The 144,179-nt window shown below is 41.7% G+C and overlaps 2 protein-coding genes across 5 annotated transcripts; both read left to right on the plus strand.

Moving 5' to 3' along the window:
* Positions 1–8,187: 8,187 nt before the first annotated feature.
* Positions 8,188–73,297, plus strand: CREBRF (CREB3 regulatory factor). 3 transcript variants are annotated; one of them, XM_049874325.1, is made up of 9 exons: positions 8,188–8,313; positions 28,103–28,294; positions 30,498–30,623; positions 35,606–36,689; positions 42,096–42,290; positions 43,950–44,139; positions 45,789–45,862; positions 52,864–52,986; positions 67,427–73,297. In XM_049874325.1, the coding sequence occupies exons 2-9, from the start codon at positions 28,286–28,288 to the stop codon at positions 67,540–67,542; spliced, it is 1,917 nt and encodes a 638-aa protein (XP_049730282.1). In that variant the 5' UTR covers positions 8,188–8,313; positions 28,103–28,285; the 3' UTR covers positions 67,543–73,297. The 3 variants fall into 3 exon arrangements, with proteins under 3 accessions (XP_049730282.1, XP_049730284.1, XP_049730283.1); XM_049874326.1 differs by lacking the exon at positions 8,188–8,313 and adding an exon at positions 9,162–9,813; XM_049874327.1 differs by lacking the exons at positions 42,096–42,290; positions 43,950–44,139; positions 45,789–45,862; positions 52,864–52,986; positions 67,427–73,297 and having other exon boundaries at positions 35,606–36,697.
* A 5,085-nt stretch (positions 73,298–78,382) lies between these two features.
* BNIP1 (BCL2 interacting protein 1) lies at positions 78,383–93,305 on the plus strand. 2 transcript variants are annotated; one of them, XM_049874335.1, is made up of 7 exons: positions 78,383–78,501; positions 81,214–81,306; positions 86,782–86,873; positions 88,290–88,391; positions 89,262–89,380; positions 92,660–92,852; positions 92,968–93,305. In XM_049874335.1, exons 1-7 carry the CDS (start codon positions 78,418–78,420, stop codon positions 92,972–92,974), a joined length of 690 nt encoding a protein of 229 aa, XP_049730292.1. In that variant the 5' UTR covers positions 78,383–78,417; the 3' UTR covers positions 92,975–93,305. The 2 variants fall into 2 exon arrangements, with proteins under 2 accessions (XP_049730292.1, XP_049730293.1); XM_049874336.1 differs by having other exon boundaries at positions 92,660–93,305.
* Positions 93,306–144,179: the final 50,874 nt, after the last annotated feature.

Genomic DNA, 144,179 nt, shown 5'->3' on the forward strand with positions numbered 1-144,179 from the left:
TTACTGAACAGCTCTACTGAGCAGTAGAATTCTCGCCTTCCATCCAGGAGACCTCATGTGCAACCACCGCCTGTCTGTCAGTGGAGGCTTGCGTGTTGCTATGATGCTGAACAGTTTTCAGCGGGGCTTACAGACTAAGAAGCCAGGAAGAAAGGCCTGATGATTGACTTTTGAAAATCAGCCAGTAAAAACCCTATGGATCACAACAGTCTGACTCTCGATCAACCACGGGCATAGCACAGGACCAGGCAGCTTTTCATTCTGTTGTGCCATGAGTTGGGGTCAGCTAACAACAAACAGGTCTGACTTCTCAGCGCCCAAAAAAGGTCATCTGGTTATTTAATTTTATAATCCCTTCCATTAAGAAGCCAATAGATTCCCTAAGGATGAGGCCAGAGGTCTTTGGGGGAACCCTAAATCAGCTGGGAATGGGCAGGTCCCGAGGTTCCAGCTGGACTCAGAATGAGTTTCCAGCCATCCTAAGGGTTCCCAAGCACCTTCTCCCCAGCCACCTCCTCCCACACCTCCTTTGTGATTGCTAATCCCTTACCTTTCCGGCTGACCACGAATCCCAAAACTACTGATTTGTTCTTCTGGGGCTCTTGTTTTCAGCAACTCCCTCTGCCTAGAAAAGGAACCCTGGCGGCGAAATGGCTAAGTGCTTGGCTGCTAACTGACAGGTCTGCAGTTCAAGCCCACCTAGCAATCTGCTTCCGTAAAGATTAAAGCCTAGGAAATCCTGTGGGACAGTTGTACTCTGCCCAGTAGGGTCTCTATGAGTTGGATCTACTCGAGGGTAACGGGTTTGGGTTTGGTTTTCTGCCTGGAACACCTCACAACCTTCTCAAGCCTATAGCCAGATCTCAGGAACTAGGCCCTGGATGTGCTTTCCCACCTCCTTCCCTTCCCAAGGTGTGGCCCCTCTGGATTCCCACAGCAACCCAGAGAGTTCATTGAGAGTCGGCTTTGAAACAGTCCTGGGGGAGTTTGTCTGAAAAGGACTGGCTTTCAAACACATTTTATGAATTCCAATCCCCAGAAAGTTTATTTAAAGCAAAGGTATACTTTCATGACCTAGAGCTTTGCAGGCCAGCCTCAGAGTGTGGGGGCTTAGAAGGCTCCCCTCCTCCCACTCAATTTAATGCTCTGCTTAATTTTGAACAGGGTCTCTGATTTTCTTTTTTTAATTGGCTCTGCAAATTTTACAGCTGATCCTACATACTTGAGGTGTCCTTTGAACCTCAGGGGTGCCTAACCTGGCATCCACAAATATTAGCAACCCCCCTGGAATCACTTGCAAAATTAGGTACACATACACTTCTGCGTCTTGGGGTGGAGCAAGTCTGTGGCTTTCATCAGACCTCCAGGAGAGTTTAGAGCCACTGTGTTAATAACAATACTAGCAATAGCTAACCTTTACTTAGTGCTGTTTGTACACCAGACTCTAAGGGCTTCGCTGGATTTTAATTGGGTTGTTGTGTGCCCTCGAGTCGATTCTGACTCATAGAGACCCTATATGACAGCAGAATTGCCCCATAGGGTTTTCTAGGTTGTAATCTTTGTGAGAGCAGATCTCCAGGTCTTTTCTCCTACTGAGCCGCTTGTTTCAGTTAGCAGCCAGCCAAGCACTTAAGTATTGAGCCACCAGCCACTCTTAACTGGGTTGGGGTGGTGCCAAGAGCAGTATTGCATATTTCCAGCCTTTCCAATACTCCCAACTCCTCTGTTCCCAACCCAGAGAGAAGAAAACCACCAACCTGGCCCTCCCTTCTCCACTGATGTTTGCAGGAGCCTAAACCGTTTGGGTGGTACAAATGTTTAAGGCTGTCAGCTGCTAATCAAAATATTACAGGTTAGAGTCCACCCAGAGGCACCTTGGAAGAAAGGCCTGGTGATCTACTTCTGAAAAATCAGCCACTGAAAACCCTGTGGAGTACAATTTTACTCTGACACACATCGGTTGCCATGAGTCAGAAACCGCTTGGCAGCAACTTTTTTTTTTTTTAGCCTGCCATTACCTCCATTATTAGGAAAAGGGGAGAACCACCCATATTCTGTCCCAATCCTTACTTCAGTTCCCACCACAATTTCCGTTTTTCCCAAAATCAGCTTCCTTTTCCAAGTTGGGAAGAGTGGTTGGTCCCTTGTGTGGGGCTGACTGGTTGTGCAGGCTCAGGGACAGAGCTGTGGCCAGCTGACCACAACTCCTGCAGCCAGAATCCCTCTGGCTTTAGCAGCCTAGGTTGGTAGGGAGCAGGTGCCCTCAGAGTCTATGTGAAAAGGCAGGTGGCCCTACAGGGGTCTAGGTGAGTACTGAGCAATGGGGGTTGAATACCCAGGAACGTACTTGGCCCTTCCTCCTGGTACCACCCCTCCTAACACAGAATGGAATCTACAGTTGATATTCCGGTACGTTAGTGCATTTTATGCTCCACTGTGATGGTGGAGGGTGAACACACTTGTTGAGTGTTACACCCATTTAGTTCACATATCTCACTCTTGGAAAAAAAGATGAAAACTCAAACTTACAACTGGTGGCATGGTCCCAGTTTTGCTGCAGCACTGAGGGAAATGTATGACCTTGTGAATTTGTGTGTGTGGGAGGGAGGTGTGGAAACACAGGACCCTCTAACTTTACCCCCAGTTCTCTAAACTTTTTCTTATTTCTTTAGCAATGTGTCTGTCTGAACCATCTACTTCCTGTGTTTGGAAATCCAGCTTCACAGTTTTACACCACATTGAGTCCTTCGGAGTGTGCCTCCATTTGTAGTTCAACAAACTATTATCATGGCTACAGATCTTGGTTCCTGTTTCTTATCAATCTGTTCTTCCACTTTCTGTTTTTATCGCCCTACTTCTGGCCTCACCAACAGAACGTCTTATTGTACCTGTCCCCTGGGAGTCTTTCCTACAACAAATGCTAGATTGTTCTCCCTCCCTGGCTTCCTCATTTGCTATCAGTTATAGTTGCTGATACTAACAGTCTATGTTCAGCTCAGTGCTGACACAAGAAGGAAAAAAAAACAAAACCACAAGAACTATTAGTTGTCCTAGAAGTTTTCAGTCTTAGTGAAAGAGACAAAACATTTTTTACAGGAATGCTGCTTTGGAAGATAATGGAAACATAAAACAGCCTGAGTTGCTTGCCACCTTTTTTTTGCCATGTTACTTTCTCTTCTTTGCTACCGCTTCTCTTCTAAGAGGCTTCCAGTCATCTTCCTCCCTGGAAGGTGGCTAGTGGGGTCGGGGGAGGAAACCAACAGTGGTGAGCACCTATTATGCAACAGGCCCTGCATTTAATCCTTACACCCAACCTATGAGGCTGACTGTAACAGAAATGGAGGAACAGACTGGTTAGTGACTTACCAAGCATGCTAGCAAGTGGCACTGGGATGAATGCATGTGTGTCTGACTCAGACCCTCATTCTTAACAACCAGGCTAGGGCCTCCCCTCTTATAAATCCTATCATATTGTCGGTTTTCTGTGTTTTTCTCCTTCACTAAGCTCTGAGCTCCTCCCAGGTGAGACCATGTCTTCAGTGTATACATTAGGCACTCAACAAATGTCAGTTTCTTTACTCCTCTCCCTTTCCCTCCCCTCCCTCCACTAGACACAGGGTTGAATATGAGGTCTGATGAAAAGTCTGAATTCTCTGTAACTTCAGGTTTATGGCAATTGATTTAATTGAGGAAATAGTATTTGCATTAGCGATATGAATAACACAAAGTAGTAAGTACATTAAGTGTTCAGTTGGGTGTTAGAAAAGAGATTAATGAGGGCAGAAATAGACATGGTATATACACTCCAAGGAGCTCTGGTGGCACAGTGGTTAAGCACTTGGAGGCTAAACGAAAGGTCAACGGTTGGAACCCACCAGCCATTCCGCTGTCTTAGAGTCAATTCCGACTCTTAGCAACCCTATAGGACAGAGTAGAACTGCCCCCGTAGGGTTTCCAAGGCTGTCATCTTCACAGAAGCAGATTGCCACATCTTTCTCCTGCTGGTGACTTCAAACCACTAACCAACCTTTTGGTTAGCAGCCAGGCACTTAACCACTGCATCACCAGGGCTCCTCTGTAAAGATGACAGCCTTGGAAACTATGGGGGCAGTTCTACTCTGTTGTATACGGTGGCTATGAGTCAGAATAGACTCAGCGGCAATGAGTATGTACAGTCCATAAAAGATCTTGAGCAGTGTAGGATGAATAGAATCTGAATGTGAGTTTGTTCATTCAGACCACAAGCAGTTACTCACCCTATTCCAGGGCAAGCCTGGTGCTGGTATGGGGATGAGGAAACAGGGTAAATAAGTAAGGGAAAAGCCATTGGGGAATGAAGCTGATGCTTTCTGGGAGAAGTACGAAACTGAGGTTCAGAGCTGTCACATAAAGAACAAAGGTCAAGGTAGTGGGAAGAACTGGTCTTTCTTCTTCCCCCAAAGAATATTTTTTAGTAGGGATGAATGAGGGGTGGGTGCCAATTGCCAAGCATCAATTAATATCTCTCTCAGATTCACCTTCAGAAATACTCCAGTCTTATCAGGAAGAAAATTGGTTTTTGAAAGTGTCAAAAGGACTCAGCTTTTCCTGGAGATCTTCCAGCTTTCAGTTAATTAACCTCACTTCCGAAGCTGTGAAATCTTAACAGATCACAGGTCCAGAGGGGCCCGGGAAGAAAATATTTACACTCAAAAGGATAACTCACTTAAAAGATGTGTGCAAAATCATGAGGCAGGGCTCAATCTGTGTTCTAATATAGACTTACAGTGTAAGCTCTACATCATAGGGGAAGTTAGGATCTTTGGCAGCTGCCTTCAGGATGCAGACTCAGTGATAAAGCTGGAAGGATCATAGAGAACATCTAGGTCTATCCAGATTCCTCATGGTGAAGAAACTGGAACTGAGAGAGGTCAAACCCCTCACCCTGGATCTTAGAGTGATTGGTGGTAGAGCTCAGATTAGAGCTTAGCTCCCAGAACAGTGCTCCAAATGCAGCAAGGGTTAAAATGAATAAAATGTCTACATATATAAAGAATATCTCTGGAAGGACACACAGAGCAGGGGTTGCCTCTGAGAAGGAATTGGGTAGGAAAGGTACAGAACTGGGAGACTTAATATTCACTGAATACCCTTTTATATGTTTTCAATTTGTACCATGTATATATGTCACCAAATAAAAAATAATTTATTTTTAAAAATTCAATTGAGTCCTAAGTATCTATTGCTTTGTTGGGGAAACAAACAATTTGGGGGGGGGGGCGGCGAGAACCATTGTCTCATGTTTGTGTAAAACGTGTCTTCTGAGTCAGATTTGCCCCCTCCCTTCTGCTCGCAGCCCACCAAGCTGGGGTTTCTAACCGCAGTTTGGTCCCATCACACCACGGTTTGAATTTGGCACCAGAATCCTGCGCATGCCCAAATCAGGATCTTGGCACAAGTGCAGGACCTAAAGAACTGTGTCCTCCACCTGACCCACTCGACTTGAGCATGGCCTGAGTGGAAGATATTCTCCGGCACTGTGCAGCACCCCAGCCCCTTGGCAAAGCCAAATGTCTCATCATGCGGACTTCCTTTGCAATGTGACTCAGCACCCGGATCTCCAAATTGGTGCATGGGAGGGTCCAGGTTTTTGGATTTCATATGCCAATCCCTGCCCCCCAGGACTCGGGACTCGAGGACATAAAAGCTCCCTGCTCCCTTTGGATGGGGAGCTCGTGGTCTTTCAATTGCTAGGTCCCACATTGCTCCTTGTTTGCCCAGATAATAAATTCCCACTTTCTGTTCCTTTGCAATTGGTGGTGTATGTCCGTCTTATTTCCATCGGCTAATAGTACAGGACAAGAACCGCATTTGGTTACAATTCCATAGGAGAGAGTTCAAGTATTTTGGAAGTGGTGATGCCCGTTGGTTACAACTTTGTGACTAAAACAAGAAGCACCTCCTGGACCTCAATCCAATACTATTCCAGAGTACCAACTTCCTGCCAAATTTGACTGTGGCAGAAGCTGGCAGGATAAAACCCAGAGAAAGAAAAATCAATTAGTCAGTGATTTCATTCACTTCAGAGCAGGATGTAATTGTTAACAAACCTTGATGGAAAGGTCTCCTTTAGCCAAAATTCTGTTCTTTCCAAGACAACAGAAGATGCAAAGCCAGGAATCCAATGTAATTCATCAGTAAGTGCCTTCAATGGGCAAAGCCTCATGCTAGGAGATGAGCCTGGCTGCTCTGGGACCCCAAAGAACTGTTACCCAGTAGAGGAGATGAAAATCCCTGTGTCTGGTGGGGGGCAATGTTGCAGTAAAAGAGCAAACCATTGGAGTTTTTCCAAATACAGTATTAAGAGAGGACAGTCTGTAATGTCTTTCATGGAGGTTTAATGTACAAATCTTGTATGAGTGAGTGGGAACAAACTGGCTCAACTTCCCAAGCTATTCTATTGGAGCTTCAATTTTAAACTGCCATTGGCATGGGAAATTAGATATGGTTTGTGTTAGACTTAAAAAAAGAAAATAATTATAATCCTGTCAATTCCTGTGTGGCAGATTTCTTCAGTGGATATTGAGACCCTACTGTGTGCACCAGGGATTCTGGGGGATACAGATATGAAATTTACTCTTTTACTTTCTACATATCTACATATACCTACCTATCAATGTGACATATTTATAAAAGTATTAGCGGCTGTTAGATGGCTAAAATCTAGAGTTGTTCCTACTTCCTATTTAATCTACAGTTGATCTCTCAAATGATGTCCTTGAAAAATCTAATAATACTTACCATTCATTAAGTGCTTACTGTATGCACTGCGGTAAGTGCTTTGCCTGAATTATTTCACTTAATTCTCATATCAAGCTGGGGTATTTTTATTCTACAGAAGAGGAAATTGAGCCTCAGGTTAAACAACTTGTGCTGGCTCACACATGGTGGAGAAAAGATTCCAATCTAGGTTGTTGTGCATTCAACAAGTATTTAATGACTGCCTATGTGCCTTTTTTTTTTTTTATGTGCCAGCCACTGTGTCACGCATAGAGAGCGGACGATGAACAACGCTGTCAGTCCCTGCCCTCTTGAAGCTTATGGTCTTTCTGATTCCAAAGTCTATGTTTTTAACATTGGTATTATACTACTTCCCCTGATGTGTGCAAATAGGAGCGAAGTTTTCAAGGGCAATTACTCCTAGAGAAAACCGGCATTCTGAAGGGCTCTAGCCAAGTACCTATGCCCCCAATCTTAACTTTTCTGTGCTGGGAAGATAAATTCTTTGCTCTTAAAGAGTCTAAGAGCAGTCTGGAAAGAAGCTCTGATAACAAACCTGGGTTCCAGTACCCCCCCGCCCCGGAGCATTTACTAGCTATGTGACCTTGGGCAAGTAACTTAACCCCTCTGAGCCTTAATTTCCCTGTATGAAAAACGAGAGAAATAATATTGCATGTGTTTGCAGGAGAGCTAAATGAGATGAAGAGCCTACTTCATAGCACACGTTCAATAAGGGTCGCTGTTATTACCAGGATCAGGGAGATACAAGAAAACTTCAGGTCCTTGTGTTATTTAGCAAGGCCAGTTTGTCCAGGCGCTTCTATTGCATGGTTTGTACAGTTGTGTACAGCTGTTCTCTCAAAGGTGCACGCAGTCTGATTGACCCCTCTGTCTAGGGCATACGCGCTCAATAAATATGTTGAGTCAACGAATGAATGAATGAACAACTGAAGGCAAGATCAGTCTCTCAGGCAATCAAGAGGTTCAGGTAGGGAGGACATAGGTAAAACAGAACGTCGATACAATCGCCTTAAGTTAACGCCCTCTATTCCGTTAACTCCTTCAGGTTTCAGTGAACTTAAATTGTACAAGTGGCATAAGGATACTTCACGCCTCATCACGTAGTTTTGAAATCAGATAAAATGCTGGATGTGAAAGTCTTTCTAAATGGAACAACTACAAACGTGAAAGTGAGGCTCCTTATCAGACACCCCACGCCCACGCTTCAGAGGCCGGCGCCTGGCTCCCGCTCCGCCCCCTCTTCCTGGTTTTTCGCGTCGACCCGCCCCTCTGGCGTCACGTGATAGGGGTGGCTTGCCAGGCTGAGCCTCCGATTGGCCGGGCTGCAGAACGCCTCTTGATTGGCCTGCGGCCGGCGGGCCCCCACCTCCCTCCTCCTCCTCGCCGCGGCCCACGTGAGGGGGGCGAGTCACGCGATTTCCGGGAACCCGTCAGGAAGGACATAAACAAAACAAACCCGAGGCAGCATGGAGAGGGGCCGAGGCCCCTGCAGCGGAACAGGACCCAGCCCCTGAGCCGCCTCCACACCCACAGGTGAGCGCCGCTGCTCGCCGCCCGGAGCTGGCGGGGCTTGGGCTGGGGGACTAGCCGGGCGGGGGACAGAGGAGGGCCGGTGGCCTAGGAGCTGTGCCCGGCCCCTGGCCGGCGGGGACCGGGACCGGGCCGAGGCTGGGGGCGCGCGGGCCGTGGGCCACCGCCTGCCGGTCACGGGGGCATCCGTTCCCCTCCCCCAGCCCACCCCCGGCCCGGGACGGTTACATAAAAGCTCGGGGCGGCTGAAGGGGGGACCCGCGGGCGGGCAGCGGGCTGGGCCGGGAGTGGGCAGTGCCGAGCATCCGCCCTGTCAGGCCGCCGGGCCCTTCACGGCTGTCTTTGAGCCCGGGGCAGCGGCTGCCGGCAACCGGCCTGTCAGAGAAGCGAGCGGGTGGGAGGGGCCGGCGAAGGGAGGGAAGGCGGGCTGGCGGGGGAGGAGGAGAGGGGCGTGTGAGGAAGGGCCGGGGCCGCGGAGGTTGAAGCTGGGCCGGCAGAAGGCGAAGAGGCGCGGGCTGGGACGGGGTGGGGGGAGTCCAGGCAGGGAGTCTCGAGGGGACCCGCTCCCCCTTCCCTTTCCCGCCCCAGAGACGGCAAGAGGGGCCTCCCTCCCGGGATTTGTTTATATGTCTTCTCAAAGTAGCTTGAAGCGGCTCGGAGGCGGAACCCTCATCTGAGTGGCAGGCTTGCTGTCCAATGGGGCAGGCAGACGGAGGCTGCTACGCCAATGGGCGCGGAGAAGGCGGTGCCTCCATGACTCCGGTCGTTAGGCTGTGCCAGGGGTGGGCCGGGCGGGGCGGCCATGTTAGATGGGAGGGGACCAGTGGTGGTGGGTCACTGAGAGGGGAGGAGACAGGGCAAAGGGCGAGGGAGCCGGGCCGGGGGCGTTTCGGGTGTCCGAAGGCGAGTCCGATCGGACCAGGAAGTAGCTCAGGGGAACCTGACCCCGACCCACCGCTCTCCTCACTCGAGCAGAGGAGGCAGGGAAGTACCGAGGGCAGTCAAGCTACCCCTGGGGGTGGTTCCTGGGACTAGATGGAGCTCAGTCTGTGGATTCTCCCTCTTTCTCGGCCCTACGCTTCCTTCTCTGACAAATTCGATCGGCAAACCCAGTAATTGCCTTCCTTTAACCCAAGAAAACAAACCTTTTTTCTGTTTCTGAGCGGGCTTGGACCTTAAGGAGGTACTCGGATAACTAGCGGTCCGAATTTCTGCATCAGGCCTCAGATAGAGGCAGGCAGTGCGGGGGAAGTTCTGCTTTTCTGGATTTGAAAAGAGAAAACCGGGACCAGGAAAGCCGAGAAAGTTGAGGCCTGGGTGGGGTTTCCATTTTTTCAGAAGGATACCTTATTTAAAGATCAGAGCTCCGCTCTTAGTCTTAGTAGTAATTCGCCCCTCCTCATTGATAGTTCACATAAATCAACTTCAAGAGAAAACCGAGCCTTGAGAAAATTATTGAGATTTGAAGGTTCTTTAGGACTTTGTCTTGCGAATACTCTGCAGGTGAGAAATAGGATCAAGGTCTGACATCTTTTTAAAAAGCAGAAAAAAATGAAAACTATGTGAATCTTGTGGACTCTGGCAAAGTGATTGTCACTTGATTGTATTTTAAATATATATTTTTTCAGTTTTCTTTTAATACAAGTAGCTAGGAGAAACACCTTAGATGAAGAGGAACAATGATACGAGTAATTAGAAAATCACTTCTTTTACTTTAATGTAGCACGTGATTATTTTGGCAACATGTTGGCCCTGTTAAATGCTTACTTTAGACTTAGATCTTAACATCAGCTTACAACCTGTGACTACGTCGGTATTGCCAAGGGTATCAGGCATCTTGGGTTAAGCACTTAGAGTAGGAACATACCTCAGGTATATTTTTCAGGGGCTGTCAAGTTTGTTCAAGAGTTGACTGTATTTATTTAAGAATTGGCATTATCTCCTATTGTGTTAACTGGAGAAAAAATGATAATTGGTAAATGTTTTATTGATTTTTGTGTTTGGCCAGTTGACTCAGTCTGTTAAGAATTGTATGTAAAAATATAATCTCTGATTAAATCACTTGATAGACTTAAGTGTAACTGTTATAGCCAATAAAAATATTATCTTATTTTTTACTAGTTCTTATTTTATCAGTATTGTGTTATTTTCTAAACCCTGCCCCTCAACAATGCCCTAATTAATTATAAAAGGGAAGTGTAGCTAAATTTAAAAACGGTTTCATTGATACTTAGGATAATTACTCAACAAAGTTTTCGTTTTTGCATTGGGTGATAAATTCTGTCATCGTTGTTTAATTAATATAATGTTCTGTTATTTTAAGAATGGCAGGTAGATCCAACAGAATTTATTTGGCTTTAGTTCTTTTGTATGACTGGTCTAGCAGCTTTAAGGAGCTTTTTTTTTTTAGTGGCACAGTGGTTAAGTGCTGTACTGTTAACCGGAAGGTTGGTGGTTCAAACTCACCAGCTGCTCCTTGGGAGAAAGATGTAGCAGTCTGCTTCCATAAAGATGATAGTCTTGGAAACCATGTGGGACAGTTCTGCTCTGTCCTGTAGGGTTACTATGAGTCAGAATCGACTCAACACAGTGGTTTTCTTGGGAATCATAGAAGAGTTTAAATACATCTAGAAGAGGAGATTTTGGATGCTCCACTTACCATCCCATTGTCTGTCTAAGATGGTGGATGAAAACAAACTTGTGCAAGGACAGTGTCCTACTTAGTTTACTGGTTGGTTTTGTGTGGTTCTAGGATGCTAGTGTATGGGAAAGGAATAACTGTTATGGACCCGTATGTTTGTTGTGGTTAACTAAATACAAGTGACAATGAAATGTGATATGTTTGTATTAATCCAGCACAGTTTCTAAGGGATTAAGAGCTAAATCCATCATTTGCTTTTAAAGCTTACTTTTTAGTCAGGTTTGGTAGTTACATGATGTTTAATGAATTAACAGAGATTTATTTCCATGTGGATTTGTACTTGGGTGTTTTGGACAAGAATTCATTGCCTCTTCCGCCACATTCGGTAGCTCATTCCAGGGTAGCTAAATTTGTAGTCTAGACATAAATTTAATTGCCAGATCATTGGTTTTGAATTATTTTAAGATAGAGGTCAGCAGACTTTTTCTTAAAGGGTCAAATCAGATAATAAATACTTAGACTTGGTGGGTCATACAAGAATCCCTGTGCCCTGCAAATAGTTTGCACTGGACTATTAACCTACAGATGGGCAATTCAAACCCACCCAGCAGCACCACGGAAGAAAGGTCTGGTGATCTGCTTCTGTAAAGATTACAGCCAAGAAAACCCTATGGAGTAGTTCTACTCTGTAATGCATGCAGTTGCCATGAGTTGGAATTCACTTAACAGCAACAGATTTGGTTTTTGGTAGGTCATAAGGTCTCTGTCATAACTACTCAACTCTGTAATTATAGCATAAAAACAGGCATAGACAATGTGCTTGAGGCTGTATTCCTATAAAACTTTATTTACAAAAAAAAGCTGAGGCTCGATTTGACTTAGGGCCGTAATTTATTTGTCACCCCCTCTTCCGAAAGTCACTGGGTTGTGAGTATTTAGATGTTAAGATAGTAAAGAAAAAATACATATGCATTTTATGCCAGGTAATATTTGAGCACCTGCAGAATTTATGTGTCTCCTGCCTTGAAGAATTTTTAGTACAAGAGCACGTGGCAACATTGTGTTCTATATTTTTGCTTCATTTACATATAGATGTTTTCCTGAAAAGCTGTTTAAAGCAAACAGTAGTATAGCGGTACCAGCTGCTGTGGAATAGACTGTGACTCATGGTGACCTCGTGTGTGGGGGTCAGAGTAGAGCTGTGCTCTATGGAGTTTTCAGTGATTGATTTTTTTCGAAGTAGATTGCCAGGCTTTTCCTATGAGGAACCTCTGGGTGGACTCAAACTTCCAACCTTTCTGTTAGCACCCAAGTACACTAACTATTTGCACCACCCAGGGATTCCAGGATTGGTATATTAAATCTTATTTATTTAGAAGATGCATTCTCACTGCAAAAAACATTGGCTTCAGGATATACGTAAGAAGCTTAATATATTCAGAGTATGGTGCTGTTATGGTTTACAAGTTCATTTAGCATATCCTTCCTAACAAAACCGTGTAACAGCTGTTTCGAGAAATTAGTCAAGTGACTAATTTCAACACATTGAGCTTTTACCTTCAGATACATTATACAGTTAATGTAGTAGTCACGTTGGTTGTGCTATTGTCTGGGATGTTTGTAGAATTACCTAAGTAGGGTAGGATGCTTTTTTCAAACAGGGCAGAAAAAGATACAAGCTGCCCCGCCTCCCCTTCCTTAGAAAATGTCAAGTGGTGCTAAGTGTCCAGTGAAGCAGAGATGCCATACCTAAAAATATTACACAGGCAAATACTTAATTTTTTTATGAATAGCTTTTTTTTTTGTAATATTTCACGAGGTCAGTCGACTTGAACTAGATTTCAAGTGGAAGCATAAGAATTTAAAAATGTATTGACCTCTTTGAATTGAAAAGTATCATGTGGACTGTAATCTTGTTTCTAGTTCTGCCTAGTCTACTGTCTGGCTGGGTGACCATAGACAGTCTCAGTTTATTGATTTGTAAAAATTAGTGGGGATTAATGATGTTTTCCATCTCACAAAAGGATATTGGGAATTTGTTAGTCATTGTGTTCTCAAGCTTTTGTACCTTTGAATATGCTGGTCCTTGGAGCTGCTTGGAACCACCTCTCAAATCTAGTTTTTCTTTTTTCTTAATGTCACTGTACTCTCAGTTTATCTTTATTAGCACTTGCCCCACTGTTAAACTTCTTGAGGTCAGATTCTGCCTCGTTTTTGTAACTCCAGTGCCTAATACTATGCCTGACACCTTTTAGTGTCTCGGAAGTGTTTCAGTAAATGAGTGAATTGCTGAAGACTGCTTATCTGGAAGGTAATAAAGTCTACTATTAATAGAGATGTTGGACTTTTCTTAGTTCGAAGGTAAATTTCCTCAGGGAGGAAGTAATCACCATCTGCTCAAAACAAAAAGCCTTCTTTTTAAAATTGACCCTGTTAAGAAAGTTTGTAGAGAAGCTATTTTGATGATATCTAAAAGTCCCTTGAATTCTTTTGTTAATTTGTTTTCAGATCAACTCCATTCAGGTACAAAAGCAAAGTTGTGGTTTGTCCTTTGGATTGTCATTAGCTCTTGCAACACTTGGTCTCTGGGTGTTTGGCAAATATGAATGGGGTTGTTGCTTATGTCTTAGAGGTTTGGGATAACTGTTCATCTGTTTTGCATGGCCCTTTTGGGGAAAGCACTGTAAAATCATTCTTGCTAATAAGTCAGATTGACCCTTGTGGGGTATGTTAGACATGGAGAGAGAGCTTGATGCCAGGGACTGACTGCAGGATGCTTTGTGAGTATAATCCCATTCCACTGCCAGCCAAGCCTTGTATGTCTTTTTACCAGTTCATGGCCCTTCTTCCAAAATCTGTTTTGTAACTGTCCTTCCTATACAGCTTTCTGGCCTCCTGATCTCCCTACTGATTCAGGCAACTCAGATCATCTCATCATTCTGCCCCTTGTACACCTTTTGTTAACAAAGTCATGCTTTACTTGCTTTGGGCATTATTGACTTTGACAGTTTCCTGTGAAAGCTTCATGAACTTGCAGATTTCTTGTCCTCCACTTTTCTTCAGTTCCTTGCTGTACATTTCTTTTCCTCAGTATAATGAGGAAAATTTTTGAACATTTCAGGTACTTTTTTTTATTTTATGGGGGAAGTTCCCTCTTTGGTTGCCTTACTTCATTCTTGACGGAATTGCTGCCTTCTCTGTTACAGGTTTTTCCTTCAATGAAAAATTTAAAGCATTACAAAAGTAAAACTTTAAAAAAGGTCATTGGTGGTATGGGAGGAAATTAGGGGTAGGATGGACATCCTTGTTGTTGTTAGGTGCCATCGAGTCGGTTCCAACTCATAGTGACCCTATGCACAACAGAATGAAACACTGCCCGGTCCTGTGCCATCCTTACAATCGTTGTTATGTTTGAGCCCATTATTGCAGCTACTATGTCAGTCCACCTCGCTGAGGGTCTCCCTTTTCCTCTGACCCTGTACTTTACCAAGCATGGTGTCCTTCTCCGGGGACTGATCCCTCTTGAGAACACGTCCAAAGTATGTAAGACGCAGTCTCGCCATCCTTGCTTCTAAGGAGCATTCTGGTTGTACTTCTTCCAAGACAAATTTGTTTATTCTTTTGGCAGCTCATGGTATATTCAGTGTTCTTCACCAACACCACAATTCAAAGGTGTCAATTCTTTTTCGGTCTTCCTTATTCATTGTCCAGCTTTCACATGCATATGATGGCTTGGGTCTGGCACACTTTAGTCTTCAAGGTGACATCTTTGCTTTTCAACACATTTTTTGGACATAGCCTTGTTCAAAATAGTACCTTCTTCAGGAATCAATTCACTGTAGAGTTCCCTTTGAAGAGCAAGGCTTCTGTGATTCTAATTGTGTGGTATAAAACAAGATAGGCTTACACAGTTTTTTGAACTGTTTTATAGTAAAGGTTTTTGTTCTTAATATTAAATCTGCTGGAGTTGCCCATAGACTAGTCAAGGAGACAGACATTGTAGTTCAGTGTTATGATGGTATTTCGGAACCAGATGTCTGAAAGTATGGAAGGGGACCGCGAGCTCTGTGCGGGAACGTTGGAGAAGCTTTGCAGAAAAGGTGGCATATGAACTGGGTTTGGAAGAATAGTGAAGGAAGCATTCTAGTCCAAGTCAAGGAGGTATAAAAGGAAAACATGGCGGGTGTGATGGGATTAGGTATGAGAAGACTTGAGCTAAGGCAGCGATGGGGCATGGAAGAGGAGGACAGACTGCTGTGTGAAATTTAGGACAAATGAACTTTTTTCTCTCATCTTGTCCTCCGATCCTCTTGGGCCAGTCCATGCTGTCAGGTCTCGGGTCTCTTCTCTTTAGCTCTGCCTTTGGTCATTTGGTCTCTTTTCCCCTAGTTTTTAGTTTTCCTTTCAGTTCTTTGTCAAGATCTGACCCACCTCCTTTCTTCTTTCTCTTCTAATCTGTTGGTACCAAAGGCTGTACCTTTGATCCTGAAGAAATGTGTGCCCCTTGCCTTTATTTCACCCTCCTGGTTCCCTCCCAAAGAAGCCCTGGTGGCACAGTGGTTAAAGTGCTCAGCATTAACTGGAAGATTGGTGGTCTGAACCTACCGGACGCTGTTTGTGAGGAAGATGTGGCAGTCTGCTTCTGTAAAGATTCCTGCCTAGGAAACCCTATGAGGCAGTTCTACTCTGTCCTGTAGAGTCAGAATTGGCTCGATGGCAATGGGTTAGGTTTTTTTATTGTTGTTCCCTCCTGTCCTTTATACCCTTTGGGTTTCTGTTTGACCCTTACCTGTCCTTTTCATTTTGCTTTCTTCAACAACAAACAGCAAACAGATTCTTCTGTACTATCTGCTTTATTGCATTTGGGAGAGCAGTATATTAAATCTGTGAGTTTATTCCCTCTTTGGAAATCATGTAAGATCAACTAGTCTTTGATATCTAGCCAAGTACTAATTATCCATCTGTATGAATTTCTTTTTATGAAACATTTTACGTCGTATTCAAAGATGTTACTTCTTGTGGGCTACAGTGTAGAATATGACTACATATTTGCTGTATTTTCTGCTTATGTACCTTAAAATTGTTCTGTAATAAGATCCAATTCAAATCTTACCTTTTTCCTGAAGCTTCCGTGGTAGACTTGGTAGTATTCTCTGTAGTTTTATAGTATTTCCTGAACACCTCTTTTTAAAAAATCAGCTTTGAGGTATAATTTACATAAAGTAAAATCTGCCCGATTTTAAGTGTACAGGGTGAGTTTTAACGAATGTACCCAGTCGTCTAGCTTCCACCACAATCAAGACATAGAACATTTCATCGCTGCAAAATGTTTCCTCATGCCCCTTTGCAGCCAGTCCCCTTCCTGTACCCCATCCCCAATCACTGACTTGCTTTCTATCACTACAGCCTTACTTTTCTAGGATTTCACATAATGGAGTCATAGAATTTGTAGTCTTTTCAGTTTGACTTCTTTGACTTAACATAGTGTTACTGAGATTTATTCATGTTGTTTTGTGTATCAGTAGTTGATTCCTGTTTATTGTATGGATGTACCACAGTTTATCCATTACCAGTTGATGGACATTTGATTTGCTTCTAGATTTTAGGCTGTTATGAATAAAGCTGCTATAAACATTCACGTACAGGTCTTTTAAATACCTCTGTTTAATGGTGGTGCAGTGATTAAGTGCTCGACTGCTAACTGCAAGGTCAGCGGTTCGAACCCACCAGCTGCTCCATGAAGGAAAGATATGGCAGTGTGCTTCCATAAAGATTACAGCCTTGGAAACCCTACGGGGGAGTTGCACTATGGGTCTCTCTGAGTCGGAATTGACTTTACGGCAATGGGTTTGGCTTTTGGCTTTTCTTAACATTTTAGTACGTTTTATTTGGAAGTTGGAGTCCCTGAGTGGTGCGAGAGGTTAATGTGCTTGTCTCCTAACCGGAAGGTTGGAAGTTTGAGTCCACCCAGAGGTACCTCAGAAAACAGGCCTGGTGATCTACTTCCAAAAAATCAGCCGCTGAAAACCCTATGGAGCAGAGTTCTACATTGACACATGAGAGTTGCCATGAGTCGGAATTGACTGCATGGCAACTGTTGTGTTTTTTTTGTTTTTGTTTTTAATTTGAGAGTGAGTTGCAGAGTGGTTAAGAGTGAAGACCCTCAAGGTAGCTGAGATCGCATCCAGGGTATTTGTTTGCTCTGTGGTTTTGAGCATCTCTAAGCTTAGATTCCCCATTTCAAATGGGATTGGAGCAAGTTAGAGAATACATGCCAGTTTATTTAATTCAGTTCAGTTGGTTGTTTTACCATACGTATGTTGCCAGATCTGATTTCTTTTTCCAAGAGAGTGGCATTTGATCAGAAATCAGAAATTTTATGCAATATTTCCAGTTAAAGTGCTGGCAATTAAAATGAAAAAAACTTAAAACACTGTGTGGGCTGAACAAAACCCATCTGTGGGCATTGATTTGTGGCTGCAGGCCAGTTTTGAGACCTTGACTATAAATCTTCAGTTAATGTTGTCTTGTTTTAAAATGTACGTAACTCTGAGTTCAGAGAACTCATTAGATCTCTGTTTTCCTTTGTTTTGCTAGTTGTACAAATCCTAAGTTAAAAACCAGTTAATTCTGTATATGAGTTTTAGTCTTTCCTCTTGACGGGGGATATTAAGAATGCTGAGTGCCTGATGCGGAGTGGGTCTAGGTTCTGGTTTCTGTTTGTGCTTCTTCTCTGAGAGCTGCTGATTCTGTTCACTGCCGTTTTCTCAGCAATCGGGATAGCCTGTGTCCCTTGTTTGATTTATTCTGAGCCCTTTTGAAGCAAGGATAAACTAAATTGTGCGTGGGGGGGTGGGGGTGTTAGTACGTTTATTATGGATACAAAGATGAATTTTATCTAAGTCCAGCCCCATAAATTGCCCAGAATCTATGGTGAAGCTAGTATAACTAACTATAAAGAAGCGATAAATTGTATGTAACTGTTTCAGTGATAAGAGCAGTCATCTCTCAGAAGAGGCCCTTTCCCATTGTACTTCTACCGTCAGTTCTTTATTGTATATACAGATGACTAGTTTGCAGCTTTGTGAATTGCTTTGTGAATCCAAAGATTCTCTTCCTGATTAAGCCAGCATAATTGACATTCAGTCTCATAAAGCTGGGGGCAAGGGTGTTAAATGACCTGTCTTGCCTGAGTAGCCCTTATTCGCTATTTCCAGGTAGCTAGGTTTTTATGATAATTAAATGTGGAATTTTAGATAATCTAGGATTCTGAGTTGAGTGTGGGTTTATTCCTTCGTAACAGTAACATCTCAGGAACATCATATACCGAGGAAAAAATCTGAGAAGAAAAATAGCCCCATTTATTGAGTATCTATTTTGTGCCACTAGCAAGACACTACATATTATCATGAATCACAATATCCCTGAAAAGTAACAGGGAAAATTCTTGCATTTACACATAAAAGAAGATGAGTGAGTCTCTGAAATGAAATTCCAAATATTCAGTTACAAAGTAGAACTTTTTATCTGGAATCTAGATTTTGCTCCTCAGAAAGCAAGCCTGTTATGAGTATGAGAGCCAAAGAGGCACCCAGCCTTTTTCAGTATTGAAAGAGATGACTGTGCAAAACTGTATTCCAAATCTTTTTGTAGCCCCGTGCCCATAACTTCTATACCAGCGGGTCTGCAGCGCTGTGCCCATGGTATATAGCCCATTCACACAGTAGGAAGGAATTTGAAATTTTTCTTTAGTATATGTTCATGTCACATTTGAAAACATGTCAAATATGAAAAAGGAGAGAGGAGACAATAACTTTGGAAGAAGGGCCCAGAGCCCTGATAGTGTAGCACCAAAGCTCTTAGGGAGTGCCTTTAGTGTTTGGTGACAGAGGTTGCACTGGAATCGATCTGTGCTCAAGTGTCTTCTCGCCTTCACCACTGTCTGCTTTTATGGCGCTGCCTTTAATTGTGACAGGGTTGCTGTGCCCTTTTACATTTTGTGGATTTCTGCAGAACAGCTCAGAAAACTAAGTTATTTTTTAAAAACTCAGATCTTTAACAGTCTGCTTAAAATATTTTGTTCTAATTAAAAATTTGCTGTGCGTGGCTGTGAGAGAGACAGACAAAGAGAATGAGAAAGAGAAAACAATGTAAAATCAGTGTAAAATGTTTCAGTTGGTTTAAATAATTTTAAATCCTACTCCTTCTTCTACCCCATTCCTCCCTAAACAAGAATTATCTCAGGTCTTTAAAATCAATTGAAATTCAAACAGTACTCCTGGAAAAGAAAAGAAAAAGGTCAGGAGTACAATTTTAAATATTTTTACTATATAATATTACAGTGGTTAAAGACTCACGTTAACACACTACTACAGGATACTTCGGAGCACATAAGAGATGCTCAATAAATGTATATTGAATGACTGACTTCTTTGTAATGTTCTCTTTCTGTATGAAGAGCGTCGCACCTCTGATTCTTTATCCAGAGGGACCTGTGATCTTAGAGGATTTCCCATTCATTGTCAGCCAACTCTTGTCTGGATGCCTGCTCTGGGCAAGGCATTGCTCTTGGCACTGTAGTGAAATTGACGTGAGCTGTGATGGCTATTCTCAAAGATTTTACAATCTGGTGGAGGAGGCAAGGTGTGGGAGAGGATGAAGAGGAAGAATGTTTTGAGCAAAGGCATGATGACCAGAGTCTCACTGTTGGAGATTCTTAGTGGAGTGCAGTGGGATTGTATGTACATCAAGTATTTGGGAAGACAGTAAGATCAATATAATATTAGTGTTAAGTGGAAGATGGAGTTGGAAAGATAGTTTCATTGTGTTCGAGTATTTCAGATATTGCCCAGGAGATGTTTAGGAGTTGTTGGTGACTTATGAGCACAGTGCTCACATGTGGTGGTGGTTTAAAGAGGATAATCTTATGGTAGGGCGTAAGAGAGGGAGAGGCTGGAGACAGGAAGATCGGTGGGGCAAATATTGGAATGGTAAATATGAGAAGACGAGGGCCAAGTAAGGGTCAAGAAAGTGGGAAGGGCGAAATTAAACATGGACGTGTGCTGGGTACCAGTAAGTGGCCAGTGCGTAGTTTGTTCAAGAGAATGGCATGATTTAACAAAGCGAGTGGGGAGGGGGAAGAAGAGAGTTAAGGCTGAGATCAGCGTTTCACGCCTGGGTGACAGAGAGTGATGGCACTATTGATAGAATAGGAAAGTTTGAATGGGGAGGTGCCATGCTGTGGATCTCCTGCCCTTACCTGTCGAGGCTGCAGGTGGGGATTTGGGAGTCCCCTAGAGATGATCTTTGAGGCACTGAAGAGTAGAGATGGTCTCTGTGCTGATAGCTTTGCATGGCAGCATTCATTTACTGAATGGCCTTAGACAAATCTGTTATCCTTGCTAAACTCTTTAAAAATAATGTGAAAGGGGCTAGACGGGGTAGGGAGTGATGCTAATGCTGATACTTACCCTGACTTCTTCACCAAGTTATTTTATGAAAATCCTCATGTTGTTTTATCAGATGACAGGGTAGAGTGATGTGCTTTGTAATTTGTAAACAGCTGCACAAATGCAAAGTGTGAAGATTTTGTCTCCGGTGGTAACCAAGGGGGGCGGGGGTTAGAACTGCAGTCTTTGGTTCTGTCTGAAACTGTTCCACTGCTCTTATTCTTGTGCTCTGAACAACTTAGCTGACAGGTATAAAGGCTGCAGAAAACCCCAACATTTGTAGTTGTTAATGTTCAGAAATAAAAAGTTACGCTTCCCATTCAACTCAGAGTGATCTAGGGACCTGCTTGAATGGTTTTATTGGTTCCCAAGGGGTTTTCATAAGCTACCACTTGCTGTCTTTGCAGCCCAAATATTAGACTTGGGCAGAGCCTTTGGAAAGAAATCAAGCAAAATTCTGAGAGGTCTCGTGTCTTCCTCCAAGAGTGTATCTAAGTGGAGATCATTTTTGAGATTTAGTATCTTAGCTCCTCGGGTTCTCAGTAAAATCTGGTTTTAATTAATTTTTTTTTTTTTTGGCAAACTGAATTCAACCCCCATATTTTTAAAACTCTCTGAGTGAGAGAGGCAAAAGAGGAGACTATTAATTAGATTGATCTTGGGATAGAAAGTTTGCGGTGATATCACAGAAGGACCTCGTATGTTTATAAGGTCGTGGTAAGTACTGCTTTGGCTAGGACGGTTATCTTTTCTTACCCAGGCTGAGGGAGAAGACATCTTCACCTGTCTTCCATCCTTAAAGAGTAGTAGCAGCAGATTTGGAATGTAAATAATGAGGGTCTTTTCTTAATAAGGAAACCCCGGTGGCGTAGTGGCTAAGTGCTACGGCTGCTAACCAAAAAGTCGGCAGTTCAAATGCGCCAGGTGCTCCTTGGAAACTCTATGGGGCAGTTCTACTCTGTCCTATAGGGTCACTATGAGTCGGAATCGACTCGACAGCACTGGGTTTGGTTTTTTAAAATAATTCCTGACATAAACTATATCCATTGAGTTTGAAATTTACTTGCCTGTTTTCTAGAGATTTACTAGAAGATGAAGAATAGTGATTCACCTTGAATTGTGTTTACAAGATTTATAGTACATAATAAAGGGGAGAACTTGGCCCCCTCATTCCCCCTACACACACGCACACACACCCACAGACACCCACCCACACACCCCCTGTCCTCTGCTTCCTCAGTGGTTTGGAGGTTTAAGGATCTCAGATTTCTGCTGTACCATGGAACAGGTAGTGGCTTGACTTAGTAAGGATCCGAAAGATAGTTTTGCAGAGTAAAGTAGTTTTGAGAAAGGAAGGAATGGTTGAGAGGGACATACGGTGTATAGAAGGCTAGGTGGAACGCGTGGTAGATGGGTTATGCTCAGCTAACGAGCTTGGGCAAACCAATAAATGTCTTTCTTGACAAACAGGCAAGTCCCTGTGGTATACACATTGTATAAACTTTTGCATTATCAAGTCAGTGTTTTCTTCTTTTGTTTTAATTTTACTGGGGATTAAATTAGAATTGTGAATCTGGTACTGTTTTACAGATAGGGCATCAAGAACTCTGCCCACATGAAAGAAAGGATGAGCATGAACCAGCAAAGATTAAAAAACATCAAAATAAACCACAGTAGATAAATTATATAAGAGTGTAAATGTATTCCCTCACCAATCTGTCTGCTTGTCATTCTGTTTTGGCTTGAGTGTTGCTGTGAAACTGGCTGGGAGCTATGCCACTGTTATTTAAAATACCAGCAGGGTCACTCATGGTAGACAGATTTCATCAGAACTTTCAGACCAAGGCAGACAAGGAAGAAAGGCCTGGTGATCTACTTCTGAAAATTAGCCAATGAAAATCTTATGGGTTAAAGCAGAACATCATCTGACTTGCTTTGAACGCATCATCAAGAGGGATCATTTGCTGGAGGAGGACATCATGTTTGGTGAAGTAAAGGGCCAGCGAGGGCAAGGGAGACCCTTGGTAAGAGGAATGGGCACTGTAGCCACAACAATGAACTCGAACATGACAGTCCTGAGGATGACGCAGGACTGGGTAACATTTCATTTTACTGTGCGTAAGGTTGCCATGAATCAGAGTTGACTCAGTGACAGCCATCTATCTATCTGTAAATATATTGGCAGTTTTTAAAAAATTGTGGTGAAAATAGACACAGCAAACACCAGTTCAACAATTTACACATGTACAGTTCAGTGACGTTGATTACATTCTTCAAGTTACGCCACGAATCTTGCTATTTTCTTGGCATTTCTTAACGACAATTTTGACATCTATCCTGATGAATGTTGGGTGACCCGGAAGTGCTTCTTACCATTGTGAGGAGCCAGTTCCCTTGAGTTACTGAAAGGGGCATATAAACAAACTGTTGACCCTCTCATATTAGCTGTGTCCTATGCCAGTTCCATGGAAACCCTGGTGGCGTAGTGGTTAAGTGCTACGGCTGCTAACCAAAGGGTCAGCAGTTTGAATCTGCCAGGTGCTCCTTGGAAACTCTATGGGGCAGTTCTACTCTGTCCTGTAGGGTTGCTATGAGTCAGAATCGACTTGACGGCCCTGGGTTTGGTTTTTTTCGTTTATGCCAGTTCCATATAAAAGGGGAGCTGCAGGGATTGTGGTCATCATGTATCTGCTTGTTCATAAGATATTCTCATTATAAAGAAATTTATTTTTTTTATATGAACTTTTAAAAAATATGTGCACTTTCAGGGATCAGCTGAAACCTTCAAACTGAGAAGGAGCATGGTTTAAGAGCCCTTGGATATGTATGTGAGCTGCCTAGGGCACCCTAGTCAGCTCTTGGTTTGGCTTTTACAGTTAGGATTAGTGGTTTAAGTTTTGGTAAGAGGTCCTCTGAGTATTCCTATTATCTTGCTTTACCTGTTGCCTTGCCTAGCATACAAAAAAACCAAAAATCACCAAACCGGTTGCTGTAGAGTCTGTTCTGAATCATGGCAGACCCATGTATATCAGAGTAGAACTGTGCTCCATAGGATTTTCAGTGCCTTTGCTCTTTCAGAAGCAGATTGCCAGGCTTTTCTTCCAAGGTACTTCTGGGTGGATTTAAACCACCAGTCTTTCAGTTAGTAGCCAAGTACTTAACCATTTGCGCCACCCAGAGACTCCTTAGCATGTATATTGTCAGGTGCCATTGAGTCAGTTCCAATTCATAGCAACCCTATGTACAACAGAACGAAACACTGCCCGGTCCTGAGCCATCCTCACAACCATTGTTATGTTTAAGTCCATTGTTGCAGTTACTGTGTTGGTCCATCTCATTGAGGGTTTTCTTCTTTTTTGCTGACCCTCTACTGAGCATGATGTCCTTCTCCAGGGACTGATCCATGGATAACATGGATAACATGTCCAAGGTATGTGAGACAAAGTCTCACCATCCTTGCTTCTAAGGAGCATTCTGGTTGTACTTCTCCCAAGATAGGTTTGTTTGTTCTTTTGGTAGTCCATGGTATATTCAGTATCCTTTTCCAACATCACAATTCAAAGGCATGAGTTCTTCTCCAGTCTTCTTTATTCATTGTCCAGCTTTCACATGCGTAGGAGGCAATTGAAAATACATACCATGGCTTGGGTCAGGCACATTTTAGTCTTCAAGGTAACATCTTTGCTTTTCAACAATTTAAAGAGGTTTTTTGCAGCAGGTTTGCCCAATGCAGTGTGTCTTTTGATTTCTTGACTGCTCCTTCCATGGGTGTTGCTTTTGGATCCAAGTAAAATGAAATCCTTGACATCCTTAATCTTTTCTTTGTTTATCATGATGTTGCTTATTGGTCCAGTTGTGAGGATTTTTGTTTTCTTTATGTTGAAGTGTAATCCATACCGAAGGCTGTGGTCTTTGGTCTTCATCAGTAAGTGCTTCAAGTCCTCTTCACTTTCAGCAGGTAAGGTTGTGTCATGTGTATAACACAGGCTGTTAATGAATCTTCCTCCAATCCTTGAAGCATGTATAGTAAGCCTCAGTATGTGATTAATCAGTATATGATTAAATGGTTTTATCTAGGGTGGCACCTGGTAGAAAGGACTATGAGAGATTGAAACTGATGGTCTTCAAGTGGTACCATTGCTGCTTGTACATCAATCATTTGCTCTAACTGACTGCTTCAGAAAGCTAGTTATTTGTTACAGGAGTTCTTTTCCTGTGCTTATGAGCTATTGTTGATTTTTTTTGAATGAGCCTAGGTACAGAAAATCTAGTGGTAAATATTTCTGATAGACTACAGTCCTCTCTCCCTTGAAAAACTCACAAAAGTTTATTGGGAACTGGTGAGCCAGTGCTACAAACAAAAGGAATTAATTTAGTCTTTTCCCTACTTTTTCCAAAGAAGCATTAGTCTGAAAGATAGGGGGTGGAGGAGGATTTTATGATCAAATAGGTTTGGGAAATGGGATGTGCTGTGTCCACCTACTCGTGATTTATAATGCACATCAGCACGTTAAACTTCCCAAGAAGTCCTGAAGAAGAATTAAAGGAAGCTTAACAGTTTTGTTCAGTGTATGTTTTTCAAACTTCACAACCCTTTTGTTTGTTGAATAAACATTCCTTGGAACAAATCTTACTCAGGTCATACATTGGTTGGGAAATTAGATCATTGTTTTTTATGTACTTTAATATCAAAGCTTTGAGTAAAATGTGGATATTCTTGAGCCCAAAGAAGTGTGAAGGCGTCCTGAAAAATTATTACACACCTTTCTCCTCAGTGCTATTTAGTCATTTAAGCATTATTACTTATTAGCCGTTCGTTGATGGTTCCTTGGCATAGGGTGCAGCTTTGGAGCAAAGTATCATTATGGAAGATGCTATGTAATGGTAATTTCTATAGAAGCCTTTATTCTTTTCTTTTCTTCCACTTTTGGATGGGCATTTTTGTTCTTCATGGTTGTTTTACAATAAATGCTTGGATTGGTACTAAGCATTTCTGGAAAAGGGATATGAAACATTGGGGATGAAGATAGTTTGTTGTGAATTTGGGTTGTTAGTTTTAGAGATAGGATGAGTTAATTTATCACCAAAATGGGGTCCTACTGCTTGGGTTAGATTCCCCCAACCCCATCCTATGTACTGCTACTTGAGAGACTAGGAGAAGCAACTAAGGTGCTTCATTACCCAGGTGAATGAGCCCAACCCTTTACATGATGGATAATTCTGTTTGAAAATTGGCATCTTTAGAACATTCAGCCCTTTGTTTCCAACAGCTGTTACAGATGTTGAGTTTCTGAGCTGGACCAGCTATGGGACAAAGAAAGTATTAGCGAAATATACCTAACCCATCTATGGATGATAATCACCTTTCCAAATCTGTTTTATTACTGCATCCTAATTTAGTATCTCATTTATTTTCATAACATCCCTGTTACATACTTAAGAGTTGTTATTCCTCGGATGTGGGAGCTAAGGTAAAAATTAAGTAACTTGCTCCAATTCATAAGGCTGTTTTGTTTTAATTATGGGATTAAAACTAGAACCCACATCTCCTATCTCCCAAACAAGTGCTCTTTTTGCTTACTGTTAAGTGAACCCCAAAACCCACTGCCATCAATTTGATTCCCACTCATAGCGACCCCACAGGGTTTCCAGTCTTTGCAGAAACAGACTGCCACATCTTTTTCCCGTGGAGCCACTGGTGGTTTTGAACTGCCCATCTTTCAGTTAGCAGTCGAATGCTTTAACCACTGCGCTACCAGGGCTTGTTTTAATTCTAAGTGTTTAAACAGTTTTAAAAAGAAATAGTTACATTTGAATGGAAGTTTTATGGCTTAGAAAACTCGGTAGCCATGAGAAAATACTATTGTTTTCTTTCGAGAGATGAAGAAAATGAGGCTTCGAAAGATTGACTCACGCAGTGTTGTATAATTTGCAAGTAATAGCTGTGACTAGAACTTAGCTCCTTCTGTCCAGTGTTTCCCTGCTAAACCAAGCTGTTGGTAGGTGGTGTCTTTAGTAGATGCCAGTACATATATGTTGACTAGAACTTAACTTCAGCTCTGTTGCTAGTAAGAGAGTGTTTCTAGGCTTTAGAGGATATCAAACTCTTCTCCCGGATCCAGGTTATAGACTAGAAGTACACTGGTCCACTTTATTGAATGTATGACTTGAACCAGATGCCATTTGGGGGCCTAAGTTATAAGTCTAGAAAAAGTGGCTGGCCTGATTTTTCACAGGAGTCAGAGGAAGAGTTGGGGCCGAGACGGCCTACAAGCAGTGGGACCAGAGCTTGAGGTTACATGAGATGCTGGGCAAGAACGGGCCTTTGGCAGGGGCAGGGATCAATCTCATTCGAGGGCGGCACTGGATTGAGCCATGGAGTTGTTTCTAGGCCCAGGCTGGGTACGTGACAGTGTTCCCTAGGTTTGGCCAGCGAGCCCAAAATGACAGCCCACCAGAGGGGAGAGCCCAGCAAAGATCCAGGAAACAAAAATTGTAGTCAATTTGTTAACCTAGTTAAGCAGAACAGTCATCCAGTCCCTTGTTGACTATCTCTTATTTGTTCAACAAGAAGCCTTTGAAAGCGAAATAATGTAACACTCCAAGCTTCTATCCCAGAGAATATGTTAACCACAGAAGGCAGGTCAGTTTAAACTGGCTATGTCCATTAATTTTAAGAAATGATACTGCATCTAGATTGAATGAGAGTGAGTTCAGTTTAGGGCAGTGGTTCTCAAATGCTATGAAGGATAAAAATCATCTGGAGGGCTTCTTAAAACACAGATTGCTGGGCCGCACCCCCAGAATAGTACTGAAATACTGAAGTCTTTCTGCTTTCATAGGTCTGGGCTGGGGCCCAAGATTTTGCATTTCCAGCAGATATCCGGGTTGATGTTCCTGCTGATGGTGGTGGTGGTCCAGAGATCAGACTTTGAGAACCACTGGTCTAGGAGAGAAAATAAAGTGGGTATAGTCATTCAGTTCTTCCTGATGAAGTCTTCACAGAAGAGGGAAAGGGAACTAAGTGAAGTCCCTACTAGGCTAAGGCTAGCGATTTACAACCACTCTTTGATTTAATCCTTGCAACCACTCTGTAACATAATCCTCATCCCCACTTCTCCCCTCGACATACAGATACTAAAAACTTACTGGACTAATCCCTAGTTCAAGGCCAACTTTTACTTAAAACTCAAAGAATAATGTCCATATACATCATTAAGAATATGACTTTGTTTAATGTAGAAAATATGCTAAATTCTTCTATTATATTCATTACTCATCTAGATTTATGAGAGCTTTAAAATCTAGGTTAATTTAGTAGTAATGATTATACATACACTAAATCGAATTAAATGTCGAGACATTACTTTCTGTCCTACAGAAAAGAAAGGAATGAGAGTTTTACTTTAAGTATAACACTTCTTTCAGATCACAAGAACCGTAAGCCTGTGTTAATTCTGTCAGGATGTCTTTTTAAAACATTGCCAATTTAATTGGTAATTGACCAGCCTTATATTAGAAACAAACAAGGGAGGAATGATGAATTTGAAAATAATAGGAACTAAGACTGACCAAATTCTTGATATTGCAGCCACGAGACTTACTAAAGTGTTCATTGTTAATGTAGTTTTTGAAAGGTTTTAAAAGGTCAACTTGTTTTTAATGGAGCTCAGTGAAGTTACTGTCTGTTGTTGTTTGATAGATTCATACAGAATTACTAAAGAAGTGGAGATTGAAGCAGTTAAATTAAAGGCATTCTGAGGAAACTTAACACATATTGTGAAAATCATCTTTGATCCTGAAATTAAAAGTAAAGCTGGAAAGGAATTTACAAACAAAAAAAAAAAGAAGTTTGGAATTGGACTCACAGGATCTGGGCTTGGAAATGCCTCAGGTAAGTCATAGAGAGAAGGTGCAAACTTCCGTATTTTCCCACTGCAGAAGGTCAGTCAGTACCATTGGGCTGTAAGCTCCGCACAACCTGATGTACTACATTTTTAGGACATTTTATTACTGGTCTCAGCTAGTTTTGAGTACGTGTCCTTCCTATTTCTGTTCTCTTCTGTTTCCTCCTTTGCTATAGCTTTGATGTTTAATGAGGTTGACACAGGGAGCATAGTGAATGAAAAGTAGGTAAGAAGGTGGACATATCTGCTGGCTTTATGGGGACTAAACCAGCTCCCCTGACAATTCATCTGCCTCAGAAATCTTGTTTTTATCTCATCTGTCTTCTTCCTATTTCCCAACTCCTCCATTTATGCCAGCTGAACTTAGAAGTAGTTAAGAGGAAATGTTGAGGGACTTCAATGTATATATGTGTCTCAATATGCCAATCTCTCTCTCTCTCTCTGTGTACATACATATTCTACAAAACGTGTAAAAACGATTGTATCTATCTTGTGGTGACTATTTTGAATTGATCAGTTTGGGTTTAAGGCAATCGCTGAAACAAGAAGTGCTGTTAGTCCCCCCACTCTGTATCTCCAAACCCCTTCGCTTCCTTCTCCAGTGGTTAGCTCTTGCTTCTCTCTCTTTGTTTTCAGTCCTAAGGAGAGACCTAGAAATGAGAGGGCAGGGACTCTTAAGCAGCTTCATGCGGGGACATCCAGAGCTAGCCTTGGACAGAGGAGATCAATAAGCAGCTGGGGCTGACTATCTAGTGACTCAAGGAGGCAGGCAGCAGAGGGCAAGAAAGGAGATTTGCTAGCTGACATTAGACAGACCAGAGGCCTACCTTCAGCCCAGCCCCTGTGCGAAATGGACTACATATTCCCTTTTAGAATCCTTCCCTCACCATCCCACCAAGGTTTATTTGGCATTCATTGAGTACTTGAATTTAAGGCTATAAAACACCTACTCCTTCAAACTAAATTTCTCTTAGAAGAAAAATCATGCAGCCTGGAGGATTAGGGAAAATAAGAGAAAGAAAAGGTTGGGATGTGGAGGACAAATGAAGAAAAGCATGATGTGAAAGTGTGTAAAAAGGCAAATCTGTGGTAGGTAGAAGGTACATGAATAGAGAATATAAACAAGTAGAAAAGAAAAATATAAATAAGTAGTCTTTCGTTTCTGTAGAAACTTGCAGAAGAAGAACAGAAAGGCAAAGAGAGAAATTTTATTCTTTCATATTCTCTTCCTTCATCCAAGTTAGACTGCAAAGTGAGGCCTTCCTGTTGTTTGAGCCACTTCAGGAGTGTGACCCCTGACTTGACTCTGGAGTAAGTTGTGTAGATGTTGAAATGGAAGGAGGAGATAAAGAGAAGAAGAAGCATTAACTCTGGGTGCTGAGTCTTTTTTTCTAAATTTTACTTATTATAGAGTAGGTTGTATCTTTCTCAGAGTTAAGTCTACTGAGCTCATGCCCAAATTTTTGGTCTCACCCAGGAGATTTTGGGGTATTTTTCTGGCCCTGTCTCCATCACATTCACAGAGGCATTTATTGGACTTTTACCCGTGTGGTTGAGTTGATGCCGATTAATAGCAATGCTGTAGGACAGAGTAGATGCCCCATAGGGTTTCCAAGGAGCAGCTGGTGAATTCGAACTGCCGACCTCTTGGTTAGCAGCCGTGGCTCTTAACCACTGGGTTATTGGGACTTCTTGCTAGAGATACCCAAATTGTCTTCCGCCTTGTTTTGGGAAGTAAGACGGTAGACTCTCCTTAGTTGTGAGATGAGCCTGATTTGCTACCTCTGTGTACTCTAGGGAATGGCACAGATTCTTCACCTTAGGGAGTGAAAACAGAATATCAATAAGAGAGCAATTTGAAGAAATGTTATATAGCTAAATAAAAGTACACTTAGGTGCTGTATCTTGCCACTGTGGCTAAATAAGCTTTTGTTTCTAGAAGTTAGATGTTATAAACTAATGCTACTATGTATTTCTGCTTCTGTTTTTAATGTATTTTTGTTATTTTCCTAATATGAGTCTACAGTTTAATGCTAGTTAAAACTCTCATGTACTAAACAGTAGAAAAAATGCAGAATTGTTCTCTGAAAATAATAAGTTACTTTGTGGGGTTTGAAGGTGGGGCTCCTGTGCAGTAAAATCGGTCTTGAATTAGTCTAACTTTCTAAAATTAAAATGACTCTGTTGTAGCCTAGTGTAAGCGGAATGGATCCGCCTTTCGGGGATGCCTTTCGAAGCCACACCTTTTCAGAACAGACTCTGATGAGCACAGATCTTTTAGCGAATAGTTCAGATCCAGATTTCATGTATGAACTGGTAAGTAACATTTCCTTGGATTCTGCTTTAGTTGATTTGGGGTAAAAGTTGCATGGTAGGTTTTTTTAATGTATAGATGTCTGAAAACAAAAAGGGGTGTGATTAAATTAAGTTTCATTCTTGCAAGTATAATTCTAGTGATTTTGAAAGAATGTATGACCCCATTGGAAATAACAAGAGAAAAGGTTATCTAATATATTTAAGTCCAGTTTCTGATGAGGAGAACAGGAATCCATCTCATTTACATGCCAAACTGCTAAAAGACTTTTCAGCTGGAAAATTTAGTGATAACGCCGAACACGTTTAGGGTCAAGGGTATGACGTAGAGAATGTCAGACAAAAATAGCAATTCCAAGCAATATCTGAACACACTTATTGCGTATTTTTAAAAAATATATATATTTTTTAAATTGAGTTTTAGGTGAAAGTTTACAGCTCAAGTTAATTTCTCATACAAAAATTTATACATGTATTGTTATGTGACCCTATTTGCAATCCTTATAATGCATGCTACCTCTTTCCACCCCGGGTTTCTCGTGTCCATTCAGCCAGCTCCTATCCCAACCTTCTCATCCCGCTTCCAGACGGGAGCTGTTCATTTAGTCTCGTGTATCTACTTGAACTAAGAAGCACACTCTTCACAAGTATTATTTTATATTTCATAAAAAAAAAAAGAAAATTTAATCCTTGTCTGAAGAGTTGGCTTTGGGAATGGTTTTAGTTCTGGGTTAGTAGAGAGCCCGGGAGCCATGTCCTTTGGGGTTCTTCTAGCCTCAGTCAGACCATTAAGTCTGGTCTTTTTATGTGAATTTGAGCTCTGCATGCCACTTTTCTCCTCCTCCATCAGAGACTCACTGTTGTTGATATTTGGTTGCTATGTCTTGTGTTCTAGTCTTGGGGTGTTATCTGATGTTACTGGTTTTCTAACTGGAGGACTCCCTTTCGTATTTCTTGTAATTTTATTTTGGTTTTTGCAAATTTCTTAAACTTCTTTTCATCGGGAAGTGTCCTAATTTTGCCGTTATATTTGAGAGACAGTTTTGCTGGATATGTAATTCTTGGCTGGCAAATTTTTTTCCTTTATTGCCTTCTTGCCTACATGGTTTCTGCTGAGTAGTCTGAGCTTAGTCTTATTGACTCTACTTTGTAGGTGACTTTTTGTTTATCTCTAGCTGCTCTTAAAATTATCTCTTTATCTTTGGTTTTGGCAAGTTTGATTATAATATGTCTTGGTGACTTTCTTTTGGGATCTGTTTTGTGTGGGGTTCGATAAGCATCTTGGATAGATATCTTCTCATCATTCACGATATCAGGGAAGTTTTCTGCCAACAGATCTTCAACAGTTCTCTCTGTATTTTCTGTTATCCCCGCCTGTTCTGGTACTCCAATCACTCATAGGTTTTTTTCTCTTGGTAAGAGTCCCACATAATGCTTAGAGTTTCTTCATTTTTTAGATTCTTTTATCTGATTTTTCCTCAAATATGTTGGTGTAAAGTGCTTTATCTTCAATCTCACTAATTCTGTTGTTGAGTTTTTGCAGTATCATGTAGATTTTAGAGATCAGACACTGATTGGAAATGTCATAGCTAAAAACTTTTTCCCCGTCTGTAGGTAATCTTTTTATTCTTTTGGTGAAGTCTGTGGATGAGCATAGGTGTTTGATTTTTAGAAACTCCCAGTTATCTAGTTTCTCTTCTGATGTTTGTGCTTTGTTAGCAATGTTTTGTATATCGTTTATGCCACATATTAGGGCTCCTAGCATTGTCCCTATTTTTGCTTCCATACTCTTTATCGTTTTAGATTTTATATTTAGGTCTTTGATCCATTTTGAGTTAGTTTTTGTGAGTGATGTGAGGTGTGGGTCTTGTTTCATTTTTTTTGCAGATGGATATCCAGTTATGCCAGTACTGGTTGTTATAGAGACTGTCTTTTCCCCATTTAACTGACTTTGGGCCTTTGTCAAATATCAGCTGCTCATATGTAGATGGATTTATGTCTGGATTCTCAATTCTGTTCCATTGGTCTATGTATCTGTTGTTGTACCAGTACTAGGCTGTTCTGATAACTGTGGTGGTATCATAGGTTCTAAAATCAGTTAGCGTGAGGCCTCTCAGTCTCACAAATTCTGACTTCCATTTTCTCAGTTCTGCTCCTATGACTTTCTGTTGAGTTATCTAATTCTGAAATTTTATTGTTAATCTTCTGAATTTCTGTTTGCTGTCTCACTATGGATTTTTGGAGGCTATTAAATTTTTCATTATGTTCTTCTCTGATCTTGTTAAGTTTCTCTAATCCCATGTCTCTGTGTTCCTTGGCTTGTTTTGTGTTTTGCCTGATCTCTTAAAGAGTTCTGTATTAATCTTTTGTATTCTGTCTCTGGTAATTCCAGGAAGTTCTCTTCATCTGAAAGATTTCTTGATTCTTTGTTTTGGGAGCTTGCTGAAGCCTTCATGGTCTGCCTGTTTGTGTGAGTTGATATTGACTGTTGTCACTGAGCCATCAATAAGTTATTGTACTTACTCATTTTATGTTTGCTTACTGTGTCCTAGCTTTTTGTTTTGTTTTGATATGCCCAGATAGACTGCTTCAGTAAACTAGTTTGATTATTGGTGCCTTTGAAGCTCTGAAGTCCTGTCACCAAGTGGTTAGAGCTGTTAATAAGTATATGAGCCTAGGAATTCGTTTGCTTTTCTTGTATGGATTCAGCTCAGGTATCCAGGTAGTTGGACACCAAGTGTGTGGTGCAGGCTCTCACCTACAGTCCCAGATAAGCAGAGGTGATTGGTGTAGGAACAGGTATCTGGCTGCAGTAGGGGGTTCTGTGCTGAGCAAGGCAGAGGACTGACAACTGCCTCTGAGTGTCTGTGAGGAAAGCGTGTCCCTGTTCCCTAGGGCGCCTAGGTGGGTGGGTTTTGCAGCAGGACTGTGGGCACCCAGTGCTGTTGGCTGAAAGGACTGGGAGGCACCACTTATCCTTGGACCCTGTTGAGGGTGGTTAGGTGATGTGGGTAAAGCCGTCAATTCTCAGGCCCCTGATATGGGTAGGTGAGAACCCTATTAATAGGCAGAGCAGTGTCAAAGTCACAAACCTTCCCCTCCACCATATAGCTGAAACAGTTGAAGTTAGACTCAGGTATATACCCTGCTGTACTGTGCGAGTGAGGGCCTACGCTGTTGAAATGGGCCCACACAGGTCTTTGCAGGGGTGAAAGGCATTCAGAGTTTGTGGACCACTTATGCCTGTGCCTAGGCAAAGGAGCTGTTTCTGCCCTGAGTTCCCATCTTAGGGAAGCCAGCAGATTATTTTTTTCCGTGTTTGTTAATTTGTTCCTTTGCAAGGCCAGGAGGATGGCTCAGGGTGTGCAACAGGTCCTACTTCCAACCTGGCCCAGGGAAAGCGGCTATCACTGAAGCCTACTTGGGACCTGGTGCAGAGTGGGGAGGGGTCAGTTAAATGGGAGAGAGTGTTTTTCCAAAGGGGTGTTTTTTGGTTCGCATGGTAGATTAGACACAAGTATTTATCTTTTGCTGAGAGCACTGCTTTTCGCTGATTCTGGAGGCGTGAGTGAACTCTCCGCCGCTTGGACTCTGCCAATGTGAAAAACGTGTCCCAAGTGCCACTGCTTGCCTTACCATGTTTGCACCAGCAGATCTGGCCTGCAGGGTGCTGGTTCCTGCTGGGTGAGGTCTGCCAACTCCTTGCTGCTTCTGAACTCTCTTTCCCTCCTGCTGCCACTCAGTCGAATTCCTCAACTTTGCCTTTGATGTTCAGGGCTCCTAGATTGTCATTTTAATTGATTCACTTGTTTGTTTTGGGTCTTTGTTATAAGAGGGCCCACCAGAAGTATCTGACTACTCCACCATCTTGGCCCCGCCTGAAAAAAAGTTTTTTTTTTAATAAATTTTAATTATATATAACTTAAGCAACACAGAAGCATATAAAAACTGGAAACATGGGTTGCAGAAATCTGTAAATTTATTAAAAACTATTGAATTGTACACTTAATATGGGTGAATTTTGTGTAAAGTATATGTCAATAAAGCTGTTAGAACACTTAGATACACACATGCAAATAAACAAACAAACTGGAAAACTGAAAAAGTCCTCTTTTCCTTCCTGAGTCTTCACCCTCCATGCCCCCTTCGGAGATTTAACTACTGCTAACAGAGTTTTTTCTGTGCATATATAAGCATATGGATAAGCTTTTTAATTGGATGATACATTTATAGATATATTCTGTAACTTCCTCTTTTTAACATAAAAATATATAGTGGACATATATATAGTGGATTACTTGTTAGAGCTCTACTTCATTCTTTTTGATGGCTACACAGTCTTACTGACATTTTAAAATCCCATCTCTAAAATGGATGAGGGGTTATTTTACCCCCCGTACCCAAAAGTGGTTGTAAGGCCTTGCAAAGATCTTATCCTTCTGTGGCTGAGTTCTAACTCTTGATTAGTCTTTGCGCCTATATTTAAGTTCCCAGTTAAGACAGATTTTTCTGTAATGAAGGTAAAGTCTTCATTATTTGTCTCATAATTGAAGCTTATTTCTAAGAGATCACAAAATCCTTAGTAAAAAATAAAGAAATACAAACTTTTTTAGGAAGAATGTTTATACTAAAGCTCAAGAAATCCTTGATATTTGGACCATACTTTAGCTTTAAAGAAGGATGACTTTTAAAATTCTATTGTCAAAAAAAAAAAATTAAAAGTCTCTCAAAGGACATATTTTCCTTTTTTTTTTTAAATTTTCCTTGCCCAAGAGAAAAATATTATACGGAATGTATTATATGGAATAATACATATAGAATGGTAAAAATATCATATAACTAGCCTTTGTCTTGAAATAAAACAGACCGAGGTCAAGATGTGACTTCTCAATTTGATATATAGAAGTGAGGATGGAGGTGAATATTTCCTTCCTAATAATTGTGTGATTTTTTTTTTTTTTTTTTCTTTTTAAATCCTTTCCCAGGATAGAGAAATGAACTACCAACAGAATCCTAGAGACAGTTTTCTTTCTCTGGAGGACTGCAAAGACATTGAAAATCTGGAGTCTTTCACAGATGTCCTGGATAATGAGGGTGCTTTAACCTCAAACTGGGAACAGTGGGATACGTACTGTGAAGACTTAACAAAGTACACCAAACTAACCAGCTGTGACATCTGGGGAACAAAAGAAGTGGATTACTTGGGTCTCGATGACTTTTCTAGCCCTTACCAAGATGAAGAGGTCATTAGTAAAACTCCAACTTTGGCCCAACTTAACAGCGAGGACTCTCAGTCTGTTTCTGACTCCCTTTATTACCCTGATTCACTTTTCAGCGTCAAACAAAATCCCTTCCCCTCTTCATTCCCTGGTAAAAAGATCACAAGCAGAGCCGCTGCCCCTGTGTGTTCTTCTAAGACTCTTCAGGCTGAGGTCCCTTTGTCAGACTGTGTCCAGAAAGCAAGTAAACCCACTTCAAGCACACAAATCATGGTGAAGACCAATGTGTATCATAATGAAAAGGTGAACTTTCATGTTGAATGTAAAGACTATGTAAAAAAGGCAAAGGTAAAGATCAACCCAGTGCAGCAGACCCGGCACTTGTTGAGCCAGGTTCACACCGATGCAGCAAAGGAGAATACCTGCTACTGCGGTGCAGTAGCAAAGAGACAAGAGAAAAAAGGGATGGAGCCTTTGCAGGGTCGTGCCACTCCTGCTTTGCCTTTCAAAGAAACCCAGGAACTATTACTCAGCCCACTGCCCCAGGATGGTCGTGGGTCAATTGCTGTAGGGGAGAGTAGCAGCCTTTCTGCCAGCACATTGGTCTCAGATTCATCCCAGAAAAAGGAAGAGCACAATTATTCTCTCTTCGTCTCTGACAACTTGGGTGAACAGCCAACCAAATGCAGACCTGAGGAGGACGAGGAGGATGAGGAGGACGATGATGAGGATCACGATGAAGGGTTTGGCAGTGAGCATGAACTGTCTGAAAATGAAGAGGAGGAAGAGGAGGAAGAGGATTATGAAGATGACAAGGATGATGATATTAGTGACACTTTCTCGGAACCAGGTTTGTAATACTTGGAGGCCTGCCAAACTGACCTTTCTATTGATATTTTTAAATAGATAGCCTTGCTTTGGGTAATTTTTTTTTTTTTTTGGTCTTAGTGTGGGGATTAAATGACTTAATATCTTGGCTTGGATATTTAATGTTTTTTTTCTTCTTATTCAAACCGCTCTTAAATAATCACTTTTGCTTGTGTAGCGGTATATGTGCTGATTCTTTGAGGGCCATTCTTAGCTTATCTTACGTGAAGTGATCAGATTTGTCACTCTTGACCACCTGTTTGCCAGCACATGGGTCTCAGATTCATCCCAGAATTTATTGGTTTAGAAAATATTTCTGTTTATGCCTGTGTCCTTCTGTTACAATTGAGATAAGTTAGGAGTACCTAGAATGGTGAGCCAAGTGATGATGGTTATTAGTAGTCATGCCTACAGCCAACAAAGGCTGCTTAATGAGTAATGTAAAGGAGAGCTGTTTCTTTGTTTCTGCCACATCTTTCATTTGCACAGTATTTTCCCATTCAAGAAAAATGCATGCTATAATTTAATGAGCACGAAGGAAACTTTGCTTTTTTTTTTTCTATATACAGCACATATAAATAAGAGGGAGACAGAAAGTGAAACCTGTGGAGAACTAATTGACCTCAGCATCTACGTGCTTGGACTCTTGCCACTGTTGGCTCGTGCAGTTTGTTTATAAAAATGGCATTGCCAACTGGTACAGTTAAAAATACACAAAGAAGTGAAGATCTTCAGATTTTAGCAAAATTATTTTCTTCGAAAATAATGTTAGAGCTAGTAATTCTGCATAAGAACCTAAGAGTTACTAAAAAGAAACTTTATAAGTTCTCAGAGAGAGCTCTTTTGTTGTAACGATGATCGCTGGAATTTCAGGCAGTATAAACATTGATATTTAATTTCCTGAAAGGATTTTAAGTCACAGTAGCTATATTGTAGCCAGTGAAGCACTATTATTGCTAAAAGACTTTCTTTTTGGTGAAGTCTTTCTACTCTAAATGCTTAGATTTATGTATTTGACACAAGTTGTTTGATTTGGGTGGAGTTTCAAGTAAGCAAAAGGTGTTTTAAGTTCAGTGTGGAAGAAAAAGGCTTATGCCTTTTCTTTGGTTTACTTTAGAACTCTATAGATAGAATAAATCATCTTTTTCACTTATCAGCAGGAAAAAAAATTGTCTCAGCAAATTAATAAAATGTGCTTTCTTTGAGATGCTTCGATGTAAGTTGTTGTGTAGGTAGTGGTAAGTTATGTAGCTCCCTCCCTAAGTGGTCCTTAAAGTCTTAACAAATCAGCCCTATTGCTTTGAGTCCCATATTTAGAGTTAGCATAGGAGGGTAGGGGAAGGGCGAGACTAAGAGAGGATGGGTAATAGCTAAGGGAAATGGAAAATATGGGGAAGGAAATGTCTTTACCAGCTGGTGTTTAAAGGAGTATATAAGTCAGAGTGGGTAAACCCTACCATCACCAAAGCAAGCAAGAAATTCTGGTTGTATTTTTGCTTTTCTTTGACTTTTTTCCACTTTAAATTCACCCTTGACCTTTTGACTTGGTTCACCTGGATAAACGTGTTGAGAGGTGAATGGGTCCCTGAAGAGTTCACGCAGTAAATCCACCTCCATTTCTTTTTTCTCAGCCCTTTGATCCTCACTGAAGAGGGAGCCAGGGTTGTAGTTGGTGTTGTCCTGGCATTCCACATGCTCTTGCCTTGTTTTCATAGAAGAACGCTCATTTGTGATCTTGTTGATTGGTCGTAAGCAACCAGGCTAGAAATGCATTAGCTAGCACTCGTCAGGGTCAAGTTCTCATCTTAGCCTCATCTAACGATTCTAAATGGTCAGATGGCATTTAATTCACTCACTTTCAGTTGACTTGAAGAAAACCCCTTTGGTCAGTATTCCATGGACTAGTGTCACAAATGATAATGAATGGTGTGCTTTAACCACAAAATCAACACAGTTTTGTGATATTATTTGGGCTTTATTCACATTTGCTAATGAAAACTTCCCCACCTCTTAGAAGAAAGAGCTGAACAAGTGACTTCAGTGATACAAAAATGAATTATTGGTATGAGGCAGGAAGAAATTCTTTGACGCAGGGATGTGGGGATATTTATATTTTATTCAGTGTGCTAGTTTTAGGGTGGGTTGATTGGTTTAATTTGTAGTGGGCAGTTTACAAAGGGCCTTTTGTGATGGCTAGCTCCCTTGATGCTGTTTCTTGGCAGATGGCTACAACAGTGCCTGAGCTTACGAAGTTCCAGGAAAGGTGTAAAATGGAGCTTCAGTCCCTGTTCTGGACTGGCTCCCAGGTTTTAATAGAGCCTATTCTGTATATAGGCTAAACAGTTTGGGGTCATGGAATTACATGGTTCTGACACTAAGAATTGGACCCCCAGAATGAGGGTTTAATTTGTAATCCTCACTAAACATTTTCACAATTGACTTTACCAGATTAATAGGACTAACCAAAGATGTGTGCTTGGAATTTTAGGCAGCATGTATACTTTTCATAATCATACCAGAAAGGAACGGGTTAGATCAGCATGGTGCTTCAGCAAATGAAATGAAAAGGGAAATGGCTTGAGGGGAAATGTTGCATTAACAAAGTTAATCGTTGATTTGTTTTTTTAAAAAAAATTTGAGTGCCGGTGTCTCAGTTCGGCACTGTGCATATTAGGTATTGGCTATACAGAGATGTATACAGAGATGAACAAAACAGACATGATCCTTGTCCTCATGGAACTTATAGCTTAGTGGGTTTATTTACTGCTGTGATTACTCAGAGTGTTTTAATGTGTTTATGTGCACCATGACTTGATAAGAGGGGAACGCAGGATGAGAGTATCTTAAAATGAATTTGACCACGGAACTCACTTGGGCATGAAAGCTTATCTTATGGCAGTAGTATTCTCCAGAACATACTTTGAGAAATATTTCATTACCTTAAATGCTAGGCCAGTGACATGGGCCTATAATTCTTCCTTATTCTACTTGATCACAGGCGTCTCTATATTGAAACGTGAGTGTCTTTAGCTAACAGGTCCATAGTTTGTAGGTGTGATGGTAATTTATGGTGTGTGCTGTTAGAAAATGTTACTATATTAGGTCAAAGAAAATTGATGGCTGTTACATATTTTGTTGGAAATAAAGCTGAATATATATAAGTAAATAAAGCTGGTAATTAATTTGGGTGGGGCAGAGGAAATAAAACTATTTAAACTTAATATGGACTATATGCAAAAAAAAAAAAATTCCATTTAGACCATTTAGCTTGGCAGGCACAGGAAAAGTGGGAAGCCCATTGGGGCTAGGGTAACAAGACTTCTTGAGCCATGAGGCCTAAATCAGTCCTAGCTCTGCCAGATCACTTAAACCCTACATGAATATGTTTCTTTGTCTCAAATGGGGTTAATAACCTCTTCCTCACTAGCTTGTTAGAAGTCTCAAATAAAATATGTGGGTACATTATATGAAGGGAACAGTGTTTTGCCAGAAATCCAGGCCACATGAGGAGAAACAAAGTTAGTTGCTAGCTAAGGGAGTTTATCAATAAAACCTGGGAATATGAGTTGCCCGAGGAGGCTGTATATAAAATTTTTTTCTTGTGGTTTGGGTTGGTAGACTTAAATAAGGAATACCAGCTCTTGACATTGGCAGGAAGGTGGGAGTATTTTGATTGGTGCATCTGCCTATGTTGAGGTGTGCCCACCTCAACTAGGGTAATCTCTGCAAGTCTAATTTTTGCTTAGCCCAGTGGAGCAAGGATCTTTTTTAAGGCAACTTCTGGTGGCACGTTGTGGCCCTTGCACTTTTTCAAAACTAGGTTGATAACTGAGCGAGATAAAATCCTTTAATTTGAACTGAAACGTAAGTATAAATAAGCAAGCCCAGGCTACTGTTTTATGCATCTACTACAGTTTTTAAAATCAGACTTCTAGAAATAATTGTGTTATTGAACTGGTGGGTCATTTCTTAAGAAGAACCTAAGGCTCACAGCCACACTGCTTGGCATATTGTACCACATGTGCACTGTCAATGCCAGTGACACTATAAAAGCCTGTTCTGACTGCTGCCTAGAAATCATTCTGCTCTCCTGCTTGGTTTTGTCCTGTTTTTAAGTCATGTTTATTGAAGTATAATTTTCACACGTTAAAATTCACCCTTGTTTAAGTGTCCGCTTGTATGAGTTTTCAACAAGTGCATGCAGTCTCGTAACTACCACCACAGTCAGGATCAGAAGAGTTTATGCACACCCCACAATTCCCTCGTGCTCCTTTGTAGCCACCCCCTCCCTCTACCTCCAACCACTAATCTACTTTCTGTCCCTGTAGCTTTTCCTTTTCCAGAATGGCATATAAGTCGAATCATACTCCTGATTGATTCTTACTCTGAAAAAAACTTGGTACATTTAAAACTTTTTTTCGAAACACAGATGTCATTACTTTTTCAGTGTCAGTTCCAGGGGAGTCATGTTTTCAGGAGAGAAAGTGGTCATCTTGCTTGTCAGTGCCACCGAATTGTTTTTCCCGGCCTCTTTTTGGGGGTTGTTTCTGTCCTGTGCATGGCCCATCCCCATCCCCCATGTACCTGGCATTAATAATGAGGATTACATCTAAGATGGCCATCATCTGAGGGTGTTTTAGATTTATAGGTCATCCTGGTGATACTGGGGATGACCAGCAGCTCTAGTAGCTCAGAATTAAGTATTTTCTAAACTTCCTATTAGCAAGGAAAACACTTCTCATCTTAAGGCGAGAATATATGTAAATTACTTCAGTAAAATATGAGCTAGAAAAGGCAAATGCATTTTTATTTGGTAGCCTGTGTGAAAACTGTCATATTTTGTATTTTTCCAAAAGAGGTAGGGTGGGGGATGGAAAGAAAACCACTGCTGCCTCACAAAACTCTGTCTTGTAGAACACCACCATAGAAATGCACACAGCTTTCTGTCTGGGAATGTTTCAGATACAGAAATATTATAAGAAAGATGTTGTAAAATCACAGTATAGTGTCGAAGTACCATTATTACCTAATGGTACTGTTGATACTCCTGTAGCTATATTTCATTGTTCTTTCAATCCTACATGAAGATACAAAAAGAATTTTATACCTTAACTTACAAATATCAAAGAAAACCCAAGAATTATAAGTAAACTCAAGGAGGATAAACAGTATAATCTGTATTTATTAATCTTCAAATATTTTATGAGTTAGAGATTTCCATATTAAAAGTTATTTTATAGACTTGGTTTATTATCCTTGATATGTCAGTAATGTTTTCAGGTGAAAAGAAATATTTCAAATGATAAATAGAAGAGATTTTTTTTTTCTTTCCTGATTGGTTTATTGAAATTCATGAAACTTAAAAATTGGGATGCCTTTTTTTTCCAAGGCTATGAAAATGATTCTGTAGAAGACTTAAAGGAGATGACATCAATATCCTCTCGGAAGAGAGGTAAAAGAAGGTACTTCTGGGAATATAGTGAGCAACTTACACCATCACAGCAAGAGAGGATGCTGAGGCCATCTGAATGGAATCGAGATACCCTACCAAGTAATGTGTATCAGAAAAATGGCTTACATCATGGTAAGAGGGGACTGCTGTCGAGTATGTAGTGTCACTCATTGTAGGGCATGACTTTAAATAGAGACACTAAACTATATGCTTACTCAGTGTCCTGAGGTGCTCAGCCGTTTCCTGCAAACTGGAGAGGGAAACAGTAGAGCTGCTGTGCTTGCCATGACTGGTCTTCACTCACAAACAGCTTTTACCAGTGTCTAGAGACATCACCTGGAAATCCTGGTGGCATAGTGGTTAAGAGTTCAGCTGCTAATGAAAAGGTCAGCAGTTCAAATCTGCCAGCTGCTCTTTGGAAACCCTATGGGACAGTTCTACTCCATCCTGTAGGGTCACTATGAGTTGGAATTGACTCAAAGGCAACGGGTTTGGGTTTTTTTTTGGTTAGAGATACCACCTAGGCAGGAAAGAAGGAATGTGTAAAAACTGTTTTGTTTCTAGTCTCTTTTGTTGCACTTACCCACTCCAGGAAATAGTCAGGAGACTGCTGATTCTTGACCGTCCTCGGTTGCTATAACCAGAAGGGTTGGAGAGAAGGAGAATGAACTTTAGCATTTCTCTTTTCTATTCTTGCCCAGTCCCTAGGCCTAAAGAAAATAGAAGATTGGAATAAAAAATGATGGTGGGGAGAAAAGGGGAGGAAAAGGAGATGAAAGGAGGACTAGTTAGTTATGGAGAAAAAGAGTGTAGAGAGAAGAATTGTAGGAGTTGGGAGAAACTTATGATCTTAAGTAGGCTAAATTTTGAATTGTGAATCTGAGAATCTGTAAGTAGAATTTCTTTTGCACCAATATTATTTTATGTTAATCCGAAATTCTTACCAAAAAGGGGCAGGGAGATCCTCTAAGCTTGATGTTCAATAAACAGTTTAGTAACAACTCATGCTGCAGATTTAATTTTCTAAGTATTTTTGAGGATAGGAATTTTATCTGAAGGCTATTTGTGCCTTATTTCCCATTTCCACTGGCACCTAGCTCTTTGCCCTGCTCTTTCTCCGTAAATAAAGACCTGGTTTTTGCCTTCAGATGTTTTTTTTCTACAGGTCCAATAAAGAATTCCAAGTAACACATGCTGAGTACTAGGGAAGTTGTTCAGTGTACTGTAGGAGTTCGGAGGGCAGAGCCACCCCTTTTGCCTGGAGCAATAGGGCAGGAAGCCTTGAACCTTCTGTAATGTTTTTGATTAAAGCAACCAAAGAAGAGCTTTCAAACAAGGTGATCCTTACTTGTTCTTAAAATTTTGAGTCCAACATAAAACGTATACGTCTGACAACTTTTCATTCATAGCATGAAACCTTTTAGTTTGGGTAAAATCTCCAATATTATACCCTAGCCCTAATTTTTGTGTGCAGCTGAACTTGGATTCCAGGCTTGGGATTTGTGAGGCTTAGGACTGCTGTGCAGATAATTAAGAATTCATCAAAATAGGGCTGGAAACCCAGGGATGGAGAAGGATGGGGAAAGGCTGGAACTGTGCATATTGCCCCCTTTTCTTGCCGCCACAAAGTGTAAAGGGGAGCAGGCTAGCCCTCTGGATGGGTTGCTAACATGCTGAGGCTTCTGAAAAAGAAAAGTTGCAGGGAGAGAGTGGTTTAAAATACGGCTGTGGAAAATGTCTGTCTTGTTAAATAAAATCATCTTATTTCAATTTCTTTTAAACAATCTATAGGAAAATATGCGGTAAAGAAGTCACGGAGAACTGATGTAGAAGATCTGACTCCAAATCCTAAAAAACTACTTCAGATAGGTAATGAACTTCGGAAACTGAATAAGGTGATCAGTGATTTGACTCCAGTCAGTGAGCTTCCCTTAACAGCCCGGCCAAGGTCAAGGAAGGAGAAAAACAAGCTGGCTTCCAGGTAAGTGATAATGATGTTCACTTATGGGAATAAAGTCTAGGAGGCGAGGTCAGATTTTAAGTGAGCTTTTATAGAATAGATGGTGCTAAACCGTTTATTCAGAAATATATTTTTCTTTTATAAGTATTACAATGAGTATTGTAATTTTTCCTTTGGATGTAAAAGTTGGTATTTATGCTTCATGAAAAAAAGTTTTTTTAAGTGGGGAAAGATGAGTGGACTTAAGTGCAGTATATTAGTGAAAAATTTTATCATGGCTTTGTTTTTTTAATTCAGTAACTCATGTTTTTTGAGGTATAATTTATATACAGTAAAATTCATTCCTTTTAATGTACACTTTTATGAGTTTTGATAAAGATATCAATTGTGTAACCACCACCACAGTCAAGATATTAAACATCTTCATCACCTTAAAAAATTCCTTCATGCCTCTTTGTAATGTATCCCTTCTCCACCTCCAGCCCATCACCGCCACTGATCTGTTTTCTACCCCTATAGTTTTGGCTTTTCCAGAATGTCATATGGTTGGAATCATAATAGATGTAGCCTTTTGAATCTGGTTTATTGCACTTAACATAATGCGTTTGAGATTTATCCCTGTTGTTACACTTCGTAGCAGTTGGTACCTTGTTATTACTAAGTAGTATTTCTTTGTGGGGATGTAGTACGGTTTATCCATTCACCAGCAGAGGAACATTGGGTTGTTTCCAATTATTGGCAATTAGGAATATAAAGCTGCCATAAACATTTGCTTATGGGTTTTTATGTGAACATAAGTTTTCATTTCTCTTGGCTAAAAACTCAGGAGTATATATTTATAAGAAACTGCCAAACTCTTCCAAAGCATCTTGTATATACCATTTTATATTCCCACCAGTGACATATGAGGGTCCTAGTTGCTCCACATCCTTTACAGCACTTAGTATTGTCTTTTTTGTTTGTTTGTTTTTGCCTTTTTAGCCATTCGAATAAAGGTCACTATGAGTCGGAATTGACTCCATAGCAACGAGTTTGGTTTCTTTGGTTTTTGGCGATAGCTTTATTTTTGAACGTGTGTTGAATCTTTAAACATCAGTTTGGAAAAATGATTGTGTTAACGTGGTTTTTGGTGACAGAGTTTCTTGTTAGAAACATCAGTAAACCAAAAAACTAAACCTGTTGCCATTGAGTCCGACTCCTGGCAGCCTCCTGTGTTACAGAGTAGAACTGCTCCGTAGGGTTTTATTGGTTGGGTGGCACAAATGGTTAAGTACTAGATCACTAGCTGAAAGGTTGGTGGTTCGAACCCACCCAGAGGTGCCTTGAAAGACAGGCCTGGTGATCTGCTTCCGAAGGGTCACAGCCTTGAAAACCCTATGGAGCAGTTCTGTTCGGCACACATGGGGTCACTGTGAGTCAGAATCAACTTGACGGCAACTAGCAATAGCAACAGTCTTGACAGCAGCAGGTCACCAGACCTTTCTTCAGTGGTACTGCCAGATAGGTTTGAACCACCAGCCTTTAGGTTTATGCTACCTAGGGACTTATAAACATCAGTAGGCAGTGATTTTTAGTTACTATTAGAAAATGTCTGACAGACGCAAAAAAAGAATATGTTCTGAATGTTACCTTAAAAAAAAAAGTGAACTAATCGTTCCTTCCTTTCACAGGGCTTGTCGGTTAAAGAAAAAAGCCCAGTATGAAGCTAATAAAGTGAAATTATGGGGCCTGAACACAGAATATGGTAAATCTAAACTTTTAAAAATTTGATTAAACTCCTATTGCTTTGCTGACCAATGCTCCTTTTCTTTGGTTTTGTTATTTGCTCTTCCTTCGTTCTACCTGGGTTTTTGGCCAACCTCCTTTTTGTTCATCCATTCAGTAAGCTGCCTACTCTAGCTTATTTATTCACGCCCTTCTGTTAGTATGTTGTTGTTGTTAGTTGGCATCGAGTCATTTCCAACTCAGGGCAACCTCATGTGTGCAGAATAGAACCTGCACCATGGGGTTTTCCAGGCTGTGACCCTTCAGAAGCAGATCACCAGACCTATCTTCTGAGGTCTTCTGGCTGGGTTCGAACCACCAACTTTTTGGCTCGTAGTTGAGTGCGTACCCAACCATTTGTGCCACCCAGGGATTCCTTTTAGGATGAGTGTCCATATCTGTGGCTCCCCAACCCAAACATCATCTCTACTTTAAACAGCTGATCCACTTGTGACCACAGTGTTTTCTTACTTTCATCTTAAAATTGTATTGCTGGCTTGGCCAATTTTAATGACTGATTTTAAAATTTCTTTCCTTGGAATTGAGTAATGTTTATTTTGACCTTTGAGTAGATAGTTTAGATCCTGTTTTCCATTGGAATCATCTGAAGAACTTGTTAAAATATAGATTATTCCTAGGCTTCCTCTCAGATCTTCTGAATTGGAATATATGCAAGTAGGACCCAGGAATCCTTTTTTTTTTTTTTTTATTGTGTTTTAAGTGAAAGTTTACAAATCAAGTCAGTCTCTCATACAAAAATTTATGTACACCTTGCTATATACTCCTAGTTGCTCTCCCCCTAATGAGACAGCATACTGCTTTGCTCTACTCTTTCTTTTTGTGTCCATTTGGCCAGCTTCTGACCCCCTCTGCCCTCTCATCTCCCCTCCAGACAGGAACTGCCAACATAGTCTCATGTGTCTACTTGATCCAAGAAGCTCGCTCTTCACCAGTATCATTTTCTATCCCATAGTCAAGTCCAATCCCTGTCTTAAGAGTTGGCTTTGGAAATAGTTCCTGTCTTAGGCTAACAGAAGGTCTGGGGATCATGACCTCCAGGGTCCTTCTAGTCTCAGTCAGACCATTAAGTCTGCTCTTTCCAGGAGAATTTGGGGTCTGCATCCCACTGCTTTCCTGGGAGTCCACATTTTTTTTTAACGCATTGACCAGATTATTCTTATGCAGCCATTCTAGAATGTATTTGGGAACCACTGATTTAGGTTGGTGTTTCCTAATTTTCACATGGCACATGTAGAAAATGATCATCTCTAAGGCATCCTGGAATTATCTCACACCTGGAGCCCTTTTCAGCACATTAGGGAGTTGGGAAGCTCTGATTTTGACCTTCTGTAATAAGAACCATCCCCTCCCATCCTCTTTCTCTGTTACTATTGCCCAAGCCTGGTATCATAAGCATTGATTTGTTCCTTTGCCTCTAGTCCTCTTCAGTGTACAGCTCTTGGGCAAAGTTGTGTTTTTTCTGAACAGTGAAACAGTGTATGTAGGCAGAATGATCAATTATTATTTGTTTCTAGACGTTTTCTTAAGTTTCAGCATGGTGTCTGGCACATAGATGCTCAATAAACTTTGTCCAGTGGCTGAAAGAAAGAATCTCTTTTCTTAATCCCTTGATTATCTATTTCCATTTGTAAGTGAAGAAAGAGAATTTCCAACTGTGACATTTACAACTTGTGAAATGAACTGATGTTTTCATTTATTAATGGCCACTCAAGAACTCTAACTGAAGTAAACTAATTAGTTAAAACAACAGTTGGTTTGTTGGAATGGAAGTTTTTCCATTTTCCTATTATTCTTTCTTGCTATTGTAGCATTTTGACCTTGAGCTCTGCAAGTACTTTATGAAAAAATCACCCTATTGTTCTTACCTTTTTTAATATGTCATGAACTTAAATAGTTCCAAGAATTGGCATCGAGGACCCACTATACTAATCATGCCATCCCTTCCCACCAGACTTCTTCTTCTGTTGATTTTTTCTGCCAAAGCTTACCAGAGACTGCTTTGTGAATCACATGTACACTTATTAACTGAGAATGAGAAACAGAACTGTTAGATAGATTGGACCTTCACCCTGACTGGTGTATTTTGTCCCTCAGAAAGCTATATGGGAAAATTGAAGTTGTAAGATTCCTGGATGAAGGGAAGGCTGTTGATGGATTTAATGTTTGGTCTCAATTTCTGAGAGCCAGGTGCCTCCATTTTCTAAACCAGAAAGCATATTAATGGAAGAGTCATTTTCTTCCACCATCCCTCCTCCAGTCAGTGATTCGGGACTGCCAGGGTTAGAGAAGAGCTGTTCTGTATTTTCTTTAATTTTAATTTTATATATATATATATGTATTTTTTTAAGAGAACTTTATTTACTTTTTAACCTGTTGAAAATGGTTGTTTGCCATAAGTCCAACCTACATGTAAAAGTCCTTGATAATATTTAAGTATACAGTGTTCTCTCAGTTATTCTTGGAGAAGCAGCATAAATGTCTTGTTTTATGTGACTTAGGGAATCAGCTGTACTTTCGTTGTGTGATGACACATTTTGCATATATTGGCCGTGCATGTAGTTTTAAGCTCTTTTCTCCCCATCCCTCATTCCATTATTTCTCACTTCCCTCTTCAACTTCAGTCTAAATTGGCCTACTCTCAGTATTATTAGATAAGGAATAACAAGTCACTGGTTTCAAAGCGGTCTTTGAGTAGGCAGAGATTTATTTTAGGCCGTAGGAATTCTGTGTTAAAATTGGAAATGTGCTCCCTTCGTCTTTATGGAGGGTTAATTGGAATACAATAACTCTACATATTTGAAGTATGTAATTTGATGAATTTGGATATAAGTATTCACAAGTGAAACCAATCAAGATAATGAACACTTTCATCGCCCCCCAGAAGTTTCCTCATACACTTTTGTCAGTCATCTCTCCACCACTCCTATCCTAGCCACGATCTGTTTTCTGTCACTGTGGATTAGTTTCTATAACGTAGAATTTTGATAAATGGAACCATACAGTATATACTTTTTTTTGCGGGGGGGAGGCTGGTTACTTTCACTCAGCTTAATTTATTTTAAGACTCATCCATGTTGCTACTATATCAGTAGTTAGATCCTTTATATTTTTGAGTCTCTGTTTCTTTGGAACACGTGCAGGCGTATTCCATTGTAAGGATATACTGCAATTTGTTTATCCATTTACCTGTTGATGGACACTTGAATTGTTTCTAGTTTCGGGTTATAACAAAGCTGCTATGAGTATTTGTGCACCAATCTTTGGGCATATGTTTGTTTTCATTTCTCTTGGGTAAATACCTGGGAGTGGAATGACTAGATCAGGGGATAGGTGTATGCTTAGTTTTACAAGAAACCGCGAGACTGTTTTCCAAAGTTGACTGTACCATTCTACATTCTCAGAAACAACACAGGATAATTCTTGGTGTTCTACATCCTTGTAAACACTTGATAGGGTCAGTCTTGATAATTTTAGCCAGTCTAACGAGTGTGTGGTGGTCTGAATTTGTATTTCTCTGATTAATGATATCGAGCGTGTTTCTGCGCTTACTGGTTAGCCATATATTTTCTTTTGTGAAGTATGTGTACAGATATTTTGCCTTTTTTTTTAATCGGTTCGTCTTACTGAGGTGTAAAAAAACTGCTCTTTATTTATTCTGAATAGAGGTTCTTTGTCTGATATATGTGTTGCAAATATTTTATCCCGGTCTTTGGCTTACCATTTTGTTTTCTCATTGGCATCTTTCAAACAACAAAAGTTTTTAATTTTTTAATAAAGTCCAATATGTCAGTTTTTTAGTTGCATGGTTTTTATGTTCTGTGAAACCTTTGCCAAAGCCAGAGTTGCAACTATTGTATGTTTTCTCTTAGAATTTTTGTAGTTTTAGGATTTACATTTAAGCTTATGACCCATTTTAGTTTCATTTTTGTATATAGTGTAAGGTAAGAGGTGATGTTCATTTGTTGTCATATAGGTTTCCAGTTGATCAGGCACCATTTGTTGAAAAGACTTTCCTTTCACTGTTGAATTGTTTTTGTACCTTTGTCGAATCAGTTAACCAAATTTGTATGGTTCTGTTTCTGGGCTCTGTATTCTCTTCCACTCATCTATTTGTCTACCTTTATGTGAATACAAAACTGTCCTGGATTGCTATAGTTTTATAGTAAGTCTTGAAGTCAGATAGTGGTAGTTCTCCAATTTTATTCTTCCTTTTTAAAAGTTGTTTTGGCTATTCCCAGTCCTTTGCATATCTATATAAATCTTAGAATCACCTTACCAGTTTTTACAAGAAAGACTGCTGGAATTTTGATTGGAAACTGTAGATCAATTTGGAGAGAATTGCCATCTTAACAATATTGAGTCTTGGAATCCATGAACTTGTATATCTAGTTAAGTATTCTTTAATTTCTCTCTGCCATGTTTTGTAGTTTTCATAGTAGAGGGCTTGTACATCTTTTGTTAGATTCATTTCTAGGTATTATATATTTCTTTATACAGCTTTACATGAAATTGTGTTTGAAACTTTACTTTCTGATTGTTTGCTGCTAGAATATAAAACAGATTTTTGTGTAGTTCTTTTATAGTTTGTGACCTTGTTAAATTTACTTATTAGTCTGGTAGTAGTTTTATAGATGACCTGGAACTTTCTACTTAAGCAGTCATCATTTGCAAAGAGGAATGATTTTACTTCTTTCTTTCCAATCTTTTATGCCTTTTTCTTGCCTTACTGCAGTGGCTAGGACATCCAGTACAATGTTGAATAGAAGTGATGATTTCCCTGCTTGCAGTCTCAGGGGAAAACAATTATGTCTTTTACTTTTAAGTGTGATGTTGGCTGTAGTTTTTTTTTTTGGGAGATGCCCTTTATCATTTAAAAAAAAATTCTTTTCTAGTCCTAGTCTGTGGAGAGCTTTTATTTAAAAGAAAAACAAACAAACAAAAAACCCATTGCCTCTAAGACAATTCCAACTCATAGTGACCCTATAGGGCCCCCCAGGGTTTCCAAGGCTGCAGTCTTTATGGAAGCAGACTGCCACATCTTTCTTCCACAGGATGGCTGGTGGCTTCAAACTGCTGACCTCTTGGTTAGTAGCCAAGCACTTAACCACTGTGCCACCGGGGCTCCTTGAGTTTTTGTCAGGACCGGTAAAAACCTGTGACTGTCAAGTAGATTCTGACTCATGGCAGCCCCATGTGTTACAGAGTGGAACTGCTCCATAGGGTTTTCTTGGCTGTAGTCTTTATGGAAGCAAACTGCCAGGCTCTTCTCCTGTGACACCACGGGGTGGGTTTGAACTGCCAATCTTTTGGTCAGTAAGATTTGGTCAGTAGTCGAGTATAAACCATTTGTACCACCCAGGGACCTGTGTTTATTAGGAATGGGAGTTGAATATTGTTTAATTTTTTTCCTTTCTTCTTTTGCATCTATTCAAACATTATATGTATTTTTTATTCTGTCCATGTATTACATATAAAAACCTGCTATTGTCGAGTCAATTCCAACTCATAGTGACCCTATAGGACAGAGTAGAAGTGCCCCACAGGGTTTCCAAGGAGCGCCTGGTGGATTTGAAATGCTGACCTTTTGGTTAGTAGCAGTAGCTCTTAACCAGTAAGCCACCAGGGTTTCCATCCCTATATTACGTAGTTACCTGCTAATATGAAATTACATTATTTTTTAATGTTAAATAACCTTCCATTCCTAGAATAAATTCTACTTGGTTAGGATGTATTTTCCTTTTTTATATTGGAGAGTATTGCTACTATTTTATTAGAATCTATTCTAATATTTTAAATTGGATTCTGTTGCTTATGTTTTGTTAAGGATTTTTATGTCTATATTCAAGACAGCTATTGGTATGTGAATTTCTGTTTTTGTAATGCCTGTTTATTAGGGCTATATTGGCCTTATAGAACAAGTTGAGCCATGATCCCTCTTCCTTTTTTTGAAAAAGTTTGATAATATTGATTTTATTTCTAAGATTTGATAGATTTTTCCAGCGAAACTATTTATGTTTTCTTTTGGGAAGATTTTTTATAAATTTAGCTCCTTTATTAGAAATACACTATCGAAGCTTTCTGTTTCTTCTTGTGTCACTTTTGTTAGTTGCATTTTCAAGAAATTTGTCCATTTCATCCAAGTTGTTGAATTTGTTGGTATACTAGCATAGTATATTTTTTTATTATCCTTTTAATACCTATGGATTCTGAAGTGATAACCCCTTTTTCATTCCAGATATAGATAATTGGTATTATTTCTTCTTTTTCTTAATCAGTCTAGCTAGAAGTTTGTCAATTTTGCTGATCTTTTCAAAGAACTATGTTTTGATTTAGTTAATTTTTTCTATTGTGTGTTTGCTATTTCACTGATTTTTATACTAATCTTTATTATATACTCCCTTCTATTTGCTTTTGGTTAACTTTTCTTTTTTTTCTTAAGATGGGGAAAATTTTTTAAGCTTTTGCCTTTGAAGGACATGGTTTTATATATTTAAAAACACTTACGAAGCTCCTGTAGGAGCCCTCGTGGTGTAGTGGTCAAGAGCTCAGCTGCTAACCAAAAGGTCGGCAGTTCGAATCCATCAGCTCCTCCTTGGAAACCCTGTAGGGGCAGTTCTCCTCTGTCCTGTAGGGTTGTTACGAATCGGAACCGACTCCACGGCACATAACGACGACAAGCACCTGTAATTTGATGTACCAGGCACTGTCATAAACCTTAAAGCTATGAAGACAAGCATGGCAAGTTGCTTCTAGGAGAGGGGATGTTGATGTATGTCTAGAAGGTGTTATCATGCACACCATTTGAAAGTCTCTTTAGATATGAAGGCTTATAACCATCAGTGCTTAATATTTTCTTACACATTTTCTGTTTATTAACAATTTTATATCTTCCATTACATAAATAAAGCCAAATTCTGCCATGTTAGTGACATGTTCTAAGTGTCTTACTTTGTTTTGCAGATAATTTATTGTTTGTAATCAACTCCATCAAGCAAGAAATTGTAAACCGAGTACAGAATCCAAGAGAGGAGAGAGGACCCAACATGGGACAGAAGCTTGAAATCCTTATTAAAGATACTCTTGGTAAGAGGAAGATAGGATGACTTCAAAACAAATAATAACATGTAGTGAAAGATAGATGATGATTCAGTGGCATATTAGAAGTTCTTTTAGTTAATGAAGACTTAAGTGCTCTCATTGTAGTTACTCTCCTTTTGTCTTGGCTTTTTTTCTTTTGTCTTTTGAGATTTAGCATTCATAAATATGTGTTATTTAGACTTTATCAATGAATTATTTTAACACCTGGGAGAGACAAACTTCTAGCAGTTTAAGGTTCCATTGGGGGTGGAGGGTAGGGGAAATGTCCCTGAGCTGTCAAGCATGCAATTTACACTTAGTGGAGGTTCGTCCCCATTTGTTTAACTTAGTAATATATTTCACAGGATTCTAACAAACTTAGTTATCTGATTCACCATCCCTGAATGGACTCCACATCATGGGGAGGATAAGAGAAGCAGACATCCTGAAACAGCACAAAGTGATAGCTGACAGGGAGGGTAGAGATAGCTGTTGTAGATAGACATATGAAGACTCCAGAGGCCCCCCACCTCCCCCCCGCAAAAAAAGTTGCCATCAAGTTGATTCTGACTCATAGTGGTGACCCTGTAGGACAGAGTAAGACTACCCCATAGTTTCCATAGGGATTCAAACTGCTGACTTTTTGGTTAGCAGCTGAACTCTTAACCACTGCACCACCAGGGCTCTGTTCTAGAAGCCCCGGAGCTTAGCAAATCACCTTACAGATAAGCAGCATCCCAAACGTATTACAGCATAATACTATCCGTGAAAACCCTGAACTGTTATAAAACTGGTTCGGCTATATTATATATTCTCTGCTTAGCAGTATTTATCCTAGGACTATCTTTTTTTTTTAATTGTGCTTCAAGTGAAAATGTACAATTCAAGTCAGTTTCTCATACAAAAACTTGTACACACATTGTTATGTGACCCTACTTGCTCTCCCTGTAATGTGACAGCACACTCCTTGTTTCCACCTTGTATATCCTGTGTCCCTTCAACCAGCTCCTGTCCTGCTCTGTGTTCTCATCTCACCTCTGGACAGGAGCTGCCCACTTAGTCTCATGTGTCTACTTGAGCTAAGAAGGACACTCTTCATTGGTATCATTTTATGTCATATTAAAAAAAAAAAAACTTTTTTTTTTTTTTTTGTCATATAGTCCAGTCTAATCTTGGTCTGAAGAGTTAGCTTCGGGAATGGTTTTAGTTTTGGGCTAACAGAGTCCAGGGGCTGTGTCCTCTGGGGTCCCTCCAGTCTCAGTCTGGTCTTTTTACTAGAATTTGAGTTCTGCACCACACTTTTCTCCTGCTTCACCATCTAGGACTATCTTTTTTTAAAACTGGTTCTAATATTAGAGTGGTAATCTTCAGTTACCTCTAGTTCATTTTTCCCCAGGATGCTCTAAGTATCAAAAGCAGATCATGTAAAAGAATTAGTGTCAAATAACCCGAATAAGAAACGAGATGGGCCACATCACAACAGACCCAACTGAAATTAAAAGAATCATATCAGATTATTATGAAAACTTGTACTCTAACAAATTTGCAAACGTAGAAGAAATGGATGAATTCCTAGAAAAACACTACCTACCTAAACTAAACTAACACAATTAGAAGTAGAACAACTAAATAGACCCATAACAAAAAAAGAGATTGAAATGGTAATCAAAAAACTCCCAGAAAAAAAAAGCCCTGGCCTGGACGGCTTTACTGCAGAGTTCTACCAAACTTTCAGAGAAGAGTTAACACCACTACTACTAAAGGTATTTCAAAGCATAGAAAATGACGGAATACTACCTAACTCACTCTATGAAGCCACCATAACCCTGATACCAAAACCAGGTAGAGACATCACAAAAAAAGAAAATTACAGACCTATATCCCTCATGAACATAGATGCAAAAATCCTCAACAAAATTCTAGCCAATAGAATTCAACAACATATCAAAAAAATAATCCACCACGACCAAGTGGGATTTATACCAGGTATGCAAGGCTGGCTTAATATTAGAAAAATCATTAATGTAATCCACCATATAAATAAAACAAAAGACAAAAACCACATGATCTTATCAATTGATGCAGAAAAGGCATTTGACAAAGCCCAACACCCATTTAGGATAAAAACTCTCAGCAAAATCAGAATTGAAGGAAAATTCCTCAACATAAAAAAGGGCATCTATACAAAGCCAACAGCCAACATCACTCTAAATGGAGAGAGCCTGAAAGCATTTCCCTTGAGAACGAGAACCAGACAAGGATGCCCTTTATCACCGCTCTTATTCAACATTGTGCTAGAGGTCCTAGCCAGAGCAATTAGGCTAGACAAAGAAATAAAGGGCATCCGGATTGGCAAGGAGGAAGTAAAATTATCTCTATTTGCAGATGACATGATCTTATACACAGAAAACCCTAAGGAATCCTCCAGAAAACTACTGAAACTAATAAAAAAGTTTGGCAGAGTCTCAGGTTATAAGATAAACATACAAAAATCACTTGGATTCCACTACATCAACAAAAAGAACATCAAGGAGGAAATCACCAAATCAATACCATTCACAGTAGCCCCCAAGAAGATAAAATGCTTAGGAATAAATCTTACCAAAGATGTAAAAGACCTATACAAAGAAAACTACAAAGTACTACTGCAAGAAACTAAAAGGGACCTACTTAAGTGGAAAAACGTACCTTGCTCATGGATAGGAAGACTTAACATAGTAAAAATGTCTATTCTACGAAAAGCCGTCTATACATATTGTGCACTTCCGATCCAAATTCCAATGGCGTTTTTTAATGTGATGGAGAAACAAATCACCAACTTCATATGGAAGGGAAAGAAGCCTCGGATAAGTAAAGCATTACTGAAAAAGAAGAAGAAAGTGGGAGGCCTCACTCTACCTGATTTTAGAACCTGTTATACAGCCATAGTAGTCAAAACAGCCTGGTACTGGTACAACAACAGGCACATAGACCAATGGAACAGAATTGAGAACCCAGATATAAATCCATCCACATATGAGCAGCTGATATTTGACAAAGGCCCAGTGTCAGTTAATTGGGGAGAAGATAGTCTTTTTAACAAATGGTGCTAGCACAACTGGATATCCATTTGCAAAAAAATGAAACAGGACCCATACCTCACACCATGCACAAAAACTAACTCCAAGTGGATCAAAGACCTAAACATAAAGACTAAAACGATAAAGATTATGGAAGAAAAAATAGGGACAACGTTAGGAGCCCTAATACAAGGCATAAACCGAATACAAAATATTACCAAAAATGACAAAGAGAAACCAGATAACTGGGAGCTCCTAAAAATCAAACACCTATGCTCATCTAAAGACTTCACCAAAAGAGTAAAAAGACCACCTACAGATTGGGAAAGAATTTTCAGCTATGACATCTCCGACCAGCACCTGATCTCTAAAATCTATATGATTCTGTTAAAACTCAACCACAAAAAGACAAACAGCCCAATCAAGAAGTGGGGAAAGGATATGAACACGCACTTCACTAAAGAAAATATTCAGGCAGCTAACAGATACATGAGAAAATGCTCTCAATCATCAGCCATTAGATAAATGCAAATTAAAACTACGATGAGATTCCATCTCACTCCAACAAGGCTGGCATTAATCCAAAAAATACAAAATAATAAATGTTGGAGAGGCTGTGGAGAGATTGGAACTCTTACACACTGCTGGTGGGAATGTAAAATGGTACACCCACTTTGGAAATCTATCTGGCGTTTTCTTAAAAAGTTAGAAATAGAACTACCATACAACCCAGAAATCCCACTCCTTGGAATATACCCTAGAGAAATAAGAGCCTTCACACAAACAGATACATGCACACCCATGTTTATTGCAGCTCTGTTTACAATAGCAAAAAGCTGGAAGCAACCAAGGTGTCCATCAACGAATGAATGGTTTAAATAAATTGTGGTATATTCACACAATGGAATACTACGCATCGATAAAGAAGAGTGACGAATCTATGAAACATTTCATAACATGGAGGAACCTGGAAGGCATTATGCTGAGTGAAATTAGTCAGAGGCAAAAGGACAAATATTGTATAAGACCACTATTATAAGATCTTGAGAAATAGTATAAACTGAGAAGAACACATACTTTTGTGGTTACGAGGGGGGGAGGGAAGGAGGGTGGGAGAGGGTTATTTACTGATTAGTTGGTAGATAAGAACTACTTTAGGTGAAGGGAAGGACAATACTCAATACACGGAAGGTCAGCTCAACTGGGCTGGACCAAAAGCAAAGAAGTTTCCTGGATAAACTGAATGCTTCAAAGGTCAGCAGAGCAAGGGCGGGGGTTTGGGGTCTAGGGCTTAAGGGGACTTCTAAGTCAATTGGCAAAATAATACTATTATGAAAACATTGTGCATCCCACTTTGAAATGTGGCATCTGGGGTCTTAAATGCTAACAAGTGGCCATCTAAGATGCACCAATTGGTCTCAACCCACCTGGATCAAAGGAGAATGAAGAACACCAAGGTCACACGATAACTATGAGCCCAAGAGACAGAAGGGGCCCCATGAACCAGAGACTTACATCATCCTGAGACCAGAAGAACTAGATGGTGCCCGGCCACAACCGATGACTGCCCTGACAGGAAGCACAACAGAGAACCCCTGAGGGAGCAGGAGATCAGTGGGATGCAGACCCCAAATTCTCATAAAAAGACCAGACTTAATGGTCTGACTGAGACTAGAAGAATCCCGGCGGTCATGGTCCCCAAACCTTCTATTGGCCCAGAACAGGAACCATTCCCGAAGACAATTCATCAGACATGGAAGGGACTGGACAATGGGTTGGAGAGAGATGCTGAGGAAGAGTGGGCTACTTGTATCAGGTGGACACTTGAGACTGTGTTGGCATCTCCTGTCTGAAGGGGAGATAGGAGGGTAGAGAGGGTTAGAAACTGGCAAAATTGTCACAAAAGGAGAGACTGGAAGGGCAGACTCATTAGGGGGAGAGTAAGTAGGAGTATGGAGTAAGGTGTATATAAGCTTATATGTGACAGACTGACTTGATTTGTAAACGTTCACTTAAAGCTCAGTAAAAATTATTAAAAAAAAAAAGAATTAGTGTCTACTTTTTAGTTATTAACTAGCCATTTATTACCTGAATTGTAGAGTAACAAAAACTTCAACTTACACTACCTTGTTTTATATTTCTCTTTTTTTATTGTAAATATCTTGGGATCTTTTTTTACATTTCTGTTAAAGACAAGTTTTCTGACCTCCATTTACTACAAATTTATTTATTCCACAAATTTTTTTTCAGTGCTTACTATGTGCCAGGTATTGGGGATATAGGGATGAATAACAGATTTGGTCCCATCTCTCATAAGCTTGTAGTCTAAAAACAGAAGACAAAGAATACACAGGAAAGCAAAAATAGTAACAAATTGTCATAAGTATTATGAAGAAATCAAGATGCTTAGATGGAGTGGGGTGATGAAAAATAGTTTATTTCTATTTATACAGAAATACTTCTCATATCTACCAAAATGATTGCATTTTTGTTAATTGAAGATGGATACACATTGCATGCATCTGTGCACTTACTGAGTCTGTTGCAGTCTTTGAAATTACAGGTTTGTCTTGACAGCCTTACGTGCATGCTGGAAGTAAAGTATATTAGTGTTTTTGAAGGGCAACTTCAAATCATTATAAAATTAACAATGCGTGTAAATTTTGACCCAACAATTTCATGAAATTTGACAACTCTTTATGTCCGAAGGCCAAAGGAGAAGTTATTAGAGATTACGCACACACAAAAAACCCCAAACCCATTGCCAGTGAGTCAACTGTGACTCACAGCGACCCTACAGGACAGAGTGGAACTGTTCTATAGGGTTTCCAAGGCTGTCATCTTTACGGAAGCAGACCGCCACATCTTTCTCCTGCTGAGAGGTTGGTGGGTTGGAACGGCCAACTTTTCAGTTTGTAGTAGAGCATTTAACCACTGTGCCACTGGAGATTAAAAGCCAGGAAAAAAGGATTCCTTTGATGTTAGGAAGGAATAAACAGCTAAAATTTATTGAATACTTGCTATGATTCAGGAGTATACTGAGGGTGTTTTCGGTTATTTGCTTCCTTCTTGGAAGGAGGTATTATTATTTTCCTGACTTTATAAATGAGAGATTGACTGGGAATTGAGCCCAGGTCTCCCCTCATAGGTGAGAATTCTACCACTGAACCATCACTGCCCCCATTCATTATTTGTAGGGATGTTTTATTCTTTTTTTTCTTAAAATAACTTTTTATGGGATTTTGACTTTGATACTTTTCTCTTGCTTATTTTACATGAAACTAGTTTTTCTGAACTTTTAAAAGAAGGCTTAGTTCAGGATAGCTTTTCTAACTTCACAAACCACCCCCATGCCCTTTGCCTTTTTTAAGCTAATGTTTAAAAATATGGCAGCTTGCTTTCTGAGATTTCTAGAGCTTCTTTCTTTCATATCTATTGTCCCTGTCTTGCTCAGTTTTGATTCCAACTCCAGAATCAGTGCCAACTCCTGTCTTGCAAAGCAGCCCTGGCTGTTTAGTTTTCTAAGTTCACAGGAGCTAGACTGCTGTGCTCCATCCCCTTCACATTTTACCGTGGGCCCCTAGCCCTTACCTTGTATGCACAAATGAGTTAGTTAAAAGTTTCTCCTCCTAGTTTCTGCTGCAGTTCTCAAGTTGGCCGGCTATGCATTCCAAATATCCAAATATGAGAACAATATTTTGTTCTCAGACCCGCTGCTTCCTTTTGGCTTCTCCCTCACAAATGCTGGTTGTGCTGATACCTGCAGGTCTGCTGGCTGTTAGTAGTTTGTTCCGCCCCTCTTCAATTTCAGAGGTCATGGGGATGGCTTGTCACTTGTAAATGCTTTCTGTGAGTTTGTGGTTTGCTGTCTAGTTGCTTTTTTTATATGGAGATTTGAAGAGGTTAAAAATCTTTGCTGCCATACCATCATCTTCCCAGAATTCCCCTTCAGTAGTGTTTAAATACATTGGAGTTTCCTTTTCTTAAAGGCTTTGGTAGACTACTCTTTGAAACCATCTGGCCCAGTGTGGTGGTTCTTTGTTTGTTTGCATTTACTCTTTGAAAACTTTATTTCTTCTGGAGCCAGTTTTTGTAATTTATATGTTCCTAGAAAATTATTCTCTTTATCCAGACCCTCAAATTTATTAGAACTGAGCAAAGTAGTTTTATTTTTTAATTTCTTATTTATCTGTGATTAGTGCTCCATTTTCATCGCTTATTTTACCTGAGAAGCCCTGGTGGCGCAGTGGTTAAGCACTCGGCTGCGAACCAGAAGGCCAGCGGTTCAAACCAATCAGCTCTGGTGCAGGAGAAAGATGTGGCAGTCTGCTGCTATAAAGATTCCAGCCTTAGAAACCCTGTGCGGCAGGTCTCCTCTGTCCTGTAGGGTTGCTATGGCAGTGGGTATTTTAGGTCTTTTGTATTCTCCCTTTTTTCTTGAATAGGTTAGTTATTAGGTTTTTCTTCCCCCCCCCAAAGAACTAATTATCGAACTTACCATTTCTTCTAATTTTTTTTTTAATTGTGCTTCAAGTGAGAATTTATAGTTCAAGTCAGTTTCTCATACAAAAACTTACACACACATTGTTATATGACCCTACCTGCTCTCCCTACAGTGTGACAGCATAATCCTCCTCCCCACCCTGTGTTTCCCCTGTCCATTCAACCAGCTCGTGTCCCCCTCCGCCTTCTCTTCTCACCTCTGGACAGGAGCTGCCCACTTAGTCTCATGTGTCTACTTGAGCTGAGAAGCATACTCCTCACCTTATGTCTTACAGTCCAGTCTAATCTTTGTTTGAAGAGTTGGCTTTGGGAATGGTTTTAATTTGGGGCTAACAGAAAGTCCAGGGCCCGTGTCCTCTGGGTCCCTCCAATCTCAGTCAGACCATTAAGTCTGGTCTTTTTACTAGAATTTGAGTTCTGCACCCAGCTTTTCTCCTGTTCCGTCAGGGACTCTCTGTTGTGTTCCCTGTCAGGGCAGTCACTGGTGGCGGAGTCTCTGGTTTATGTGGCCCTTTCCATCTCTTGGGCTCATGTTTTCCTTGTGTCTTTGGTATTCTTCATTCTCCTTTGCTGTAGGTGGGTTGGGACCAACTGATATATTTCAGATGGCTACTTGCTAGCTTTTAAGACCCCATACACGACTCACCAAAGTGGGATGCAGAACATTGTCTTAATAAACTTTGTTAGCTGATTGACCTAGACATCTCCTGAAACCATGGTTTCCAGACCTCCACCCCTGCTACTTTGTCCCTCAAAGTGTTTGATCATATTCAGGAAACTTCTTAGCTTTTGCTTTAGTCCAGTTGTGGTGACTTCCTCTGTATTGTTTTTGGTCCTTCCCTTCACCTAAAATAATTCTTGTCTACTATCTAGTTAGTGAATTCCACTTTCCCTCCCTCCCCACCCTCCTAACCATCAAACAATGTTTTCTTCTGTGTTTAAACCTTTTCTTGAGTGCTTATAATAGTGGTCTCATACAATATTTGCCCTTTTGTGACTAATTTCACTCAGCATAATGCCTTCCAGATTCATTCATGTTGTGAGATGTCTCACAGATTCATCGTTGTTCTCTATCGTTTCATGGTATTCCATTGTGCGAATATACCATAATTTGTTTATCCATTCATCTGTTGATGGGCATCTAGGTTGTTTCCATCTTTTTGCTGTTGTAAACACTGCTGCAGTGAACATGAGTGTGCATGTATCTATTCGTGTGATGGCTCTTATTTCTCTAAGATATATTCCAAGGAGTGGGATTACTGGATTGTATTTTTTTTTTTTATGGTACTTCTATTTCTAGCTTTTTAAGGAAGCGCCAAATTGATTTCCAAAGTGCTTGTACCATTTTACATTCCCACCAGTAGTGTATAAGTGTTCCGGTCTCTCCATAGCCTCTCCAACATTTATTATTTTGTGTTTTTTGGAGTAATGCTAGCCTTGTTGGGGTAAGATGGTATCTCATTGTAGTTTTGATTTGCATTTCTCTTAATAAATAAATATATATATTTTTTTTTAACGGCTAATGATTGTGAGAATTTCTTTGTTTATCTGTTAGCTGCCTGAATGTCTTCTTTGGTGAAGTGTCTGTTCATATCCTTTGTCCATTTTTTAATTGGGTTATTTGTCTTTTTGTTGTTGAGGTTTTGTAGTATCTTGTAGATTTTACAGATTAGACCATTAACCAATATGTCGTAGCCAGAAATTTTTTTCCCTGTCTGTAGTTTGTCTTTTCACTCTGTTGGTGACATCTTTGGATGAGTATATAAGTGTTTGATTTGTAGCAGCTCCCAGTTATCTAGTTTCTCTTCTGGTGATTGTGCATTGTTAGTAATGTTTTGTATTCTGTTTATACCATGTATTAGGGATCCTAGCGCTGTCCCTATTTTTTTTCCCATGATCTTTATCATTTTAGTTTTTACTTTTAGGTCTTTGATCCATTCTGAGTTAGTTTTTGTGCTTGGTGTGAGGTCTTGTTTCATTTTTTTGTAGTTGGATATTTAGTTATGCCAGCATCATTTGTTAAAAAGACTGTCTTTTCCTCCATTTAACGGACTATGGGCCTTTGTCAAGTATCAGCTGCTCATATGTGGATGAATTTATGTCTGGATTCTCAATTCTATTCCACTGGTCTATGTATCTGTTGCTGTACCAGTACCAGGCTATTTTGACTACTGTGGTAGTATAATAGGTTCTAAAATCAGGTAGAGTAAGGCCTCCCTCTTTGTTCTTCTTTTTTGTAATGCTTTACTTATCTGGGGCCTATTCCCTTTCCATACAAAGTTGGTGATTTGTTTCTCCATCTCATTAAAAAATACCACCGGAATTAGGATCGTGATTGCATTGTATCTATAGATTGCTTTAGGAAGAATAGACATTTTCACAATGTTGAGTCTTCCTATCCATGAGCAAGGTATGTTTTTCCACTTACGTAGGTCTCTCTTGGTTTCTTGCAGTAATATCTTGTAGATTTCTTTGTATAGGTCTTTTATGTCTCTGGTTAGTGTTATTCCTAAGTATTTTATCTTCTTGGGGGCTATTGTAAATGTTACTGATTTGGTGATTTCCTCTTCCACATTCTCTTCGTTGGTGTAGAGGAAACCAGGTGATTTTTGTTTATCTTGTATCCTGATACTTTGCTGAAATCTATTAGTTCCAGTAGTTTTCTTGTGGATTCTTTAGGGTTTTCTGTGCATAAGATCATATCACCTGCAAATAGAGATATTTTTCTTCTTCCTTGCTAATTTAGATGCCCTTTATTTCTTTTTCTAGCCCAATTGCTCTGACTAGGACTTCCAGCACAATGTTCAATAAGAGTGGTGATAAAGGACATCCTTTTCTGGTTCCCGATCTCAATGGGAATGCTTTCAAGCTCTCTCCATTTAGGGTGATGTTGGCTGTTGGCTTTGTATAAATGCCCTTTATTATGTTGAGGAATTTTCCTTCTATTTTGCTGAGAGTTTTTATCACGAACGAGTGTTGGACTTCGTCAAATGCCTTTTCTGCATCAATTGGTAAGATCACGTGGTTCTTGTCTTTTATTTATGGGATGGATTATACTAATTGTTTTTCTGATATTGAACCATCCCTGCATACCTGGTATGAATCCCACTTGGTCATGATGAATTATTTTTTTGACATGTTGTTGAATTCTATTGCCTAGAATTTTGTTGAGGATTTTTGTGTCTAAGTTCATGAGGGATATTGGTCTTTAATTTTCTTTTTTGTGGTGTCTTTACCTGGTTTTTGTATCAGAGTTATCTTGGCTTCATAGAATGAGTTTGGGAGTATTCCATCCGTTTCTATGCCCTGAAATACCTTTAGTAGTAGTGGCCTTAATTCTTCTCTGAAAGTTTGGTAGATTCTCCAGTAAAGCCGTCAGGGCCAGGGCTTTTTTTGTTGTTGTTGAGAGTTTTTAAATTACCTTTTCAGTCTCTTCATTTGTTACAGGTTTATTTAGTTGTTCTACCTCTGGTTGTATTAGTTTAGGTAGGTAGTGTGTTTCTAGAAATTTGTCCATTTCCTCTAGGTTTTCAAATTTGTTACAGTACAACTTTTCATAGTATTCTGTATGATTCTTTTAATTTCAATTTGGTCTGTTGTGATATCACCCATCTCATTTCTTATTCAGGTTAGTTGCTTCCTCTCCTGTTTTTCTTTTGTGAGTTTGGCCGATGGTTTATTGATTTTGTTGATATTTTCAGAGAACCAGCTTTTGGTCTTGTTAACTCTTTCTTGTTTTTCTATTCTCTATTTCATTTAATTCTGCTCTAATTTTTATTATTTGCTTTCTTCTGGTACCCATTGGCTTCTTTTGCTGCTCTCTTTCTATTTGTTCGAGTTGTAGGGTTCTTTGATCTTTGGCCCTTTTTACTTTTTTGATGTCTTCTAATTTCTTGAGTTAATTACTTAATTCGTTCCTTTTTTTTTTCATGTTCGTTAATATAATTAAAATCTTTTGGGAAATTTCTTCCAAGCACTGCTTTAGCTATATTTCGTAAGTTCTAATATGTCATATTTTCATAATTTTCTGGATATTTTGAAATTTTAGGTTTGATTTATTCTTTGACCCAAGAATTGTTTGACAGAGATTTAAAATTCCCAAAAGGCAGGGACTATTATTTTCTAGTTTCATTAACTTTTTTTTTTGTCATTTATTGAGGTTTTCTTAGCTGTCTAATAAACTCATTACCGTCAAGTCAATTCCAACTCATAACGATCCCATAGTTTCCAAGGCTGTAAATCTCTGTGGAAGCAGACAGCCTCATCTTTCTCCTGTGGAGCTGCTGGTGGTTTCAATCCATCAACCTTTCAGTTAGCAGTCTATAGCTTTAATTATTGCACCAGCAGGGTTACCTAATAGATGATTAAAATTTTAAATGTTCCATGGACACTTGAAAAGATTTGTTTTCTTTTATAGTAAGGCCCAATGTGTGTTGACTAGATTAACCTTGTCAATTACACTAATTAGGTCTTTACCTTTTCTTTCTTTTTTTGGTCTGTTTTCTCTGTCAACAGCTGAGAAGAGTTCCCACTAATGTGTTTCAGTTTTTTCTTATATTTTCTGTGGTTTTGCTTTTGGTTTTTAGTTCTGTGGTGTTTGAATAGGATTCATTACTGTTAGGTCTTCCTTGTGAATTATAGTCTTTCTTATGATGAGTTATACTTCTTTGTCTTGTTAAATGCTTTTGCCCTGAATTCAGTCCTGTCTGGTATTAAAATCATGACTCACGAATGTAAGCAGCTTTTTTATTGTCTGTATTTGCTTGGTAGTCCTTTGTCTATCCTTTTACTTTCTGTCTTTCTGAACCACTTTATATTACCTGCATCTCTTTAATTAAATTAAAATTTAATTTTTTAATCCACTCTTAGATTTTTATATATATAGGATATAGTTGGATTTTCTTTGTGAGTCAACCTGGAAGTTTTTCTTTAATAGGTGAGGTTAGCTCATTTTTATTTATCGCTCTGATACATGTTTGGTCTTAGTTTTGCCATCAAAAGATCTGCTAGGATTTGTTTATATCGTGTCTTTGGCCTTTTTAAATTGTTCACTGTATGGTCCATTATTATGGCTTCATTTTTTTATGCTTCCTCTGGTAATTTGGAAGATTGTTTTTGTCTTGTAACTACTTTTTTAACTGTAACTTAAAATGTATATTTAATTTTTTCCTCAACTTTTCATTTAAGATTTCAGTCCTTCTGAAAAGTTGAAATAATTCAGTGAACAATATACACATCATCCAACTAGATTTACCACTTGTTAATATTTTGCTATATTTGTTTTATTTCTGTCTATATGTATTTTTTTCTGAATATTTATTTGTAGATGACTTGTAAATGTAGTGATTTTTCATCACTAAGTACTTCAACATATATCTCTTGAAATATTCTACTGTCTTAGTTACCTAGTGCTGCCTTAACAGAAACACCACAAGTAGACCGCTTTAAAGAACAGTTATTTTCTCATAGTTCTGGAGGCTAAAAGTTCAAATCTGGGTATCAGCTGTGTTGATTCCTTCTGTGAGCTTTTCTCTTAGTTTCTAGTGTCTGCTGGCAGTCCTTGGCATTCCTCGTCTTTTCTGTGTGTGTGTGTCTGTGTCTCCTTGGCTCTTTTTGAAACTGTGAAGTCATTAGATTTAGAATCCCCATACTGATATGACCTCATTAACATAACAAAAGAAAACCCCGATTTCCAAACAGGATCACATCCACAGGTACAAGGGCCAGAAGGAGTTCAGCTTATATTTTGGGGGGAAGTAATTCAAACCATAACACCTACATAACCACAATACCAGTATCACACCCAAGTACTTTAACACTGATATAATTTCTAATATGGCTTCTATATTTAAATTTCCCAAATTGTCTCAATAATTTTCTCTACAGTCCTTTTTATTTGTTTGAGATCCAAAGATCATGCACTATATTTAGTTATATTTCTTTTGTCTCCTTTAATCTAGATCGATCTCCTAGTCCCCTCACTCCTCCCCCTTTTTTTGTTTCTTTCATGAAGAGTCAAGGTAGTTTTATCTTATAGAATCCAGCATCTGGATTTTTCTGCTTCCTCCTGATTAGATGCAGTTAAACATTTTTTGTCAAGAGTTCTTCATAGGAGATATATCCTTTCCATTTCATCATATCAGGAGGCACATAATGTCAGTTTGTCCCATCACTGATTGTGCTGAGTTTAATCCCATGGTTAAGATGCTGTTAGTACTCTATTTTTATGTTTCTTTTGACTTCTTCCTATGATCAATGACTAAATATATTTTAACTTCCATCTCCTTTTAACCTTCTATTATTTTTCTTTATATCTTTTAAATTCACTTATACTTTTATGTTATTTAATTTATCAATTTTAAATATCTTTTGACTTCAGCTATAGAAGATGAGAAAGTCAGTGTACTTACACTACCTCCCACCTTTTCTCCTTCTTTTCTTCTAGCATTTCTTATTCATTTACTGTTTTTTTTTAATGAAGAAAACGGAATCTAAACTTTATCTAGTAATTATAAAAATGACTGAAAACATCCTTTAGATCTTTATTGTCGTTGAGTTGGTTGGGTTGGAGACATGGTAAAGTCTGCAGGCATTGGGATTAGGTTTGGACTGTTATTTATTTGTTATCTACTCCACTTTAAAAAGTTGGTTAGCCACTCTTCATGATTATTTTTGGTTTGCCTCTTCTAATTTTAAGATCGTGGGCTCCAACTTGATGAGTAGAATCATTTTCTGGGCTGCAGTGCAAGCAGCAGAGCACTCGTTTGGGACCCATATGAAGCTAAAGGCCACACCTTGATCCTCAGATGTTTCCTGGTGCTTACCTTCCCCTCATGCCCCTTCCATTTCAGTGTCTTAAGTGTGCCTTTTATTCTTCTCTTCAGGCCTCCCAGTTGCTGGGCAAACCTCCGAATTTGTTAACCAAGTGTTAGAGAAGACTGCAGAAGGCAATCCCACTGGAGGCCTTGTAGGACTAAGAATACCAGCATCAAAAGTGTAATCAGCCTCATTGGACCACTGGTCAGAAATGTCTGTGTTCTTCACGTTGTTCATTGTAAATTTTCATTCTGTTTTGCATGTCAGTTTAGCATTATGTAAACATTTACAATTAGGTTACATTGTTTTAAGAACTAAGTAGCATAAGTGAAGCATGATCCAAAATACTTGATTATTGCATTTTCAGAGCATAAACCATGGTTAAAACTGCTACTGGCATCAGAATTGAAACTGATAAGTTTAAGTAAATGTTTAGGGTACAGATTTCAAAAATCTGGTGAAGTAAAACATTTTGGAGGGGTGAAGATATTAATGTAAATGCCAAATATTGTGGCAAGTTTATGCTCTGAACCACACACACAAAAATTGAGGAAGCATTTTTTAAACAGTCAGTTTAGATTGTTTTTAGAATTACTGCTTTTTGTTCAGATTTTCCACAACCATTAATCTCACTTGTACATGGCACACCCAGCCCTCGTGCCTGTGTGCCATATTAGACGTTCATTTTCAGAGCTCAATACTATATATATATACATATATATATATAAATGTCTGTGCAAGTAAGAAAAAAAAGCATATTCTTCGTGCCTTGTATTTTGGGGAAACTATAAAACTGGTAATATTTTGTATGATGAAAAACCCTAATGAGGAAAAACAAGATATATAGATGGAAAAATTATGGGGTTTAAATGTTTTTTTGTTCCAACTCTTTTTCAAATTTTTTGAATGTATATAGGACTATGTTGAAATGTAGATATATGCCACAGAGTCTGTGTATTGTATAAAAAAAACAAAAACAAAAAAAAAACAAAAAAAAAGATGGCTCTAGAAAACTCAATTTCGGTACTTGACCGGAAGAAGACAAATACTTGCACATTATTGCGATTGTTTTATTTTTTGTACCAAAGACAAATGCAACTGATATGGCAAACTGCCAGTCTAAGTAAAGTTTTGCACAGCTTACATGATACTGTATGAATGTATGAAAAAAAACGGAAAAAAAAAAAAAAAAAGAAAAATTTCAAAGGTCAGGGTTAGGGATCTTACCGAACTGTGAATTTTATTTCTGTTTGGGTCCAATTATCTACAGAAGGAGCGTCCGTACATACAAATATCATTTTGCTGTTCCTTTAGTTTGCTTCCATAGTAGATAAGTTGGTGGCCATTTAGGTGTCTGTAAATCTTTTCATTTCTGCACTTACTGTAGGAAATTTTAATATATTTCATTTTAGTAAGCTATTGGTAAAATAGTTTTTGACTTTGAAAATTCAAAAGTTTATTTAGCTTATTGTAGTATACTTTCACCAAACAACCAAAATACAGATTATTTTTATTGTATTATGTATATATATGTAAAGAAAAAAAGCTAAAAATATCTAATTCTTTAGTTGCCACTTTTCCAATTGATGTATTATTGTGCATGTAATATTTTCAAAGATCAACACAAGCTTCAGACAAAAACAAAAAAAATTTATAGATTTTTATATTTTTGTACAGATATTTTCAAACAAGCTTCTTCAAACTTACATGTGACTTATTCTTCTTCTATAGTTTCTAGAACTGAGAAATACCAACACATTTAGTTTTTAGGTGCTCTTTTTTGCTCACATAAGACAGCTTCATTAGTCAGTGTTTTGACTGTGTTAAAGCTTTACCTCTTGATGAGAAATTTCTTACATCAAGGCAGCATTATAAACCTTTCCCACAGACTTTCTCCATCCTGTCTCTCTCCTGTTTTATCCTCAGATCTTGTGTTTTTCAACTCTATAAACTGGTAGCTTAAAAACTATTCTTAAGCAAACCAAAAGCAAACAACAACAAAATACCCTATCTAGCAAGGAAAACAAAACAAAACAATTTCAGACCTAGCTGCTGGGAAAGTATCTTATTTCTCCAACTTACCCCTTGGAGAATTTATTTTTAATTATACTCTGTCTACATAACGTGTTTCCTTTTCTTTTACTTTCTCCCCCCGCCCCCCTTGTAAGCTCTAGCATATGAAGCTGTAGTTTATGAAGGCTTGATTCTAAAACACAGTAACAACTGAACAATGTTGCTAACGTGCTGAGAAGGATTGTCTTAACACCTTAGCTGAACTGTGATGCACAAGATTTTCCAGAGTGTTTGGTGGAAATGTACCTGGTTAGTACTTTCCCACTAAACAGATGATAAGCTCAAATCTAATAGTTTAATAGAATGTAAGTTCATTGTTTAAAGTTTGTCCTTTGTAGATGGGAGAAGGCAAAGCACAGGTTTGGAACTTGGAAGTATGTAGTTTTGACCGAGAGTGTATCTGGGAAATTGGACAATATTCCACAATATGGCAGTTTTGCAATCAGGTGAAGATCGCTTCATGATAGAGATTCAGCTGATGAGGTTTATAAAATTGCCCCTTTCTAGCTGCTCTACTAGGAATTCTGGTTTTTTGATACTTTTCTCCTGTCTGCAAACCAGAATATGATTTTTTTGGTCTTGCATTTCAAAAAAAAAAAAACAAAAACAAAAAAAGACTTTGAATCTGTTTAGTAGATTCCATATCCTTGCATTTCAGTGTTTTATATGTACTACTTAAGTTAAATAGTTAAAAGCTTTTAAATAGTTGAGCTTTTTAATGTTGACACTTTATTTTGTATCTATTTATATATGTATGTATATCTTAGAAAAGCACTTTGTTAAAAAAAAATTGCATTTTATATGATTCCTGCCATTTGCTGCTAAATCTGGGCTGGTCAGAATGCTGCAGCGATACTTGATCTAAACAAAAACCTGGCAGTAAAATGTAGAGTAAAAGTTAAATCCTTTTGCTGTTTTAACTTTATCATAAAGATGATGACATAGGCAGGCTGTGCAGCTTTGCATTTTAACCAGGGGACTCTGTGGCATTTAAAACCGGCTAGAAATGGTTGTACTTTAATGCCAGTAATAATCTGCTTCCTCTATTGTCATTAAAATATATACGTTTAGTGTATCACACAAACAGATCTTATAAGGGTAACATAAAAACCCCAACAACTGTACATGTTCTGTTTTTTGAAATCGTGGCATGTATTTTTGGGTGAAGATCATTAGAGAAGAACTCTTTAAAGGTTTTCTGTGTTCATACATGGTATACAGATAGCTCATAATGAAGTCCAGAATCTTACTTTAAGTGAAGGCATTGTGAATTCACCTCAAATAAACCCATCGTTCCAAAAGCAATGATAAACTTTGACTCTAGTACTACTATGATTGAAAAACAAACAAAAAACGTTTTTCCTAGTTTCAGATACACTGGATTCTTTATAGAGTTTGTCTCCATGTGAAAGCATGCTGTCCAGTTGCTCTTGTTACGATCTTGTTGGAGTTTGGAATTGGGTGCCACACTTTCTCAGTCAATACGGTTGTTTGTTCTACTGTACCATGTATGATTCTTGTCCTTTCCTATGTCCTTCATGACAGATTAGGATGTGGCTTTATATTGTGCCTTACTTGTACATGTAAAACTAAACATCTTCATTCCCTTCCATTTCCTAAATCTTTAACTTTGACCTTTTTGGTGAGAGAATCAGAGCTATTACAAATGCATCATGAAGGATTTCAGATGGACATGGTTTCGAATTCCCCTCTCTTTATAGTTATTTTATATTTGTACGAAAGACCAGTTTTGAATGGTCTTTGATTACAAGGGGGGAGAATTAGCAGTAATTTCACTACATCCCTTTTTCTGACTTTCATGACTTTGTCATACATCTTCTTTCTGATGTCTGACTTTATTTGCTTCTTAGCAATAGTCTGCATTTAAAGAAAGGTGTGTTCAGTTCATTGGCTTGAAATTGACTATTTCATTTTTCCAGAATTTTTGTAGGAGAAGAATACCCGTTTTGTTTGTTTTATAAAACAGATGACACGTCTCTTTAAAAGAAACAGAAGTACAGTACTTTTGAAATACAATGCTGTTAGTTTGGATTTCTTTTTTTTATATATAATATTCATACAGTTATCTGATGTTTGCCTTCATTAATAAAGCTGTTAGTTTATTCACCAAAATGTCAAGAATGGATGTGCTTTTCTTTATTCCATACAGTTAAAAATATCTTAGCTGCTAAGATTTAGTTAACTTTCTAAGAAATGAATTCAAGTTGCCTTTCCGTAGGAATTAAGAAAAACCTATGTTTCCTTTTTTTCTTACAGTCTTCCCGAAATTCTGTTCAAGTATTTTCTAGTTAATTATGTAACAGAATGTTAGCATCTCTCCAAATCTTGAAACTTGAATTTTGAGAATGCGTTGAATTATGCTTTCAGTGTTAAAGTAAAAGGTTTTGATTATCCTTCTAGTGAAGTCTATTGTGGAATACTGTTTCCCATGGAACTGAGGCTGTTTCCACAACTTTGCACAGAACTGCAGTCTTGTTCTTCCCTTGGGTCATGACCAGTTGTCTCACACAGTGCCGTAATACTTGTGGATTCTTTTTAATCTTTGTAATCTTAATAAGGGCATTATGAGAAGATGACTCCATTTTTTAAAATATTTCAAACACTTTGGGATGTAACAGTGAATGTCAGTTGTCGGAATGGTTGTTTCGTTTTAAGGAATAAGCATGTTGGGGAAAGATGATGAAAATGTACTACTGAAAGTTATACACTTCCATAGGCAGGTGGGGGTTATGTGTTGAAACATAGTCCTCCATGCTTAGTAAACTGACTGAAATGTAGAAATCACACCTCGGAACTGAATTATGCCAAATTGCCATTCTTGCTTAGAAAAGAGACATTTGGGGGTAGTAGTGAGGGAATAGAACCTCAAAACTACTTTCAAATAGTCTTCTGGAATTGAAGACTTGGTGACCAGTGAAGAACATCAGAGTGGGGTATTTCTGTGTGCCAAGTTTGGGTGAACTAGGTTTGCCTCTTTCATAACAATGTAAACACAATGGTGTAGTTAATTAAATTCTGGGTGGATGGGAGCGGGACTGATTACTGTGTCTTGCCCTTCGCCCTTTGTTTTTTTCAGAACCAAATAACAGAAATGTATATGTGTGTACTGTATCTGCCTTTCCGACACATTTTTATATAATACTGTATTTCACTGCCTGCTTTTTTTTTACCTTCTTTCCCTAGGATTTGTCCTATAGCTTAGCATTTGTGGTTAACAGTGATACTAGGGCTGACAGCACATAAAAAGTCATGAGAGAAGAGCGGAAGGACAAGAATTCAAAGCATTCGTTCATGTAATGTGGCAACCTCTTTTGCATAGTTGTGTGGGATCCTGTTTGTAATGCTATCATAAATATTCTGTAGAGTTTTTTTTTTTTTTTTCCTTCTCCCCCAACTGGAGCTAAGAAACTTTTTATTGGATTCAGTCCTGTCTCTTGTCTAGAAAGAGTTTTATCTTGTTGACGCATGAGCTGTTTAAAAATTATTCTATTAAATGTTGGTTAATAGTTGTGCAGTTTTTCTTTTCAGAAGAAAAGGCAATTCAATTCAACTGTTGCCTTTGTTTTTCTGTCACCTTCCAACCCCTCAGCACTTCTAGTCAGATACAGATTCATCAGTGTATGCAACATCCTTTGTAATTTAAAATAAAAAAAAGATGAAAAGGTTTTGAATTGCTTGCCTCATGTTTTTGCCTCTCCTTTCTCTACTGCTTGCGTCTCTATTGCTTACCAAGGCAACCATCCACTCCTCTTCAAGATAACCCACTGCAAAGCAACAAACTGTTGATCACGCAGCCCCTCTCTTGATAATGTACAAAGAGCTAACTTTTGGGGGGGACATTTTGGTTTTTAAATACCTTAGTGAAATTTAGATATTATGTAGAATTATTTGTTGATGTAACATTTGTGTAGTTTTTACTTATTTCTCCTATTTAGTTCTTTGGGCAAGCAGTTTCTCTTTGAGAGAAATAAAGCATTTTGGGTTTCTCATGATTTAATCATTTGTATGTGTTTGTGTGTTTAATAATTCTGAGGAAGTCTCCAGGCTAGGCCAGGCATATACATACAGCCTTTAGTCAGGGGCCCGAGTGAACACCACTGTGGGTGGATGTATTCCTTCAGCCAGCACACTTTTGTTTAGCCTTTACTGTGCCAGGACTTGTGCTAGGTACTGGGATATAAAGAGGTACTCCAGGATACCTCCAGGAACTCCCAGTCCCCTGAGAGAGCGAGCATGTGAACAGGATTGAAGAACAGCATGAGGGCTGTTACATGTGTACCAAGGACTTTAGTTACATTATCTCTGAGGTGTTTGCAAAGACACAATTACCACATCCAGTGGGGTACATCAGAGAAAAATTGACAGACTTGGGTTCTGGACATCCTTGGACCCTCGAAGAAGCCCTTTTTGCGTCATACAAGTGACATTGGCGGGTAGTGAGGAAGCACCGTGGTCGTGGCTTCCCATGGACTGGTTCTGCTTCGGGACTTGGCCTTTCAGAACCACTCCTCATAGGAGCTTCTGTAACGGGAAGTTCAAGGTGCTGGGTGAACAGGGTGAGTATTGTCCTTGGGAAACTAAACCTATGTGTGGCACCCAGTTCGATGGGTCACTCAATTGCCCTTCTTCACTGACAGTGATTTTGGAACCAGGTGAGCTCTTTAGCCACACAAGAGGATTTGAAAGAAGGAAAAACATTAGTTGGGAAATGCATTAATGTCCTGGCTAGCAGGTTCAGAATACCAAGGTGTTAGAAAGTCCTGGGGGTGCAGCATTCATTAAGCTTCTGCTAGGGGTTTTCCCATCAAGGACCTCAGGTGCTACTCAACAGCTAAGTGAGGCTGGTGGTCATGGCCATTTTACAGGTGACATGCCACGGACCCAGCTAATATAGAGCCCCAGTTCAAACTCCATTCTGTTTGCTGCACTACACAGATAATTTGTACTCATTTCTAAGGTGCCAGGCCAAGACACAGGCAAGATTTTGAAAGATGTTTGTGTAGAAGGGAAATAATGGGCTTATAATCTGAAAACCAGAAAGAACTAAAACCAGAATCTAGCAAACAGATCAATCAAAAGCTGGTCTCAGAATCAATGGATAAAGGTGACTGGTGAAGGAAAAGAGCATTGTGAGTGACTGACACTCACTGGGTCACCAGATTGCACACGTGTCCCTAACAGGTGGCTTCTAGCAGAATGGTTTAGGATTGGCTGTCTTTATTAGAAGAGAGTATGGTATAAAAAAAAAAAAAAAGAAAAAGGGAGCTGTGTTTTCTCTAGCTGCGGCATAGACATGCAGCTTGGGGACTTGCTTGTATAGGAATTTCTAGCAAAATGCATGATGTAAAAAGGGCCCAAGGTTATGTGTGCAGATCACAGCTGCAGGCATTGGGCTTTGCTGCAGTCCTACATAGGGTGCTAACATTTGAGGATCCAAAATGCTCAAGTGGCCTGAAGAACATCAACCTGTTTCTTCAAAAGGTTTTAATCTTAAAACATCATCAAGAGTAAACAGAAAACATACAAGGTCTAGATAAAGGAAACTTTAAAATACCCTGAAGGACACAGAAGAAGACGTGAACAAATAGATAACGCCAAGCTCTTCAACAGGAGCAATCAACGTAAAACCATCAGTCCTCCTCAGTTAAATAAAACTTTAATGCCATCCCAATAAAACATACCAGTAGGGTTTCAAAAGCAAGACAAAACTAAAATTCATATGCGGGTGGGGGGGGGGAATAAAAGTTAGAGGATGCTAGAGGGAAAAAAAAAAAGGGTGTTCAGTCCTAACAAACATTAAAATATAAAACTGTAATTATGAAACCAGTATAATTTTAGTGCACGAATGAGTAGATAGGCCAATAGAACAGAATAGAAAGTCTAGAAATAGACCCAAATATGTATGTGAATTTAGTATGGCAAATGTGTCATTCATAACCAGTAAGGAAAGGATGGATTCTTCAGTAAATAGTGTTGGAACAACCAGGGAACCATCTGAAAAAAGTAAAGCTGGTTCTATACCTCACACCATAAGCCAGCATGTATTTCAAAATGGATAAAGATGTAAATGTAAAAAAGAAAAACACCATAAAAACACTATAAAGAAATGTGGAAGGGTTCCTTTAAACTCCTGTGGGTGGGGAAGGCCATTCTAACTTGGACCTCAAATTGAGGAGCCATGAATGAAAACTGAGAAAAAAAAAAAAAAATACAGCCATAGAACACCATAACCAGAAAAAAAAAAAAAAACCAAACCAAACCCATTGCCGTCGATTCTGTCTCATAGCGACCATAAGCCAAGTCAGAATTCTATAGTCAGAAAAAAAACTTGCAACTCATCTCTAGGTGCTAATCCTAATATATAAAGAGCTCCTAGAAATTGATAGGAAAAATGAGCAGACTAAAATGCAAATACAAATAGCTCTTCAACACAAGATCCTCAATCTCATTCATGATAAGAGGAATGCAAATTAAAGAATAGCATTTTCATCTAAGCAGATTGGCAAAAATCCAGCTGTTAACACAGCATGTTGGTGAGACCATGGATGGGAAAACAGGCATTTGTACCACGTTGCTGGTGGGAGTGTAAACTGATATAACTCCTGTGGAGAGCAATGTACCAGAATTTTTAAATGCATATATCATTTGACCTAGCAGTTCCATTCGTTCTGTGGCCTTAGGCAATTCATTATTCTTCTCTGTGCCTGTTTCCTCATCTTAAAATGCAGATAGTTGTACCTTACAGAGTTGTTTGGAGGGTTAAATGAGATGAATACATAGCACTTAGGACACAGTGCCTGCGACATAAGGAGTGCTCAAAAATGTCAGTATTAACAGCAGCTAATGCACATTGAGCTCTTACCATGTGCCAGGTATTGAGCCTGGTGCTTTTCATGTATTATCTCATTTAATCCCCAAACTAACCCTGTGAAGTAGGTGTTAGGCTCTGATGAGAATGAGGCACAGAGCCCTCAAGTGAGCTGTAGAACAAGATTCAAGTAGAGCAGGATTTGAGCCAGGGTGGATGCCCAAGCTTGCGTAACCCTGCCTCTCTGTTAGATGAAGTGGGATGACAACTCCTTAAGGGAGGGGTGTGCCAGTGCTATAGGAACACAGAGGGGCAAGCAAGTCCCATAGCTCTGCTTGTACAACACTACCTAAGGGCCACGTTTGAGTTTTGAGAGAAGATGTGAATTTCAGCTATGGCTCTGCTACTTTCAAGCTGGGTAACCTTGGGGCGGGTTTTTAAAATCCACTTAGTCCGTCCCCTGATCTGTAAAACAGGGTCTATTCGTTTCCTTGGGCTGCCATAACAAAATACCACAAATCAGGTGGCTTGTAAGAACAGAAAGTTATTGTCTCACAGTTCTGAAGACGAAAAGTCCGAATTCAGGGTGTCAGCAGGGCCAAGATCTGTCTGAAGGCTCTAGGGGAAGATTCTTTCTTGTCTCTCCTGGCTTTGGAGCCTTGGTGGTGCAGTGGTTCAGCGTTAAGCTGTGAACCAAAAGATTGGCAGTTTGAATCCACCAGCCGCTCCTTGGAAACCCTATGGGGCAGTTCTACTCTGTCCTCTGAGTTGGAATTGACTTGTTTCTTGGCTTGCAACTGCAGCACAGCTGTGGTCACATGGCCCTCTTCCCTCTGTCTCTGTGTCTCCTCTTTTATTAACACACCATTAGGATCCACCCTACTTTAATAAGACCTCATGGTAATCCATAACATCTGCAAAGACCTTATTTACAAAGAAGGTCACATTCACAGGTTAGAACTAGAAAGTAACTTTTTTGGGGACACAATTCAATCCGTAACACTAGGGCATTACCTATTTCAAGGGTGGTTGTAAGGATTAAGAGAAACAGGCACTCAGGTCCTCACAACTGATGCTTATTGAAGTGAGCTGGGGAAAAGTGGGTGGGATGTGGGGAGGAGAGGATGGGGAAGGAAACACTAGGAAGAGGGAACAACACATCACAAGACTACAGATTCAGACATAGCTTTAGGAATCCAGGAAGGTGCCCCACGACCTTGAGGACCAGCTAAGAAACGAGCTGTTCAACAATAAAAATAAAAGAGCCACAATTTGTTGGGGGCCTGCTTTTACATTATTTTACTTAATACATCAAAACTACTGCAGTGAGGTAGAATTAATAAATTCAATTGTACACAAAGGAGAACCACCAGAAGCTATGGAAGGGGTGTAAGCAGGGAGGTGACTTAATCAATTCTGGGTTCTAGAAATATCCGGACAGTGAGATGAGGTGACAGGAGGTGCTCAAGCCACTTGCCTTGAATTCCATACGTTAAAAATATATATATATATATATATATGTTTACCATTTTCTCTTTTACCCCACAATTTATACTCACTCTAGAAAGTGTGAAAAAGTTTAAAGGAATATTTAAAAACTTGTTAATTCCACTTCCCAGAACCCGCTAAGAGACATCCCAATTACCATTTTTCTTCCAGTCTTTTTTTTCCCTTCTATTTAAAAAGTCATTAGAGTGATTGGCGGAAGACGGGGAAAGGCCACTGTCAGCCGTTTTTGATATTCTCTTCGGCCTGGTTTTATAACAGTAAAACCAAGGGGCGAGGCTGATTTTCCCCATGTGTCGGGGTTGTTGTGTGCCGTAGAGCTGATTCCGACTCACTGCGACCCTGTGGACAGGGTGGAACTGCCCCATAGGGTTTTCAAGGAGCGGCTGGTGGATTCGAGTTGCCCACCTTTTGGTTAACAGACTGAGCTCTCATCCACTTAGCCGCCAGAATGCCTAGTTATTAGGAAACCTTTGCAAATGACTATCAAGAGCCCGCGTTAGAAGTTTCGGTGCCGACCTCTCGCTCCTGCCACACTCAAACCGGTCTTAAGGTGGCGCTGCTGCAAGACGAGGAGGGGAGGGAAAGAAGGAGGTGCGAAAACGCATCTGAACTTTGGGCACCGCCGCTGTCCGTAGTAGGCGTCCCAACATGGCGGCACCCCAAGATGTCCACGTCCGGATCTGTAACCAAGAGATTGTCAAATTCGATCTGGAGGTGAAGGCGCTTATCCAGGTACTAATTCCCAGAACCCTGCCGGGTTCCAGCCGCCCTAATCCAAGCTCCGTCGGCCTCCTGGGCGCTCGGCGGTCTCTCTCCCGAACTGTCCCCACTTGGTCAGTTCTTCGAGACTCTTGGCCCCGCCGGGTGGCCGAGTACCCCTATGTCGTACCCATTTGGTCAAGTCCTGGTAACTGTTGGCCTTGATCCTCCATCCGGGTGCCGTTGGCTTGCTCCCTTTCGGACCACTCCCATGTCGCCCGCCTCTGCCCAGCCTCCCCTTTGTGGCCTCCCCTCCCTGGCCTTGCCCCGCCTCCGACTACCTCACAACATACCTGTCACCCCGTTATTCCCCTCTTAGTGGCTGCTTGCCCCCGCCTTTGACACCCCCCCCCGCTTTCCCGCGATAGCCTCGCGGGGGGGCCATTAGCTCCGCGCCCTGCCGGGTGCCCCGTGGCACCACCTGGCATGTAGGCACCGGGTGAAATGAATGTAACGTGGACCGCAAATGAGGAAATTGAGTAAAGCGCGAATGCCTGAATCCAAAGACGGTGCAAAACTAGGACCGGGACAAGAGAAGTCTGCTCGGGGAAAGGACTTTAGGGAGTCCCTCTGTTTAGTGTATGGGGGAATTGAAGTGTTTTGCTTTAACCCATCATCAGGGCCCTTAAACTACCATTTAAGGTGAGAGGCAGTAGTGCAATAAATCAGTTGACAACAGCAAGAGTTAGGAATGTAGTTCCCTAAGTTTACCAAAAGGAAATCCAGAGTTTTAAACCTTAGTTTTTAAATTTTTTTAAATTTGTTTTTGTTCTTCAGAGTATATGCAGCAGAACATATACCAATTCAACAATTTCTACATATACAGTTCAGTGACATTGATTATTCTTTTGAGTTGTGCAACCATTCTCATCCTCTTTTTCTAAATTGTTCCTCCCCCATTGACAAACTCACTGCCCCTTAAGTTTCCTATCTAAGCTTTCAAATTGCTGTTCTCAATTTGATCCTGTAGAGATAGATCTTAAAAAGAGCACAATGTTCAAGGCAGACATTCTTTACTAAATTAAGCTAAACTGTTGTTTGGTTTAAAGAAGACTTTAGAAGATATTTTTGCTTTAAGGTTTAAAGATTAAGGGCAGTAGATTCAGTGGTTCATCCAGCCTCCATGGCTCCAGAAAGTCTATAGATTCCATGAGAATTTGAAAATCTGTTTCACATTACCCCCCTTTTGACCAGGATTTTTCTATAGAATCTTTGATCAAAATGTCCAGTAATGGTAGCTGGGCACCATCCGGTTCTTCTGGTCTCATATAATCTTAGCTTTAAGCGAGTCATTTTTGCTTCCAACAAACTGTCATTAAATGTTAGACGTAGACTCAGAATTTGCAACAAGTTATGGCAAAAAGCAAAGTTTGGAAAGTAGGACTTCTTGGGTAGAACATATGCAGAATAAACCAAATTAGCAGTTTATCATATGGTGCAAGGGTGTGTGATTTAAGGAGTAAGCCAGAGAACAAGTGAAGAAACTTGATGCAAACACTTGAACATCACATCTCATGTGTATTAAGCCACAAAACTTCTGAGACAACTCTAGAAAAATTAATTGAGAGCTCATACAAATGAAATGACCTTTTCACACAATCTAAATTGTTTAGGCCCCTTTCTCTAACATTTGGGTTCTTGTAATTGCTAATGAGAGAGATTCATAATAGCTACATTCACTGCCCACTTACTGTGTTCCAGCTGCTCTGCTCAAAGCTTTCTAAACATACATAGTCTTTGAGATAAGTAATAAGGAAACTGAGACAGAGAGAATTTAGGTAACTTTCTCAAACTTACACAACTAATAAATTGCTACAGCCAGAATTTGGATACACATAGTCTGGTTCTAGAGCCACTCTAAAACCTAGCCCCAGTAATTCTGAATGTCCAGAAACAAATTCTAAATCCCTAAATATGTCTGTAGACATTGTGATTTATAATAGATGGTTTGAAACCATTAATCTTGTATGATGACAGAAATATAAGCATCATGATTTTCAAGTTGGAAAGATCTAAAGTTATAATAAACCCTTCATACTGGTCAGGTGATGTTTTGTTACACTTTAACCAACCAGGTGCTTTCTGGTCGATTCTGACTCATGGCAACCCCATGTTTGTCAGAGTAGAACTGCGCTCCATTGGGTTTTCAATGGCCGATTTTTCAGAAGTTTGCACCACTCAGGGACTCCTGTTAAACTTTAAAAAAAAAAAAAAACGCTTATTGCCGCAGAGTCGGTTCTGACTCATAGCAACCCTACAGGACAGAGTAGAACTGCACCATAAGTTTTCCAAGGCTGTAATCTTTATGGAAACGGACTGCCACATCTTTCTCCTATGGAGTGGCCGGTGGGCTTGAACGACCAGCTTTTAGGTTAGCAACTGAGCACTTTAACCACTGTACCACCAGGGCTACTTTATTAAAATTTAAAGAAAAAAAAATTTAGGGACTAATAACTAGGTCAAGCCAGAGTTGCATTTCTTGGTTTGCTTTTATGTTATCTGTTCAACATTATTCTGAAGCGGGATGAGAAAAATGTAAATAATAATGGTTTTGGTTGTGTGGCAGAGGTCAACGAGATATTGGGATGAATGACAGTTAGTAGGCCAACCTTAGCTGTGGTCTAGGAGAACTGTCTCTCGGTACAGATGGTTTAATTTCTCCTTCTTCTCTTCAATGTGTCCTAGGATATTCGCGATTGTTCAGGACCATTAAGTGCACTTACTGAACTGAACGCTAAAGTGAAAGAGAAGTTTCAGCAGTTACGGCACAGAATACAGGTGAGTGGCTACAGAACCAAGATGTTTGATGACAGTGAAGGGGGCTCAGTCCTGAGACTAACCTCTGCATCAGTGGATGCTTCAGAGCTGTCCAGGATCTTCAGTAGTAGCTGGAGTAGTAAACCTTTAGACAGTGAGGGTGACTCTGTACTAACCTGCTGTCCAGGTAAAGATGAAGAACTTCTGACTGCAGAGCACTGCCAGCTGTGTCAGCAAGTGGATGCAGGGCAGCACTGTCTTCGGAACTTTTCAACCTGAAAACCCTGAGGTCACTTCCACTATCATCTGTTCTCTACCACTTTCTGCACCTCATATGCACGCAAAACCTGGACAATGAATAAGGAAGACCGAAGAAGAATCGATGCCTTTGAATTATGGTGCTGGCGAATAATATTGAATATACTATGGATTACTAGAAGAATGAACAAATATGTCTTGGAAGAAGCACAGCCAGAGTGTTCCTTAGAAGTGAGGATGACAAGACTTTCATCTTACATACTTTGGACGTGTTATCAGGAGGGACCAGTCCCTGGAGAAGGACTTTGTCATGGATTGAATTGTGTCCCCACAAAACATCTGTCAACTTGGCTAGGTCATGGTTCCTTTTTATAATTGTCTACAATTTTATGTGATTTTCCTAAATGTTGTAAATCCTATCACTATGATATAATAAGATGGGTTAGTGGCAATTATATTGATGAGGTCTACAGGGTTATTATTATTATTTTTTTTTAAAAACAGGGTTAGGTAGTGTCTTAAGCCAATCTCTTTTGAGATACAAAAGAAGTGAGCAGAGAGACATGGGGACCTCATACCACTAAGGAAGCAGTGCCGGGAACAGATTGCGTCCATTGGACCTGAGATTCCTGCAATGAGATGCTCCAGACCAAGGGAAGACTGATGACAAGGCCCTTCCTCCAGAGCTGAAAGAGAGAGAAAGCCCTCCCCGGAGCTGGCGCCCTGAATTCAGACTTCTGGCCTACTGGACTGTGAGAAGATAAACTTTTCTTTGTTAAAGCCATCCACTTGTGGTATTTCTGTTATAGCAGCACTAGATGACTAAAACAGAACTTGGAACCAGGAGTGGGGTGCTGCTCTAACAGATATCTAAAATTTGGAAGTGGCTTTGAAACTGTGAGTGGATAGAGGACCGGCAGCAGCAAAGGATTGGAAGCAGCAGCAGAGAAGTGGCAGCAGTAGAACCAGGAGACCAGCGCCAGACAGCACTGGAGCCAACCCACGAAGTGAGAGAGCTGAGTGCCTGTGCACAGAAGGCTTCCTGGCGGAGTGGGGTACCTCTGGGCACTTACTGATGGAGTGAGGCTTGCTGACCCGTGGAACAAGAGAGCTGAATGGCTGTGTGCAGGAAGCTTCCTGGTGGAGTGGGGTGCCTCCAGGCACTTATCAGTGGAGCTACTGAGCTTTGGAACACTTGCCTCAGTAGGGCAGATGTGGGCATGAGGACTGTGGAGCCAAGAGGCCAAGAAACCAGGTAGCAGTAGCTGAAGGAACAAGAAACACAAGAAGCTGAGCTGCCTTAGGCTCAAAAGGTATGGCCAGTTAAGGGGACTTCTAAGTCAGTTGGCAAAATAAATTCTATTATGAAAACATTCTGCATCCCACTTTGAAGTGTGGCGTCGGGGGTCTTAAATGCTAACAAGTGGCCATCTAAGATGCATCAATTGGTCCCAACCCACCTGGATCAAAGGAGAATGAAGAACACCAAGGTCACACAATAACTATGAGCCCAAGAGATAGAAAGGGCCACATGAACTAGAAACTTACATCATCCTGAGACCAGAAGAACTAGATGGTGCCCGGCCACAACCGATGACTGTCCTGACAGGGAACACAACAGAGAACTCCTGAGGGAGCAGGAGAACAGTGGGATGCAGACCCCAAGTTCTCATAAAAAGACCAGACTTAATGGTCTGACTGAGACTAGAAGAATCCCAGTGGTCATGGTCCCCAAACCTTCTGTTGGCCCAGGACAGGAACCATTCCCGAAGACAACTCATCAGACATGGAAGGGACTGGACAATGGGTTGGAGAGAGATGCTGATGAAGAGTGAGCTACTTGTATCAGGTGGACACTTGAGACTGTGTTGGCATCTCCTGTCTGGAGGGGAGATGGGAGGGTAGAGAGGGTTAGAAACTGACAAAACGGTCACAAAAGGAGAGACTGGAGGGAGGGAGCGGGCTGACTCATTAGGGAGAGAGCAAATGGGAGTACGGAGTAAGGTGTATATAGGCTTATGTGTGACAGACTGACTTGATTTGTAAACTTTCACTTAAAGCACAATAAAAATTATTTTTTTTTAAAAAAAGGTATGGCCAGGGCTTCTGGGGCTTCAAAGGGTAGAGCCATGGCCTCTGGTGTTTCTAAGGTGGAGTTGCCACTCAGATGGACTAGGATAATGGTGTGTCTAAAGCCAAGGAAGCAGAGCTGCCGTCCCAGTGGGCCTGGAAGGCAGAGCTGAAGCCCAGGGCTGAGGGGCCTCCACTCAGAATCTGGAGAGCGTGGCCAATACCTAGAGTCTGGAGGGCAGGGCCATTGTGTAAATTGACTCAGAGAACAGAGGATTATTTTCAAAGCCTTGAGGGCTAATGTAATGTGTTCTGCTGACTTGCTTGGTGCTTATTATTCCTTCTTTCCCTCCAGTTTCTCCCATTTGTAACGGAAGTGTCTAGCTTGTGCCTATTCTGCCATTGTATCTTTGGAAGCAGATAACTTGTATTCTAGATTTCACAGATGAGGAAGAGTTTTTGGTTTTTGGACTTGGAGTTGATTCAGACTTCTGCTATGATATGATAGGGTGACAATGTTTTACATATGGCAAGGACATGAATTTTGGGGGGCTAAAGGATGGAAGTTTTTTTTTTTTAAGGATGGAATGTCATAGATTGAATTCTGTCCCCCCAAAATATGTCAGCTTGGCTAGGTCATGGTTCCCTTGTATGATTGTCCACAATTTTATGTGAATTTCCTTAATGTTGTAAATCCTATCACTGCAATGTAATAAGATGGATTAACAGCAGTTATATTGATGAGGTCTACAAGATTAGTGTCTTAAAAGCCAGTCTCTTTTGAGATATAAAAGAGAGAAGTGAGCAGAGAGACATGGGGACCTCATACCACCAAGAAAGCAGTGCCAGGAACAGAGCGCGTCCTTTGGACCCTGAGGTTCCTGTGCTGAGATGCTCCCAGACCAGGGGAAGACTGATGACAAGGCCCTTCCTCCAGAGCCAACAGAGAGAGAAAGCCTTCCCCTGGAACCGGCGCCCTGAATTCAGACTTCTAGCTTACTGGACTGTGAGAGAATAAACTTCTCTTCGTTAAAGCCAACCACTTGTGGTACTTCTGCTGTAGCAGCACTAGATGACTCAGACAGACATCATACTTGGTAAAGTAGAGGGTCATCGAAAAAGATGAAGACCTTCAACGAGATGGGTTGACACGGTGGCTGCAACAATGGGCTCAAGCATAACAACGATTATGAGGATGGCACAGGACTGGGGAGTGTCTCCTTCTATTGTACATAGGGTCGCTCTGAGTCGAAACTGACTTGATGGCACCTAACTGACAACTAACCACCCTCTCCAACCCATCCACTTGTTTCCCCTCAGTCCATTACCAATTTCTTGTCATCAGTGTGCTCAGCCTCCTCCTGTTTCTATAGTCACCAGTCATGTCATATGCATGTTTAACATTCCTGAACTCAGCTGTGCTCTATGTTCTTCCTCAAAAGACACTAGAGAGTGAGAAGGAGGAGCTGGAAGAGTATAGGTGTTTCCACTGCTGGGCCCTCCTCCAGGGTGAGGTGGGTGCCATGGATCTGCCCATCCCTCAGTGTGTCTTGGGGCACCTGGTCTCACTGTGTGTGGTACTGGCATTTAAAGACTTGAGCTTTTCCTACGACATGGCCCCAAATGCCAGGCCAGCAGAGTGGCCTGTTCCAAAGCTGGCAGAAAAGCTGGCCAGTTGGGTTCCTGAGGAACAGGAATTTTCCAGGCCAATTTTAAATATGTGTACTTTTTGCCATAAGCGTTAACTTTAAGAATTTCAACAGTGCCCCTGTAGCTAGCTGATCTCTTTCTGCCACCATCCCCAGGACTGATTTAATGAGTGTGGTTTTCTATTTGTGGTTTACTTTCACATGGTTTATATATGTGTATGTATGTTTTTATCCCCTTTATTTGCTCTGTTCCCCTCTCCCAAACAGGTAACCATTTTTAGTTGTTTCTTACCTATCTTTCTTGAGTTTCTCTACTCTCATGCTAAAGAAGACAAATATATTTTCTTATTTCTTACTCCTTTTTTATATAACAGCATACTAAAACATTGCTTTTTTAAACTTGCATATTAGAAATCTTTCCAAATCAGTACCAGAGAGCTTCCTCTTCTTTTTTTATGGTTGCATAGTATTCTGTTATATAGATATACCCTAATTTGTTTAACCACTTCTCTATTGAAGGACATTCATTTCTTTTTTTTTTTTTTAATTTTATTATGCTTTAAGTGAAAGCTTACAGCTTAAGTTAGTTTCTCATTCAAAAATGTATACACGTATTGTTTTGTGACATTGGTTGCAGTTCCCACAATGTGACAGCACTCTAGCACTCTCCCTGTTTCCGCCTCGCGTTCCGTGTCCATTTTTTCAGTTCTGTCCCTTCCTGCTGTCTCGTCTTGCAGTTGGGCAGGAGTTGCCCATTTGATCTTGTGTATTTGATTGAACTAAGAAGCATGGTCCTCACATGTGTTATTGTTTGTTTTATACCCGTAAAAAACCAAACCCATGGCTGTTGAGCTGATGCCGACTCATAGTGACCCTAGAGGACAGAGTAGAGCCGCCCCATAGGGTTTCCAAGGAGCACCTGGTGGATTTGAACTGCTGACCTTTTGGTTAGCAGCCATAGCTCTTAACCACTACGCCCCCAGGGGTTCCATTTGTTTTATAGGCCTGTCTAACCTTTGGCTGAAAAGTGGGCTACAGGAGTGATTTAAGTTCTGAGTTAGCAGAGTTTCTGGGGGCATTCGTTTATTTTTAAAGCTGATTCATCCAGTTTCCTAAAAGACCTTTCTTTAACCCAGCATGACTTCAGTTTCCCACTGGTCAGATGTCTGCATGCTCCCCTAGTGTTTATTTCCTTCAATCATTTAGTTACCTCACCAGTACATTACATACTTATTAATTTCTCCTCCCACCCGTAATGTCAGCTCCTTGAGCATCACCCATGTATCCCTGCACCCTAGTGAGGACCTGATAAGCTATCTTTGTATATGTGGTTCTCAAACTTGCAAACGCAGCTATACATTTAAAGGATGCTTGTTATATGTTACCTAGCATTCCTAAGTATCCTGTTTTAGGAATGTTTTCAAGTGCTGTTGTGTGACCTTGCCAGAAACAAAAGTGCTCCTCTGTTTTTATATTGACTTTTAAAGTCATTTTAATATAGAGCTATTTTCCCCCAAAGGAGCTCGAGCAGTCGGCTAAAGAGCAAGACAAAGAGTCGGAGAAGCAAGCTCTGCTCCAGGAAGTGGCGAATCATAAGAAGCAGATGCTCAGGTAGGTGGGTGGGCCTGGGCCCCCTGCCAGCAGCCTGGTCGGTGGTTCCCCGTGAGGCAGGTGTGTGGGTTTGCCTGCTGAGCCTGCTAGTGATGACTTCACTGTGTCACTACACACACAGGCTGGATGGGCTCTCCAGGTCAGTCATTTTCCAATGGGACAGGCAGGGGGTGTATAGGCAGGTGTGTGTAGCTTAGAACATTACACTGTTATTTTATATTTTTTAGAACAAACAAAAAAATGACTGCTTTTGTAAATATTGTTGTTAGCTGTCATCAAGTCAGCCCCTGCTTTGGTGATACCAAAACAAACAAACAAAAACGATCTGTTGCTCTCGAGTCAGTTCTGACTCATGGTGATTATCTGAGGATAATTGGTACCAGAAAAAGTCCACTAAAGTGAAGGTACTTAAGGTGGATCAAAATTTCAGAAAGTTTTGAATAGGCCTTTACCTTAAAAAATGAAGCAAAAAAGTATAAACAAGCCTAATGTTATGTTAGTGGCACAGTGGTTAAAAGCTTGGCTGCTAGCCAATAGGTCAGCAGTTCAAATCCACCAGCTGCTCCTTGGAAACCCTGTGGGGCAGTTCTGCTGTGTCCTGTAGGGTCACTGTGAGTTGGAATCAAATTGACAGCAATGGGTTGTTTTTTGTTTGTTTTTTAATGTTATATTAAACAAAATTTCCGTTATAATTGCAGCTGTATGCTAATCCTTGATTATTTAATTGCAGCTACGTGCTAACTCTTGATAGTGATTTGGGGAGGTGTAACTTTTCCAACAAAATTGTCTGTCAACATGAAACGACACCTCTCTTCACATTTAACCTTTGCCTTATAATCATAAAGGCAAAGGAAAATATTTTAGGCTCTGTTAACTTCCCCCAGACCCTGGTACTCAGATCATTCTCTTCGGAAGCCTCTGCTGTGTCATTATCCTCGTAGTTTTTTTCTATGTCCTTGTTAATTGGTCTCACTCTGCCAGATCTTTATTTGGCTTTGGCTTTGCTTCTGATTTGAGTAATCCCTCAGCATCATTCTCACAGACACAGCTGTGTTTATAACACGCGACAGTCAGGAGGAGCTGACAAAGACGTGGGCATGGTAGAGGCTAGTGGGGGCAGGGGGGTGAGTGGCAACCAGTGTGATAAGTAGGTGGTGCATTAGTCATTACTTTATAATGTGTGACTTCTGTTCCCCTGTGCCACCGAGGGCGCTCAGAGTGTAAACACTGGTCTGAGGGGAGGTGCTGGGGCCTGAGCAGAGCAGTCGCTGGCCACCAAGGGGAGGGAGCAGTAGCCGGTGGGCTAGACCTGGTGGCTGTCCCCGTCCCTCCCTTGCCAGAAAGAAGAACTGCTGTGGTTTGAACCGACAGCCTGGTGGAGTCAGCAGGAACTCACGCATAATCCTCTGATTCCAGCAATCAGACCTCATGGAGGAAAGCAAATCTCACTTGCAAAATTGCCATCGACAATCTAGAGACAGCGGAGCTTCTTCAGGGAGGAGAGCTTTTAAGGCAGAGGTACCTCTCCTTTTGTCTTTCGGGGCTCTGATTACATAAGTAACTTTATCTTAAAAGTGTGAAAGAAATACGTGCAAATTGATAAAGTGTGAATCTCAAAGTGAAAATAAGCCATAATCCTGTTACTCATGAACATTGTGATAGACTGCCTTCTCCCATTATTTTTTCTTGCATGTTTTTTTTAACAAAGTGAAATTGTAGTGTACAATTTAGGATCCTGCTCTTCTTCCTTTGCCCATTAAAAAAAAAAAAAAAAAAAACTCTTTCAACATAATTTTAATAGCACATAGTATTAAGCAATTGTATTAACCAGTTCCCTATTTGTGTGTGTTTATATTTCTAGTTTTTCAGTATTATAAACAGTATACCAGGGCACATCTTAGAACGTAAGGCTTTGTCCACAGTTTGGGTATCTCCTTTGGAGAGATTCCCAGGGAGTGGATTATTGGGTCCAAACCAAAACCCAGTGCCATTGAGTCGATTCCGACTCATAGCAACCCTATAGGACAGAGTAGAACTGCCCCACAGAGTTTCCAAGAAGCACATGGCGGATTCAAACTGCCGACCCTTTGGTTAGCAGCCGTAGCACTTAACCACTACGCCACCAGGGTTTCTTCTTGGGTCCAAGACATGAACATTTCTAAGGCTGCTAATACGGACTGCCACGTTGGTTTCCAATTACATTCCAGTTTATGTTTCTCCTAGTCTGCAAGAGTGTGGTCTGGGCACACCCATGCCAGCACTGACTGTGGTCATTTATAAAATCTGTGCCAATTTACTAGGTAAAAAGTAGCATCTCATTTGAATGTGGGGTTTTTTTGCAGCCTGGTTTTTGTTGACATACCTTCTACCCCTGTACTGGACTTCTAGGAAAACCACCAAAGAGAGCCTGGCCCAGACGTCCAGCACCATCACAGAGAGCCTCATGGGGATCAGCAGGATGATGTCCCAGCAGGTCCAGCAGAGCAAGGAAGCCATGCAGACCCTAGGTAAGGCTGGGCCTGGAGTAGGAACCGTCTCCCAGAGCACTGGCTCCAAGGCCCTTGTGCTGGCACCGCCTTCCCTCTGCTCACCCAAAGCTCACTGACTTGCATGGCTTCTCACTTGTAAGATGACTTGATAGCCTGATCTTACCCAGAGTGAGGATATGCTGCCTCTTCTCGTTTTGGTTATGGTAGATGTACTAGAAAACTGTCCCCCCCTCCCCCCGCAGCACCTTCCCATTCCATCAAGGTTTCCCCAGCAGAAGCGTTCCATTCCCAGGGGCTCCAGTGAAAAGCCGAATCCACGGGCACTCTCATGGCGAGCCAGTGTCCAAGGCTTGGGGAGCAGCCTGGGAGCTGGTTTTTAGTGAGGGATCTGGGGACACTTACGTCAGGCAGGTGGAAATCACTGCTCTGAGAGAAGTGTGGCGTGTCAGCCACCGGCAGGACTGCTAGGACCTGAGCTTAGAATTATCCTCTCAAGTGTCATTTTTACTATGAGTTTCTTTTAAAAGATTTAGTGAGAGGCTGCTTGAGACCATCTGTTTCTCCCCAACAGCTTTCTCATAGCGTTTCCTGTAATGCAGAAGAGTATCTGCTTTTTCCAGAGTCCGTCAGTATTAGGAAAGCAGAGAAAGAGTTTATTCCTTGAGACACTTTTGGAAAATTTCACTTGCATGCTAAAGTAGAGGTCGTGGTATCAGGAACCCACCACCAAGCTACAGCAGTTCTCAACTCATGGCCCATCTTGTTTCAACTCTACCCTCACCCCATCCCCCATCTGAATTAATTTTTTTTTTTTAAATAGTTAATGAAACTTCTGATTAAGACTCTTTAATAATAATGTTTTTCCATTTTTTTAAACTGAACTTTAGGTGAAGGTTTACAGAACAAACTAGTTTCTCATCAAACAGTACACACATTGTTGTATGACATTGGTTAACACCATCTGGATTAATTTGAAGCATAGCCCAGACATCAGTAATAAATACCTCAGTATGTCTCTAAAAGATAAAGGACTCTTAAAAAAAAAAAAAAAAAAACAGAAAAAACCAAAATACCATTATCACCCTTAAAAAGTCTATCATTTTGAACCACTGTGTTTTTCCCATGCACCATATGAACAGGCAGAAGCAGGAGGAAAGCAAGCAGCTTGCCCCAACGTCAGGGCCTGGGTTGGAAAAGTATCTGAGAATGTGGCTCAGAAGCAGCCTGGCGGTTCCTGTCTGCAGTGTGGGCACGCCTGAGCCTTGGGAGAGGCCTTGGAGAAAGGGAGGAGCGTACTTGGCCCTTGAGTCGGGGGCTTTTGGGCTCTGGTGTGGTGAGGGGACGCTCTGTCCTCCCTGCTCCCCGCACAGAGAATGTATTTAAGTGGTGTGAGGGAAACACAAATGCTGATGATGGTTTCTGAGGTGTAAGAGGGTGCCCAGGCTGGGGCTTGTTCTTGGGGGCACATCTTGTAGAAGAGATATCTGTTGAAGGAAGAGAAGAACACAGCTCTTAACCCTTTCCTTCTGGTTCAAAAGTTCAGCTTGATTTAAAATCCCATTAGGGATATGATGTCTGGATCTTGCTTCAGGGTCACAGGGATGGGGGTGGGGGCGGCGACTGGATGGGAGTAAGGATGGGACAGGATTGCCAGGGGCTTGGTGGTTCTTGGGTGGGGGTGATGGGTATATGGCATTTCGTGATACTATTCTCTCTACTTTTGTAATGGCTTAAAATTCTCTGTAATAAAAAAGTTTTTAAAAGGAAAGCTTATTAGGCTTGCACTTAATAACTTCCTGAAATGGCAGCGCAGGCATGGGAAAAGAAGGCTGAGAGGGATTTCTATCGTGTTTGTTTTTCTCCCTCATCTGCCTTTTTCAAAATGCTGCTCTGTTCCCTCTGGTAGTTTCTTTTATTTACATGTTGACTTTTTATTTTGTGGAAAGGTAACAGACGTGCATGGTTAGGGAAAAGAAGAACCCTACAACAGGACTAAGAGAAATATAATGTGAACCACATATGTAATTTAAAATTTTTTAGGAGGTACATTAAAAAAGGTAAAAAGAAACAAGTGAAATTAATTTTAACATTTAACTCAATATATACAAAACATTACTATGCAATTAATATCTTAAATTACTGAGTTGTTTTTAATATTAAGTCGTTGAAATCTTGTATGTGTTTTGCACTTGCAGACATCTCAGTTTGGATGAGCTGCATTTCACATGCTCAGGAGTAGCCACTGTGTGGTCAGCATAGCTCTAGACAGTACAGAAGGGGATCCATGAAAGAGAGTCTGCCTTCAACTCCAGTGCTCCCTGACTCCCAGTCTTCCAGTTCCACGCCGCAGAGGCAGCATTGTTGCCAGTCTCTTTTTTATCCTTCTGAGATCCTCCAAGCATGTATAATACAGGCAAATGAAACACTCTGTATCCCCTCCTTCTTACATCAATGGAAATATTTCACATACATTCCTTTATACCTTGCCTTTTCATTAAACCACATAATTCACTAAGTGGATGTTCTGATGCCTCGTTAAACTTTTTAGGAGGAGCTTGCCAGCTAAAGCTTCGTCCCCCAGCATTGAGCCCAGATACCTTAGTCACAAGTTAATTTGACTTCTGGACACAGTGAGCCTTTAAGGGACACGTGCCTCCTCTATTTTTCAGAGTGGCCAGAGCACAGGTGCCCACTTCTTTAGAGCTACCACCAGTGTCCCAGGACTCAAGAAGTGGGATGTGGGAGGGCTTGTAGCAGGACCCAGGCCCCCCTTGCCCTCTCGTGATCAGCAAGGAGCAGATATGACCACCAGGCGTTCTGGCAGGGCGAGCGCCACAGGTGGGAAGTCCTGGTGCCTCCCCCAGCTTCTGTCCCAATACACACCTCACAGTGCCTGGCCAGCCTCGCTGTCATGATGACCTGGGCTAGTTTCTGTGGCCGGTGATACATCTCGTCAGCGACACCTCACTGCCTCAGAAAGCTCAGGTTGGTGGTGAAGAGAGGAAGCCCTTCTGCCCATTTGCCGGGTGATAGCCATGTCCAGGGACTCCTTGTTATGGCCTGTGACGTTTTATGTAAACCATCCACGTCACTCTCTGGGCCGGCTGGGACCTAGGGCAGTGTCTCTCCTTGTTATGCCCTTGTTCTCGTTGCCACCTTATTCACGTTCTTTAATTCTGGCTCAGAGCGACCTGCTTCAGCTGCAGGGTTCTGTGTTGGCCACTCAGCCTGCCCAGCAAGGTCTTTGGATTTTGCACTGTGTGGTCTGAGTCAGGATCCTTCCCTCTTTTGTTTCAGTGACTTCTTCACGAACTATCCTGGATGCAAATGAAGAGTTTAAGTCCATGTCGGGAACCATCCAGCTGGGACGGAAGCTCATCACAAAATACAATCGCCGGGAGCTGACAGACAAGCTCCTCATTTTCCTTGCTCTGGCCCTCTTCCTTGCTACTGTCCTCTACATCGTGAAGAAGCGGCTCTTTCCATTCTTGTAAGATGTGAGAGCCCCCAGGTTTGGCCCTTTGAACTCCTGTTTCAGGATCCATCCATACTGCTGAGCTTTGGCCCTGACTGCCATACTGAGCCTGGTCCCCTGTTTGCTGCAGTGGCTGAGCCAGTGGCTGAGCAGGTCGGACGGAAGCCCAGCTCCTGGGTTCCTGCAGGGGGCTGGCAGGCAGAGGGCGAGCTGAGCAGTGGAGGAAACGCGTCATCAGGACACCCACACGGACAGGGGCTCCCACCGCCTGAGCCTTGCACACTCGGCTGGCTGCTGCATATGGTACCTAGAGTCTAGCCCCGGGGACTTAATGACCTCCTCTCCTCCCCCCACCCATGGGGCCCTCAATGCCACATCTGGTGGCGGGAAGAGAGAAAAAGAGTGGGAAGGATGACGAACACTCATGTCCATTCCTTGAATAAACTTGATTGTATTTAACAGAATGAAATACCTTTGGTTTTAAAATGTGTCTCTCTGGTAATCTATTTTTGATGTCTAGATTTTTAGGGCATGACTTAGATTATCCTTTCAGCAAAGGATGATCAAGCAGCTGCCACACGCAGGGTATTATAGACGCTGCTGAACATTCCAGACACACTGGAAATGAGACGTGGCTCCTCCCTCAAGGAGCAACAGGAGCAAGAGTCCACAGACTTCTCCAGAAGTGTGCAGACAGCCACCATCGAGGGGCTTACACCAACACCTGAAAAGGCGGAGGCAGACGTGCTTCTCTTTCCCTGCACGGCAGCCTGGCCAGGTGGCGGGTGTGCGCTGACTGAGTGGCTGGCTCGTACCTTTATCTTTACGGTCCAGAGCTAAATATAACCAAGGAGAGAGAAGCAGAGGCCTGTCTGGGCCTGAGTTCTGTTGAGGCCAGGGGGGTAGCCCGGGCAAGGCCAGCCTGGAGGTGTTGGTATCTCCTTGTGCTATAGGCCTGGCTGACTTCATGCTTGAAATCCCAGCCTCCCCGACTATTTATAGCCACAGAGGACCTGGCGGGGGTGAATGTAGAGGCCGAGGAGAAGGTGGAAAGAACATGGACTTTGAACCTTGGTTCAGAAACTTGGTTTTGAGTCTTGATTCTATTACTAACTGACCACATGACCTTGGACAAGGTACCATACCTCACTGAGCCTCACTTTCCCTCATCTGTAAAATGGGAGTGAAAGTCCATATAGACCCTCGTAGAGTCAATTCGAGAAGTAAATGAGAATGCGTGTATAGCTGACAGAGCATCAGACAGCGTCCTTCTGACAGTGTCTGTGGGCCTCCCACATGCTGCCACCCCAGGGCTCCCGAAAGGTAGGCCAGGCCACAGACGTTCTGTCCAGATCTATTTGAGCAGAAGGGATGGAGTCAACAGTTCAGGCCTCAGTTATGCATACAAATATATATATAAAATAAATACATACCATTCTTAATTCCTGGCTGCAGAAGACAGAGCAGTGCGAATTGTGCACTTGTATGTCTTATTTATAATCAAACTAAAGCCGTGAATAAAGCACAGATGGGAAATATCTACTGTGCTTCCAGCGGTAAGTGCAGCAGATGGATGTCATCAAGTTAGGATTTTCTTGTCTTCACGTTTTTCTTTACTACTTTCCACTAATTGTCAACATCCTTCTCGCAATATGGAAATGTGTGGGCTCTGTACTCCCTGGAAATTCTCCCTTTGAGACTGTATTCCTCCTTCTGAACACAGGCTTGAATTTAGTCCTTTTTGAAGTGCCTTCCACAACATTATATCCTTCAACCCCAAACAGCCACCAGGGTTCAAAGACTTCCCCCCAGCTGGCTGGTCACGCAGGAAGCAGCCACCACCAAGTTCAACCATAAGAGGGCAGTGTTCACATTTGCTCTATGGTCTTGCTGTATGTACGATCAGGCCCCATCAGTCCATCTGAAATGCTTTTATGTATTTTGGGGGTTTTTTAGATACCAAATTGAAAAAAAGACAATGTACAAGCTTACCTATACCTTGTTTATGGGAGATGTTCCATAAATGACCTTAATTTTCATGGTTAAACAGGAAGCCATGCGTGTATTCTCCATTTTGATTAGCTGGCAGTCAAGGAATCAGAAGTCCAGAGCAGCTGTCAAGAGATTCGTTCAATAAGTCTTACTGTAGTCTTTCACTTAATTAGTATTTACTAAGCACCTTCTTGGTGGCGCAAACAGTTTGCACTTAACTAGTAACCTAAAGGTTGGCAATTTGAACCCACCAAGCTGCACTGCAGAAGAAAGGCCTGATAATCTGCTCCCATAAAGATGACCACCATGAAAATCCTATGGAGCAATTATGCTCTGTAACACATGGAGTTGCCGTGCGTCGGAACTGGCGACAATGGGGGTAAGCACCTTCTATATGCCAGGCACTGTTTTGGGGATACAACAGTGAACAAAACAAGAAGATTCCCTGTCATGGAGCTGAGAGTATGTGGGGGAGGGTGGGCAGATGATACACAATGAACATACTAAATAAGTTATTCAGTATGTTGGAAAATAAGTGCTATGGGAAAACAGAGCAGGGCAGTGTCAATCTGAAATGTGGGAGTGGGGACGGGTTTGCAATATTAAGTAGGGTAGTCAGGGTTGACCTCATCGAGGAGGTAAGAGTTGAGCACATACTTGCAGGGAAGGAGTTAGTCATGGGGATGGCTATGAAAAAGGTTCCAGGTAGAAGAAACAGCCAGAGCCAAGGCCTGAGGTGGGAGTGCAACTGGCGTTATTAGAGGAAAAGCAAGGAAGCCAGACAGGTGGCTGGAGCAGACGTGGGTGTGGGAGGTAACAGGAAGTCGAAGAGAGTGGGGAACAAAATCATAAAAGGACTTGTAGGTCACTGGAAGGATCTGGCCTTTTTCTCTGAAGGAAACAGGGAGCTATGTAAGGGTACTGGGCAGAGGCCGAACCAAACCAAACCCATTGTGGTTGAGTTCATTCCAACTCATGGTGACCATGATAGGACACAGTAGAACTGCCCCATTGGGTTTGCAAGGCTGTAAATCCTTACAGAAGCAGGCTGTCATATCTTTTCTCCTGCAAAATGGTTGGTGGGTTTGAACCGCCGACCTTTCAGTTGCACTTAACCACTGTACCACCCTTTTGGGCAGAGGAGTGACGTATTACTTATGTGTAGAGCAGAGCAGAGCTGGGAGACCAGCTAGAAGGACTGCAGTCATCCAGGTGGCAGACGGTAGTGGTGCATACAGGCTGGTTGCAGTGGAGGTGGTATGAAAAAAAAGTGGGGATTGAAAAAAAAAACCAAAACCACCGCCGTTGAGTCGATTCCGACTCATAGTGACCCTATAGGACAGAGTAGAACTGCCCCATAGAGCTTCCGAGGAGCGCCTGGCGGATTTGAACTGCCGACCTCTTGGTTAGCAGCTGTAGCACTTAACCACTAAGCCACCAGGACATTGTTGATATATTCTGGACACAGGAGCAACAGGCTAGGCTTTCCTGAATGAATGAATGTCACTCCTGAACAAAAAACAATGAGGTTTTTGGTCTCAGCAATGGAAGGAGGGAGAGGAAGACCAGGAGTTTGGTTTTGGACACGCTGGGTTTGAGATGTCTATTAGACATCCTAGTCCAGGTGACAGGCAGTTAAGTCTGGAGTTTGGGAGAGCATTCGGGGCTGGAGCTGTAAATATGGAAGTCTCTGGCACACAGATGGAATTTAAAGTCATAGAGTTGAAATCACCAAGGGACTTGGGTATAGAAAAGAGAGTCAAAGAGAAAAGGAGAAGTGCAAAGGAGACTGAGAAGGGTCAATCAGAGATACTTCTAGTAGTACTTGTTGGGGAGTCTAGATATGCTTTTAATCCCCAAGGAAGGAGACTTTCTGATCTTCAAAAATCCATTTTTTTCATCATCATCTTCATCATTGTCATCATCGCTCTCATGATCAAAAGCATCTAATATTTGTTGAGGTCCTGCTATGTGTCAGACACCTGAGGACTCACGTAAGCATGAGACCCCCCTGCCATGAAGGACAAAATGAGAGTTTTGTCTGCCAACTGGGTGCCACAGGGGCTGTGGAGGGGGAAGGCATCCCTGCTGGGGTAGAATGCAGAAGGCCCACTTGCCCCTGGGCCACTGCTCTGTCTCTTCTCCCCTTTAACACCAAACTCCTTAGAGGACAGTGTTGCCAGAAATCTCTGTCTCCTCATCTTCCACTCCCCATCCACTTCAGTCTTGCTTCTGCTACCATCACTGTACCATAAACAAGGCTTGCAAAGGTTATCAGTTACCTTCAGGCTGCCAGGCATTCGGCCCCCACCTTACCTCCCTCAGCAGTTGTTGACCCACTGAACATTAGTTCTTGCCAGAAACACTCCCTGGCTTCTTGATACCACACTCTCTTTGTTTTCTCTTAGATCTCTGGCAACTCCATCTGAGTCTTCTTTGTTCATCTCTCTTTAGCTTTAAATGCTGGCTTAGATCTTGTTCCCTCTTCTCCCTGTCTCAAAGGCAGGGTTATCCCTGTCGGCAGCTTTCATTACCATCCACAGGATGATCATTGATAATCCCAAAGTTGTATCTCCAATGCAGACTACTCAGGTGAGCTCCAGGTCCCTATCTCCCTTCTGTTGGGGTGACTCTGAGGCTCTTCATCCTCAACATGTCAGCTCTCCCTCCCACCCAGAGTCTGGCCCTTCTCCAGGCTTCCCTGTCTTCCCTGACACACGTCCAGTAGTACCTGCCATACAGCAGAGTCATCCCTGACACCTTCCTCGCCCCTCTGCCAACCCCTCAGTTCCACACCCTAGCACCAGGCCTATACTTCTGACCTAAAAACCTCTCAAGTCCACTGATTTCTCTCCTCTGCTACCATCCCAGTCCAAGCCACCATCATATCTAGATGACTACAAATAGCCTTCTGCCTGGTCTTTCCCAAATTCCTTTTCATTCCGCTCTAAGCTAGCTGCCACACAGCATCTACTGATCATATAAAATGCAAATCCCATTATGCCAGGCTCTGCTGGAAGCACTCCAAAGACTCCACTTGCTCCTAACTCAGTATGGCTCCAAGGCCCTGGTGATCTACCCCATTCACATCTTCTCACACCCTGTTCTTCCCTGCCCATTGCCCTCCAGCCCCACACTCATCCTTCTCCCCACGAGTGACCCCCGCCCATGCCACATCCTCTAAGGATCGTGCACCCTCAGTGCACACACTTTACCTACCAATACCAGTTGCCATCGAGTCGATTCTGATTCATGGTGACCCCACGTGTGTCAGAGTAGAACTGTTCTCCATAGGGCTTTCAATGGCTCATTTTTGAATAGTAGATTACCGGGGCTTTCTTTCGAGGTGCCTCTGGGTGGACTCAAATCTCCAACATTTTGGTTAGCAGTTGAGCATGTTAACTGTGCACGCGACCCAGGGACCCCACACCTTACCTAGATCATGGGTACTCATCCTTCTGCTCTCAGCCCAAGGTCAGGTCTGAAGGGATGTCTCCCCTGACCTCCTGGACTGGGGAAGTTCACCCCACTACACTTCCTTTTTGGTACCTGCCACAGTTGCAGTTGAGTGTCTGTCTTCCCCCTTTACTGTAAGGTACTCAGAGATGGCACCTCTGTCTGGGCCATCCCCAGCACTAGCCTGCTACCTAGCGCATAACATATCTCAGTATATTCTTATGGGTGACTGAGATGAAAGGCTGAAAGAGGCACAAGATTCAGGAAGGAGCAGGTGGGCCATTCCAGGTGGGAGGATGTCCTGAACTCAGGTAGGCCACGGGAAAATCACTGAACTGTGGCCTGCATTTTAGACACAATAAGATTCAGCTTCATAGGCAGGCCCTCAGTTAAAAAGCCTCACTGCTGGCAGTGATATCCATAGAGGTGTTCTGAGCATTTCTACAGAGATCCCTGTGTGTGGCTATGGCTGGTGACCCTCTGGTCCCCAAACACACATTCTCGTAAATCATCAAATGCTTGTCCTATTTTCCCCTTCCTGGGTCCCTTTTCCCTTCCCCAAGCACATCTTGAAACCTTGAGGCTTTACTTCATTTAACAGATATTGTTGTTAGGTGCTGTTGAGTTAGCTCTGACTCATGGTGACCCCATGTACAATAGCACGAAACAGCCCAGTCCTTTGCCATCTTCAGGATCATTGATATGCTCAAGTCCATTATTGCAGCCACCGTGTATTTTATATGTGTTATGTGTCAACCTAGGGGCTCATCTTCCAGCACTATATTGGATAATATTCTATTGTGATCCATAGGATTTTTCATTGACTGATTTTTGGAAGTAGATTGCCAGGCCTTTCTTCCTAGTTCATCTTAGTCTGAAAGCTCTGCTGAAACCTGTCCACCATGTGACCTTGTTGGTATTTGAAATATGGATGACATAGCATCCAGCATTATAGCAACACATAAGCTACAAGCTGACGGATGAGTAGTGGCTTCAACAGATACATGTCAACATTGTTCTGAAAAGAAGGCTTCAATGCATTTGGCTGGTGAATGTCCCAGGCCAAACAGACACAGAAGGGTCTACTGCTGGAGGCAATTTCGAGATGCTTCTAGGGAAAAACTCATTGCTATCAAGTCAATTCCAACTCATAGTGACTGAGGGGAAAAAAGACTATAAAGGACAGTAAAATAGTTTGTTTTCTTCCTGGGTCTTCCTGGTTTTCCCTGAGGCCCTGCCTGAGGGTTTGCCCAGGCAGTGTTTCTTTCCTGAGCAAAGGCAGAATAAAAATAGCTGCAGGCTAATCTAAGAGATACCGGACAGGAGTCTCGGCAGTGCCGTCAGGAATGAAGGGCTGCAGCCTCCGGTGGGGAGTGGACGAGTGGAAGGGTGTTATCCCCCCTCCCTTCAGCCCCCAACAGCTTGGCCCAGGCCACACCAAAAGCCCCAGGGCGGTGGAATTAGGGCGGTGGAATTGATCAACTTTTATTTTTAAGAGGTCATAGCCCTCAGTGGTCCTAAGTGTGGCCTGGGTGGCCTTTCGTGGCAGAGAGGCCTGGGTTCTACTCTCCCAGATCTCTTCCTGGCCACATGCTCCTAGGTAAGGGGTCCCCCCCTCTGTGGCTGCTCTCTCTTCTTTGACTTGGGTGCTTAGGCAACGTAGAGGATGCTGGGATTGGCAAGGACCCACAGATGCAATGGTTGTTAGCTGCTGTGGAGTTGGGTCCATTCTGACTCACGGTAACCCCGTGTGTTACACAGCAGAGCCATTCCATAGGGTTTCTAAGACTGTGACCTTTTGAAAGCAGATCACTAGGCCTGCCTTCTGAGGTGCCTCTGGGTGGGTTTGAGCCATCAGCTTTTTTGCTAGTGGTTGAGCACTAAATCACTTGCGCCACCCAGGGACTCCTAAGGATGGAGTTGTTATTAGGCGCTGTCGAGTTGGTTTCGTATGTAACAGAGCAGAAATGGTCCCAAAGGGTTTTCTAGACTATAATTTTTATGGAGACAGATTGCCAGGTTTTTCTCCTGTGAGCTGCTGGGTGCGTTTGAACCGCCAAACTTTTTTTCGTATCAATTTTTTATTTTTAATTTACTGTGCTTTAGGTGAAAGTTTACAGCTCAAGTTAATTTCTCATACAAAAATTTATACATACATTGTTATGTGGCCCTAGTTGCAACCCCTATACTGTGACAGCACACTCCCCCTTTCCACCCTGGGTTTCCTGAGTCCATTCAACCAGATCCTATCCCTTTCTGCCTTCTCATGCTGCCTCCAGACAGGAGCTGCCCATTTAATCTCCTGTATCTACTTGAACTAAGAAGCACACTCTTCCCGAATATTATTTTATGTTTATGTCCAGACTAGTCTTTGTCTGAAGAGTTGGCTTCAGAAATGGTTCTGGGTTCTGGGTTAACAGAAAATTCAGGGCCCATGCCTTCTGGGGTTCCTCTAGTATCAATCAGACCATTAAGTCTGCTCTTTTTATGTAAATTTGAGTTCTGCACTCCACTTTTCTCCTGCTCTGTCAGGGCGTCTCTGTTGTGTTCCTTGTCAGGGTGGTCACTGGTGGTAGCTGGGCACCATCTGGTTCTTCTGGTCTCAGGCTGATGAAGTCTCTGGTTTATGTGGCCCTTTTGTCTCTTGGGCTAATATTTTCCTTATATCTCTGGTGTTCTTCATTCTCCTTTGCTCCAGGTAGTTTGGAGCCAATTGATGCATCTTAGATGGCCACTCTTGCAAGCTTTTAGGACCCCAGACACCACTCCAAAGTGGGATGCAGAACATTTTCTTAATAAACTTTGTTATGCCAATTGGCCTAGAGGGCCCCCGAAACTGTGGTCCCTAGACCTCTGGCCCTGTTACTCTGTACCTCCAAGTGTTTGTGTTCAGAAAACTTCTTTGGTTTAGTGCAGTTGTGCTGACGTCTCCTGTATTGTGTGCTGTGCTTCCCTTCACCTAAGATAATTCTTGTCTACTATCTAGTTTTTTTTGTTTTTTTGTTTTTATCTAGTTAGTGAATTCCCATCTCCCTTCCTCCCCACCCTCCTAACGATCAAAGAATGTTTTCTTCTGTTTAAACTTTTTCTTGAGTTCTTATAGTAGTGGTCTCGAACAATATTTGTCCATTTGTGACTAATTTCACTCAGCATAATGCCTTCTAGATTCATTCATGTGAGATATTTTGCGGATTCATCATTGTTCTTTATCGTTGCATAGTATTCCATTGTGTATATATACCATAATTTGTTTATCCATTCATCTGTTGATGGGAACCTAAGTTGCTTCCATCTTTTTGCTACTGTGAACAGTGCTGCAACGAACATGCGTGTGCATATATCTGTTCGTGTAAAGGCTCTTATTTCTCTACGATATGTTCCCAGGAGCGAGATTGCTGGATTGTATGGTAGTTCTATTTCTAGCTTTTAAGAAAGGGCCAAATTGACTTCCAAAGTGGTTGTACCATTTTACGTTTCCACCAGCAGTGTATAAGTGTTCCAGTCTCTCTACAACCTCTCCAACACTTATTATTTTGTGTTTTTTGCATCAATGTCAGCCTTGTTGGGGTGAGATGGTATCTCATCGTAGTTTTGATTTGTATTTCTCTAATGGCTAATGATCTTGAGCATTTCCTCATGTATCTGTTAGCCACCTGAATATATTCTTTGGTGAAGCGTCTATTCATATCCTTTGTCCATTTTTTAATTGGGTCATTTGTATTTTTGTTGTTGAGGTTTTGCAGTATCTTGCAGATTTTACAAATTAGACCCTTATCCGATATGTCATAGCCAAAAATTTGTTCCCAGTCTGTAGGTTGTCTTTTTACTCTTTTGGTGAAGTCTTTTGATAAGCATAAATGTTTGATTTTTAGGAGGTCCCAGTTATCTAGTTTCTGTTCTGGTGTTTGTACATTGTTAGTTAGGGTTTGTATTCCGTTTATGCCATGTATTAGGTCTCCTAGCGTTGTCCCTGTTTTTTCTTCCATCATCTTTATTGTTTTAGATTTTGTATTTAGGTCTTTGACACATTTTGAGTTAGTTTTTGTACATGGCGTGAGGTATGGGTCTTGTTTCATTTTTTTGTAGATGGATATCCAGTTATACCAGCACCATTTGTTAAAGAGACTGTCTTTTCCTCATTTACCGGTCTTTGGGCCTTTGTCAAATATCAGTTGCTCATAGGTGGATGAATTTACATCTGGATTCTCAATTCTGTTCCTTTGGTCTATGTATCTGTTGTTGTACCAGAACCAGGCTGTTTTGACAACCGTGGTGGTATAATAGTTTTTAAAATCAGGTAGTGTGAGGCCTCCTACCTTGTTCTTCTTCTTCAGTAATGCTTTACTTATTGGGGGCCTATTCTCTTTCCACATGAAGTTGGTGATTTGTTTCTCCATCTCATTAAAAAATGTTGTTAGAATTTGGGTTGGGATTGTAATTTATCTGTAGATCACTTTGGGTAGAATTGACATTTTCACAATGTTGAGTCTTCTTATCTATGAGCAAGGTATGTTTTTTCACTTATGTATGTCTCTTTTGGTTTCTGGCAGTGGTGTCTTGTAGTTTTCTTTGTATAGGTCTTTTATGTTTCTGGTTAGATTTAGTCCTAAGTATTTTATCTTCTTGGGGGCTATTGTAAGCGGTATTGATTTGGTGATTTCCTCTTCAAAGTTCTCTTTGTTGGTGTATAGAAATCCAACTGATTTTTGTGTGTTTATCTTATATTCTGATACTTTGCTGAAATCTTCTATTAGTTCCAGTAGTTTTCTTGTGGATTCTTTGAGATTTTCTGTGTATATGATCATATCATCTGCAAATAGAGATACTTTCACTTCTTCCTTACCAATTTGGATGCTCTTTATTTCTTTTCCTACCTTATTGTCCTGGCCAGGACCTCCAGCGCAATGTTGAATAAGAGTGGTGATGAAGGGCATCCTTGTCTGGTTCCTGTTCTGAAGGGGAATGCTTTCAGACTCTCTCCATTTAGGATGATGCTGGCTGTTGGCTTTGTAAAAATATCCTTTATTATGTTGAGGAATTTCCCTTCTACTTCTTTTTTGCTGAGAGTTTTTATCATGAATCGGTTTGGACTTTGTCAAATACCTTTTCTGCATCAATTGATAAGATCACGTGTGAACTGCCAACCGTTTGGTTAGCAGCTGAGCGCTTGCAATTATGTCACCAAGGGTCCTTAAACTTTTACTGTTGTTGTATGCAGTGAAGTCGATTCTGACCCAGAGTGACCCTACAGGACTGAGCAGAACTGCTCCATAAGGTTTCCTAGGCTGAATTCTCTATGGAAGCAGATCACCAGGTCTTTTCTCCCATGGAGAAGGGGGTGGGTTTGAACTGCTGACCTTTCAGTTAGCAGCCAAACGCTTAACTATTGCACCACCAGGGCTCCTTTAAGCTTTTAGTAGATATTGCCAATTTATTCTATACAGTAGCTACACAAATTTAGAGCCCAACAAACAGGATACCAAAGTACTTATTTTTCCAAATGGCAAAAGGCTGGGAGCAGGAGAGCAGGCTGGGGCAAATAGGCCCTCTTTCCCAAGTCATGAAGAAAACACAAAAGTCTATGGGTAGAATTAGCTCAATGTAAAATACTCTCTCTTTTATTTTTCTTAAATCTTTGCTCCTCCCCTCCCCCACTTGCAATCTGTGCTTACCAATAAAAAAAAAAAAAAAAAACAGATAAAAGGGATCTATAAATTAGCAAATGGGTATGGCCTGAAAAATGGGGAAATGGCCAGTCTGTTTTCATCTGACAGCTGGACTGGTACGAAAAACAAGAATGTGTATGACTGAAATGCCATAGTTTCTTTCCAAGAAACATGTTCCTGGTTTGCATGAGATTGCTTTTCCCAGGTGTCCTCCACCACCTGAACAGGTTTCAGAAATAGTGGATTCGAGGGCCAAGAAGGAGGGAGCTATTAGCCTCTGAAAACTCCTGGCTGCCTGCTGTTATTACCTCACCCCTTTCCCATTCCAGTATCTTGTTGAGTGTCCACTCCAGCTACACTCTGTGCTAGGCATGAGGAAAGCAAGAACAGTTAGATTCCGCCTGCTCTGCAGAGTCCTGCAGCCTGTTGGGGACAGACTGAGCCAGACTATTACACTGTTGTTAGCTGCCATTGACTCATGTTAGTGGCCCCTGACTCCTATCAACCCCACGTACAACAGAATCAAATGCTGCCCAGTCCTGCACCATCACCATGATCAGTTCTGGATAGGATTAAGCTAAACTATTGTTTGGTTTAAATAAGACTTGGGGAGGGGGATATTTTTGGTTTAGTGTTTAAAGATTATCTCTGGGCAATAGTTTCAGGAGTTCATTCAGCCTCCAGGGCTCCAGAAAATACGGATTCCATGAGAGTTTGAAATTTTATTCTATATTTTCCCCCTTTTGATCAGGATTCTTCTATAGCATCTTTGATTAAAACATTCAGTAATGGTAGCCAGGTGGCACTCTCCAGTTCTTTTGGTCTTATGGCAAAGGAGGCAGTTTTTCATGGAGGCAGTTAGCCACACATTCCGTTTCTTCCTTCTATTCCTGACTCTCCTTCTTCCTCTGTTGCTCCAAGTGGACAGAGATCAATTGTTGTACCTCCAATGGCTCCTTGCAAGCTTTTGAGACCCCAGGCACTGTGCAATGAAGTAGGAGGTAGAACAGAAGGACTAAACATGATAATAGGCCAATTAACTAGGATGTCGCATGAAACCAGGATCCTAAATGTCCAAACCAAGAAACCAAATTCCAGGAAGCATTTGGTTGTACATAAGCAGTCTCAGCAGCTGCTTTTTTGTTGTTGTAAATATATCTATCACACTACATTTGCCAATTCAACTTTTTACAAGTTGTTTCCACCTTTTGGCTGTTGTGAACAGTGCTGCAATGAACATTGGTGTACAAGTCTCTGAGTCTCTGCATTCAAGTCTTTTGGGTATATCCTAGGAGCGGAATTGCTGGGTCATATGGTAATTCTATTTTTAGTTTTTTGAGGAACCGCCACATTGTTTTCCACAATAGCTTTACTATTTTGCACTCCCACCAACAGTGGATAAGGGTTCCAATTTCCCTACCTATTCACCAATATTTGTTAGTTTTTATTTTTTTAATCTTAGCTATCCTTAAAAACAAACAAACCTGTTGCCGTCAGGTCAATTCTGACTCATAGCAACCCTATAGGACAGAGTAGAACTGCCCCATAGGGTTTTCAAGGAGCAGCTGCTGAATCTGAACTGCCACCCCTTTGGTTCGTAGCCGAGCTCTTAAACACTGCGCCACCAGGCTCCTAGGCATTCTGGTAGGAATAAAATGGTATCTCATTGTGGTTTTAATTTGCACCTCTTGGATGGCTAATGATATTGAGTATCTTTTCATGTGTTTGACGGCCATTTGAATGTTCTCTTTGGTGAACTGTCTATTCAAGTCCTTTGCTCATTTTATGACTGGGTTGTCTTTTTGTTGTTAAGTTGTTCAAGTTTTATATATATTTTGGTCACTAGATTTTTGTCAGATATATGGTTTCTGAAGATATTCTCCCAGTCAGTAGTTTGTCTTTTCACTTTTTTGGTCAAGTCTTTTGATGAACAAAAGTTTTTAATTTTTATGAGGTCCCATTTATTCATTTTGTCTTTTGCTATTTGTGCTTTTGTTATTATATTAAATAATCCATTGTTGAAAGCTAGGCCGGACAGCACTGCCCCTGCTTGTTCTTCTAAGAATTTTATGGTTTTAGTTTGCAAATTTAGGTTCTTAATCCATTTTGAATTTGTTTTCGTGTGTGGTGTGAGACATGAATCCTATTTCATTTTTCTGTATGTGGAAATCCAATTTTCCCAGCACCATTTATTGAAGAGACTCATCTTTCCCCATCAAATAGACTTAGTACCCTTGTCAAAAATCAGCTGACAATAGATGTGTTGGACTATTTCTAGATTTTCATTTGTATTACATTGGTCTTTGTGTCTGTTGTTATACGAGCACCAGTCTGTTTTGATTACCGTAGCTGTATGGTATGTTTTATAGTCATAAAGTGTGATTCCTTCTTCTTTGTTCTTCTCTTTCAAAATTGCTTTTGCTATTCAGGGCCTCTTTCAGTTCCACATAAAGCAGAAGATTGGTTTTTCCATTTCTGTAAAATAGGCTGTTGGAATTTTGATTGGGTTTACACTAAATCTATAGGTTGTTTTGGGTAATATTGACATCTTAACAATATCAAGTCTTCTAATCTGTAAACACGAAACATCTTCCATTTATTTAAGTCTTCTTTAATCTGTTTCAGTAGTGTCGTATAATTTTCATTGTATAAGTCTTTCACAACTCAGGTTAAATTTATTCCTAGGTATTTTATTCTCTTAGATGCTATTATAAATGGAATTGTTTCCCTAATTTCCCTATCAAATTTCTCATTGCTGGTCTATAGAAACCCAACTGATTTTTGTTTGCTGATCTTGTACCCTGCAATTTTGCTAAATACTTCTATTAACTCTAGAAGCTTTCCTGGGGATTCTTCGGATTTTTCTACATATAGGATCATGTCATCCATGGATAGAGCTAATTTTACTTCTTGTTCCATTTGAATACTTTTTATTTATTTATTTTTCTTCTCTTATTGCTCTGGCTAAGACTTTTAATACAATATTGAATAGAAGTGGGGAGAGCATGCACCCTTGTCTTGTTCCTGATTTCAAGGGGAAACTCAACAATCTTCCTCCATTAAGTATAATGTTGGCTATTGGTTTTTCATTTATGCCCTTAATCATATTGTGGTGAAGTGAGTTTTCTTTTTTTTTTTTTTTTTAATTGTGCATTAAGTGAAAGTTTACAGCTCAAGTTAGTTTCTCATTCAAAAATTTATACACACATTGTTATGCGACCCTAGTTGCTCTCCCTATAATGTGACCGCATATTTCCTCCTTTCCACCATGGATTTCCCATGTCCATTCAACCAGCTCCTGTCCCTTTCTGCCTTCTTATCTCACATCTGGACAGGAGCTGCCCATTTAGTCTCATGTATCTACTTGGACTAAGAAGCACACTCTTCATGAGTTATCATTTTGTTTTATAGTCCAGTCTAATCTTTGTTTGAAGAGTTGGCTTCAGGAATGGTTTTAGTTCTGGGTTAACAGAGAGTCTGGGGGCTATGTCTTCTAGGGTTCCTCCAGTCTCAGTCAGACCATTAAGTCTGGTCTTTTTACTAGAATTTGAGTTCTGCACCCCACTTTTTTCCTGCTCTGTCAGGGACTCTCTGTTGTGTTCCCTGTCAGGGCAGTCATTGGTGGTAGCCGGGCACCATGTAGTTCTTCTGGTCTCAGGCTGATGAAGTCTCTGGTTTATGTGGCCCTTTTTGTTCCTTGGGCTAATATTTTCCTTGCGTTTTTGGCTTTCTTCGTTTGAATTGAGTTCTTTTATGTGGTCTTTTGCCTTGGTTCTTTGGAAAAACAGCTTGAGATTTTTTACCCTTATACCCCGAGGAGTTACCTTTTCCCTAGTTTTTTACCCCTGCAGTTTCCGTTACTTTTGTCCAAGTTAATTGGCATTTCCTGGGCAAGCTGTAAACAACTTGATACTTTTTGTCTGGTCCTAGGCTGCAGCCTGCCCTGTGACTGGTATGCACCTTACAGGAATTGGTCAATATACTATAGACTATGCAAGTGAGGGAGCCCTGATTGGCTTAGTGGTTAAGAGCTTAGCTGCTAACCAAAAGGTCAGCAGTTCAAATCCACCAGCCACTCCTCGGAAACCCTATGGGACAGTTCTGCCCTGTTATGAGTTGGAATTGACTTCATGGCAACTGTTTTTTTTTTTTTTTATGCAAGTGACTATAGCCTACCACACAAATGAAGTATATGTGGCCTACTGAGAGGGGATTGGTCAGTTCGTGGCCCCTGGTGGAATGGCTATGCCTTGAAACTGACTAGGAGTTTGCTTATATATGCAGTCAACCCTACAGAGGTTTGCAGACAGAAAGAGGAGAAAGAAAGAAGTAGGAAAGAAGAAAAAGCAAGCGAGGCAAGAAGTGAGAAGAGAAGAAGCAGAGAGAGAGGAGACAAGGAACTTCCTAAAAGAACTATAACATAGGTCAAAGGCTTTAACCTGAAGATAGCAACAGGTCTGGAAGGGGCCCTGTGGCAGTCAGTGGTGACCACAGAAACCTGCTGCTAGGAACGCAGGCAGCTAAGAGCTGACAGAACTGCTACACTGGCTATGAGCTGGGTCAGTTAGCAGTGGAGAGGCTGATGTTAGGGAGGCTGAAGGCAGAGAGGCCTGTCCCGAGTGGGCCAAGAAAAGCCTGTCCTGAGGGACTGAGAGGAGGCCTACGCATAGGAGAGTGGGGCCTGCTTGTTTGCACGGCTGAGAAGAGCTCACAGAGCTGTCCTGCACTGAAGAGTGGAGGGATGTCTTCTCCACTTTGGGGGAGCCATCCAAACTTTGCCTACATGCTTCTTGATCCTGATCCTGAGTTGTACCCTATTACGTCCTTAATAAACCACTTAACTGTAAGCATGGTCTGAGAGTTATGTGTGGCCATTGCAATGATTATCTAACCCAGAAGAGTGGAGAATGCTGTGGGAGGGACATCTAGTGTCAGAATTGGCAAAAAGGTTGGAGAGTGGAGGTAAGTCTGATCTCCTCCTCATAAGAATCAACTTTGGGCTGATGAGGATCTTGATTCTCTCTCCTCCTGAAGTTAGACAGGTTCTGACACTACTACTACCACTTTACACATATTGAGGAACTTCTTTTCCATTCCAATCTTGTTGAGGATTTCCATCAAGAAAGGGTGTGATGGTTAATATCGTGTGTCAACTTGGCTGGGCCATGATTTTCATTGTTTGTATGTGATCACTTCCACGATGGAATCTGCTGTGAGCAGCCGATCAGTTGGAAGGGAGTTTCCTTGGGGGTGTGGCCTGCATCTGAATATAAGCAGATGTTCTGGCTTTTTGCTGACTCTGGATCCTGCAGCTGTCTCCTCTTAGTCTGAACTCTGGCTCTTGGGACTTGAGCTATCAGCCTATCTGCAGACCTTGTGATTCGTTGATCTTCACAGCCTGAGAGTGGGGGCCCTGCTCTCTGACCTGCCGATCTTGGGTTCACCAGCCCCTAGCGCTATATGAATCGAGAGAAGCCTCTATCCTGATCCATGGACTCAGGAAGCTCTAGCCTCTACAACCACGTGAGCTGTTTCCTTGATATAAATCTCTTTATATATATATTTATGTTTTACTTACTGGTTTTGCTTCTCTAGAGAAGCCAGCCTAAGACAAAGGATGTTGCATTTTATCAAATTTTTTTTCTGCACCCGGAGATGATCATGTGGTTTTTCTCCTTTGTTCTGTTGATGTGGTGCATTATGTTGACTGATTTTCACTGGCTGAGTTTTGAGGTCGATTTCCAGGCCTTTCTTCTCAGTGCTTCCTAATTTGGAAGCGCCAATGAAACCTGTCCAGCAAAACAGCAACATGCAAGACTCCACGGACAGATAAGTGGTGGCTGTGCATGAGGTGTATTGGCCAGGAACCGAACCTACGTTTCCTGCACAGGAGGTGAGAATTTTACCACTGAACCACCAATAACTTATGACTGTTACACTAGAGGGTGAAAAATATCTAGGAGGGGCCACCAGTGACCTTGGGGTACTCAAAGTGACAGCTACTCCTTTGGACGGTTTAGAAACAGCAACAGTGGTCAAAATAAAATTAATGATAAGTAATTATAAATAATATAAATATATGATATAAATATATCATTTATAATTACTTATCATTAATTTTATTTTGACCACTATTGCTGTCGATGGCACTGGGTTTGGTTTAATTATAAATGAGATCCAATAGCAATATTTGGTGAGATTTTAAGTTCAGGATGTGATGATGATGTTAATAAATTTATTAATTATACATTTATTAAGTGCTTAAATAACAAATGTTGGAAAGGCTGCAAGGAGATTGGAACTCTTATGTACTGCTAGTGGGAATGTAAAATGGTAAAACCTCTATGGAAAACGATATGACGCTTCCTTAAAAAGCTAGAAATTGAAACACTATACGATCCAGCAATCCCATTTTTAGGAATATATCCTAGACAAATAGGAGCCGTCACACGAATAGACATATGCACACCCATGCTCACTGCAGCATTATTCACAATAGCAAAAAGATGGAAACAACCTAAGTGATCATCAGCAGATGAATGGATACACAAATTTTGGTACATACACACTATGGAATACTACGCAATGATAAAGAACAATGATGAAACATGTCACAACACAGATGAATCTGGACGGCATTATGCTGAGTGAGATAAATCCATTACAAAAGGAAAAACAGTGTGTGAGCCCACTATTATAAAAACTCAAGAAAGGTTTATGCAGAGAAAGAAACAATCTTTGATGGTTAAGAGGAAGGGTGAACAGGAAAATTACTAACCAGATAGTAGATAAGTGGTACCTTTGGTGAAGGGAAAGACAGTACACACTATAGGGGAAGTCAGCACAACTTGACCAAGGCAAAGTCACAGAAGCTTCCTAGACACATTCGTACTCACTGAGGAACTGAGTTACTGGGCTGAGGGCTAGGGACCATGGTCTCGGGGGACATCTAGGGAAAATGGCATAGGTTGGTCCAATAAAGAAAATGTTCTACATTCTACTTTGCTGAGTAGTGTGTGGGGTCTTAAAAGCTTGTGAGCAGCCATCTAAGATACACCTACTGGTCCCATCCCATCCGGAGCAAAGGAGAATGAAGAAACCCAAAGACACAAGGGAAGTATCAGTCCAAAGGACTAATGGACCACAAGTACCACAGCCTCCACTAGCCTGAGCCCGGAACAACTGGATGCTGCCCGGCTACTGCCACCAACTGCTCTGACAGGGATGGCAATAGAGAGTCCCAGACAGAGTGGGAGAAAAGCATGTAACAAAAATTCAAATTCACACACACAAAAAAAAGACTAGGCTTACTGGTCTGACAGACACTGGAGGAACCCGAAGACTACAGCACCTGGACTGGACACCTTGCTAACTTAGAACCGAAGCCACTCCTGAAGTCCACCTTTCAGCCAAATATTAGACAGGCCTATAAAACAAACAATAACACATGTGAGGAACGTGCTCCATAGTTGAATCATGTATACGAGACCAAATGGGCATACCTGCCCCAAACCTAGATGAAAGAACACGGGAACCTGTGGTGGAAAGGGAAAGGGGGATAGTGATGACATATTTCGGTGATTGCAACCAATGTCCCAAAACAATCTGTGTATTAATTGTTGAATAAGAAATTAATTTGCTCTGTAAACTTTCACCTAAAGAACAATAAAAAAAGAAAGTTTGATAATGTCCATAGCAGTGTTTCTTAATAACCAAACACCTGAAAACTATCCAAATGGATGAATATATTTGCCATATTCAATTAATGGAATACTAATCCAAACCATCATCTGAAACTGTACACGACATGGACTAATCTTGAAAGGCATAATATTGAGCAAAAAAATAAATAAAAAGCCATACACAAATGAGTACATACAGTATGATTCTGTCTATAAAGATTTCAAAACCAGGAAAAATTAATCTAATTATCTTAGAAGTCAGGATAATGGTTAGCCTTGGTGGTGGATAGCACCTGGGAGCAGATGTGAGATAGGCTTCTCAGGTGGCAACAATGCTCTTTCTTAATATGAGTGCTGGTTTCATGGGTGTATTCACTCAATGAAAATTAAACAATCTGTACACTTAAAAAAAATTACTGAGCGCTTTCTATATGCATTCAACACTTTATGTCCGTGAATTCACTTAATGCAGGAATTAGATGATGTAGGCAGTGTTATTACAGCTAAGGCAACTGAGGCCCAGAAAGGTTAAGAAACTTAGGCAAGGTCACACGGTAGTAACTGGTGGGCCTAGGGTTCAAGCCCAGGCAAGCGGGCTCTAGGGTCTCTAGAATTCTACCAACAGCAGAAATGAGTGAGACCAGTGCAGCTCTCTGGTCAGAGGGACTGGCTGCTCTCCCATAACCATACCCCACCCTGCAACCACAATGAGCTAAAGGGGAGGGTGGAGTTGGCCGACCTGGTGGTGGGGAGGGTGTCAGATCCCTGTGTGAGGAAGCCTGAGCCCTGAGGCCAGTAGCAGGGGCTCAGGAACATGGCAGTCGTAAGCAAAAGAGGTAACCCCCTGACTCATACAACTGAGAAAGTCTAGGAGCTCTACCTTCAGGGACAGCTGGATCCAGGTGCTCTAATAACCATGTCAGGAACTGGCCTCCCTTCGTATCTACCCTCCATGTCAGCTTTATTCTCGGGTGCACTCTCCCCAGGTAGCAGGTCTCTCCTCTCCTTTAAGTTCCGTTCCAGACTTACATCCACAGGGAAGAAATAAGACTTAGCTTTCTTCCGGACAGTTAGTGAAAAACGCTGGTGGTTCAATTCCGAACAAGTTCCCGTGGACAGGAGGCTGGGATGTCCTGATTGGTCGGACCTGGGACACATGCTCACAACACGGGGCGGGCCCAGCCCTACTTCAACCAAGCACAGAGTCAGGGACTGGAGGGGCGTGGTTCCCTTGAGAAAATCTGGGTGCTGGAGACAGGAGGAGGAATGGGTACTGGACAGGCAAAACTGCATGAGCCTGTGAACCCAGAGGGTAGTGGTGGCATGGAGTGGCCAAGGCTCCAGCAGTCGTAATGTCCCCCTCACAAACTTCAGCCTAGCTTGGGGGTTTAACCCCTTATTGTAAAGGTGGGAGGGCATGCCCATGAGGCTTTGTGGGATGCTGCATGTTTTTATGAGGGTAGATTTTCCTTTCTTGAAGACAAAGATGCCTTAAATTTCTTTTCTTATTATGAAAGTAATATATGTTAATTGCAGAAAAATTAGGATATATATCCAACCAAAACAACCCCCCCCCACAAAAAAAATAAAGCCATAATTCTATCTAGTTACAGTTGCCACTAACATTTTGGGGGTAATTATATCTTTTTTCTCTTTCTTCTTCTCCTTCTTAAACAAAATGGGATCATACTATATATGCTTTTTAGCTTTTAAAAATCGCTTTATTGAGTTGTAATTTATGATAGAGTCGCTATGAGTCGGAATCCACTCGAGGGTAATGGGTGCAGGTAATTAAGCTGTGCAGTTTGATGAGTTTTGGCACAATTATACCACCAAAAGCAAGATAATCAATATCACCCCCAAAATGGTTCTCCTGACCCTTTTTAAAACATATTTTATCGTCTGGTGGATTCAAACTGCCAACTCTTTGGTTAGCAGCCGTAGCACTTAACCATTATGCCACCAGGGTTTCCTATTTTATTGTACATTTGGTAAAACAGGTTCCCCCGTTCAACAACTTCTACACATAATGTTCAATGACATGGATTACATTTGTCACATTGTGTCAACAGTCTCATTATTTCCCTTCTAGTTGCTCCATTCCCCTTAACTTAGTCTTACTGCCTCCCAACCTTCTCATCCATTCTTTAGCATGACAGCTGTCCATTTGGTCTCATACATTTTTTAAAAGAGCACAGTACTCAAGGGTGACATTCTTTACTTTTTGAGCTAACCTGCTATTTAGTTAAAGGTGACTTGAGGGAATAGTTTGGGTTTAAGGTTTAAAGAGTATCTCAGAGTAATAGTCTTGTGGATTTCTCCAGTCTCAATGTGTCCAGCAAGTGTGTATTCTTTGATGCTTTCAAGTTCTGCTCCCCATTTTTATCGCTTTCTGTCAGGATTCATCTGTTGTGGCTGTACTGCATATTTATGCAAGTAATGTGGACATTCTACTTTGGTTTGCCAATTGTCTCCTCCCCTCAAGGTATTTTCGTAAGTGCTGCTATGCCAATTTTTCTTACATGTTGCTGTAAAAAAATCAGCATAGCGCACTCCGAAAAACACCTCGTGGGGGGAGGGAGCGAGTGGCAAACAAACATAGAGGCATGTGTTATTTGCATAAATATACAGTAATCAGAACGGTTGGTAGTAGTAGCTAATCTAGCACCGTCGAGTCAATTCCAACTCATAGTAGTTAAGCACCTTTTAATTCTTCTGGTCTCAAGGTAGAAGAGGCTGTGGTTCATGGAAACCATTAGTCCTGTAGTCCAGTTCCTTCTCTGATTCTTAGCTCCTGAGCTTTATTTTAAATAAGCATATTTTTTTTATTGTGTTTTAAGTGAAAGTTTACAGCTCAAGTTAGTTTTTCATACAAAGATTTATACACGCACATTGTTTTGTGACTCTAGTTGCTATCCCTATAATGTGACAGCACACTACTCCTTTCCACCCCAAGTTCCTGTGTCCATTCACCCAGCTCCTGTCCATTTCTACCTTCTCTTCTCACCTCCAGACAGGCGCTTCACATTTAGTCTTCTAAAAAAAAAAAAAAAAAAATTTTTTTTTTTTATCTACTTGAACTAGAAGCACACTCTTCATGAGTATCATTTTATGTCTTATAGTCCAGTCTAACCTTTGTCTGAAGAGTTGGCTTTGGGAATGATTTTAGTTCTGGGTTAACAGAGAATCCTGGACCATGACTTCAGGGGTTCCTTCAGTCTCAATCAGACCATTAGGTCTGGTCTTTTTATTAGAATTTGAGTTCTGCACCCCATTTCTCTCCTGCTCTGTCAGGGACTCTCTTTTGTGTTCCCTGTCAAGGCAGTCATTGGTGGTAGCCGGGCACCACGTAGTTCTTCTGGTCTCAGGCTGATGGCGTCTCTGGTTTATGTGGCCCTTTCTGTCTCTTGGACTCATATTTTCCTTGTCTTTGTTATTCTTCATTCTCCTTTGCTCCAGGTGGGTTGGGACCAACTGATGCATCTTAGATGGCCGCTTGCAAGCTTTTAAGACCCCAGACGCCACTCACCAAAGTGGGATGCGGAATAATTTCTTAATAAAGCTTGCTATGCCAGTTGACCTAGATGTCCCCTGAAACCATGGTCCCCAGGCCCTACACCTGCTACTCCGTCCCTTGAAGTGTTTGGTTATATTCAGGAAACTTCTTAGCTTTTCGTTTAGTCCAGTTGTGCTGACTTCCCCTGTGTTGTGGGTTGTCCTTCCCTTCACCTAAGATAATTCTTGCCTACTGTCTAGTTAGTGAATACCTCTCTCCATACCACCCCACCCTCATAACCATCAAAGAATGTGTTCTTCTGTGTTTAAGCCTTTTCTTGAGTTCTTGCTATGGTGGTCTCATAAAATATTTGTCCTTTTGTGACTAATTTCATTCAGCATAATGCCTTCCAGATTCATCCATGTTATGAGATGTTTCATGGATTCATTGTTGTTCTTTATCATTGCATAGTATTCCATTGTATAAATATACCATAATTTGTTTATTCATTCGTCCGTTTATGGGCACCTAGGTTGTTTCCATCTTTTTGCTACTGTGAACAGTGCTGCAGTAAACGTGGGTGTGCATATATCTATTCATGTGACGGCTCTTATTTCTGTAGGATATATTCTAAGAAGTGGGATTACTGGATCGTATGGTACTTCTATTTCTAGCTTTTTAAGGAAATGCCAGGTTGATTTACAAAGTGGTTTTACCATTTTACATTCCCACATTAAATAAGCATTTTTAAATAAGCATTTAAAAAATTGTATTTTAGGTGAAAGTTTACAGTGCAAATTAGTTTCTTATTCAAAAATTTATACAGAAAGTATTTTGTGACATTGGTTGCAATCCCTGTAATGTGTCTGCACTCTTCCCCTTTCCCTTCATACCCCAGGTTTCCTGTGTCCATTCATCCAGGTTTCCTGTCTGTTTTAGGCTAGGTTCTCTAGAAAAGCAAAACCAGTAAAGCATATAAAGATACATAGAGATTTATATTAAGGAAATGGATCACGTGGTTGTAGAGGCTGGAATGTCCCACGTCCTTTGGTCAGGCTGGAAGCTTCTCCTGATTCATGTAGCCACCGGGGCTGAAGAACCCAAGATCAGCAAGTCAGACAGCAGGGATCTGGCTCAAAGTCTGCGAAGACCGATGAATCCCAAGGTCAGTAGTCAAGATGGCAGGTAAGCTGGTAGCTCAAGTCCCAAGAATCGGAGGTCAGATAAACAGGAGCCAGCTGCAGGATCCAGAGTGAGCAAAAGCCCACCAACCTTGCCAGAAAGTCCACCTATATTGGATGCAGGCCACAAGCCCTAGGGAACTCCCTTTCAACTGATTAGCTACTCACAGCAGATCCCATCATGGAGGTGATGACATTATATCAAATCTCATTATGGAGGTCATCTTAGTCATCTGTTGTTGTTGTTAGGTGCTGTCCAGCTCGTTCCAACTCATAGCGACCCTATGCACAACAGAACGAAACACTGCCCGGTCCTGAGCCATACTTAAAATCGTTGTTATGCTTGAGCTCATTGTTGTAGCCACTGTGCAAATCTACCTCTTTGAGGGTCTTCCTCTTTTCCACTGACCCGGTACTCTGCCAAGCATGATGTCCTTCTCCAGGGACTGATCCCTCCTGACAACATGTCCAAAGCATGTAAGACGCAGTCCGCCATCCTTGCTTCTAAGGAGCATTCTGGTTGTACTTCTTCCAAGACAGATTTGTTCGTTCTTTGGGCAGTCCATGGTATACTCAATATTCTTCGCCAACACCACAATTCAAAGGCATCAATTCTTCTTCGGTCTTCCTTATTCATTGCCCAGCTTTCACATGCATATGATGTGATCGAAAATACCATGGCTTGGGTCAGGTGTACCTTAGTCTTCGAGGTGACATCTTTGCTCTTCAATAACTTAAAGAGGTCCTTTGCAGCAGATTTAGTCATCTAGTGCTGCTTTAACAGAAATACCACAAGCGGATGGCTTTAACAAAGAGAAGTTTATTCTCTAACAGTCAAGTAGTCCACAAGTCCAAACTCAGGGCGTCAGCTCCAGGGAAAGGCTTTCTGTCTCTGGGGGCTCTGGAGGAACGTCCTTGTGATGCATGAGTCTTCCCTTGGTCTGGGAGCAACTCAGTGCAGGAACCTCAGGCCCAAAGGACGCACTCTGCTCCTGGTGCTGCTTTCTTAGTGGTATGAGGTCCCCCTCTCTGCTTGCTTCCCCTTCCTTTTTATCTCTGGAGAGATAAAAGGTGGTGCAGGCCCCCCAGGAAAACTCCCTTTACAATGGATCAGGGAAGTGACCTGAGCAAGAGTGTTACATCCTAATCCTTTTAACCACAGGCAGATATTTTGATTTATAACACACAGGAAAATCACAAAATGGAGGACAATCACACATGGCCTAACCAAGTTGACACATATTTTTGAGGGACACAATTCAATCCGTTACAGAGGTGATCACCTCATCATATGACTGCCAGACTACATCATAATTGCCAAACCACTGAGAATCATGGCCCAACCAAGATGACACACAACCTTAATGATCACACTGTCTCTTCTTGCCTTCTGTCTTTGCTTTTGAGCAGGAGATGTCCATTTGATCTCATATATTTGATTGAACTAAGAAGCACATTCCACACATGTGTTATTGTTTGTTTTATAGGCCTGTCTAATCTTTGGCTGAAGGATTAATCTTTGGACTTGGATCACTTCCCTGATCCAATGTAAAGGGAGTTTCCCGGGGCGTGGCCTGCACCATCTTTGATCTCTCAAGAGATAAAAGGAAAGGGAAAGCAAGCAGAGAGGGAGGCCTCCTACCACCAAAGTCTAATCTTTGGACTTCAGTTAAAAGTTTCATAACTTTTATACAACCACTGCTGTCAAGAATAAGAAATATCTTTATAAAAGTGTTCTTATATATCCACAAAATCAGCCTGAACATTCAGTGGGGACACAACAATGTGGCGTTATCTGTCAGCATCTGTGCTAATTGGGCAGGGCTCTACCAATTATTAAATATTTTTAATATTGCCCCTATTATGTATTGAATTGTGGCCCCCCAAAATATGTGTTGTAAATACTAACTTCTATGCCTGCGATTATAATCCCATTTGGGAATGGGTTGTCTTTGTTATGTTAGGGAGACAAGATTAGTGTGAGGTATGTCTTGAGTCAATCTTTAGAGTTATAAGAGATTAAACAAGCAAGTGAGGAAGCAGAGATGGGGGAAGAGAGAGATGCCAAGCCACATGAAGACTGCCCAGGAACAGAAGCTCAAAAGAGACAAGGGCTTTCCTCTAGAGCCAACAGACAGAGAAGGCCTTCACCTAGAGCTGGCACCCTGAGTTTGGACTTCTAGCCTCTTAAACTGTGAGAAAATAAATTTCTGGTTGTTAAAAGCATCCACTTGTGGTATTTCTGTATACCAGCACTAGATAACTAAGACACTTCCCTTTTCAAGTATGAAGGAGCCCTGGTGGTGCAATGGTTTACCACTTGGCTGCTAACTGAAGGGTCAGCAGTTTGAACCCACCAGCCGCTCTGAGGGAGAAAGATGTGGCAGTCTGCTTCCATAATGATTACAGCCTGGAAAACCCTAAGGGGCAGTTTTGCTCTGTTACATGTGGTCACTATGAGTCAGACTAGACTCAATGGCATACAACAACAACAATTCAAGTATGAGTAATGGGGAACCCAAGGTCAAGAAGGGGAAAATGTTGACATGTCACAAAACAATATGTGTATTAATTGTTTAAGGAGAAACTAGTTTGCTCTGTAAACCGTCAAGAAGAAAAGGAAAAAAAAAAATCAAGTTTGAGGAGTACCTGGTTGGCACAAACAGTTAAGTGCTTGGCTACTAGCTGGAAAGGTTGGTGGTTTGAATCTATCCAGAGGTGCCTTGAAAGAAAGGCCTGGTGATCTACTTCCTAAAAATCAGCCATAGAAAACTCTGTGGAACACAGTTCTACTCTGACACACATGGGGTCGCCATGACTCAGAGTTGACTCAATGGCTTGGTTTGGTTTTTTGGTTTATTCAAGTACACGTGTGTGTGTGTGTATGTTAGTTTATACATAAATATAAGTTTGTGTACATATATGTATATTAACGTATACAAATGCAAGGATCCTGTGCACATAGTTTTGCACAGTTTATCAGTATATCTTGGTGATTCTTCCATCTTGTACCCACAGAGCTGCCTCGTTCTTTCAAATGGCCATGTAGCTTTCACATGCATATGAGGCGATTGAAAATACCATGACTTAGGTCAGGCGTACCTTACTTTTCAAGGTGACATCTTTGCTTTTCAACACTTTAAAGAGGTCTTTTGCAGCAGGTTTGCCCAATGCAGTGGAAACCCTCTGGGGCAGTTCTACTCTGTCCTGTAGGGTCGCTATGAGTCAGAATCGACTCCACAGCAATGGATGTGGTTCTGGTTTTGGTCAACACTTTTAGGGACATCTAGAAGGCAGAAGGAGAAAGCATGAGGCGAGCGATTCATCCTGCCAGGGAGTCCTTCAAGACAACACTGTTAAGTGAAAAAAGAACCAACTTAGAGAAAGGCGCCGTTTATGTAAAAGCATCCACATGTAAAACAAAGCAATGTGTTTTTTGGTTTATTATTTAGAGTTAAAAGGGTTTATTGAGTAAGAAAACTGTTCACAAACAGGGAGCACCCAAACTGAGGGATATGAGTTTACACAGTTGCAACGCCTTTTTTTTTTTAACAGTTAAATGTTTGAGTGTGTGTGTGCTTTTCCTTTTTTTTTTTTTTTTAATTGTGCTTTAGGTGAAAATTTATAGCTCAAGTTAATTTCTCATTCAAAAATTTATACACTTTTTTTTGTGACATTGGTTGCAATCCCCATAACGTGACAACACACTCCCCCTTTCTACTCTGGGTTCCCTGTGTACATTCATCCAGTTTCTGTCCCTTCCTGCTTTTTCCTCTTGCTTTTGGAAAGGAGTTTCGTATTTGGTCTTGTATATTTGATTGGGCTGAGAAGCACATTCCTCACATGTGCTATTTTTTATTTTATAGGCTTGTCTAGTCTATGTCTGAAAAGTGGACTTTGGGAATATATGTGTGTGTTTTTAAATTGTGGTGAAAACATACACACCAAAACGTTTACCAGCACAACTTCCGTATTTACAATTCCAGACACTGATTACATTTTTCATGTTGTGCCGCCATTATTGCTACCCTTTTCCAAAATACTCCACCACAGTTAACATAAACCCAGTGCTCCCAAAACAAAACTCCCCGCTTCCCTGTTCTCCTACCCCTGGTAACCACTAATAATCTTTGGCTTCTATATACCTACTTATTTCATATAAATGAGATCATACAGCATTTGCACTTTTGTGATTGACTTACTTCACTCAGCATAATGTTTTCAAGGTTCATCCATGTTGTGCATCAGGACTCCATTTCTCTTTACGGCTGTGCAATATTGCATTGCATGGCTATACCATATTTAGTTTACCCATTCATCTGTTGGATATTTTGACTGTGTCCTTCTTTTGGTTATTGTGAAAAGTGCTGCAATGAACAGGCTTCTGTTTGCCTTCCCTTTCTTCACTTCTCTGGGTATATTCTTAGAATTGGGATTGCTGGGTCGTATGGTAGTTCTATGTTCAACTTTTTGAGGAATCACCAAAGTGTTTTCCACAGTGGCTGTACCATTTTACATTCCCAGCAGCAAATGACGAGGGTTCCAGTTTCTCCACAACCGCACCAACCCTTGTTTTTTGACCACTGCCATTCATTGTTATTTTGGTTTGCATTTTTTTAATGGCTAATGACGTTGAGCGTCTTTATGTGCTTGTTGGCCATTTGAATATCCTCTTTGGTGAGCTGTCCAAGTCCTTTGCCCATTTTTTGGTTGGGTTGTTTGTGTTTTTGATGTTAATTTGCAGAAGTTTTATATATATATTTTGGATATTGAGGCTTTATCGATATATGATTCCTGAAAATTTTCTCCCAATATGTAGATTGTCTTTTTGCTTTGATAATGTCCTTTGATGTACAAAAGTACAATATGTTTTATAAGTATGTATGTACGCGTGTGTGTGTGAATGTGTAAGAAATGGACTGGAGGGCTATACAACAGGCTTAGGTCAGTGGAGCTATTTCTTTTTTTTTTTTTTTTAATTATTGTACTTTAGATGAAGGTTTACAGAACAAACTAGCTTCTCATTAAACAGCTAGTACACGTATTGTTTTGTGACATTGATTAACAACTCCAGGACATGTCAACACTCTCTCTTCTCATACTTGGGTCCCTATTACCAGCTTTCCTGTCCCCTTTTGCCTTCTAGTCCTTGCCCCTGGGCTGGTGTGCCCCTTTAGTCTCATTTTGTTTTATGGGCCTGTCTAATCTTTGGGTGAAGGGTGAACCTCAGGAGTGACTTTATTATTGAGGTAAAAGGGTGCCCAGGGGCCTACTCTTGGTGTTTCTCCAGTCTCTGTCAGGCCATTAAGCCTGAACTTTTTGTGTGAGTTAGAATTTTATTCTGTATTTTTCTCCAGCTCTGTTCAGGACTCTCTATTGTGATTCCTGTAAGAACGGTCAGTCAGTAGTGGTAGCTGGGCACCATCTAGTTGTAGTGGACTCAGTCTGGTTGAGGCTGTGGTCGTTGTGGTTCATTAGTCCTTTGGACTGATTTTTCCCTCGTGTTTTTGGTTTTCTTCATTCTCAATGGAACTATTTCTAAGGAGGGAGTGGGCTTGGGGGTGATGGGGGGAGGGGGGACTGTTCTTTATGACTCTATATGCCTCTGTATTATTTGACCTTTTGCAATGATAATACACTCATGTGCTAGTTGTGAGGATGAAGAGTACTGTGTCACGTTCCCCAAAAGGGCAATGCTGGTCATTTCCACCAAGTCTACTTGGAGGCCTACAGGTGGTTGGGAGCACAGAGAGATGTCCACATACATGTGACCCAGTCAGTGCCTTGCGTAGACAAGATCTCTTGCAAAGAGTGTGTGTTATGGATTGAATTGTGTCCTCCCAAAATATGTGTTGCAGCCTTCTACCCTGTACCTGTAAATACAACCCTGTTTAGAAATAGGGATTTTCTCATGTTATGTTAATGAGGTCATACCAGAGTAGGGTGGGTCCTAAACCTAATCCCGTCTAAATTGTATCACATAAAAGAGCAGAATAGACACACACACACACACAGAAGGCAGATGCCAAGGAATTCCTGGGGTACCAACACAGAATGACCTCCCCCTAGAGCCTTACCCTGAATTCGGACTTCTAACCTCCTGAGCTGTGAGAAAATAAACTCCTGTTCTTTAGGGCCACTTACTTATGGTATTTCTGTTACAGCAGCACTAGGAGACTAAGACAGTGTAGGAAGAAAAAGCCCTTAACTTCTTGATTCTTATAGACTGTGGAAGAAAAAGATCCAGCAGAAAAGAACTGCGAAGGCCCAGAGGGAAAAGTCAGAAAGACAGCAGGTAGTGAGGCAGCCCAGAGCCAAGCGAAGAAGAGGGAAGGATTCATGGAGTCAGGTGCCAGGAGAGGCACAGGAGGCCTTGGCCTGAGGAGAAGCTGTTACATGGACACCTGGGGCCCTGCTGACCCACCCATGCAGTTTCTGAGGCTTGGAGGGCAGAAGGAATCTCACAAGGGTGAGCGTGGGTGGTGTGTCTGCAAGGACAATGACGACGGACTACCGTCAGGACTTTGGGCGAGATGGCAGGGGAGAGACAGCTGGTGAGGCAGAGGCTGAGAAAGGAGACAGCCATTTTGCAAAGCAAGAAAAGGGGATTTCCTGGGAAACTCCTGGAGTGGCTCCCGGGTCCAAAGGGAGAGGTGTGGGGGCCTGGGCAACTCTGGGGCTGGCAGGGTCCTAGCTCCAGGGACTGGAGGCCCCAAGGCTCTCTGCTCCTGCCCACCTCGCACCTCTGCTCTTCTCCAAAAGTGGCTCCATTGTCTCAGCGCGTGACCATCTTCTGCTCTGGGATCAAAGAGGCAGAGCGAGCTCTCTCCCCCAGGTGTACTAAGAAAGACACCAGGAAAGGACTCATGGGACACTGAAGCTGGAATCCTCAGTCATGTTCAAAAGCTCTTTTATCCCCCATATCATCATCACCTCTGTCTTAGTCATCTAGTGCTGCTATAACAGAAATACCACAGTGGATGGCTTTAACAAAGAAAAATTTATTTCTTTACAGTAAAGCAGACTAAAAGTCCAAATTCAGGGTGTAAGCTCCAGGGGAAGGCTTTCTTTCTCTGTTGGCCTTCTCGTCAATCTTCCCCAGGACTAGGAGCTTCTCCACGCAGGGACCCCGGATGTAAAGGAAGTACTTTGCTCCCGGCACTGCTTTCTTGGTGGTATGCGGTCCCCCGTCTCACATCTCTCTGCTTACTTCTCTCTTTTATATCTCAAGAGATTGCCTCAAGATACAATCCAATCTTGTAGACTGAGTCCTGCCGCCCATCCTCCGCCATAACATCATAGAGGCAGGGTTTACAACATACAGGAAAATTACACAATACCAGGAATCACAGCCTAGCCAAATTGATACACACATTTTTGGTGGGACATTATTCAATCCATGACAACCTCCAGGAGGATGATCATCTGTCTTAGCTAGTGCTGCTATAACACAAATACCAAAAGTGAGTGGCTTTTAAGAATAGAAAATTATTTTCTCACAGTTCTAGAGGCTAAAAGTCCAAATCAGGGTCTCAGCTTTGTCAATTCCTTCCTTATTGGTTGCTCTGGGTCTTCCTTGGTTCCTGGGCTTGTAGGTTATTCTCAGATATCATCTGTCTTCCCCATGTATGTGTGTGTGCGTGTGTCTCTTCTGGTCTTTTTATAACCCGGAAAGGATCAGATGTAGGACCCAACCTACTGGTGTGACCTCATTAACGTAACAAAAGAAAACCATTTCCACACAAGGTTATTCACAGGTACAAGGGTAGAGAATTGAACACATATTTTGGAAGAACATAATTCAGTCCATAACACCACCTTATTTCCAAAATGAACTTTTCTTTGGCCTCCCCTTTTCATACCTTTTCCCTCTGCCCTGGTCTGGTCTTGACTGGCTTATCGCGGTGACCTTCTGAGGAACTGGTTATTTGAGGTGAAGAAACATAATACCTTCTAGAAATTCGAGGGAAGAGAGAGAGGAAGGATGAGAACAATAGGTCGGGTGAGGTCATGGAGGAGGTAAGGGAGATGGGGCCCCCAGACTCAGTGGGAGAGAGGTTCGGTTTCAGCCATCAGAGCATTTAGAGTGAGTGTTGGGGGGGCGAGGGGTGGGTGGTTATCAGCTGTCTTTGGTTTTCATTTCATGAGGAGACAAGGTCTTCTTCTGAGAGCACAGGGTCCAAGGTGAGGTTTGAGCACTGAGAAGGCAGACACGAAAGGGACGGATGAGGGCCGTATTTGTTTCCCAGGGATGCTGTAACAAAAAACCGCCAGCTGGGGGGCCTATAAGAATGGAAATTTATTGTTTCACAGTTTTGGAGGCTATAAGTCTGGATTCAGGGTGTCAGCAGGGCACGTCGTCTCTGAAGGCTTTAGAGAAAGATCCTTTCTTACCTCACCTGGTTTCTGGGAGCCCCAGGCATTCCTTGGCTTGTAGCTGCAGCATAGCTCCATCTCTGCCTCCATCTTCACATGGCTGTCTTCTTCCCTCTGTGTCTCTCTCTGTCTCTGTGACTCTTCTGTTGCATAAGGACACCACTCAGATTGGATTACTACCCACCCTACTTCAGTATGACTTCATGTTAATGGATAACATCTTCAAAGACCCTATTTCCAAACAAGGTCACGTTCCCAGGTATAAGAAAAGTTTAGGAGTTCAACATATCTTTTTGGGGGCACAATTTAATCCATAACAGGGGCAGAGGGAAGGATAGCTGGATAATGTCAGAGCACCACAGAGGTTCTCGGGAACTACGGTTCAGGAAAACATTGTGCAACAGGGGCTGGTGGATTCGAACTGCCGACCTTTTGGTTAGCAGCTGAGCTCTTAACCGTTGCACCACCAGGGCTCTGATATAACCGCCTACGTGGTTTATTGTATATATGAATATATATGCAGCACACATAAACATGTATGTACATATGCCTACAGATAAGCCTATGCATCCAAAAAAAAAAAAAACCAAACCCTTTGCCATCGAGTTGATTCCGACTCATGGCGACCTTATAGGACAGAGTAGAACTGCCCCATAGAGTTTCCAAGGAGCACCTGGTGGATTTGAACTGTTGACCTTTTGGTTAGCAGCCTAAGCTCTTAACCGCTGTGCACCCATATACTCACATGTGCCTACATGTCTACCTATGTAACCACAAACATATGTTTTGATTATTATTGTTGTTACAAAATTGTATGTGACAGCATTTACCATAATTGTCCCTTATTCCTGTGTACTTCTTAGTGTCTTCATTTAAACTGGACAAGTTGCCTCTCCAAAAATAACAAATGTCTGCTATCTAGAAAGCGATTCCCCCCCACCCCCGCCACCTCTGGGAGCCATCAAAGAACGCAGCTTTCTGTGTGTATACCTATTCTTGACTTTTTATAAAAGTGAGACCATACAATATTTGTCCTTTTGTGACTGACTTATTTTACTCAGCATAATGTCCTCCAGATTCACTTGTTATAACATGTTTTAGGAACTCCTCATTATTCTTTAGAGTTGGGTAGTATTCCATTGTATGTATGTACCACAATTTGTTTATCCGTTCATCTGTTGATGGACACCTGGGTTGTTTCCATCTTTCTGCTATTGTGAATAATGAAGCAATGAGCATAGGCGTGCATATATCTATTCGTGTCAGTGCTCTTGTATCTCTAGGGTATATACCTAGTAGTGGGGTTGCTGGACCATAAGATCAAATAGATATAGGTTTTTGAAGAAGCACCATACCGTTTTCCATAGTGGCTGTACCATTTTACAATCCCACGAACAGCGTATAAGAGTTCCAGTCTCTTCACAAAGTTGTCAGCATTTGTTTTCTGTTTTTTTGATCAGCACCATTTTTGTAGGGCTGAGATGGTATTATCATTGTAGTTTTGATTCATGAGTTCTTTTTTGATGGTAAAAAGTGATACATACTCATTTTAGAAAATTTGGAAAACACTGACAAATTCTAAAGACAAAAAAAAAAAATCTGAAAACCCACTACTGAGACTTAATCACTGGCATATAATAGGTGCTCAAAAAATATTTACTGAGTAAATGAGTGAATCTGATGGGTGTAGCATATTTTATTTGACCACCCTCCCATTTTGGGACATTTAAATTGTTTCCAGAGCCCCTGGGTGGTACAGTGAATGCACTTGGCTGCAGACCCGAAGATTAGAGGTTCAAGTTCACCAAGAGGTGCCTTGGAAGAAAGGCCTGGTGATTGACTTCTGAAAAAACCAGCCATTGAAAACCCTATGGAGCACAGTTCTACTCTAACACACACGAGGCCACCATGAGTTGGAATCGACTCAAAGGCAACTGGTTTTAAATTGTTTCCAAATTTTTAGCTTCTTTAGATTCTTGATTTCCGGGGTTTGCTGTGTCAAGCAAGATGGAAGTGGGCACAGTGAATTGGAGTTAGGGCAAGTACCCTAAGATTTGAAACCTGAAACATTAGTCTTCCCCAGGTTTTATACCATCAGCTTCCTCCCATCTGGAGTGCTGACTCGCCCCAGAGGAAGCCGCAGGTCAGAACCAAGGGCACAAGCATCTTCCTTCTGGAGAATGGATTTGCATGGGAAGGTGCGCTCTCAGAATAATATTTACAGCTATCTTTCAGTCATGGGCTCATGTTACTCAGCATCACACAACTTCAAACACTTCTGTTCAGAAAGGATAGGCGCTCCCTTCGGCTTTTCTCAGGAACACATGGGGCGGTGTAATCCCAGCGCCTGCCAGGAGTGTGACAGATAAACGCAGAGATGGAAACCAAATTATTAACCACTTTCTGAACTGAAAACCGGGGAAAGAAATAGCAGAGGTACTTTTGAGCAGGTAACTTTAGTGACACAGAGCTTATCAACTTTCCACAACAGATACTTCCATTACTCCTCTCTCTTTTCTTTAATGGCTTAATGGATTATTACAAGGCGAACACCACCCAGGTAAAGCCATAGAACTTTGCCACACTCCCCCGTATCCCCTCCACGTGCCCTGTCCCAATCCAACCCTCCCTCTCTCTCTGTAAGTAACCCCTCTCCTGACGTTTATAATACCTGCTTCCTCGCTTTTTTAAAATTCGCTTTACTATCCCAATGTGCGTTCCGAGGCACTGTAGTTTAGTCTTGTTCATTGAAAAAAAAAAAGATATTTCTTTTAAGTTTCTCTTTTTTTTGTTATTGCGGTAAATTTATATGTAACAAAACATTCGTCACTTTAACATTTCTTACATGTCCACTTCAATGGCTTCAACAGCATTCATCTTGTTGTTCAGCCATCACCAGTATGTTTCCAAACCTCCATTACTTCTGACTTGAGAGACTCAGCTCCCTGTCTCCATTTCTTTTCTGATGCATTTTAACACATTCAAAATTGCTTTCTTCCCCTTGTAACTGGTAAAAACAGGTCTGAGGCCGAGTTAATGTGGGCCTCCCCAGATAATCAGAAGCACTTCCCTCCTTTCTTTAAAGGCGAGGAAGCGGGTCTAGATAAGCAGAGATAAGGCTCCTTGGTCCTGGTGGATAGCAGCCTGGGAGAGGGACCTGTACTCCCTCTGGCCCCCTTGGGCATCTGCTGTTTACACCTGCCCAGCATCCAATCCCCCTTCAACTGGGAACAGCCCCCAGTTTTCCTCTGGAAAACATGCTTCCCTCACTCTCAGTCCACATGGTTAGGGTGGAGCTGACCCAACTCTAGGTGTCAGAGTTGGAGATGGGATCTGGACAGTTGTGGTTAGAGTGATTGGCTCACTGATGGGCACATGACCAAAGCCAGGCCACCAAGCATCAGCCCGGGGCTGTTTGCTGGAATTCCTGGGAAAGAAGCATTCTCTTTCTCTAAGGTTGCTAAGCTGGTTGGAAGGGATTGTAGAGCTGCTGGGGGGTGTCTTTGGGGGAGTCTTCCCAAGAGAAAAGCAGAGCTGAAAAACAGAGAGACAGCATCCTATTGATGTAATTTGAGCCCCTAGATCCAGCCATGCCTGAAACTAGCGGTATCTCTAGTCAGAACTGACTTGATTGCAACGGGTTTGGTTTTTTAAATTATCTTCTTTTAAGGTCCCTGGGTGGTGCAAATGGTTTGTGCTTGATTACTAACCAAAAGATTGGCAGTTCGAACTCACCCAGCAGCACCACGGAAGAAAGACCTGGAATCTGCTTCTGTAAAGATTATAACCAAGAAAACCCTATGAAGCAGTTCTGCTCTGTAGCATATGGGGTTGCCACAAGTTGGAATTGACTCAATGGTGTCATTAAGTGACAACACGTACTATATAAAATGAAAGTAAAGAGATTTATTGACAGCAAAGGCAGCTTGAGCCGTGGGCACATTGGAAAGTGAAAACCAGTACTCCAAAAAGCTGCAGTCACACAGGCATAGTCATACAGTTGAATCAGGAACAAAGTTTGCCATATTCTGACTGGTAGGTGAGCAATCAGTAAAGTGGAAGCAGGATATCTCAAAGTGGGGCTTGGTACACTCACACAACTGTGGAACTCTGTGCTCAAGGGAGGGTCACAAGATGATTGACGGGGGGCAGGGTTTGTTGGTTCTACACAGCCAGAGGCCCAGGGCTGTACACAGACGAAGAAGTCAAGGTTACATTCTCATGAACGCAGAAGCAGAAATCACAAAATGAAGTCGGGCCTACACCTGAGCCAGCCACCCTAGGCATGCCAGGAACCTCAGTTTTGGAATCTTTGCATGATGGCAATGTTTTTTAAAATATTCTTTTACGTTGGGTTTCTCTCAGTTGCAACCCAAAGTGTCCTTACAAATACAAGTGTATTAGTAAGCGTCCCTTTTTGGAGGGGGGAGAGACTAAGAAGGTTGCACTGGCAGGCCAACCCTCCTCCCCAAATGTCTTAGTTATCTAGTGCTGCTATAACAGAAATATCGCAAGTGGATGGCTTTAACAAATAGAGATTTATTCTCTCATGGTTCAGGAGGCTAGAAGTCCGAATTCAGGGTGCCAGCTCCAGGGGAAGTCCTTTTCTGCCTGCTCTGGGGGAAGGTCCTTGTCATCAATCTTTTACTTGTCTAGGAGCTTCTCAGCACAGGAACTCCGCTCCTCTTTCTTGGTGGTATGAGTTCCCTCTCCTCTTTGCCAGATTCTCTCTTTTATATCTCAAAAGAGATTGACTCAATATACAACCTAATCCTATAGATTGTATCCTGCCTCATTAACATAGCTGCCTCTAACCTTGCCTCATTAACATCATAGAGATTAGGATTTACAGCACATTGGATAATTACATCAGATCACAAAATGGAGGAAACTACTGCTCCCCAGTGTCCAGGACAGAAACTCAGCCTCCTTCCCATCTCCGTCTCTTCTGTCAGTCACGGAGGCCTCTACTTTTATGTTCAGCCTCCCTGTCTTCTGTGTGGATAATTCCGGCAGTGCCAACTGGTCCCGCTGCCCATGGTCTCTCCTCTAAGTGACCACGTTATCAACCCCCCCCTCACATGCTGTGACCTCCTTAAAACTTGCCAGCAGCCACACTGCATGTGGCCCATCCCATTGCCATCAAATTGATTCCGACTCATAGCAACCCTATAGGACAGAGTCGAACTGTCCCATAGGGTTTCCAAGGAGCGACTGGTGGATTTGAACAGCTGAGCTTTTGGTTAGCAGCCTAGTGCACTGTAGCTCTTAACCACTGTGCCACCAGGGCTCCTACTGCATGTGGCAGGGGTTACAAATTCAAATGCCCTAAAGCTAAGCGGGGACATGGGCCCAGTGATGCCACATTTTCAAATTTTTCTAGAAAAACCAGAAACTTGGATTTTTTGTAATGCTCCTGATTTTTTAAAGTTTGCTAATTAACAAAAAATAAACAGATAACCAAAAATACTGCATGGGCCAAATAAAATAGTCCAGAGGCCAGACTGACCCAGAGGCCATGAGTGTGCAGCCTCTAGGCTCCAGAATCAAGTTCAGTGTCCTGGGAATTCCTCCCGGGATGAGACACCTGAGCTGAGCCACCCAGCTGAGGAGGGAACGTTCCACGCAGAGGGAACAGTCACTGTGCCAGGGAACGTGTCTCGATCTTACAGATCCTGAATTCCGTCAAATCCAAGTGCACGTATTTTCACATTTTAAAACCAGCTGCCGTGGAGTCGACTCTGAGTCACGGCAACCCCATGTGTGTCAGAGTAGAACTGTGCTCCGTAGGGTTTTTGATGGCTGATGGTTTGGAAATAGATCACCCGGATTTCCTTCAGAGGCACCTCTGGGTGGACTTGAACCTCCAGTCTTTCAGTTAGCAGTGAAGCATATTAAGCAGAACAACCCAGGGACTCCTTTTACATTTTAATTTCTTATCTCTGAGGTCAGGGCATGACTCAGAATCAACTGTGTGTTATAGTTCAAATGTTGGTATATTTTTTTTGGTGGTACATAACGGCACCTTAGATTTGATGAAATATGGTGAATTCTTCTTTTTTAAACAAAACAAGATCTTACCTTACATTCTACTCTGTAGGCGGCAGCTTCTGCTGTGGCTGCCAATGATCCTGCCTCCTGGTAGTCACATCCTTCTGTGATCCCTTAGCCTCGAGTGTGGGCTGGCCTGGCGACTTGCTTTTAATAACTTAAAAAAAAAAAAAAATTGCCGTTGAGTCAGTTCCAACTCATAGCAGCCCTATAGGACAGAGTAGAACTACCCTATAGGGTTTCCAAGGAGCAGCTGGTGATTTCAAACTGCTGACCTTTTGGTTAACAGCCAAGTTCTTAACCACTGCGCCACTAGGGCTCCAAATATTTATGGAAGCAGACTGCCACATCTTTCTCCCACAGAGCAGCTGGTAGGCTCAAACCACTGACCTTGCAGTTAGCAGCCAAGTGCTTAACCACTGCTCCAACAGGGCTACAGCAAAAGCGGTGGGTTACAGGAGACTGTGACTTCTGTCTTGCTAGTTCTTCCACTCTGCTTGGCGTCCTTTCTGGTCCCTTCACCTACAGCCTGCCATGCTGTGAGCTGTCCTATGGAGAGTCCCACATGGCAAAGAACCGAGGGTGACCTCCAGCGAATAGCTGGAGAAGAACTGAATGCTGCCAACAACCATGTGAACGAGCTTGGAAGTGAATCCTTCCCAGGTGTCATGGATTGAATTATGTCCCCCCAAAAATGTGTGTATCGACTTGGTTAGGCCATGATTCTCAGTATTGTGTGGTTGTCCTCCATTTTGTGGTTGTAATTTTATGTTGAGAGGATTAGGGTGGGATTGTAACACCACCCTTACTCAGGTCACCTCCCTGATCCAATGTAAGGGGAGTTTCCCTGGGGTGTGGACTGCACCACCTTTTATGTCTCAAGAGATAAAAGGAAAGGGAAGCAAGCAGAGAGTTGGGGACCTCATACCACCAAGAAAGCAGTGCCGGGAGCAGAGTGTGTCCTTTGGACCAGAGGTTCCTGTGCTGAGGTGTTCCCAGACCAAGGGAAGACTGATGACAGGGACCTTCCTCCAGAGCAGATAGAGAAAGCCTTCCCCTGGAACCTGTGCCCTGAATTTGGACTTCTGGCCTACTGTACTGTGAGAGAATAAACTTCTCTTTGTGAAAGCCATTTACTTGTAGTATTTCTGTTATAGCAGCACTAGATGACTAAGACACCAGGTGAGCCTTCAGATGATAGTATCCTTGAGAGGGGCTCTGAGCCAGGGGACCAGCTAAGCCACCCCCAATTCCTGACCCACAGAAACTGTGAGGTAATCAATGTTATTGTTTTAAACCACTAAGTTTTTGCGGTAGTTTGTTACACAGCAATAAATTACTGTTGTTAGCTGCCATGACCCCAAGCATAATGGAACAAATTGCTGCCTGGTCCTGTGCCATCCCATCATGGGTTTCAGATTGGACCATTGTGATCCACAGGGTTTTTACTGGCTGATTATCAGAAGTAGATTGCCAGGCCTTGCCTCCTACTCTATTTTAGCCTGGAAACTCCACTGAATTCTGTTCAGCATCATAACAATACACAAGCCTCCGCTGATAGAAGGGTGGTGACTGCGTATGAGATGTATTACCTGGGAATCGAATCTGGGCCTCCGCGTGGAAGGTGAGAATTCTACCACTGAATTGTCGCTACCCCCAAATAATAGATACGTACTCTGTAACCAAAATTTATCAATACATTCTGACTGTCATGTCAATAAGGATAGATCTTTATCTTCATTTTTAATAGCTGCATAATATTCCATTTTATGGATGTCTTGTGTTTATTTAACCAACTTTTTTTATTGTGGTAAATATATAGCAACAAAATATTTGCCATTTCAACAACCTTCACATATATAGTTCAGTAATGTTAAATATTTTCATCATGTTATACAACCATCACCATTAACCATTCCGAAATTTTTCCGATACCCTTAGTGGAAACTCAGCAACCCTTAAGCATTATAATCAATTCTTTATTGCTGCTTAGTTAGGTTATTTCTAATTTTCTCTGTTATAAACAACATTGCAGTGATCACATTACTTTAAAGGAAGGCAACTTGTCCCAGAAACTAGGGTCCTCTGGGTAGGAGTGTCCCTAGAGCAGCCCTAACCTGAGCTCCGCTCCGAGGTGGGAGGTGGGAGCTTGCTCCAGGCACAGCACACAGGCTGGCTTCATGGGAAGGGGGAGGGCAGTTACAACTTCCCCAGACACTTAACAGTTCACTAGCAAATGTTGTTAAAGAAGGGGTCATGGCACTGGTGAAGAAAGAAAGAAAACTCCTTGTTTGTTTTTTGTGGAAAATATGATTAGTTATACAGAAAACCCAAGCAAGTCTACAAATTATTAGAATTAAAAACTAGTTCAGCAAGTTTTCTCAATGTAAGATCAATATAAATATCACATTTCTTATACAAGCACCAAACAGAAAGTGTGTCTAAAAAATACACCACTTAAAAAAATACACTGCTTATAATAGCGACAACAACAACAAAGAACTCAGGAATAAATCAGATGGGCCTGAACGTTATGATGAAAATTATTAAAATTTATGGAAAGACACTGAAGAGTACTGTCTTAGTTATCTAGTGCTGCTATAACAGAAGTACCACGAGTGGGTGGCTTTAACAAACAGAAATTTATTTTCCACAGTTTAGGAGGGTAGAAGTCCAAATTCAGGGCATCAGCTGTAACGGAAGACTCTTTCTCTCTGTCTTTCTGCTCTGGGGTAAGGTCCTTGTCTCTTTCAGCTTCTGTTCCTTGGCTCCTTGGAGATCTCTGTGTGGGGTGACCTCTATCATCCCCCATCTCTCCTTGCTTGCTTGGTTGCTTGCTCAATCTGCTCTTTTTACAGGTCAAAAGAGGTTGGCTCAAGACACACCCTACACTAACCCCGCCTCATTAACATAATGAAGAAAATGCTTTCCCAGATGGGATTATAACCACAGGTTTAAACCAAACCCATTGCTGTTGAGTAGCTTCTGATTCTGTGTAGACAACCGCACAGGGGTGTCCAAGGCTGTGAATGTTTACGGAAACACACTGTCAACATCTTTTTCCTAGGGAGCTGATGGTGGGTTTGAACCACCAATCTTTCGACCTTTTGTTTAGCAGCCGAGTGTTTAACCACTACACCACCAGGCCTCATTAACCACAGGTATAGGGTTAGCATTTACAACACATATTTTCAAGGGATGCAATTCAATCCAGAACAGGTACTCAAATAAATCAAGTGACCTAAACACATGTTTAGGGGTCCATGATGTCTTAGTTACCTAGTGCTGCTATAACAGAAATACCACAAGTGGATGGCTTTAACAAAGAGAAATTTATTCTTTCACAATTTAGGAGGCTAGAAGCCCAAATTCAAGGTACCAGCTCCAGGGGAAGGCTTTCTCTCTCTGTTGGCTCTGGAGGAAGGGCCTTATCATCAGTCTTCTCCTGGTCTGGGAGCATCTCAGTGCAGGAACCTCAGGTCCAAAGGACACGCTCTGCTCCTGGCACTACTTTCTTGGTGGTATGAGGTCCCCATGTCTCTCTGCTCACTTCTCTCTTTTATATCTCAAAAGAGACTGGCTTAAGACACTACCTAATCTTGTAGATTGAGTCCTGCATCATTAACACCATAGAGGCAGGATTTACAACACACAGGAAAATCACATCAGATGACAAAATGGTGGACAATCACACAATACTGGGGATCATGGCCTAGCCAAGTTGACAGGTTTTTTTGGCGACACAATTCAATCTATAACACATAAATAGGAAGATTGAATATTCTAAAAATGCCAATTTACCTGCAAATTAGTCTCTCCATTCAATTAAAATAAATAAATAAAATCTTGATAGGAATTTTTGTAGAAATTGATAATCTAATTTTAAAATTGGTAGGAAATAGCAGAATCAATAAGACAATTTTAAAGAACAGATTGGGAGTACATACCCCAGACGGCAGTGGTTACCCCACCAGGCAGCAACAATGATTATAAAGTTGGAGTAATTATGGCAGTGGGGTGTTGGCATGGATACACAGAAAGAAATGACACAGAAAGAGGACCTTAGAAACTGCACATATACCATAAATTGTATTTCAGATCACTGAGCAAAGGATGGATTATTCAATGGCAGCAGGACAATTGGCAGTGTTTTATGTTTTTGAAAATCTCTTTAATGTCTGGCTTAATAGAAGCACCTAGATTCTCACATCTGCCTCTCCATTCAAACTGTTGGCACTTATGTAATGATGTGATTTGGCAGTTATATAATGATGTAGTTATCCTCCATTTTGTGATATACTGTAATCACTTCCATGCTGTGGTCTGATGTGATCAACCAATCAGTTGTAAGGGAAGTTTCTACAGGGGTGTGGCCTGCATCTAATATATATGGAAGTTTGGAAAAATCTCACTGGCTTTTGCTTACTCTGGGTCCTGCATCTGGCTTGTCATCATCTCACCTCTGGCTCATGGGGCTTGAGTTAGTGGCCTGCTGTATCGCCTGCTAAGCCCAGGATTCGTCAGCCTCCACAGCCCATGAGCCAGCAGCCTGCCATTTGACCTGCTGATCTTGGGTTTGTCAGTTCCTCCTCTGCCCCAGCTACATGAGTCTGGAGAAGCTTCCAGCCTGATCTGATGCCTGACCCACGGACTTGGGATTTTCCAGTCTCTACAACAGCAGGAGCCATTTCCTTGAGATAAATCTCTCTATATATACATATGTGTGTATATGCTTCACTGGTTTTGCTTCTCTAGAGAACCCAGCCAAAGACATTTGGTACTGGGAGTGGTTCTAGACAAGCAAAATTGCAGGGATGAGTTTTCTAAATTGGTTCACAAGTCAGACTATTCTTAAAGGCACTGATGACTCTGCCTCCAGTAGTAAAGAGGGCACTGCTAACCCATAGAATGAGGTGGTGATGTTAATATGCAAAATATAACCACCAATAGATCATGTATTGGGAGAGGCAAGGCTCTGGGTGATTGCATGTTTCATACTTTACTTCATTTTTGTCAGAATAAGAAGTATAGGGAAGTTGGTTGGTTGGTCCTACGTTCGCTAGATGAAGTGGTGAAAGAAAGAGATGAGCTCAGGGCTTCAGAGTCACAGCTCAAGTGCTGCATAAAAGACCTCATTTTTGCCCTGAAAGAGAGCCTTATGTCTCACAGTAATAGAACTGATAATTGCCCAAAACCAAAATTAGAGTCTTATCCTAAGAGCGGGGTGCTAGAGGGTGGGAAAATAATCCCTCAAAAATTTAGGCACCTTCCACCTCATTGAAATTTCTAGGAGTCCAGTGGTGTGTGGCATGTTGAGATAGTCCTTCTAAAGTGAAGGGTAAGTTGTTACATCTGACCCATCCTACAACAAAAACGCCTGGTGGGTGTCTTTGGATTTTGGAGGCAGCGTGTTCCTCATTTGGGTGTGCCACACCAGCCTATTTATCAAGTGACTTGAAAAGCCACTAGAACAAGGGCCCAGAACAAGAGAAGGCTCTGCAACAGGTTCAGGCTGCTGTGCAAGCCGCTCTGCCACTTGAGCCACGTGATCCAGCTGATTCAATGGTGCTCGAAGTGTCAGTGGCAGATGGAGATGCTGTTTGGAGTCTTTGGCAGGCCCCTACTGGTGAATCACAGCACAGACCTTTAGGATTTTGGAGCAAAGCCCTACCATCCTCCGTAGATAACTACTCTCCTTTTGAGAAACAGCTTTTGGCTTGTTACTGGGCCTTAGGAGAGACTGAGCGCTTAACCATGGGCCACCAAGTCACCATGCAGCCTGAGCTGCGCTTCATGAACTGGGTGTTGTCTGACCCACAGAGTCATAAAGCAGCACTCCATCATTAAATGGAAGTGGTATACATGAGATCAGGCCAGAGCAGGACCTGAAGGCACAAGTAAGTTGCATGAGGAAGTGGCCCAAATGCCCACAGTCTCCACTCCTGTTACATTACCTTCCCATCTCCCAGTAAGCACCTATGACTTCATGAGGTGTTCTTCATGATTAGTTGATTGAGAAAGAGAAAACTCGTGCCTGGTTTACAGATGGTTCTGCACAATATATAGACACCACTAGAAAGTAGACGGTGGCAGCCTTACAGCCCCTTTCTGGGACCTCCCTGAAGGACAGTGGTGAAGGGAAATCCTCCCAGTGGGCAACTTCGTGCAGTGCACCTGGTTGTTCACTTTGCTTGGAAGGAGAAATGGCCAGATGTACGATTGTATTCTGAATCATGGGCTGTGGCCAATGGTTTGGCTGAATGGTCATGGACTTGGAAGTAACATGATTGGAAAATTGGTGATAAGGAAGTGTGGAGAAGAGGTATGTGGACAGACCTCTCCGAATGGGCCAAAGAAGTGAAGATATTTGTGTCTCTTGTGAATGCTTACCAAAGGGTGACCTCAGCAGAGGAGGATTTTAACAATCAGGTGGATAGGATGATGTGTTCTGTGGAAAGCAGTCATCCTCTTTCCCCAGCCACTTGCATCATTGCCCAATGGGCTCATGAACAAAGTGGCCATGGTGGCAGGGATGAAGGTTATGCATGGGTTCAGCAACGTGGACGTTCACTGACGAAGGCTGACTTGGCTATGGCCACTGCTGAGTGCCCAATCTGCCAGCAACAGATACCAACGCTGAGTTCCTGATATGGAACCATTCCTCAGGGTAATCAGCCAGCAGCCTGGTGGTAGGTTGATTACACTGTCACACTTCCATCATGGAAAGGACAGCATTTTGTTCTTACTGGAATAGACACTTACTGAGAATGATGGTTAAGATTGTGTGTCACCTTGGCTGGGCCATGATTCTGAGTGTTTTGGCAGTCGTATAACATTGTGATCAATTCCCTGTTGAGATATGATATGTGATCACCCCCATGATGGGATCTGCTGTGAGTAGCCAGTTGAAAAGGATTGTCCTTGGGTGTGTGGCCTGCATCCGAATATAAGCAGACATTCTGGGTTTTGCCTGCACTGGATCCTGCAGCTCGCTCCTGTTTGTCTGACTTCCAGTTCTTGGGACTTGAACTAGCAGCTTACCTGCAGTCTTGCATGCTGATCTTGGGATCTGTCGATCTTCACAGCCTGTGAGCAAGAGCCCTCCTTTCCAACCTGCCAGTCTTGGGTTCACCAGCCCCTGTGGCTTCGTGAAACAGGAGAAGCCTCTATGCTGATCTGCGGACTTGGGATGTTCCAGACTCTACAACCACATGAGCCATTTCCTTGATATAATCTCTCTCTATATATATTTATATGCTTTACTGGTTTTGCTTTTCTAGAGAACCCAGCCTAGGACACTCTAGATACAGCTTTGCTTTCCCTGCATGCAATGCTTCTGCCAAAACTACCATACATGGACTTACAGAATGCCTTATCCACCACCATGGTATCTCACAGAGCATCCACTGGATCAAGGGACTCACTTATAGCAAATGAAGTGTGGCAATGGGCCCCTGCTCATGGAATTCACTGGTCTTACTGTGTTCCTCATCATCCTGAAGCAGCTGGTTGATAGGAAGATGGGTTGGCCTTCTAAAGACACAATTACGGCACCAGCTAAGTGGCAATGCCTTGTAGGTTTGGGGCAATGTTCTCTGGGAAGCTGTGTATGCTGTAAAACAGCATCCAACATATGGTGCTGTTTCTCCATAGCCAGCATTCATGGGTCCAGGCATGAAGGGGTGGAAATGGGAGTGGCACCACTCACTATTACCTGTAGTAACCCACTTATAAAATTTTTGCCTCCTGTTGCTGTGACACTATGCTCTGTGGGTCTGGAGGTCTTAGTTCCAAAGGGAGGAATGCTCCCACCAGGAGACCCAACACTGATACCATTGAACTAAAAGTTAAAAATGCCACCCAGCCACTTTGGGCTCCTCATGCCTCTGGATCAACAGGCAAATAAGAGAGTTAGTGTACTAGCTGGTGTGATTGTTCCTGATACCAAGGGAAAATGAAGTTAATATGACATAATGGAGGTAAAGAAGAGTATGTCTGGAATACAGGAGATCCCTTAAGATGTCTCTTAGTATTACCATGCCCTGGGATTAAAGTCAATGGAAAACTACAGCGACCCAATCCACTATGACTGCTAATGGCCTAGATCCTTCAAGAATGAAGATTTGGGTCACCCCACCAGGCAAAGAACCATGATCTGCTGAGGTGCTTACTGAGCGAAAAGGGAATACAGAATGAGTGGTGGAAGAAGGTAGTTCAAAATACCAGCTATGACCACGTAACCAGTTGCAGGAACGAGGACTGTAATTGTTTTAGTATTTCTTCCTTGTTTTGTTACACGTGTATGTGTATCGATCGATCAGTCAATTGATTGATAGATAGATAGCAAATATCTTTGTTTTCTTTCCTCCCTTATTCCATTACTTATAATAAAATATAAGATGTAAATGGCTCTAGTGTGTTTTTGGCTGTAGGCGTGTTAGTTGTATCATGTTAGGCGCAAGTATGACGTTATAATTGTCTTTATTTAGAGATTGCGTATGGTTTGAGGAGATGTGTACGGGCACCACGTTCATAAAAGGTAGACTGCAGTGGTTAAGGTTGTGTGTGAAATTGGCTGGGCCATGATCCTCAGTGGCCTGGCAGTTATGTAATGATGTAATTTGGCACTTACGTAATAATGTGACTTGGAAGTTACGTAATGATGTAGTTATCCTCCATTTTGTGATATAACGTAGTCACCTCCATGATTTAATCTGATGTGATCAGCTAATCTGTTGTAAGGGGCGTTTCCTCGGGGGTGTGGCCTACATCCAATATATATGGATGTTCTGGAAAAGCTCACTGCTCACTGGCTTTTACTCACTCTGGATCCTGCATCCAGCTCACCAGCATCTGACCACTGGTTGTTGAGACATGAGCCAGTGAGTGGCCTGCCATATTGCCTGCCGATTTAGGGATTCATCAGCCTTCGCAGCTCATGAGCCAGCAGCCTGCCATCTGACCTGCCCATCTTGGTTTTGTCTGCCCCTGCTATTACATGGGTCTTGAGAAGCTTCCAGCCTAATGCCTGACCCATGGTCTTGGAACTTGCCAGCTTCTACAACCTCATGAGCCATTTCCTTGATATAAATCTCTCTGTCTATAAGTATATATATATATATATAATATGTATATAGACATACATATATAGAGATATACACTTCACTAGTTTTGCTTCTCTAGAGAGCCCAGCCTAAGACATTATTGCTATACAATGTTTTGGTTGAAGTATACAAAGAAAATCTGGCCTCACAAAGATATATAGTTAGAAAAGGGAGTTTCATAGACCCCCTGAAAGAGCCTCAGGGACCCAGGAGTCCTCTGACCACACTTTGAGAACTGTTGCCTTAGAACAACTCAACAGGTTCCTAAGGACACCCATACAAGAAGAGGCATTATGGCATTGTTTGTAACAGCAAATGTTGGAAACAAATGTCCATCTTGTTGTTGTTGTTAGCTGCCTTCGAGTTGGCTCCTGACTCATGATGACTCCAGGCACAACAGAACAAAATGCTGCCCGGCCCTTTGTCGCCACCATGATCATTTGCGAATTGGGCCACTGCAGTCCACTGGGTTTTCATTGGGTAATTTTTGGAAGTAGCTGGCCAGACCTTTCTCCCTAGTCTGTCTTAGTCTGGAAGCTCCACTGAACCATGTTCAGCATCATAGCAACATGCAAGCCTCCACTGGCAGACAGATGGTGACCGCACGTGAGGTACATTGGCCAGGAATGGAATCCGAATCTCACGCGTGGAATTCTACCACTGAACCACCGCTGAAATACACAAATTGGGGTATATTTCTTCAATGGAATACTATTCTACTGTGAAAAGGAATATATGAAATCTATGTATATCAATGTGAATGAGTTGCACAATGTCTAATGAAAAAAAATCCACGTTGTAGGGAATTTTTATAGTGGAATACTATTTGCACGGAGTTTTAAAACATGCAAAACAACAGCCTATCTTTATGGATACGTACGCATGTAGTAAAAGTATAAAGAAATGAATGGAAATAATAAACACCAAATTCATGATAGTAGCTCTTCTGGATTGGAGGGGTGAAGGTGGGCTTGAGGAGGAGCATGCAGGGCACATGGCGTGTGTGCCATGCTGGCATAGAGGTGTGCTGTGCTTGGACATTCACTGTGCCAAGAGATATTGATAGCCCTGGGGCCACTGGAGCCCCTGGGCAGTTGCCTCTGGCTGTGAACAGACTTTAGGAAGGTGCAGCTGAGTGGGCGGGGCCTGAAGATGGCACTGCAGGGCCCCAAGAGTGAGACCCCTGAGCTTCAGTGCCTTGTGCTGCTCTGGGCAAGATGTGGGGTACAGCCGAGAATGTTAGTGACAATAATCAACTGCAGAACGCCCTGCTACCTAATTTGGGCAACAGTCAGGGGGCTAGAGGGGCTTGCGTTTCAGATGGTCAGGAGCAGTGGGTCTGGCCTGAGGTGGGGCCCCTGTGAGTAGGCGGAGGGCATGGTAGGGGCCCCTGCGGCTGCTCCCGCTCCAGGCTGTTGGGAAAGATCTCTGTCCTCACACAAATACTCCTGTCTGCATGGCTGATGGGCTCCATTAGAGACACCGGTGCCAACAGCAGGCAGGCTTTCCAGCCACTCATGAATATTCTGCAAGTTAGAGCTTTGTCATTATTTTGAAATATTCGATATGAAAAAGTTCAACTGGATTCAAAATCCCAAGAAGTCCCTACATTATAATGGCCAAGGAAAGAAAAGGAAGGTTTTTTCAGTGTAATTTTAACCACTGTCCATGTTTTAAAGGTGGCCAGACGAAGTTTCCTAAACTCTATCACTTACTTGTGAAAGCAAAGTTTCTTAGCAACGACGATTATCAAGAGTTTGAAGCCCTCATTATTAAAAGGAGCCCTGGAAACCCTGGTGGTATAATGGTTAGGTGCTATGGCTGCTAACCAAAAGGTCAGTAGCTCAAATTTACCAGGTGCTCCTTGGAAGCTCTACGGGACAGGTCTACTCTGTCCTATGGGGTCGCTATGAATCGGAATTGATTCGATGGTAATGAGTTTGGTTTTGGGGTTTTGTTGGTTCAACGGTTAAGCACTTGGCTGCAAATTGAAAAGTTGGCAGTTCAAACCTACCCAGGAAGAAAGAATTGGTGACCTGCTCCTGTAAGGATTACAGCTTAGGAAAGCCTTTGGGGCAAGCTCTATTCTGTCACATGAAATCACTGTAAGTAGAAATCGACTTGACGGCACATAACAGCAACAACAACATCATTAAAAAGTCATGTACACCCAAATTCTCATAAAAAGACCAGACTTAATGGTCTGACTGAAACTAGAAGAATCCCGGCGGTCATGGTCCCCTAACCTTCTGTTGGCCCAGGACAGGAGCCATTCCCGAAGACAACTCATCAGACATGGAAGGGACTGGACAATGGGTTGGAGAGAGATGCTGATGAAGAGTGAGCTACTTGTATCGGGTGGACACTTGAGACTGTGTTGGCATCTCCTGTCTGGAGGGGAGATGGGAGGGTAGAGAGGGTTAGAAACTGGCAAAACGGTCACGAAAGGAGAGACTGGAAGGAGGGAGCGGGCTGACTCATTAGGGGGAGAGTAAGGGGGAGTATGGAGTAAGGTGTACATAAGCTTATATGTGAGAGACTGACTTGATTTGTAAACTTTCACTTAAAGCACAATAAAAATTATTTAAAAAAAAAAGTCATGTACAGGAGTCACAAGTGGCTATTGAGCCTAAAGCCTGACATAAAAGTTACATTCATGGGAGTAAATGCTTATTAAACTTCTTGAAAACATTCAAATGTCATAGTATACATATGTCCTACTGTTGGTATTTTATTATTTTTTTTTATCAGAATTATATAACATGAAGATGTGGTGAATTTTTTTACTAAGCCCAATAGAGTCATGTCTAAAAACCTTCTAGGTTACTGCAGTTTGCCATAGAAATATGACCATTTTAAATGTGGAAAAGGCAGGAAAACACAGCTTTATACCTTGTAGCACATCTGAAATATTTCATTAAAAATTGTGACTTCACCTGCAGCAGCAAAAGAAGAAGACCCAGGAATCAGAGAAGGAACTGGACTGCGGGTCTCACTGCTTCCATAAACTGCTGTTTCCTTTGCCGTGAAACCAGAAGAACTGGATGGTGCCCAAGCTACCGTTACTGAACGTTTTGATCAGGGACTCAATAAATGAGTCCTGATCAAAAGGGAAGTAGGTATGCAACAGAATTTCAAATTTCTTGTAGAATCCAAATTTACTGGACCCATTGAGGCTGGAAAAACCCCCGAATCTGTTGCCCTGAGAAAGCTTTTTAACCTTAAACCGAAACTATCCCCTGAAGTCAGCATTTGGGCTACCACGCAGCTCACTACACCCGGGGAGACTCGACCAGCAAGTGGCAGGGCTAGGATGTGAACTCAGGCCGGTTTGGTGATCTGGAGGCTGGGAAGTTGGTCCTGGTCGCCAGGTAACCTCGAGAGCCGAGCCCAGCAGGGCCTTGTCCTAGGTGAGCTCTTAGTTAATATTGTTGAGTGATTGAAGGAATAAATTAATGAGTGAATGAATGAAGGGAGAGAGGATAGAAAGTTCTCCCAGTCCAAGAGGGAGGGTCCTTTTCTTTTTAGTTATCACAGTTTTCCAGAAAAAGGTCTGGCTGCAGCTGGTCAGCTGAAATGAGAAGTGGCTTTGCCTTGTCCCCTCAGTTTCTTGCCCCACAATCATCCATTTTGTTGGGGTCAAAGGTCACTGCCAGCAGAAGTGCGGCCCTCCTGTTGCTCCCTGGGCCCTGCTGACAATGGTCATGGGTCTTTTAAGCAGAGTGGCCCCTCCAGGTGTGGCCCCGAGGCCTGTGTCTCCCCATCACTGGGAGGGCCACCCATGGGTGCAGTGCCCACTCAGGAGGCTGTTTAATGCCCCACCACCAGCTTCAAAGCGGTCCTTTCAAGGGAGCAGACAGGGTTCAGCTGTCCGCGCCCTGCAAACAATTATGGATTTGGGCAGGAACTCTCGAGAGTCGATTCCTATACTTAGGGCCTCTCAATCCACCCTGCTTTGAAGGCCCAGCTGGGATGTCTTGCAGCTTTCCGGGGAGCAGAGTTCAGGGAAGGAAGACAGGTGGCCGAGTCATTAGCAGAGGATGGGAAAAGCACCCTTAGTCCAACAATCCAGAGCTCCAGGTGGTTTTTCGGCATCCCCATGGGAACCTTTGAGCCCCTGGAAGAGTAATCCCCAGATGCCACCAGCCTCTGTGGCACCTTTGGTGAGTTAGAGAAGGGTGACCCTCTGGGACAATGAGTCCTCAGGCCCACGGCTTGGCCAGTGGTTGGCACCCTTGCGTGAGAGTATTCAGCCAGCTTGGGGAAAACACGGGTGGTCAGCATTACGAGAGGGACGCTGGACCAAGGGCTGAGCCATGATGTGAAGGACTTGGATTT

This window comes from Elephas maximus, chromosome 2 (genome assembly GCF_024166365.1).
Source record: "Elephas maximus indicus isolate mEleMax1 chromosome 2, mEleMax1 primary haplotype, whole genome shotgun sequence".
NCBI lineage: Eukaryota > Metazoa > Chordata > Mammalia > Proboscidea > Elephantidae > Elephas > Elephas maximus.

Coding starts and splice junctions, on each gene's coding strand:
- CREBRF (XM_049874325.1), top strand. Junction 42,291..43,949: donor GAAAAATGGCTTACATCATG/GTAAGAGGGGAC, acceptor AACAATCTATAG/GAAAATATGCGGTAAAGAAG. Junction 52,987..67,426: donor CCTTATTAAAGATACTCTTG/GTAAGAGGAAGA, acceptor TCTTCTCTTCAG/GCCTCCCAGTTGCTGGGCAA.
- BNIP1 (XM_049874335.1), top strand. CDS start 78,418: ATGGCGGCACCCCAAGATGTCCACGTCCGGATCTGTAACCAAGAGATT. Junction 86,874..88,289: donor CATAAGAAGCAGATGCTCAG/GTAGGTGGGTGG, acceptor CTCTGATTCCAG/CAATCAGACCTCATGGAGGA. Junction 88,392..89,261: donor GGAGAGCTTTTAAGGCAGAG/GTACCTCTCCTT, acceptor CTGGACTTCTAG/GAAAACCACCAAAGAGAGCC.